At 46.6% G+C, this 133,122-nt stretch overlaps 7 protein-coding genes, 1 long non-coding RNA gene and 1 other non-coding gene across 19 annotated transcripts; 3 read left to right on the top strand and 6 right to left on the bottom strand.

Annotated features, from left to right (window-relative positions):
• The first annotated feature begins 1,302 nt into the window (after window positions 1-1,302).
• Window positions 1,303-29,443, top strand: EGFL7 (EGF like domain multiple 7). Of its 4 annotated transcripts, none has more exons than XM_026719158.2 (10): window positions 1,303-1,435; window positions 5,840-5,908; window positions 13,613-13,781; window positions 15,035-15,157; window positions 17,455-17,570; window positions 18,898-18,993; window positions 19,840-19,995; window positions 25,957-26,027; window positions 26,449-26,614; window positions 28,250-29,443. In XM_026719158.2, exons 3-10 carry the CDS (start codon window positions 13,699-13,701, stop codon window positions 28,270-28,272), a joined length of 834 nt encoding a protein of 277 aa, XP_026574943.1. In that variant the 5' UTR covers window positions 1,303-1,435; window positions 5,840-5,908; window positions 13,613-13,698; the 3' UTR covers window positions 28,273-29,443. The 4 variants fall into 4 exon arrangements, with proteins under 4 accessions (XP_026574943.1, XP_087770512.1, XP_087770511.1 ...); XM_087914386.1 differs by having other exon boundaries at window positions 25,960-26,027; XM_087914385.1 differs by lacking the exons at window positions 1,303-1,435; window positions 5,840-5,908 and having other exon boundaries at window positions 13,454-13,781.
• Window positions 29,444-35,681: 6,238 nt separating this feature from the next.
• AGPAT2 (1-acylglycerol-3-phosphate O-acyltransferase 2) lies at window positions 35,682-77,596 on the bottom strand. The gene is made up of 6 exons (XM_026719142.2): window positions 75,984-77,596; window positions 55,061-55,194; window positions 51,913-52,088; window positions 42,387-42,482; window positions 40,707-40,779; window positions 35,682-38,337 (listed from the first exon to the last, which is right to left on the bottom strand). Exons 1-6 carry the CDS (start codon window positions 76,169-76,171, stop codon window positions 38,171-38,173), a joined length of 834 nt encoding a protein of 277 aa, XP_026574927.2. The 5' UTR covers window positions 76,172-77,596; the 3' UTR covers window positions 35,682-38,170.
• Window positions 77,597-77,608: 12 nt separating this feature from the next.
• LOC113448475 (ficolin-1-like) lies at window positions 77,609-84,748 on the bottom strand. 3 transcript variants are annotated; one of them, XM_087914383.1, is made up of 10 exons: window positions 84,578-84,748; window positions 83,216-83,450; window positions 82,967-83,080; window positions 82,646-82,699; window positions 82,288-82,314; window positions 81,929-81,964; window positions 80,378-80,505; window positions 78,574-78,703; window positions 78,244-78,378; window positions 77,609-78,097 (listed from the first exon to the last, which is right to left on the bottom strand). In XM_087914383.1, the coding sequence occupies exons 2-10, from the start codon at window positions 83,301-83,303 to the stop codon at window positions 77,847-77,849; spliced, it is 963 nt and encodes a 320-aa protein (XP_087770509.1). In that variant the 5' UTR covers window positions 83,304-83,450; window positions 84,578-84,748; the 3' UTR covers window positions 77,609-77,846. The 3 variants fall into 3 exon arrangements, with proteins under 3 accessions (XP_087770509.1, XP_087770510.1, XP_087770508.1); XM_087914384.1 differs by having other exon boundaries at window positions 83,216-83,453; window positions 84,578-84,739; XM_087914382.1 differs by lacking the exon at window positions 84,578-84,748 and having other exon boundaries at window positions 82,967-83,355.
• Window positions 84,749-92,061: 7,313 nt separating this feature from the next.
• DIPK1B (divergent protein kinase domain 1B) lies at window positions 92,062-104,328 on the top strand. Its single transcript, XM_087914380.1, has 5 exons — window positions 92,062-92,584; window positions 99,377-99,511; window positions 100,921-101,028; window positions 102,638-102,814; window positions 102,972-104,328. The coding sequence occupies exons 1-5, from the start codon at window positions 92,522-92,524 to the stop codon at window positions 103,782-103,784; spliced, it is 1,296 nt and encodes a 431-aa protein (XP_087770506.1). The 5' UTR covers window positions 92,062-92,521; the 3' UTR covers window positions 103,785-104,328.
• Window positions 104,329-106,826: 2,498 nt separating this feature from the next.
• Window positions 106,827-110,659, bottom strand: LOC113448464 (uncharacterized). Of its 5 annotated transcripts, none has more exons than XR_015739780.1 (6): window positions 110,639-110,659; window positions 110,141-110,321; window positions 109,550-109,582; window positions 108,627-108,674; window positions 107,724-107,811; window positions 106,827-107,626 (listed from the first exon to the last, which is right to left on the bottom strand). It is a non-coding gene; the product is annotated as an uncharacterized LOC113448464 (long non-coding RNA). The 5 variants fall into 5 exon arrangements; XR_015739784.1 differs by having other exon boundaries at window positions 106,827-107,629; XR_015739783.1 differs by having other exon boundaries at window positions 110,624-110,656.
• LOC113448486 (small nucleolar RNA SNORA17) lies at window positions 108,980-109,111 on the bottom strand. Its single transcript, XR_003375748.1, has one exon. It is a non-coding gene; the product is annotated as a small nucleolar RNA SNORA17 (small nucleolar RNA).
• A 1,694-nt stretch (window positions 110,660-112,353) lies between the features above and the next one.
• On the bottom strand, window positions 112,354-115,636 carry MRPS2 (mitochondrial ribosomal protein S2). 2 transcript variants are annotated; one of them, XM_026719146.2, is made up of 4 exons: window positions 115,554-115,636; window positions 114,685-114,792; window positions 113,999-114,128; window positions 112,354-113,202 (listed from the first exon to the last, which is right to left on the bottom strand). In XM_026719146.2, the coding sequence occupies exons 1-4, from the start codon at window positions 115,582-115,584 to the stop codon at window positions 112,632-112,634; spliced, it is 840 nt and encodes a 279-aa protein (XP_026574931.1). In that variant the 5' UTR covers window positions 115,585-115,636; the 3' UTR covers window positions 112,354-112,631. The 2 variants fall into 2 exon arrangements, with proteins under 2 accessions (XP_026574931.1, XP_026574932.1); XM_026719147.2 differs by having other exon boundaries at window positions 114,685-114,789; window positions 115,554-115,633.
• Window positions 115,637-117,639: 2,003 nt separating this feature from the next.
• Window positions 117,640-121,079, top strand: PIERCE1 (piercer of microtubule wall 1). Its single transcript, XM_026719148.2, has 3 exons — window positions 117,640-117,901; window positions 119,020-119,098; window positions 120,617-121,079. The coding sequence occupies exons 1-3, from the start codon at window positions 117,753-117,755 to the stop codon at window positions 120,803-120,805; spliced, it is 417 nt and encodes a 138-aa protein (XP_026574933.1). The 5' UTR covers window positions 117,640-117,752; the 3' UTR covers window positions 120,806-121,079.
• A 2,148-nt stretch (window positions 121,080-123,227) lies between these two features.
• On the bottom strand, window positions 123,228-130,823 carry PPP1R26 (protein phosphatase 1 regulatory subunit 26). Its single transcript, XM_087914390.1, has 2 exons — window positions 130,721-130,823; window positions 123,228-128,251 (listed from the first exon to the last, which is right to left on the bottom strand). The coding sequence occupies exon 2, from the start codon at window positions 128,188-128,190 to the stop codon at window positions 124,639-124,641; it is 3,552 nt and encodes a 1,183-aa protein (XP_087770516.1). The 5' UTR covers window positions 128,191-128,251; window positions 130,721-130,823; the 3' UTR covers window positions 123,228-124,638.
• Between the last annotated feature and the right edge of the window lie 2,299 nt (window positions 130,824-133,122).

Raw genomic sequence — 133,122 nt, forward strand, 5'->3', positions numbered from 1 at the left:
GCACCTCAAAATTAAATATCATCTTCAGTGTACATTATGACTATGAAAATAAACACAAACACACCTCCTTCACGTTCTATATAACTGAATGGAAAACCCCTGACTGCACTATACAATAGAATTCAATAAAGTTACTGCCTTAGGATAGAAGCTGTTTTTCAGCCTATTTGTCCTTGTTTTTTATTATCTTGTACTGTCGGCCAGTAATAGTTCAAAAAAATGAATGTCCAGAATGAGATGGATCTTTGATGGCATTTTAAACTTTCGAAACTTTTTGAAATTTCCAGGTTGAATCTCTCTTTGTTCAGTTTCCATCCATAATTCCTTGTCTGGCCTTCAGGAAAATAGCTTGACCCCTTCCTCCTCTCTGTGGAAGCCCCTCAAATATTGGAGCACCGCTATCCTGTCTCCCCTGGTCCTTCTCTTCTCTAGACTAGCCATGCCCAGTTCCTGCAACTGTTCATCATATGTTTTAGCCTCCAGTCCCCTCATCATCCTGGTTGCTCTTCTCTGCGCTTTTTCTAGAGCCTCAACCTCATTTTTTTATGGTGTGGTGATCAAAACTGCATGCAGAGCTCTAGGTGTGGTCTTACTAAGGCTTTACAGAGCGGTAATAGTACCTCCCTTGATCTTGATTGTATCCCTGTGTTAATGCAACTTAGGATTGCATTGGCTGACCCAGAGCTTTGCTAGGTGAGGTGGCCAGGCGACGGCAGAGGATGGCCAGAGGGGTCCACAACAGCCATGCTGCCCTGGAAAAGGCTTTCTGCAGCCACAGGTGATCACAACCACCACAACTGGCCAAAACTGGATGCAGGATTCTAGGTTAGGAAAAACCAAGTTAGAAGCTCCGGTGGAGAGAGCTGGCCCCGTCTCATGGCTTCCTCCTGAGTTAATTGGGGGGGGGGGTGAGAAACCGGGCATTCCTGAAGTGGTTTCTGTATGCAGAGCCCCTCCCTGGTCGAACCTGCCCCCCCTACTCCTCCCAATCCCCCAGCCACCTCTTCCTTTTGGCATAAGATGGCTGTTTCGTGCCCAATTCCCTGCTGAGCTGTTCGGTGTTTGCCTCTGCTCTCCCGTCTCCTTATCAGGCAGCAACACTCACCATGCTTCCTGTCTGGATTGTCCCATCCCAGGCCTGATTTATACAGGAAGGAGGGACATAAAAAGGCCGCCCTTCCACTTCCAAAGGGACCATCCCTGCGGCCGAGCACCATTGTTTCGTGCCTTGGACCAGAGGAGCAGAGAGCAGAAATCCCAGAGTCAGCCCCAGCTGGGGTGGGGTAGGCCTTGAACCATGAAGAAGCAAAGCTCAGCAGATCTTGGCCAGGTGGCCGTAGGACGCCAGGAGAGCTGGGCAGGAAAGCTGAGGGGAGGAAGCCCCGTCCCAGAGCCGCCACAGAGGACCACTTTGAGCTGACGAGAAGATCCCAAGGTGAGAGCTGATGGGACACATTTCCTAAGATGTGGGGCTTTGGGGGAGGGGGGACTTCATGGCAGTGCTTGGGTGGGGGGGTCTCCGTTGCTGGTCAACTTCTCCTGTGCTCCAGTGAAGACGTTTGCATCTCGAGCAGAACACCTTTGCAGGAGGAGACGCTCTTCAGAACAAGTTGGGTTGGGTTCACGTCACACATTCCATATGGTGGCAGAAAGAACCCATTTTGGGAGCGTTCACACAATACTCCACAGGCTGGGTTCACACAACCCATTGAGAGAGAGGGAGAGAGAGACAGAGAGACAGAGACAGACAGACAGAGAGAGAGAGAGAGAGAGAGAATCCCTGAATTGAGCATGTAAATGCAGTTGCTCCTTCTTTACTTACTTGTTTTTGAGCAGAGGTCCCCAAACTTGACAACTTTAAGACTTGTGGACTTCAGCTCAGCTGGCTGGAGAATTCTGGGAGTTGAAGTCCACAAGTCTTACCGTTGCCAAGTTTGGGGACCCCTGGCTTTGAGTGTGGGGTGAACCTATCAAGGGCTTCAGGTTATGAGCTCTCCTGAAGTTCCCAAACTGAGCACCGCTCCTAGCCGTTGGGTCTTCATCTAGAAGACGTTTGGCTGGTTGATCTGTTGTGTGAATCTGGTATTCAATCTCGGCTGGAGCCAGAATGAAAGAGAGAAAGTCGGGTTCCTAAAAGACGGGGCTGAGCTTTTCAGTGCCTTACCTAACTGGATTCCTCCAAGGCAGATTGAAGGCAAGAAGGAGAGCAGGAAGACTCTTGAACCCGAGGCTGCATGTGAAGCCAAGGAACTGAAATAGCCCAGGTTCGTTGTGAAGACCTAGACTGGGACAAAAGGCTTATCCTGGTTCCTGAGTGAGCCCATCTTCACGCCGTGTCCCAAGTCCTAAAGGGACCCATTAAGCTAAGCTGGTCCAACCTCAAAGCCACCTATGAATGCCAGGACAATCTGTGCTCTGGCTTGGGGGGGATCTGGTTCCACTTTCCAGTTGCTCCATATTCTGGGGACAAACAAGGGCAGGTGAGGTCCCCAGAAGCTCCATCAAGGGGTGCTTCCAACGGTTTGGCAGCTGCCACTTTGGACTCCTCTCGACCGCCTTGAAGTGTTCCCAGGCAGAAACTGGGTGCTGTACAATGGCTGGGAAATATTTTTCTGTGCCTCGGATCAGCCCTCCATCTCCCAGCCCACCTTTTGGTAGTTTCACAGAATTTTTTTAAAAAACACGTTAAAAGAGTTGGAAGAGACCTTGGAGGTCAACTAGTCCAACCCCCTACCCAAGCAGGAGACCCTGCCTATACCATTTCTGACAGATGGCAGTCCCATCTCTTCTTGAAAGTTTCCAGGGATGAAGCTCCCAGAACTTCTGAAGGCAACTTCTGTTCCACGGGTTGACTGCTCTCCCTGACAGGAAATTCATCCTTATTTCCAGGTTGAATCTCTCTCCTTGATCAGCTTCCATCCTTTATTCCTTCTCTGGCCTTCAGGTGCCTTGAAAAACAGGTTGAGCCCTTCCTCCTCTCTCTGGGGCAGCCCCTCAAATATTGGAAGACCGCTCTCCTGTCTCGCCTGGTCCTTCTCTTCACTAGGCCCAGTTCTGTAACAGTTCTTCATGTGCCTTAGTCTCCAGTCCCCTCATCATCCTGGTTGCTCTTAAGTCCTGATTTGGGGAGAATTTGCCTGGGTTGTCTGCTTGTCCCTAAGGATTTTGAGTCCCTCATCTAATTTTGACAGAGCTGCCAACAGCTTGCAAGGTTGTTGCCCTAATAATCTGCAATATAGTTCACTGTGAAAGCAGAGCTTATAGTTCAATGAGTGGTATCAACTCAGCCAACTGTGACTTATTCAATAAGCATAAACAAACCATGGCTTAAGAGCAGGCATAAGCCCAGCCACTAACTGCAAGATCATAGCAATGCCCAACACAGACATGAGACAGAACAAATGGAGTCACTTTATTCTTTAGAAACAATTCCCATTTTTCCATGGGATATCTTTGAAATTTACCTTTGTTTGCCAAGGTCAGAGAGGAATAGAATGGAAAAGTTTGAGGCTTGTTTCACTGTGATTTTCATTTCAACTGATTCCGCCCCCACCCTCAGTTTTGAAAATTCCTGGAAGTCCTAAATAAAAGGATTTTTTTTCCCATTCTGAAAAAAGGAGGCAATTGGATTTCTTTCCTGTCTTGAAGAAATATTTTGCGGGTTTCAAAGGTGCTAAAAATATAAATATAAACTGATCTCCTATAGTTTCATTCCCCCCTAAAAACAATAACAGGTTGGGGGTTTTGGCAGGACTCTGTGGGTTGAGAGTCCAAAAACTCCTGCCTTGGGACGGCTAGAAACTAGCTGTCCTTCTACATCTTGGGCAGAAGAGCTGAGTTTTAGGAGAGAAGAAAAGGAACAATTTCAACCCGTTTTTTTTTTCCTTCCCGGTTCCAAAATTGGCCCAAGAAAAATATTTTTTCCCCCTGGATATCTCTCATCTCTCTCCATCCTTCCTTCCCAGTTGTTCTGCTGCTTTCTGTTCAGTTTCAGGGCTTAAAATATACAGATTAGCAGAGTTGGGACCCTGTAGGTCATCTAGTCCAACCCCCAGCCCAAGCAGACCCAACACCAAATATCAGCTTTGCTCTCTTGCACATTTACCTGAGAGTAAATCTTGCACTACCCCTCAGATTCCTTTTACTCACTGAGAAGGAGTAAAATTGTATTGGCTGCCTCTGTTCGTACGGCATCATTTATTTTTTTACTTCTGAGGTTTTGCTCGGGTTTGTTTCTGGAGGAATGAATTTGGTGTCATTGTGGGTTAATTGTTGGAAATTGTCCTTTGAGCCAATGGTGGTGGAGGCAAATCCACACCTTTTTCTGGGCTTCCATCTTTTTCTCCCATGTTTCTTGCTTCAACTCGGCAGCCTAAAATCTGAGCAAATTGCAACCGACTCAAAGTATTTAAAATCCACCCCAATCCCTAAGGATTCTGGGCAGTGTCTGACATCAAAAATGAAAAACTGAATAAGGTGACTGTGTGCCAAAATGTCACTCACTTTCCCGTCCCCCCTCAGATTCCTTGCCTCCATTTTTCCTGAGAATTTTTGTCTTACTTTTTGGCCTAATAAATAAGAAGGATGCGATTTTTATTATTCCCGGTTATTTTTGTTTCTGATGGAATGTGCTGTCTTTGGCTCAATTTAGCTGGGGTGGGGAAAGAAGCCCCCAGTTTCAATGTTGATAGTAAAATAACATTTATTAGGATTAAAGAAAATGACAAGAATTATGCTGTTGGTTTCTCTAAATGATGTGCAAGCACAAGGGAAGTGAGTTGGACAAAGCAGGACCAGGGAGGAAAAAAGAAACTTTTAAAATTGTCTGATTTGCTCCTGTGCATTTAACAGATTAACAGAGTTGGAAAGGAGCTTGTAGGTCATCTAGTCCAACCCCCTGCCCAAGCAGGAGACCCTACACCATTACTGATAGATGGGAGCTTAGTCTCTTCTTGAAAGCTTCCAGGGATGAAGCTCCCACAACTTCTGAAGGCAACTTGTCTGTTTCATGGGTGGATTGTTCTCACTGTCAGAAAATTCCTCCTTATTTCCAGGTTGAATCTCTCCTTGTTCAGTTTCCATCCATTATTCCTTGTCTGGCCTTCGGGTGCTTTGGAAAATAGCTTTAACCCGTCCCCTAAATGTACAAATCTGCTGAGGGTTATAACAAAGAGTTAACATATTTGATTATTAATATATTAACAGCAGCCAGGATTGTATTTGCACAAAATTGGAAAAATGAAAAAATCCCAACAGAAGAGGAAATAATTAAGAAAATATTGGAATGTGCAGAAATGAGTAGATTGACAATGGCGATTAGAGAACAAGAAGAAAAAGACTATTATAAAATTTGGGATTTATTTTATGAATGGTTGGATAGAAGAGTAAAGAATTGAACTATATAAGTATAGCATAATATATTGTTACTGATAAATAGATGAGCTAGGTAGAGTAAGAACATGAACTTGAAATATATTATTGAAAGTTAATGATTGTAAAGTTAAGGATAAAATATGTGATATACAATAATGATAAGAATGATTATAAATATGTACAGGTTAAATATGTCTGATAATATTATTTTGTGCACAAAGAAATATGTACTCAACAGACACACTGTTGAACAGAAAGGTTTTATGTTTGTTTTTTGTTGTTGTGATAAAAATAAAAACTTTTATATGGAAAAAGTTTTTTACAAATCTGAAAAAGCCAACCAGCATCTGTTTAGCTATGTTAAGGTACTAAACATAGAGACAAACACTGACCTCTGGGGATGACTTCACGTGCTGAATGGACACCTTAATATCTGCATTTTTGTTCTGTTTGTTTTTTGCTCCAGCAATAAGAAATCAAAACACCTGGAAAGCAACAAGTTCTGTTTAATGATGAATGACCAAGCCAGAAACAGGTAAGACCTGAAATTTGTTTATTTCCTTTGCTGGCTATTTAAAAGATTATTTCTTGACTGTACCAGTAGAAGTGGGAAGGAGGTTGGAATATCAAGAGCCCGAAAGAAGGTTAACGTGTGGTCTGGATGGGAGACCACCAGGAAACCCTCCCCCAGCTGTACAACTTCATTGGGAAGTGGCATCCCTCCCTAAACCCTTGTTTTAGCAAAAGGAAAGGGAGCCACACTTGTATGATTGCAAAAGAAAACCTCTGGAGGTCTTCTGGTCTCCAGGAGGGAGAGGTCTCCAAACTTGGCCACTTTAAGACTTGGGGATTTCAACTCCCAGAATTCTCCAAGCCAGGAGAATTCTGGGAGTTGAAGTCCGCTAGTTTTAAAGTGACCAAGTTTGGAGAGCCGCGTGCCCAGGAAAGTGAGCTCTACAGAAGGAAACTACTGGGATTTGGGGGGGGGAAATAGGGGGTGGCCAAACTTGGATGGAAGACCACCAGGAAAGCTAGGAAAATCTTCTTGCCAGAATGCCAGGGGCTTTGGTCCTGGTTATGGGACAGGAGTGCCTGGTTGCAGTTGGAGACGCCCACCTCCCCAAACGGGGTGGTGGTGGTGGTGTAGCCCCAAAAGCTGGAGACGGGAGTAAGGGGAAGGGAGCTAGGGACCCCTTCCCTCCTCCGCTGCGTTCCTGACCCGGGTTTCTGGCTCTCTGCTGCACCCGCTTCTGTCTTGCCTGCCTTCCCCCCCCCCCGCCCCAAAGGCTCCGAGTCCGGGGAAGTGGGGAGGGGGGGCAAATTGACTTTCTTCCCTCTCTGGAAGGAAAAAGCGAGGCGGGGGGCGGCGGGGGGGGGTTAAGACGAGAAAGACCCGCTTCCTTCTTGCAAATGTGAGCAGGACAAATCGGGCGGGCGGACCTTCCCGCGGGCGCATCCTTGGAGGTCAGGAGAGAGAGAGAGGGGCGAGACCCCCGGGCTGGGCGGGTGGAGGAGGAGGGGGTCCACCACTTGGGGAAGGGGAAAAGCCCCCCCCTCCCTTCCCGCGAGCCCCGCCGTCTGCAGCGCGACTCCGCTTGGGAGGTCAGAGCGGGACAAGTCGGTCTCCCCTCCGGCGGCGCTTTTTTTGCCTGCCGCCCCCCTCCTCAATTCTGGGCCAAGGAGAGCCGAGGAACTAGCAAACCAGGTTTGCAGGAAGGGTCTCTTGGGGCGCGTGGGGGGTGCCGGGGGTGGCGTGCGGGCTTGCTTGCAAGAGCTGCGATCCTCCAGCCGGTGGGAAGAAAGTAGCCCGTTTGCTGGCCAGTTACTCCAGCTGGGGAGGGGGTTGCGGAGACAATGGGGCGCGGGGGGCAGTGGGGAAGAGGGGGGTTCTTTCAGGAGGGGGCGTCGGAGTGGGGGGGCATGCTGAGAAGATGGGGGTGCCGGGGGGCAGTGGGGAAGAGTGGGACGTCTTCTGGGGGTCTTTCAGGAGGGGGCGTCGGGTGGGGGATGCTGAGACAATGGGGCGCGGGGGCCAGTGGGGAAGAGGGGGTTCTTTCAGGAGGGGGCGTCGGAGGGGGCATGCTGAGACGATGGGGATGCCGGGGGGCAATGGGGAAGAGTGGGACGTCTTCTGGGGGGTCTTTCAGGAGGGGGCGTCGGGTGGGGATGCTGAGACAATGGGGCGCGGGGGCAGTGGGAAGAGTGGGACGTCTTCTGGGGGCGTCGAGTGGGGGGGATGCTGAGACGATGGGGGTGCCGGTGGGGGGGATGCAGTGGGGAAGAGTGAGACGTCTTCTTGGGATGGGGGTCTTTCAGGAGGGGGTAGCGGGTTTCTTTCCCCACGGCTCGTGGGGGGGTGGGGGGGTGGGGGAAAGCCCACCCTCCCCATTGAACGGGACCCCCGACTTTCGCAAACTCCCAAGGTCTGAAGCCGCGATCTCGAGGTGGGGGCGCCCTCTAGTGGCGGAGATGGGGAAGGCGCCGCTGAGCCCCCCCGCCGAGCGTGGGAGAAAGAAAAGTTGGCCAGTTTTGTTTGGCCAAAGTCCGTTTCGGAGGTGCCGGGGGGGGGGGGTTGAAGGGGGGGCGGTTTGGCTTGCCGATGCTCCCGACTTGCCGAAGGGCGAGAAGGGCGCAAAGGGCGCCGCGCAAAAGGAGGAACCCCCTCCCCAATTTCTGCTGTTAAGTGAGACGTCTGTTTAAGCCAGTTTGGCCCCACTTTCTTTTTAAATAATAACTTGTATTGAATAAACCTTTGAAAGCAATTGAACACAGTGTGATTTTCTTGGCTATTATTTTAGCCATACGAGCTAGAGTATAGAAATACATATAACAGTTAATTTCCTTTTTCCCTTATGGGGTTAGTATGGTGCTAGCTGCATATTATTTCTATTTACAATTATCTCCATTTATCTGCAATTATATACATATTTACAACCGTCTTTTATACTCGTGCATCTGTATCATCTCATATTTGTCCATTATATTCCATTCTCTTTGGTTTACAAAACTTTTTTTAACTTTCATTCCTATAAAGCCTCGACCCCTTCTTTCTTTTTCCTTGACTCTAGCCATTGATACGTTTTACTCCAGACTTCACAATACCCTTATCTTTGATTTCTAAAGTTAGTCTGTCCATCTCTGCACAGACCAATATTTTCTTTATTATTTCACTTTCTGTAGGGGTCTCTTCATTCTTCCAGTTTTGGGCATACATCAATCTTGCAGCTGTTATTATACGTATCATTAAATATATTGTTCCTTTACTGTATTTCTCATTAATAATTCCCAGTAAGAACGTTTCTGGTCTGAGCTCCACTTTCTGGTTAACCATCTCTTCTATCCAAATCTTTATTTTCCACCAGTATTTTTTTTTTGCTTTTATACATTTCCACCACATATGATAATAGGTCCCTATCTCATCCATTTTATGACTTTTCTTGGTGTACTTTGTTAACTAAATCTGGCTTCCCCTTACTTGTTGGAAGGTCCCAAAAGATGACCACTTGACTCCAGGACATTGCAATTGTCATAAATATGAACCAGTTGTAACGAGATTAATATCAGTGTTTTTGATCAACTGAATAGATTAATTGTTCTTTTTGAAATTATAAATGATTTTTATGTAATTGAAGGGGAAGTACTATGCAGAATCTGACCTAAAAGGATATATGTTATGTAGTTGTTAGGAGATTATTATTATTAATCTTTTAGGCAATAATGAAAAGTTAAATGAATATTGGGATTTAAAGGGGAGGTAATTAAAGAATATATAAGCTATAGGGGTGGCACACTCAAATTAGTAATTGTGGAGGGAAATCTCTTTGAAATGTCTGAATTGAATTAGAATTTGTGAAATGATGAAATAAGAATATGCGACGAAATTGCAAACCTGACAGATAAAAGTATAAAAGGATAATGAATACGAAGGTATGCGAGTTATTTAAGATTTAAGCTGGAGAAAAGTATTTGGGGGAAAAAATAGAAAGTATGTAAAGTATTGGTAAGATATGAAACTAAATATGAAAGATGAGTATGTAATTGTAGTCATTGTTGTATGGAAATGTGAAAACCTGGAATCATGCTGTTCACTAAAAAGAGATGTTTTTAAAATGTGGAAAACTGAAATAAAATTGTATTAAAAAATATGAACCAGTCGCCAAATCATCCAAATTTTGATCACATGACCATAGGGATTTCTTGCAGTGGTTGTAAGTGTGAAAAAACGGTCATAAGTCCCTTTTTTCAGTGACGTCACTTCGATCACTAAATGAACTGCTCTAAGTCAAAGACTACCTCTATATATGTGTTTCATACTTTTCAGGTTTGTTTGTGTGCAGGTAAAGCAATCCTGGCATATGCATTTTGGATTAATCCATTCTCTGCAGCCTGTTAATCGTGGTTTCTGATCCTAGCTGGATAACAGATAATCAGAGTTGGAAGGGACCTTGTTAGGTCATCTAGTCCAACCCCCTGCCCAAGCAGGGGACCCTACACCACTTCTGGCAGGTGGCAGTCCAGTCTCTTCTTGAAAGAATTCAACATAACGCAAACACAAGCAATGGGACATAATGACACCAGAGTCTTAGATTTTAAAAGAGCCGATTTTAATAAACTCAGAGAGAACTTGGGAAAAATTCCACGGATGGAAATCCTAAAGGGGAAAACCACTCAAGAATCTTGGGAAACTCTGAAAAGTACGATCATAGAAGCCATTCTGGTGTGTTCAACAAACTTAGCACTCCCAGCAAACGTTGCCATGGTTCAATGGGTGAACTTGGCCAGATTTATATATTAAGCATAGTTCCAGGCCGCCGCGATCGAAAAGGTTCTCAGCCTAGAAGAACTTGTGCTCAAAACATCTGCAGTAAAAAAACGAAATAACTTGAATAGGGTTTGACTTGGTTGAACTGGTGGAGGGGGGTAGGCTGGGTTCGTGCCAACAGCCCTCACAATCCCCATCATGGTTTGAGTTTGTGTAACCCTTTTAAAAGGAAAAATGGATGCGTGGTGTGCAAAACTCAGCAGAGGCCTGTGTCCTCCTTGCTTGGAGACGGTGTTAGAAATTGATCCTGAATTTCTCTTAATTCTGTCCCGGGTTAGAAAGCTGTAGGGAGCTGGAGGACTCCTGCAGTTTCAGCTCTGATGCTTTCAGAGGTCTCCAAACTTGGCAACTTTAAGACTTGTAGACTTCAGTTCCCTAGAATTCTGGGAGTGGAAGTCCACAAGTCTTAAAGTTGCCGAGTTTTGGGACCCCTGCTTTAGTTGGTTGCGAAGCTCACAAGGAAGCTGCCACCTTTTTTAAAAATTCTGCTTGAAAGCATCTCATATTTGTCAACAAGAGTTCAAGGGATGCCTCGTGCTCCAAACTGGCCTCATTTTGCTGGCATTTCAGGCACTGGTGACGGGCCTTCCTTACTAAAGAAACTTCTTCAGTTTTTACTTCTGAGGCTTGCAGATTCTGGGGACTTCGGATGGCCCGGCAAGTTGTCTTCCCTCTGGCCTTAGGTTGCAGAGTCTCCTTCTGGATTATAGCCCCATCGAGTCTGCTTTGCCCCTTAGGCACTGCTGCTCAGCCTGACTGTGATGACCAAAGGGGCGTGGCACAAAGGCAACACAGTCAGATAATCAGTAGGATTCCCCTTATTAGCTCCAACTTTGCCCCCAAGGTCCTGGTTACCTTCTGGGCTGGAGAAAAACTCCCCCAGGAACAGCCTTTGGCTGCAGAGAATCAAGTCCAAAACATGGTCAACAAAAACTGTAACTATAACTCCAATCAAGGCAAGATGAGGTAATTAGTTTGGCAGGGCAGGAGCAAGAATTCCTGATGTGAAGGAACGGCAATAACTCAACATGGCTGGGAAGATGCCAGGAACACAGATAAGCGAAGTCAACACAAGATAAACTCACGTTCCCAGCAGACACCACACTCAGCATGCATCTCTTTTAAACTCTCTTCCTAGATTAGAGTAGAGTAGAGTAGAGTAGAGTAGGCTAGGCTAGGCTAGGCTAGGCTAGGCTAGGCTAGGCTAGGCTAGGCTAGGCTAGGCTAGAGTAGAGTAGAGTAGAGTAGAGTAGAGTAGAGTAGAGTAGAGTAGAATAGAATAGAATAGAATAGAATAGAATAGAATAGAATAGAATAGAATAGAATAGAATAGAATAGAATAGAATAGAATAGAATTCTTTATTGGCCAAGTGTGATTGGACACACAAGGAATTTGTCTTGGTGCAAATGCTCTCTGTGTAAATAAGAGAAAAGAGACATTCGTCAAGAGTCAAGAATCATCAGGTACAACATTTAATAATAGTCATAGGGCACAATTAGCAATCAAATCATACTAGGAAACAGTCAATTTTGATCGTAAGGATACAAGCACCGAAGTTACAGTCATACAGTCACAAGTGAGAGGGGATGGGCGTTGCTCTCTTCTCCGTTCCTCCCTGAGTGTCCTAGGATGAAGAGGGGGTGGGCCTGGGTCTTCCTCTGAACTCCCTCTCCCTTGTTCTCCCTCTCCCTTGTTCTACCTCTTCCCTGCTCTGCCCAGCCAGACTTTGCCCTTCCCCAGTCTCCTCCACAGCCAACGGAGCCACACTCCCACTTCCTGTCAGCTGTTCCTCTTCCTCCTCGGACTCCGGACTCCGAAGGGGTCAAGGAATTGCTTTGGTGTGAGGACGGGGCTGTTTGCAACATGTGAAAAGGGTTGACACAAGGCAGTTTGCAAAGAGCCTGGTGGCAGATGGGGATAACAGAATAATAGCGTTGGAAGGGACCTTAGAGGTCTTCTAGTCCAACCCCCTGCCTAGGCAGGAAACCCTACACCATTTCAGACAAATGGTTGACCAATCTCTTCTTAAAAGCTTCCAGTGTTGAAGCATTTGCCAAGGGTAGACAGGTAGGATTCTGCCTTGGGCTGAAGCATTAGAAGCCATTTGTCAGAAATGGTATAGAGTCTCCCTGCTTGGGCGGCGGGGGGGGGGTCAGAGTAGATGACCTGCAAGGTCCCTTCCAACTCTGTTAATCTGTTAAAAGCCAGCTCGTTGATCTGGGTGGACTTTACTTTTAAGGAGAGCAGCAGAGAGCAGCAGGACTCATGAACCCGAAGAGAGGTTTCTGGGTGCAAAAATTCCCTTTCCTTTATGATTCATTTGGCATCAGCGGCCAAATTGTGTGGGATCTCATTCTTAAAAGGTTCTTTTCCCCCGCCCCTCCTCTTTGGGGCTCCTGGGGCCTGCGTTTTGTCTAATTTTTAAATAATGTGTGGTGAGTTGAATTATTGCTGAGGATTCCAAGCAAAACCCCCCAAAAAAGAAAAGTTCCAAATACTTGCTTATCTTTTGCTTCGCTATTGTTAGCTACAATTCCTAATCGCTTGCAGATGTTTGGAATGGCATTGTTTCATAAAAAGACTGCGCTCTCTCTCTCTCTCTCTCTCTGTGTGTGTGTGTGTGTATGTGTGTAATAAGCCCCTTGTTAGAATGTATTGATTCAGGGTTTAAATATGTGGCTGTTACTTGAGAATGGGTTTGCAAATAGTTGGGTTTCGGTGCTGGCAGTTCAAAACCGTTTCCATTCTTGCCTTCAATTTTCATCAGGAGGGGGGTGGAAGGGTTGTGAGAATTGCCATGAAAACAGAAGTCGTTGCCGGAGGGGGCCGAGGTCTGGATTTCTGCAGAAACGATGTCTGTCTTTGCTCACCTTTGCTTAAACCTTTTAAATACACGATTTCCTGTGATGGCATTGAGATCCTGTACATAGCAGTCAGGAGCCCAAATCTTAGGATTCACACCGAGACGCTCTTTGTATCGGCAATCTGTGGTAAATGTCGTTGCTAGTAAACATTCCAAGTTACCCTCTTTCTACATTAAATAATAATTCTTCTTCTTCTTTTTGGCTCCTTTTTTGCACTCAAGAATTTCAAACCAGGCAAGGAAAAAAAAAATCATTGTGCAAAATTAAAAGTGCATTTTGGCAAAGATTACTCACATGTAAATGCCTGGGAATTACACAACCCCTTCACGTTCTCTCCAAATTGTAAATATTTGCAAAGTGCGATACGTTTAAAGTTAAAAATTAAGAGAAATTGGGCTGCTGGTTTCCAAAAAAACAACAACAATCCCAAAACAGCATGATTAATTGCTGCTTTTTTTTAAAAAAAAGAAATTCTTTGTGATGATAATTTGATGAAATTTGTTAAAGCTCCTTTTTTTCCCATTCAATTTGTTTTGTTCTTTCTGCTTTTAGTGTAGCTTGCTGAACCGTCTTCGGTTGCTGTCGCTCCTTCAGGCGATGATGTTGCAGTAGCGAAAGGGCCCAGCAAAGGAGAAAGGATGAGAAGAGGGGGCTGGCTGTGGACCATGGGCCTTGCCATGGTCCTGGCAGCCACCAGGGTTGAGAGTTTCTCCAGCTCCAGGTGAGTCCTTGCCTTCATCTAGTGAAGAGGCACCGCTGGCCGAATTGCAGCAGAGGCTTGCAAGGTTTTCTGCAAAGCTAACTGGGGGCAAGCTTGGGTGGTCCAAAGATGGCCCCTGCCCACCCCAGGAGATGGGTGAGAGCAAGGGGCACCTCTTCTGATGCTCTGAGCCACGGGGGCGCAGTGGTTAGAGTGCAGTGCTGCAGGCTCCTCCTGCTGACTGCCAGCTGCCTACAATTTGGCAGTTCGAATCCCACCAGGCTCAAGGTTGACTCAGCCTTCCGTCTTTCCGAGGTGGGTAAAATGAGGACCCAGATTGTTGGGGGAAAGAGGCTGACTCTGTAAACCGCTTAGAGAGGGTTGGAAAGCACTGGGAAGCAGTATATAAGTCTTAAGATTTCTAAGTGCTATTGCTTGCTATCTGTCTGTCTGATTGTCTGCCTGTCTGTCTGTCTGTCTATCTATCTATCTATCTATCTATCTATCTATCTATCTATCTATCTATCTATCTATCTATTTCTCCCTCTCTCTCTCTGTATATGTGTACACATACACACACACACACACACACACATATAATCTTATTATCTATCTAACTCTTTATATATATGTATCATCTATTCTCTCTCTCTCTCTTTATCTATCTATCTATATCTACCTCTATCTCTATCTTTCTATCTTTCTATCTCTCTATCTCTCTTTCTATCTATCTATCTATCTATCTATCTATCTATCTATCTATCTATCTATCTATCTATCTAAGAGCCTTGCCAAACAATTTTGGGTAAAAGTGGCTAGAAAAGATGACAGGAAAACATGTAGATTTTAAACCTGAACTTTTTCTACTGGGTATAACACCAGAAAAAATTGATAAAACAAAATATATATTTAATATTGCATGTATTAACAGCAGCGAGGATTATATTTGCACAATATGGAGAAAAGGAAGAAACTCCACGAGACAAAGAGATAATTAGGAAGATCCTGGATTGTGCAGAAAAGCACAGACTTCCGCTGAAGAGTAAACCGAAAGAAGAGACAGAATATTATCAGACATGGACTTTATTTTATCAGAGGTGGAAAAAAAGGGATGGATAAATAAGAATGTCATCTGTACTGCTAAGTAAATAAAATAACCCAGACAACACGATGTTTATTAAGCACTAACAAAGTATAAACAATAGAAAATTAATAAAACTTTTTTAAAAAATGTACCTGACTTTGCCTTATCCTTTTGTGCTTCTCCCTCACAGGTGTGGTGGATGCTCCATGGAGATGAGAAGCCACACCGTATCCTACCTCGCCTCCCATGTCCAGCCAGTTCACCAGCCCTACCTCACCCTGTGCCCGGGAAACAGGCTCTGCAGTACATACAGGCAAGAGAGCGGAGAGAAACCAGGGGATCTACTGGGCCTCTATCTTGACCCTCCCACACCCTGTAGCAGGGAGTTCCAGAGGTTCATGGCATGCCATTGAAGGCCTTGGCAAGTTCTACCTACAACCAGTCATGGGATTCAAACAATTTAACAATCGGTTCTCTGCCCTAATGACTGGCTGGATGGGTGTAGCTGGATAGTCATGTGCCTGGTGTCAGGATTCCAGCAATCGCCCTAGTTAAATCATGATTCTCGAGCCAAACTTCAAAAAACTTCCAAGGATTTATTGGAGGCGACATATTGGCATTGCCCTGTATGAAGCCAACTCTGGCCTACATAATTTTCAGTCCACTGTCACCCTGTTTCCCCCCCTCCCCGCTGGGTGTGTCATAAATCAGATTTTCCAATTGACGGGCTGGGTGTCCTCAATCACGTTCTCCAATTCAATACATTTGCGGGCAAAAGTTCTGGTATTTTAGTTACAATCTTTGAAAGATAAGAGTTGGAATGTACTTTTGCTTTCCAACTGCTGCACTGCTCTTCCAGATTTGCTTCCCCGCCGCCACCTTTTTATGGCAACTACTAAAACAGGCATAGCCCCTCCTTGCCCCGCCCAGCCCTGTAACCTTGGGTGGCCGGGCAAGTGGCTCGGTAGCAAGGCGAGGGGTGGCTGGGAGGGGAGGGGCAAGGCAGGGCCGGGCCGGGCATAGCGAGGCACGCTCTTCAGCCAGTTTATCAAAACTACACAAAAAGTTAGCTACCGGTTCTCCTGAACCAGTGCGAACCTGCTGAATCCCACCACGGCCAGCAATCCACGGCAGGTTGTTACAAGGAAGTTGCCGTAGCCTTCAGTGGCATCTAATTAACCTCTGGAACTCCCTGCCACAAGGTGTGGGAGGGTCAAGGTAGAAAGGCAATGCATCTCTGCTCTTGCACTCTCCTTTTCATCCGGAGTTATTCCCTGATCGAAAGGCAGTGGGGCAGATAGGGGGCATCCTTTGGGTCCATCCAAGAAGCCTTCCTTCTCTGTAGCTGCCTCCCTCTCAAGACAGCAGGATTTCACACCGTCTAGTTCAGGGTTTCTCCATCTTGTCAGCTTTAAAATGTGCAGACTTCAACTCCCAACTAGTAACAACCATGCTACTAACACAACTGTGGCGAGATAGTTCATAAAACGGGGCAAAACTCGCTTAAGCACTGTCTTGCTTAGCAACGGAAAGTTTCAGTTCAATAGTGGTCGTAAGCTGAGGAGAATCTGGATTCTTTCTTATTTTCCCCACAAGAACATCCCTGGGCTGAGAGAGGGGGCTTTTTTCCCCCTTGTACGTTGTTTTTAGAATCGTTAACGATTCCTTCTTTGCGTGTTGCTTTGAAGCACAACTAAGGTGATCGAAGGCCTGGAAACTAAAACATACGAAGAAGAACGGCCGCAGGATTTGAGTTTGGCCAGTCTAGAGAAGAGAAAGACTAGAGGGGATAAGAGAGCGGTATTCCAGTATTTGAGGGGCTGCCAAAAAGAGGACGGGGTCAAATTATTTACCAAAGCCCCCGTAGGCAGGACAACAAACAATGGATGGAAATTAATCAAGGAGAGAAGCAACCTGGAATTAAGGAAAGACTTCCTCACAGGGAGGACAATTAACCAGTGGAACTGCTTGACACCAGAGGTTGTTGGTGCTTTATCACTGGAGGTTTTTAAGAAGAGACTGGACAGCCACTTGCCTGAAATGGTATAGGATCTCCTGGTTAAGCAGGGGGCTGGACTAGAAGACCTTTAAGGTCCCTTCCAGCCAGTGGTGGGATTCAAATTTTTTTTACTACCGGTTCTGTGGACATGGCTTGGTGGATGTGGGAAGGGGAAGGTTACTGCAAAATCCCCCTTCCCTTCCCTCCCCACCCCACTAACCTGCTTTCCAGCTCCGTTCTCCTGTTCAGGGCAACCAAAGGAGACCCAGCCGATCAGCTGGGACTCAATGGGAGGCAGAGAAGAGATGGGGTTAGCGGGGCCAGTCGCAGGCTGATTCTCCAAACGAATCAAAATTTCTGCTCCCGGTTCTCCAGGACCGGTCAGAACCAGCTGAATGCCACCTCTGCTTCCAGCTCTATTCTATTCTAATTCTAATGTTATTGTTAATTGCAAACTTCCCAAAGATGCTGGAAATCAGGCAGCCTATACAATGTGTGTATAAATAAGTATTTATACATACTTACACGTCTAAGGAAGCTGGCGCTTTCCAGTCTGATTTTCTCCTCAAAATATCCAACAAGTTCACATTTGGGGCTCTGTGGTTTTGCAGAACTACCTATAAAGTCGGACGTCGCCAGGTTTATCAGAAGATTTTGCGGCCGGAATACGTTTGCGCTCCTGAATGGAAGCGGAGAAGTGCTTTCTCTTGGCTCGGATGTCCCACAGGTGCTTTTTCTTAACCAAAAATTGTTTGGGGCCCTTAGAGGAGGGTTGCTCGATGAGGGTTATATGTGTGAAGCAAGACCAATGCTGAAGAAACTCAGTTTATCTGATGCAAATAGAAGCTCTTTTCCCCTTCTCAAAACTGTATAGTCAGGCCACTTGGAAACCACTTCTGGGCTTTCTGCTCAAAAGAGATACGAATGAAATTCTGAGTTTAAATCAGAGGTCTCCAAACTTGGCAACTTTAAGGCTTGTGGACTTCAACTCCAGCTGGCTGGAGAATTCTGGGAGTTGAAGTCCACAAGTCTTAAAGTTGCCAAGTTTGGGGACCCCTGGTTTAAGTTTTTATAGAAAAGGTGAGGACTTAACTATTTTTATAGAAGGAAAAAATGGTACTATAATTCTACCATGCACTGAAAAAAGGTGGAAGTCCCTGTCTTTTTTCTTTCTTTCTTTTTCCATCACTCTATCCCCTTCTCCTTTTCCCTTCATTTTTTTCCCCCTCTTTTCTTCATTTTCGCTTGTATTTTATATTAAGAAAAATCTTTAATAAAAATTATCGAAAGCTGCATGTCAGGCCCCAGAACGTTTGAAAAGCTAATTACAATTTTTTCAACCATAGTCTGTAGAGATTCTCGGTCCTGGTTGTCCCAAACGAGCTTTTTCAGGAGGCAACTGGACTTTCTTATTTTGTCTTTTGAAGAGGTTTCCCTTCTCCTCCGAGAAGCTTCTCCAGCTCTGACAGGATGGTGGGGAATGGAAGGATTGATATTCCTCCTTGCAGACAGCTGGTCATTTGCATCCTTTGAGAGGGTCGTTGAGGCAGCTTGGAGGTTTATCTGTGTCCTCAGGGTCACCTGAGTGGTGCAAATGTTCCTGTAGTCTTCAATTTTTCTCTCTGGAAATCCCCCTGTCCTATCAAAGCTGAAGAAGCTTCTTGGATGAGAAGCGAAATGTCTTCAGGAGAAAAAATAAAGTCTAGTTGCCTCCTGAAAAAAAAAGCACCTTTGGGACAACTTTTCAACCATGTTAATGTCATAATGTTAACCCTGGATCAGTCAAACCCATCAAGTCAGTTCTGATAACAAGTCACGGCTGAGAGATAAGCAGATAATGGCGGGGTAGATAGCCTGGGTCTCCCTACTTCTACCTGTCTGGATGGGAGTGGGATGCGCCCACCTTCTCTCTGTTTTTGGCTCTCTGGTCCCCCAGTTTCCACCTGGTCTTGTATGAAACCAGCCCGCACGCCCACTGATTTACGAGCAGCTGGTCTGCAGGAAAGAGAAGCCGGCAGGATGCAAACATAACCGTCGTGTTTGTCTCACCGCAGCTGCTACTTGCCGCCCACCGTGCCAGCCCAGCCGGAAATGTTCGCTCCCAAACGACTGCCCCTGCCCTGGATGGACCGGGAGGTGTTGCCAGACAGGTAACAGTCTTTGGGTACTGCCAGGTGTTTCCTCTTCGGGAGAAGTTGCGACACGGATGCTGGCATTTGGGAAGGTGCTGTGCTCCGAAACCTCAGATTAACAGATTCCTAATGTAGCAGGAAGGAAGTGAGAGAGGTGCCGGTTCTGCTCCCACCAGGGTCTCGGTTGTCAGGTGAACTGGCCTGTGGGTGGAACCAGCATGGTTGGCTCCCATCATGAGAACCCAATGATTGATAGTTGCTTTATTGAAGGAAGTTGGGAAGCAAAGGGCTCGAATGAGTTTTGCCATTTGGTTTGCTCAAAAGACTATTTTACTATGATGGTGATGATGATCAGAGTTTAATCTCACCTTTTATTTATATCTATAATGTAACGTGTTATATTAGACCAGGGGTGTCCAACCTTGGCGACTTTAAGACTTGTGGAATTCTGGGAGTTGAAGTCCACAAGTCTTAAAGTTGCCAAGGTTGGACACCCCTGTATTAGACCTTCTGGCTCATGTTCCCACCTTGGATGGTCCAGCTCTTTTTTGGTTCTTGGTCTCTGCTGCGCAATGGCCATTGTTGGTGTTTCGTAAGGTTTTCAAAAGTGGACTTTTTTTATTTTGCTGAGCATTTGGGCCGGCATGTTAGATAGGCCCATTTCAAGAGATGGGAGGAGATGGTCCGATTGTCAGATCGCGTGTCTATTATTCCACCCAGTCCCCTTCCCCACCATCGATGCAACCATTAATATTGCCAGCGGGTGCAGCAAAGAAACGCCCTAACCAGGCCTGGGAAGGGGGCCGCCGTTTCCACAAATCTATGGGGCACCCCTTAGCTCACCGTTTCCCCCTCTGGCTGCAGATATGGACGAGTGTGCAATGGAGAAACACGGCTGCAGCCAGCTTTGCATCAACACGGCCGGAAGCTACCGCTGTGCTTGCCGTCCGGGGTACGAGCTCCATGCGGATGGACAAACTTGCCGGGCTCTGAAAATGGCCCCTACGCCAGCTCCCCCAGGTGAGATCGGAGCTTGTCTGGCAGGGTGATGGGGAAAAGGGTTCGGGCTTTGCGGGCTTGCTCATCACAAAATGCACAGGCCAACGGGGGATTTTTGCATGGGATTTCTCCTTCTCTTTCCCAACATTTGGATTTGCACCTGGGCCCTCCTTCTGGCCACCTTCGTATCTGGTGACTTGGCTGGCTTGTTATACAGATTATCAGAGTTGGAAGGGACATTGTAGGTCATCTAGTCCAGGGTCGCCAATCTTTTGGATCTCAGGTACCACCAAACCCATAATTTTAAATCCCGGGGACCACTAATATGAATTTGGACTGATGGTAGCTTGTTGATGTTGGTGGGAGAGAGAGAGAGAGAGGGAGAGGGAGAGATCTGGTGTAAACTCCCCCACCTACCCACACAAACACACACAGGCGGGGCGGGATTCAAATTTCTTAACAACCGATTCTTGGGTGTGGCCTAATTTGTGGGTGTGGCTTGGTGGTCATGTGACCGGCTGGGCGTGGCATGTATGTAAATATTATAAATATTTATGTAAATATTGAATTTTTTTAATAAAAAAAGAGCAACTTTTACCCAAAATCAGGCAAAGCAGGCAGGCAGATTGAGTTGCTCACAGAATCATTCAGCGATCTATCTATCTGCCATCGGCTAGCTCAGTCTGTCACATAAAATTTGCTTGCCGTGAGTCTGCGCTGAATAATAGAAGCTTCAGTCCTAAGGGAGGTTCGGCTGTGCTTAAAAGCAGAGCCGAAAATCTAAAGACTAGCTAGAAAGCAAGAAATCCAACCATTTCCTGCTTCCTAGCTAATCTAAATCTCCTGGCAGAGCAGAACAGATGGTGGTCAGAAAAAGGAAACATAGCAACTTAGCAGGCAAGTTTGCCAGGTAATGAGTGAGTGGGGGGAGCGGTTTCCCGCGGGCCATGTGGGCAGCGCAGCCTTGTGTTTCTGTGCAGCCTGGATTCATTGCTTTGTGGTGGTGCTCTGGGGCTGACATTTCTCTGCGGACCACCAAAATTTTCTCACAGACCACCAGTGGGCCGCGGCCGACTGGTTGGCAACCACTGATCTAGTCCACCCCCTGCCCAAGCAGGAGACCCTACACCATTTCTGACAGATGGCAGTCCAGTCTCTTCTTGAAAGCCTCCAGGGATGAAGCTCCCACAACTTCTGAAAGCAATTTCTGTTCCATCAGTTGAATGCCCTCATTGTCAGAAAATGTCTCCTTATTTCTAGGTTGAATCTCTCCTTGTTCACTTTACATCCATTATTCCTTGTCTGGCCTTCTGGTGCTTTGGAAAATAGCTTGACCGCTTCCTCCTCTCTGTGACAGCTCCTCAAATATCTTCACCAAACTAGCCATATGCCCAGTTTCTGTATGTTTTCATACGTTCATCGTATGTTTTAGCCTCCAGTCCCCTCATCATCTTGATCCAGAAGGAGAATCTTTGATGATACCTTGAGATTATTATGCAGGAATGGTGTTCCACACCAGTGGGTAGGTGGTAGGTGTGTTGGTTGGTGGTAGGTTCCTTGAGTTAGAGATCTCATGATGAGCTGTCCTCCCAGGTAGGACAGGAAGACAAATTTCTTGTTGCTTAAATGCCTGGGAGGCACAACCATAGCTAGTTTTTCCAGAGTCCCTCCAGTATGATACATGAATCCAGTACCTGGGCTAGTGGACAATTTAGTTCAACTGGAATCCATCAATTGTAACCTGCTTTCTGGATGCAAACACTAGCAGTGTTTTTCATCTCTGTCATTTTAAGGTGAGTGGACGTCAACTTCCCAGAATTCTGGGAATTGACGTCCATCCATCTTAAAGTGGCAGAGGTTGAGAAACATCTCTCTAGACTCACTCGGTCCTCAAAGAGGAATGGCTGCACTGCTTCTTGTCGCTTCTGAACAATGCAGGGATGTCCATCTTCTCCAAGCATGTTGTCCTGCCCCTGTTGGAATCTGATTCCGAGGGGGAGTTTGAGCAGCTGACAGGGAGTGGGAGTGTGGCTCCAGTGGCTGTGGAGGAAACTGGGGAAGGGCACAGTCCAGCTAGGCATTCAGAGGAAGACTCAGGCCCACCCCCTCTTCACCCTAGGGTACACAGGGAGGAATGGAGAAGGGAGCAACGTGGGTTATGGGGGAGGAAAAGGCCCTGATTCCCTTCATTAGCTGCAGCTGGGAAAACAGGATTTAAAAAGGGCATTTGCGCACAGCACCTTGCTGGAAACAAAGCGTGAATTATCTTTGTCAAGTCTTAGTTGGGTTCTGGCGTCCTCCCAACTGTGTGTTTCGTTATCTTTTGACGTCTTCAATCCTTTATCCTGCCCTGTCTCATTAGTTGCTGCAGTGTGGTTTGTGTTGATTTTTATTTATAATCTATATGTACTTTGGGTTCAGACTGAATTCCTTCCCTTTAAAAACTGTTCTTGGGAGAGTTTTTTCTCCAGACGATGATAACTGGACACTGGGGGCCAAGTTGAAGATATTAAAGGGACTTTACCTATTTTTGTGACTTTGTTGCTTTTGTGCCATGCCCTGGGTCATCACATGTTCTCAGATGCTACGTGCAGCCTTGTGGGAGAACTCAGATTTTCACAATTAGACTACCGGTACATTAATGTGTGTAGCACACCCAAGTTTACCTGGTCCCTAATCCTGACCCAACATGACTGACCTGGAGGTCCCAAACATCACCTTGAATTCTGCACACACCTTCCTGTAGCACCTCAAGGCTTTTCTCAAGAGACTTCAAAGGTTCCACATGCCGCCTTCCTTCTCTACATCGCACCCCAAGCAGGAAGAGAAGACTATCAGCCCAGGCTGACTGCGGCTCATTATTACTTTTGGTACGCGCTGTGCCACTTCAAACTCGTACCGTGAGTAATAATGCGCGGAGGGCCAGCTTTTACGCCGAAGAGGACGAGTGGAGCAACACGTCGCCACCAGCCTTTCATCCATGGGAAGGGAGCAACTACTTAACAGGCGGCTGATTTCCTGCACTTTCTTGGGCAGACCAAGAAAAGGAGGATTTTGAACGGCTGTGATGGGTTGGTTTGGTTTTTGTCACTTCTCCTCCAGGAGCTCGAGTTATAGTGCTCCTCCCAAAAATAAGCTTGCAAGGTAGGCCGAGTGAAGAGCCGGCAAGTGGTTTAAGTCTTCTGTGGTTGAGGGTGGTCTTGAACCCAGGTTTTTCAGCTTCCAACAACTCAGCTCCATGCCAGATGGATTCTGAGTGGTTTGGCGGTATTTGCAATCCTGTCGGGATAAGGAGAGTGCCAGATAGGTGGGAATCCCAGTGAATAAAACGCCTACTCATTTCTCTACGGATGTCTGTTTGGTTGTTCACATCTACACAGTCGTTGCCCACGGAAACAATAAAATCAACGGGGGGGGGGGACCTCCCACCTTCACTAGCACAGGTGATGTTACCTAGCTGGAGAAGGAAATGTCTGCAAACCAGCAGCCAGGCTCAGAGAGCACCAAGGACTCCAGAGGTTTAAAAACAGAAAATGATTTTAATAACGGTAGACACACACACACACACACACACACACACACAGTTCTGGTTTTTTTTACTCTTGATAATTTAAATGGCATTTCCTCCTTCTTGTAACTGTTTGTGTGGGAATTTTTTGTCTCCAGCCAAGGATATTTGGAGCTTGGAAGCAAAGTGAAGGAATAAAAGGGGCGTCACCTGTTTTTTTGTCACTGTGTTTACTTTGTATCCCACCCGGGGTCATCACACTAAGATAGACACGCTGACCGATTTGATTAAAGATAATATCTTTGTTTATTGCTGAGTGGAAACCCCTTATTGGAAAAAAATAAAATAAACATGATCTATGATTCTGATAATTATAGAAGTTAGACGTAGAAAGAAGAGAGTCACAATGAAATTTTTGAGAAAGGAGGAAATCTACAACTGTAGTTAAAGGTAAAGGTTCCCCTTGCACATCTGGGCTAGTAGGGGGTGGTGCTTGTTTCCATTCCTTCACTTGTCAGAAGGTGACAAAAGCCAATCACATGACCGTAGGACCAGTGGTGGGATTCAACTGGTGTAACAACCAGTTTGGTGGGCACATGTTTCGTACACGCAGGTACATGCTTTTCGTTTTGAAAATAGAAGGAAAACTTACCTTTTACCACAGCCCGGGCAGTGGTGGTATTCTACCGGTTCAGCCCAGTTCTGCCAAGCTGGTAGTGGCGATGAGCAATGGAGACTGAAATGGTTCTCCCTGCCGCTCTACTGTTGGGCCCACCCACCTGCCCGGGCTCCCATTTTCACCTTTATCCAGGAGTCAGATTCTGCCAGTTCGCACCTATTTGCTAGAACCAGTTGTTAACATTCTAAGCAGTTCGGAGAACTGGTTGTTAGAAGAAATTACAGGGCTAATCCTGTAAGGAAGACAGGAAGGTAACATTCTGGTGTTGCTTACAGAAACTGCCTCTCCGTTAACCCTTATTACATTCTTGGCAGGACTAGACTTCCTGTCTCAGGAACGTCTCTGGAGTTTTTCCCCTCCTTTGCTGGTACTTTGCTTGTGTGGACCATTCAAAGTTACAATGGCACTGAAATTGACTTATGACCATTTTTCACACTTACGACTGTTGCAGCATCCTCACAGTCATGAGAGGCCAGGCGAGAAGATGCGTGCCTCGATGTGAGTGATGTTGAGTTGGCCAAGCCCAGCCAGTCACATGACCACCAAGCCATGCCCACCCAGTCACATGACCACCCAAGCCATGCCCACCACCTAAGCCACGCCCACAGAACCGGTTGTTAAAAAATTTGAATCCCACCGCTGCCTTTATCCCCTGCTTTTGAAGCGCAGCTGCTTTGCACAGCACAGCCGAGTGCTGCGTGGCAGCTGCTGAAGTGACCGGGAGAGCGCAGGGTTGCAGGAGGTGAGCTGGAATACCTCTGTGCCTGGTGCACATTTGGTGCACATGCGCACGTAAAGTCTGTGCACGCATGCAAAGTGTGCCCACCAAGCCACGCCCACCAAACCGGTGGTAAAACTTCGAATCCTACCACTGAGTAAAAACAGCCAAGGCGTGGCAATTCGGGCTGCCATGCCAAACAGCTGGGCTTCAAACAAAGGAAATCTGACAGAATACAGCAGGGGTGGGTGGGTGAAACCAAAGCGTCGCTGGAACTACCGGTTCATCTGAACCGATCCCTACCAGCTGAATCTACCTGACTCTGTGGTTTCTTCCCCAAACCCCAAAAACTTCAACCTTAGACTGTCTACTATTGACCTCACCCCTCTCCTAAGAGGCCTGTAGGGGCCGTGCATAAGCGCACCAATCGTGCCTACTGTCCCTGTCCTATTGTTTCTTTTTTTATTTTTCTTATATGTACCCATGTATTCATAGCTATGTTTTTACTAATACCTATTACCTTGTAAGCAATTGACAAACCAAATAAATAAATAAAATAAATCTCACCGTCATGAACCCGTTGCCAAGCATCCAAATTTTGATCGGGTGACCACGGGAATGCTGCAACGGTCGTAGGTGTGAAAAATTGTCCTTTTTGTTGTCAGTCGAGAACTAGCCGTCCTTCAGCCGAGCCAGATTCCTAAGGGCTTCTGGTTGTTTCTTGGCTATAACTGGGAACAAATGGCCTCGGTCCCCCAGGTTGTTTGAGAAGCCATCGTGAAGGAATGCAGATCTGGCTTTGAGGACGGAAGTAGAGAGAGACGTCAAGTGGGGGTCAGGACGTGGACAGAGAGAAGGAAACGCAAGAAAGAAACTCGAGAAAGAAAACTGATTCTCTTAAGTGTACGAAGGGACCGAGAGAAACTCGGACAGACTTTTGGGAGCATCTTATTGTATCCTAGAATAGTAACAAACACAACCTTCTTGCAATCCCTGTGATGTCTGACTTTAACCAGCTTCTTACAGATGCTTTTTTTTGTTGTGTGTTTGTTCCTGTTCTGTTGTGCATTTGTGTAGCAGGAAGTGACCACCTTCCCGCTCCAGACGAAGTGAGAGAGCTGAGGAGCAGGCTGGCAGCTTTGGAAGAAGTGAGTCTCCTTCTAGTAACCAAGCGGTTAGGAACGGAGAGGCCGGTGGTCTGAACAGCAGCACGTCGCTGCCCTAAGCAACATAAACCCATAAGGTCCAGGCAGACATCAGGGAGGGGAAATCCACTCGGTAATTAAGACGATGGGCTCGACTCAGGAAAGAAAGTCTTAAGTTGAGCTTCGCTGGTGGGGTCTTCACCAACGCAGCTGCACTGGCTGAGGAATTCTGGGAGTTGAAGTCCACAAGTCTTAAAGTTGCCCCGTTTGGGGACCCGTGATATACAACATCAGAGTTCTGATTTCTTGTCTCCCAAGTCCTTGTTCCGTTCCACCCGAAAGAAAAGTCTTTGGTTTTTTCTTCTTTCTAATGTTCCCTTGAAGGCTTTTCTGTATTGAAGACACTTTCTCCCTTTCTCAACAGAAGTTCCAGCTCGTATTGGCACCCTTTCTCAAGCTGGACCTGCCTGGCGCCGGAGAGGGCCCCGGGGCAGAACCCATCAGCCTCTTGGTCCACGTGATCCAGCAACTGGACCGAATAGATTCGCTCAGCGAGCAGATCTCTTTCCTGGAGGAGCGCCTGGAAACCTGTAGGTGGCCCCAATGGACCTCCCTCCCTCCCACCCATCCACCCACGCCCCCTTTCCAAATAGTCTACATGGCCCGGATCCGTGGCAGGATTTCCCTTGGGACGGAAGTAGAAGTGGTGCAAAGTGCAGGAGGAATTGAGGGACGGGTGGCTGGTCTGCAGAGCCCTACAGCCTCTTCTATGCCTCCTCCCACAAGAGCTTTCCACCCCCTTTCCACATATTCAGGGATACTGTTAGCACCAGATCAGGACCAGGGATTTCTTCCCCCAATTTGCAGGTAGAAGGTGTGCCCTAAATAGCTAAATGGGCGGGCGGGAAGCAAAATTTTAATATTTGTAGCTCAGGGTTGCGAGGAGGGCTCCTTGGGGCTCTCTAAATATGGTTGTTTTGTTGCAGGCATTTTATGACCCAACTAGGTAACGTCATTAGTGCTAGAAGGGAGTGGGATTTGAGGAGGAGGGGGAGGAGGAGGAGGAGGAGGAGAGGGCTGTGGGGTCCTCGGTGCTCTCTGAGCTTGGTAATTTTCTTGCAGACGTTTCTTCACCCAACTAAGTAACATCATCATTTTGCTAGGAGGGTCTGGGGAGAGGAGGAGGAGGATTGTGAGGTTCTGGGTGGTCTCTGAGCTCACTTGTCTTCTTGCAGACGTTTCATGAGCCAGCTAGGTAACATCATCAGGGCTAGAAGGGAGTGGGGTTTGCTCTCGGTTTATACAGTGGCATGCCCTGTCAGTGTTGGTGGGGGGTGTTTTCTTCTTGGTCTTAATTTGTCTGTTGTTTGCTGCTTGATTGTTGGTCTGCCTTGATCATTCCTGGATATGTTTACTGTTTACTTCTTGAAACTCGAATCAATAAACGATACCCCAGTGGAGAAACTGGCAACTCAGACAGACAATCCAACAGCAATCCACCGCCCAATCAAGGAGTCCCCCCCACCAGTACTGTCAGGGAAGCCACTAGCATCCAAGCAGAGAGCAAACAAACCCCGTCCCCTTCTAACACTGATGATGTTAACTAGTCAGGTTATGAAATGTCTGCAAGAGAACAGCCAAGCTCAGAGAGCACGGAGCAAACTTTTGGGTGGGCAATGGGGGAAATCAGCTCTTTTGAAATAGCTGAGAGAGGCCTTCCTTCCTCTGAAGTCCCTTCTCCCGTGTTCTTTCCTTTCCTTCACCCTCACGGACTCTCCTCCTTGCAAAGCACAAGCAAGTTCCCCTCCTCCCAGCTTGGCTTTGCCATTTTGTCCCTGTAAAGGTAAAAAGTAAAGGTTCCCTTCATACATCCGTGCTAGTCGTTTCCAGCCCTAGGGGCCGGTGCTCATCTCCGTTGCAAAGCCAAAGAAGAGCCAGCGCTGTCCGAAGACGTCTCCGTGGTCATGTATCCGGCATGACTAAACGCCTTCAAAGGCGCACGGAACGTTGTTCCCTTCCCACCAAAGGGGTCCCGATTTTGCTACTTGCAATTTTTTTACGTGCTTTCAAACCGCTAGATTGGGAGAAGCTGCCGGGACAAGGAACGGGAGCTCCCTCCGTGACGCGGCGCTGGGGGTTTGAACCGCCGAACTGCCGACCTTTCGGATCGACAAGCTCATCGTCCTAGTCACTGAGCCCTCACGTCCCCTTTTGTCCCCTTGTAGGTTCCTGCAAGAACCGGCTCTGAGGCTGCAGGAGGATGGAGATCCCTGGTGCTCCCGCATCCCACTGTTTTTTCTGCTGTGTCTCTCCGTTGAGTAGCAACTGAGCCCTGTTTCCAGCAGCCAAGCCAAGCCAAGGCAGCGGAGAGGATTAAGAGGCTGGAAATACCACGTTCTCAGCGAGCCCACTCACCCTTCCTTCCAGCTGGCTGGCTCCCAGGGTGGCTCACCTCTCCCAACCCTGCTGGCCAGGGGTTGTGGGAGGGAGAGAGGCAAAAACCTAGCAAAACATCCCTGGAAACAGGAAGCAACTTGCTTGCGGAGTGGACGGATTCGGGTGAGGGGAGCAGGTCTCGCCTTCCTCGGGAGGTATGAGAGCAGCAACGAAACGGGGCCCCTTTGGCAAAGCTCAGAGGCTGCTCTTTTCCAGGCTATCACCCAAAATATCTTGGCAAGGCAGGGTTATTTCTCTGGGGGGGAGGGCTAAACCAGCCCTCCCCCGCCCTGTGTAAATGCACCATTCGTGTCCTTGCTTTGCTTTCCAATTGTAGGAATACTCCCACTGTTTCCCATGTCCTCCCTCTTTCAGAAAGAAATAGAACAGGTTCCTAGGGCTGGAAGGGACCTTGTAGGTCATCTAGTCCAACCCCCACCCAAGCGGGAGACCCTACGCCATATCTGACAGATGGCAGTCCCGTCTCTTCTTGAAAGCCTCCACGGATGAAGCTCCCACAACTTCTGAAAGGCAACTTCTGTTCCATGAGTGGATTGTTCTCCCTGTCAGAAAGTTTCTCCTTATTTCTAGGTTGAATCTCCCCTTGATCCGTTTCCATCCATTATTCCTTGTTTGGCCCTCAGGTGCTTTGGAAAACAGCTTGACCCCTTCCTCCTCCTCTCTGGGGCAGCCCCTCAAATATTGGAAGATGCTCTCCTGTCTCCCCTGGTCCTTCTCTTCCCTAGACTAGCCATGACCAGTTCCTACAACCGTTCGTTGTATGTTTTATTCTCCAGTTCAATCATCATCCTGGTTACTCTTCTCTGCCCTCTTTCTAGAGTCTCAACCTCTTCTTTATAGTGTGGTGACCAAAAGTGGATGCAGGACTCTAGGTGTGGCCTTACATAATACTTACTACCCCGTTTTCTCAAGCAGGAAGCGAATGGCTGTCCAATCTCTTCTTGAAAACCTTCAGTGATGAAGCATCACCACTTCTGGAGGAAGAGTCCTTCCTCTGGTTCAATTGGAAGTTTCTCCTTAATGTCGGTTGGATCTCTTTAAACAAAGTGCCACCCATTACTTCTTACCCTGCCTTTAGAGCAGTGCCCCCACCCCCCAGCCTTTTGGGCACCAGGGACCGGTTCCGTGGAGACTTTATCCACGGAGCAGAAGGGTTGTGGTTTCGTGTGCTGTCTGCATCCTGTGATTTGGGGCTTTGCTTGTTTGCGCAGCCCAGTTTCTGGCATATCCCAGACAGGTACTGGTGCATGGACCTGGATTTGGGGACCCCTGCCTTAGAGAATAAATCAACGCCCCCCCTTCTCTGTGACAGCCCCTCAAATCCTGGAAGATGGTAATTATTTCACCTCTAAGCCTTCTAAGCTAGATACACCTCCCTCCCTCACCTGTTCATCCTATGAGTTAGCTTCCAGAATCCTGATTGTCTTAGCTGCTCTTCTCTGCACTCTTCCTAGGATCTCAGTTCTTGTGTGTGGTGTGTGTGTGTGTGTGTGTGTGTGTCGTGGTGACCAGAACTGGTTGCAGTAGTCCAAGCGTTCACAAGTGGTATTCTCACTTTCCGTGATCTTGAATCTCGTCCCTCTTGTTGACGTCTACTGAATGCAGTTGAAGTCTGTGTTGCAACGGACACCTGGCTCCAACTTAGCAATAGCCCTTAGACTTATATACCGCTTTATAGTGCTTTTACAGCCCACTCTAAGTGGTTTACAGAGTCAGCCTCTTGACCCTCAACAATCTGGGTCCTCATTTTATCCCCCTGGGAAGGACAGAAGGCTGAGTCAACCTTGAGCCTCTCAGGATTGAATTTCTGGCTGTGGGCAGCCCGAAATGCTTCATTCTAACCACCGCACACCAAGGAAGGAAGGAAGGAAGGAAGGAAGGAAGGAAGGAAGGAAGGAAAAGGAAAGGAAAGGAAAGGAAAGGAAAGGAAAGGAAAGGAAAGGAAAGGAAAGGAAAGGAAAGGAAAGGAAAGAGGGAAAGGAAGGAAGGAAGGAAGGAAGGAAGGAAGGAAGGAAAGGAAGGAAGGGAAAGGAAAGGAAAGGAAAGGAAGGGAAGGAAAGGAAGGAAAGGAAAGAAGGAGGGAGGGAGAAAGGAAGGGGAAGGGGAAGAAGGAAGGAAGGAAGGGGAGGAAGGAAGGAAGGAAGGAAGGAGGAAGGAAGGAAGGAAGGAAGGAGGGAGGGAGGGAGGAGGAAGGAAGGAAGGAAGGAAGGAAGGAAGGAAGGAAGGAAAGGAAGGAAAGGAAAGGGAGGGAGGGAGGGAGGAGGAAGGAAGGAAGGAAGGAAGGAAGGAAGGAAGGAAGGAAGGAAGGAAGGAGGGAAGGGAGGGAGGAAGGAGGAGGGAGGAAGGAAGGAAGGAAGGAAGGAAGGAAGGAAGGAAGGAAGGAACCTTATTTCTTTTCCTGCTGAATCAGCATCTTATTGGATAGGGCCTGTCAAGATTCTGCTAAACCTTGAATCTCTCTTGCAAAATGTTGACATTTCCTGTCAGCTTGGTGGGAATATATATATATATTTTCTCCCCTGTCCTTTATAAACACAGTCCTGATTTTAGTAAAGCAGTCAGAATTCATTTGCAGGAACATCCCCTTCTAAAAATCTTTTGTATATAAAAGGAAATACCACCCGTGCATCATCACAAAATCTCCAGAACCGTAAAGCTTACAAACGTGAAATTTGGCACATATCTTCCTCTTGGCATCTAGGTGCTCGCTAAAAAAGGATTTTTCAAAATGACCATCAGAGCATTTGTATTTCTTCTATTATTATTGATATTAACACGCTCTGATGCTAAGGAGTTCTACTCCCCTCTCCCCACCTGAAAAGAAATCTATTCCAAATGCAAAATACAAGCAGAGGAGAAGAATTTCAGTTTCACAGCACCAAGCAGCTTTGGTACAGAATAGTTGAGCTAAGCCAGCCCCAGGCTCCTTGCTGTCTTCTCCTTGGTCGCACAGCAAATACTGTTTCAGTTTCCAAACAGCCCTCAACTCTCTCACACACGGACAGGACCTTATCCAGATGAATACCGATGGATGCTGGTAGGCAGAGGCAGAATTCCCCCTCCCCTTTATTTTCCTCCCCCAAAACTAAGCCTGACCACATAGTTTTGTAGCGAAGCAGATATTGAGCTAGTACCTAATACAGGTAATCTGTTCAAACAGCCTTAAAGGAAACCAGAGTTCGCCCATGTTCTGCCTTATGCATTTTGTTCTTGTCATTAATCCAACCATTGTTGAATTTGCCCACCCCTTTTCCAGACATCCAGTGTGCCGCCCCCCTCAACACACTGGGGGCACTGGGTAGCTGAGCCTGCTCCCTCTTGGCGTGCAATAAATGCACCCTGGTGTGGAACTCACCTTGACTGTGGTGACGGTACATTTCACTCCAATAGAAATGTCCGTTCTCCAGAGGCGGTTGCTTGCAAACATTCTTGTGCAAACGGATTTACTGCGTACCCTGTAAACAGGGCATCACTTCACATGAAGCCTCGCGAAGAGATCCCTGGTCTGGATTTGGTTATTCAGCTGCAGAAATCTTTAACAGAGTCGGAAGGGACCTTGTAGATCATCTAGTCCAACCCCCCCATGCCCAGGCAGGAGACCCTGCACCATTTCTGACAGTGGGCAGTCCAGTCTCTTCTTGAAAGCTTCCAGGGATGAAGCTCCCACAACTTCTGAAGAGAAACTGTTCCATGGGTTGTTCTCCCTGTCAGAAAATTCCTCCTTATTTCCAGGTTGAATCTCTCCTTGATCAGTTTCCATCCATTGTTCCTTGTCTGGCCTTCAGGTGCCTTGGAGAATAGCTTGACCGCTTCCTCCTCTCTGGGGCAGCCCCTCAAGTATTGGAACTGGCTGCAATGAGTTGGCCATGGCGAGTTGTCTGTGGCAAATTGTCCATTCCCCTCATGGTACTTCACTACTACAGAGCTGCTCTCCCTAGTTAGACCGCCCAGCCAGGTACTTTTGCGTCAGGAGTCCATAACTCTGCCTCATGGACCAGGTACTAGCACCTAAAGCAGGAACTTGGGCTGCTAGTGCATCGAATTACCTCCGCCTTTGCCAACGTACCAAAGGTGGCGAAGAAAGCAAAGGGGATAATCCCAAGTCTCTTTTTGCTTTGTGTGTGTGTGTGTGTGTGTGTGTGTGTGTGTGTGTGTTTCGCAACAGTGGAGATGTTTCGCTTTCCTTTCTTTCTTGTTCGGAGCATGGATTTTTAACCTCCATGGTTGCTTCCCTGCACATATTGAGCGTTATCGTCCCGACAGCGGGGGTTCATTGCAATATTGTGCATTGAAGAGCACAATGGGGCAACAGTGGCAGAGATTTGTGAATGAAAACTAGAGCAGGGGTGTCAAACTCGAGGCCCAAAGGCTGGAGCTGGCCCGCATGATGCTTAAATCTGGCCCACGGAAGCCGGCTTGCAAATATCAAAGGAGCAGCCCGTGGGGCCTCTGCCGGCCAAAATGGGCCACAGCGGGACCGCATGCAGCCCCACCCACCGGCCCATTTTTACTCTCCCTTGTAGAGGTGGTATTCAGCAGATTCTGACCAGTTCTGGAGAACCGGTATCAGAAATTTTGAGTAGTTCGGAGAACCGGCCAATCCCACCTCTGACTGGAGATTTTGCGGTATCCTTCCCCTGCCACGCCCACCAAGCCATGCCCACAGAACAGGTAGTTAAAAAAAATTCGAACCCCACCCCTGCTCTCTGGCCTCCTGCAGCACTCTGCCCGCTGGAGAACAGGCCACACTGGGCCTTTGCGCAGCCCTGTGCTGCAGGAGGCCCACCATGGCCAAGCCCAGGGGCGGGCTTCAAAAATTTTAGCAAAGGGTTTTCTGTCTGGTTGCAGGGCCATGGTGGGCATGGCCTAGTTGGCCTCCTGCACCGTGGTGGGGGGTGTTTTTGCCTTCCCCAGACTCCGGAGGCTTTCCTTGAGCCTCTGGGAGGGCGAAAACAGCCTCCCCAGGCTCCCGAGGCTCTCTGGAAGCCGGAAACGCGCCTATTTCTGGCCTTCCCGAACTCCCAGGAGGCCTGTTTTTCACCCTTCCCAATCTCCACATGCGCCCTGCACTTACCTGCATCCAAAACGGGCCATGTGGGGACTCCTGGGAGAGGAGGGGCGGGCGGGACCAGACAGCAGTGGGATTTGAGGGTTCTCTGAACTGCACAGAAATTTAGTGAGGGGCTCCCCCGGACCCCTAGAAGCCTATCCCTGGCCACACACACACACATATCCCCGGCCCTCTGAGGTCAAACACCCCCCTGATGCGCCCTCGGTGAAACTGAGTTTGACAGCCTTAAGCTAGGGCCACTTTGTACAACGGAGAAGCTGTTGTAACCTGCTTGTAACCTCTTTGGGAAATTAATGGATCTTTGGGACGGTTGGCCTCCCTGTTTCTCCTATCTCAGTAAAAACATGATTGTGATGAGGTTGGGTGGAAGCAAAAGGAAGCCCTTAGGAACGGTGGGAGCCAGGCAGAGCCGCTGATAAGGAAGGAAACAACTAGAAGAAAAGGATGTTCTGAGGTTTGCTGAAGTTCTGCAAATGTTTGAAAGATACCATGGAAATCATGCTGGACCGGCTGGGGTCTTCCTGTCCCCGGCTTTCCAATAAACCTGTTCTTGGCTAAAACACCTTCAGAAGTGGGACTTTTAATCTCATTATAATGGGGAGAGCTTAGAATGGCTGCATTCGCTGAGCTTTCCTGCAAGACCACTGAGGCAGGGCCTTGGAGGGGATTTTTCAGTCTCGAAAACGACTTGCTGGGGGCAAAAATGTCATTTCACTGCCTCTCGGGTGGAAATGCCTTTTAGGTGAACTTGGAAGTTCCTTTGCTCGGGTTTTGGAAAGGCCAAGAAGAAAGCTTTGGGTGGCATCATTGCAGGCTCGGCTGGATTTTCCATGGAGACCCTTCAGAAGCCCCACCGATGAGCAAAAGGAGCATCAAGCCAGTTGGGTGAAATGGTGAAGGTGCTGGGCCTAAGATAGCAAGCGATTGTGAGTTCTAATCCCATCTTAGGCACAAAATCTGGCTGGGAGACTTTGGGCCAGTCCCTTTCTCTCAGCCCAACCCAGCTCCAAAGGCGGCTTGTGGAAGGAATAGGATGAAGGAGTATTGTGTGCGTTTGCCACCTTGAGTTATAGTGATAGCCCAAAGACTTATACGCCGCTTCACAGTGGTTTACAGCCCTCTCTTAAGCAGTTTAGAGAGTTATCCTCTTGCCCCCAACAATCTGGCCCTCATTTTATGGACCTTGGAAGGACAGGAGGCTGAGTTCAACCTGGAGCCGCTCAGGATCGAACTCCAAACTGTGGGCAGTCAGTCTGCAATATGCTGCATACAAAGTGAAATGTGGCACTAAAACCAGGGGTGGGATTCAAATTTTTTAACAACCGGTTCTGTGGGCGTGTCTTAGTTGGTGGGTGTGGCTTGGTGGTCATGTGACTGGTGGATGTGGCTTGGTGGTCATGTTGTTGGCTGGGCGTGGCCAACTCAATATCAGTCACATTGAGGCACGCATCTCCTTGCCTGGCCTCTCATGACTGTGGGGATGCTGCAACAGAGTCGTAAGTGTGAAAAAGGGTCATAAGACACTTTTTTCAGTGCCATTGTAACCTTGAATGGTCCCTCCACATAACCAAAGTACCAGAAAAGGAGGGGGGAAAAAACTCCAGAGAGATTCCTGAGACAGGAAGTCTAGTCCTGCCAAGAACGTAATTAGGGTTAACGGAGAGGCAGTTTCTGTAAGCAACACCAGAATGTTTCCTCCCTGCCTTCCTTACAGGATTAGCCCAGGAATTTCTTCCAACAACCGGTTCTCCGAACTGCTTAGAATGTTAACAACAGGTTCTAGCAAATAGGTGCGAACTGGTAAAATCCCACCCCTGACTAAAACGCTTAACATTAAGGTGGATGTAACAAGGTAAATTACCATTGGCTATTGAGCCTCACGGATATTTCTCCCTCTGGGCACGCTGAGAAAATATCCACTGAAGAAAACTCCACATTGGGGACAGGGAGGGCATCCAGCCATTAAAACACCCTTGCTAGTTCCATTCAGTTGCCTAGACTCCCACCCCAATGCAAGGGATTATGGGATCGTTAAACGAAGATGATGGCGGCTAATGGAGCCTCTGCCTCCCCTCCCCCAATTTCCCCAAAGCCAAAGTGTTGGAAGGAATCAACCACTCCAGCATTGGTTCTCTTTAAATAAAATTCTTTATAAAAATAGTACATTTGACGATACCAAAAAGCAATCAAAGCTTTAGCAATAAGGCACTTTTGCACATGTTTTTGGTATGCTTCAGACAGGGTGGGAAAACCATTCTTCAGCTGCCAGGACTACAACTCCCAGCAGCCACATAAGCTCTTTCTTGTCTGCACCCCCTGAAGATAGGCTGGTGGTAAGTGCTTTTCCTAAGGTTGAGAGCCTTGTTGTTCCTCCCTCCCCTCCAGACAGGACAGCCATGTTCCCAAACCCTGTAAATAAAGCTGAAACTGGCTTTACAAGATGGTGGAGAGAACAGATCGTCTGAATGCTGGAATTGTGTTGGGCGGATCTCGTAGCTTCATCCCCCCCTGCAAAGCAGCTTTGTTGCAGAACTGGACTGGGGTGGAGGGTGGGGGCACAGCACGAACAGCACCCAAGATCCTGGGATGGAGCGGAGAGAGATCCTGGACTTCAACTGTTCTCCTATCCATGGAAGGATGACTGATCACCAAGGAATTCTCCGGAGAGTTTTCAACCTCAGTGATTTTTAAGATGGATGGACTTCCAACTCCCACAATTCCCTAACCGGTAAGCTGGCTGGGGAATTCTGGGAGTTTGAAGGCTGCCCGTCTTGACGTTGTTATGGTTGAGATCTTGTGCTCTGGAGCCTCCGGATCAAGGAGCTGTGCCCAGTCCCGGGCCTTTTTGTGGGACTGTAGAATAACCCATGGGGGACCGGGGGGGGTGCAGATTGGATGAAACTAAGGGAAAGCAACTTGCTTTTGCATGGCGGGGACCTTAAAGATCACCTAAGCCCACCCAACTTGGTTCAGAAACAGATGAAAGTCTCCAACCTTGAGTAAAAAAAAAATATTCCAGAGTCTTTCTCTCGGGGGGGGCTGGAGAGCATCATTCAAACTTTGCAAGATGGCGGAGTCTTCCCTCAACTTGGACACTGAAGGGAGCGCAAGGATGATTGTCAACCAACAGGCAGTGACTCCTCTGTCTGGTTCGGATGACAATGGCTGCGGGGGGGTCAAGGCTTGTGGGGAACAACCACAGTTTAGCAGGGCAGCAGCTCAACACGCAGAGGATGCTGGACAAATGGCAAGTTCTCCATCACGATTCTGAGTGAACACGATGCCTGTCTGAAAGTACTTTCCATTCCCTTTAAGAGTTTTGGGGATTTCTGCCGCAGCGCAACTCAGCCGTTGGGACTCACAACTCCGCTGAGGGCACAGCCATTAGTGCCCTCCATTCTTACAAAAATCAAAACAAAAATGCATGCACAGGCTTTGTGCTGAGGTGATGGGCCAATCCAAACACCACGGGCAGGGTCAATTTAATCAAATTTCTTTACACGTTTGTAACTCTTTTGAATTCCTCTCCAGCAAAAAGGATTCGCTCCCTGTCAGCTCTTCTCTCCGCCATCACGAGATCTCAGAATTTTGAAGTTAGTACGTCTGCTTTGCACTTCGGCACCCAAAACCACGAGGCCACTTTTGGCGGCTCAAATCCTTGAAATATCTCTGCTTGCAACGGAGCTATAGTTATCTTCAAAGAAAATAACATTTTTGGGCGGTGGGGGGACACTTTGTTCCCAAATAAATAAGAAAAGTTCCTTATTCTTAGGCAACATTTAAAGTTGGAAGGACTTTATGATGTATGGACTTCAGTGCCCAGACTTCTCCAGCCAGCATTCCCTTATTAGCTGGCTGGGGAATTCTTGGAGCTGAGGTCCTCACATCTTAAAAGTTGGTGAGACTGAGAAGCGCTGCGCTGAGAGTCCTGGGTAGAAGATAGGATTTGCTCGGTTACCATAGTGGCAAACTCTGCAGTGGTCCTTCACACTCTCCCCAGCTTACCTGTGAGAGTTTACTCGCTCACCTTTGTCTCCCAACATTAATAGATGCAGCCTTATCAGGACAGCAAACTCCCAGCATCTCCCTCTTCTGGACAAGGATCATTACTGGTTCAGGAACGTTCTCCCTTCAACCCAAAACAGCGTCAAATAGTGGGGGCTGACCCTACCCCCCCATCTTCCTCAGGGAAAAGTGCCAAGTGGGGCAGGTTCTGGTCCTGTCCACCCGGTTTATCCCTGTGCCCAATGAAGGGAAGAGGCGCCAACTATCACCCTAGAGGACAAGGAGGAAGGCGTGGACTCAATCCCTGGAGTCACCAGGAGAGAGAAAAGGCACTTGGGGTGGTTTAAACTGCTGGTTGTGGACACTGAGAAGAAGCCCAGGACTCTTTGGTAATAGCAGTTTGTGGAGAAGAAGGCGGGGAGGGAAAAGCCGGAGGAGATTCCTCCACCTGAGAGGTTTGAGCACATCCACACTGGTTGAAATTTCCTCCTCCCTCCCTCAAGTTCTTCGGGAGCAACCTACACATTGTCCTCACAACATCAAGCAAGGGGATCTTGGCCAGTATTTGGGGCAATGGAAGGATCTGTCCCACAGCCATCGGGCCCCAGAGACCCTACTGCCCAAGGATGGAGGCCTCTCCGTTGGTTTCTTTGCTCTTCCCCGACAACCTGAAGAAGGTTTCCCTCATGGTAGTGTAGCACCGCTTGGCGAGATCATCAACATCCTCAGTTGTCAGGCCTTTCGTCGAGATGGGTGGGAATATTTCCACCTTGATTTTGCCTGGAGGGAGAAAAGAGAGGGGTAAATTCATACCTGGAAAACTCATCAAACATCCCTATGCCTGTTTTAATAGTTGCCATAAAAGGTTGGGGGAGAAAATCTGGAAGATCAGTTGAAAGCAAAAGTACATTCCAACTCTTATCTTTTAAGAGAGTGTAGCTAAACTACCAGAGTTTTTGCTCATGAATATATTTACTTGGAGAATGTGATTGATGACCCCCAGCCCATGAACGGGCTCAATTGGAGAATCTGATTTAGGAGACACCCAGGGGGGAGGGAGGAAACGGGGCCACCGATTTGGCTTCATACAGGGAGTGCCAGGATGTCGCCTCTAATAAATCCTTTGAAGTTTTTTGAAGTTTGGCTCGAGAGTCATGATTTAATGAGGGCGATTGCTGGAATCCTGACACACACATTTAAAGCAGCAGGCTCTGTTGATTGGTCAAGCCAACTCTCCCAAGTGTTCGGGAAGGGCCCCCCACAAGTCAATGCCTCCCACTCACCCAACACATGGCCCAACCCTCAAACTCATCTTCTTCTCCTTATAGGTCTCCCGATTTAATTTCCTGTTCACTGTTCTTTTGGGGTTCCCACAACGGAATGGGACAACTGGCCGGAGTCAACTTGCCATGGTCAACTCACCAGGGGTCAACTCACTCGTTGCAGGACAATTCAACAATTCGATTTAATTACTTAAAATAAAATTATTTTAATTGTTGTCATTCCCGTTTCATTCTGTCCCTCCTGGCACCCTTCCTTTAATGCAGGGGTGTCAAACTCAATTTCATTGAGGGCTGTGGTTGACCTAGGAGGGGGGGGGCAGGGGGGCGTGGCTGACTGGATGGCCATGGCCAGATTGGTGCCACTCCCCAAATTGCTGGCCTGTTTCCTCTTTGCATTGGGTAGACCAGGACAGTCCCGTGGGCTGGATCCGGCTCCTAGGCCTTGAGTTTGACACCCTTGCTTTAATGGCGCTATTCCACTGTTTCTTCTAGACTAGTGTAGCTCATGTCCAGTGACGAGTTGTACATGGCGAGTTGACCGTGGTGGTGACTTAAGTCCTAGAGCATCTCATAGTATGGATGAGCTGCTTGCCCGGAAGGTGCTACGGAGCCCCACTTTATTGCTTTGACTGAGGGAACTTTCCAGAAAGAAACAGACTTTGGGGACGGCAGAGAATTGGCCAAAGGTGGTGAAACCAGGACCGTGGAAAACAGGGGCGAAGGGATTTCGCTGCTAGTTGAGACAATTGACAAGCATTAGCAAGAGCCCTTAGACTTCATACACCACTTCACGGTGCTTTTACAGCCCTCTTCTAAGCCAGGGGTCTCCAACCTTGGCAACTTTTAAGACTTGTGGACTTCAATTCCCAGAATTCCTCAGCCAGCAGAGACCCCTGCTCTAAGCGGTTTATACAGTCAGCCTCTTGTCCCGCAACAATCTGGAACCTCATTTTACCCACCTCAGAAGGACGGGAGGCTGAGTCAACCTTGACCTGCTCAGGATCAAACTCCTGGCAATGGGCAGAGATTGCTTGCAATACTGCACTTTAACCGCTGCGCCATCATGGGAGGGAGGGAGGAAGGAAGGAAGGAAGGAAGGAAGGAAGGAGGGAGGGAGGGAGAGAGGGAAGGAGGAAGGAAGGGCAATAGCACTTAGACTTATATACCGCTTCACAGTGCTTTTACAGCCCTCTCTAAGTGGTTTACAGAGCCAGCCTCTTGCCCCGCAACAATCTGGATCCTCTTTTTACCCACCTCAGGAGGACAGGAGGCTGAGTCAACCCTGAGCTGCTCAGGATCGAACTCCTAGCAGTGGGCAGAGTTTGCTTGCAATACGGCCCTTTAACCACTGCACCACCATGGAAGGAAGGGAGGGAGGGAGGAAGGAAGGAAAGGAGGGAGAGAGGGAAGAAGAAAGGGAGGGAGGGAGGAAGGGCAATAGCACTTAGATATATATATATATCGCTTCATAGGAATTTTACAGCTCTCTCTAAGTGGTTTATAGAGTCAGCCTCGTTCCCCCAACAATCTGGATCCTCCTTTTACCCACCTCAGGAGGACAGGAGGTTGAGTCAACCTGGAGCCTGGTGAGATTCGAACTGCCAAATTGCAGGCAGCCGGCAGTCAGCAGAAGGAGCCCTGCAGTCCTGTGACCACTTGCACCACCGTGGCTCCTCTATCAAGTAAGCAGGAAGGAAGGGGCGCTCCTCTGAACCCACACATATCCACAGGCAGAGAATTGGGAGTGAAACCTAGCACGCTCACAAAGCCAAAAACCTGGATTCCTTTTAACCAGGCAAGAGAATTTGGATCTCCAAGGACAGTTAAGAGGAACAGAACAACACGGCAAGCTATGCGTTACCCTACCTGACGTGAACGTCTTCTTTTCTGGGTTGTAAAATGAAGTAAAGGAGGAATAGACCACTTGAATTATTGGAACCTTCAAAGAGCAAATAATAATTAAAAAAAAGAGTTAGCAAAAATCTGGAGACTCTCAATCACCCAGTTAGGTCAGAAATAGCAAATGCGCAGGTTTTCCCAAAGGTGCGCTTTTTGTCTTTCGAGAGGCAACAGGACTTTCTGGTTTTTCTTTGAAGACATTTCCCTTCTCATCCAAGAAGCTTCTTCACAAAACTGATTCACTTAACAATTAGCATGATTTACCACTGTAATTCCAGGCTCGGTTTATACCCACCCTAAACCAGGTTTCTCCAAATTTGGCGATTTTGAGACTTGCAAACGTCAACCCCCAAAATTCCTCAGCCAGGAATTCTGGGCGTTGAAGTCCACAAGTCTGAAAGTTGCCAAGCTTGGAAACCCCTGAACTAAACGCCGTTTATCCACCTCTTGCGCCTTCGGCTGTTTTTCTTTCCAACCACAATGCCCATTATATCATTTTTCCACCTCAAATACAACAGTTTTTGCCTCAGGCGCCCTGCTTCTGATCGACATTTAGGGTGGTCAGTTCCTTCCTCAGAATCAGAATAGAGCTGGAAGGGACCTTGGAGATCTTCTAGTCCAGCCCGCTGCTCAAGCAGGAGATCCTATACTATTTCAGACAAATGGTTATCCAATCTCTTCTTAAAAACCTCCAGTGATGAAACAGCTGAAGGCAAGCTGTTCCACTGGTTAATTGTCCTCACTGTTAGGAAGTTAACAGCACTGCTAAGGTAGTACAGTAGAAGCCATCTGAAGGCACAATAGGCTGTATCTTGACAGAATACACACCCCGAGGGGTGTTAGGGGTGTCTTAATCCACAGTATTTGTTTCCAGGGAGTAAGTAATCTGTGTACCAAGTTTGGTTGAAATTGCTGGAGGTGTTACAGAGTTATGCTGGAACATACACTCACACATCGAAGAAGATACAGAAGAAAGAAGAAAGAAGAAAGAAAGAAAGAAGAAAGAAGAAAGAAGAAGAAGAAGAAGAAGAAGAAGAAGAAGAAGAAGAAGAAGAAGAAGAGGAAGAGGAAGAGGAAGAGGAAAGAAGGAAGAAGAAGGAGAAGGAAGGAAGAAGAAGAAGAAGAAGAAGAAGAAGAAGAAGAAGAAGAAGAAGAAGAAGAAGAAGAAGAAGAGAGAGGAGGAGGAGGAGGAGGAGGAGAAGAAGAAGAAGAAGAAGAAGAAGAAGAAAGAAGAAGAAGGAGGAGGAGGAGGAGGAGGAGGAGGAGGAGGAGGAGGAGGAGGAGGAGGAGGAGGAGGAGGAGGAGAAGGAGGAAGAAGGAAGAAGGAAGAAGAAGAAGAAGAAGAAGAAGAAGAAGAAGAAGAAGAAGAAGAAGAAGAAGAAGAAGAAGAAGAAGAAGAAGAAGAAGAAGAAGAAGAAAGAGAGGAGGAGGAGGAGGAGGAAGAAGAAGAAGAAGAAGAAGAAGAAGAAGAAGGAGAAGAAGAAGAAGAAGAAGAAGAAGAAGAAGAAGAAGAAGAAGAAGAAGAAGAAGAAGAAGAAGAAGAAGAAGAAGAAGAAGAAGAAGAAGAAGACATGAATAATCATAGTTATAAACAATCCCATTTCAATCCATGGAAGGCAAATCACTCTGCAAAGAAGCATCCCTCACCTGAGTCTGGATGGCCAGATGAAAAGCCCCCTTCTTGAATGGCAGAAGGTCCCCATTCATGTTCCTTGTTCCCTCTGGATAGATCCAGATCTTGAGCTGCAAGCAAAAGGAAAGACGGACTTTAGTATCTGGTGTGTGTGTGTGTGTGCGGTACCTGCTCACTCTTAACAGCTTTGTGATAGGTTCCCCTGGCGGTGAGGCTCCTAAGCCCTCTGACCCCAAAACAGGCCTTCAAATCTGAGCAGCTACCCATCCCCTGGTCAAGATTTCAGAAATAACCCCCAAAACAAGGGAAATTACACCCCCCACCCACACACACACACACTCTCCCTTCCAAAATATTCACTGCAGCTTCTGAAGGGGAAAATTCCTCCAGGTGCAAAAAAAAAACTGCAGAAAACTAGAAACTCAGTTGCATTGGTTGCAAATCTAACTGTAAACCAAGGAGCCACCTAGAACAGTGGTCACCAAACAGTGGGCTGGGGACCACTGGTGGTCCAGAGAAATATCACCCCCAATGCACCCCCTAAAGCAACTATTCCAGGCTGCGCAGGAACACAAGGCTGCACCACCCACATGGCCTGCGGGAACACAAGGCTTGCATCGCTTGAATTGCAAACAACACGAGGTAGTGTGGGGAGGAGGGAAGGGGGGGGGACTTGCCCCATTTGCCCCCGCCGCGCCTGGCCTGGCCACCGGGCTGCTTCTTTCCACTTCTTTCTTCTTCTGCTTTTGGCTGCACGCAAGAAAGCACCAAAAGTCTTTCTTTCTCTCCCCCAAACTCCGCCAGAAGTGAGTCTTTGGGACCCTGCAAGGCCTCCTATTTCCAAGAGGCTGCACTGGCACGACAAGTCTCACAATGACTCATTTCTGGTGGCATTTGGGGGAAGAGAAAGAAAGACTTCTGCAGCTTCTGCTGCTTTCCTTGCATGAAGCCAAAAGTCTCTCCCTCTCTCTCCCGCCAAGAACGGAGCTGGAGACGGTATCCTGCAATCCCAAATGAAGAACAATCGATTGGTAGGAAAACAGAGTGGGGAATTTTCCTGCAGATTATTGGGGGGATTTTCCCAGGGTCTCTGGTCCGCGGGATTTAAAATGATGAATTTGGTGGTCCCTGAGGTCCAAAAGGTTGGTGACCTAGGACGCTCCTACCAACACTGACCTGACAAAGGCCGCTAGTACATAAACAGGGAGCAAAACCCTACACCCGCTAGCACTGATGGTGTTAAATAACTGGGTGATGAAACGTCTGCAAGGAAACCACCAAGCTCAAAGAGCACCGAGGATCCCACAGTTCAACCCTGAGCCGCAAATATTCTTTTCTATTGGTAGCACAAATTTCAGGCTTTTGCCTCACGAAGACATTGAGAAGAGTTACTTGGAGATGCCAACTGCCTCAATTCTCACACAGAATAAAATGTAGCACAGAGCCATATCTTTCCAAAAATAGTCTGGATGCTATAGCATTCAAAGCTGGTGTTGGAAAAAGCACATTTCTTACTTATGGAAAGTTGCTTCTTTTAAAAAGTACATTTGTTCCACCTTTAAAAGGAAACGTTTAAAAAAACAAATTTTGCAGACTTTTGCAGCAAAAAATTGTTGATTTGATTTGGCAGTGAATTCAAGCACCTTTTGAAGCTATTTAAACTTTAGAAATAGAATTAATCTTGTCACCTCCAGGACATTGTAGTGTCACATTTTGTGTCACATTTTGTTCTCACATTATCTGCGGCTGGTGGCAACCCCTATTGATCCCGGCTTATCTTGGGGGTGGGAAACTGAGCATAGTGACATTTTATTAGCATGCTGGCTGGGGAATTCTGGGAGTTGAAGTCCACAAGCCTTAAAGTGGTCCTGTTTGAGAAACACAGCTCTGAAGCCATTTTTCTCTTTGGCTGGACAGAGTCAGTGAGAAAATGCAGTCTGACCCTGGTTGTGTGCAATCCTATCAGCTGCCAGAAGGGGGTGCTGTAGCTCTGGCAAAGAGGGCAGTAGATGTGGGAAGGAGAGCAGATTTGAACTAAACTTTCTTAGAACTTGGAATAGAATGAGCTGGAAGGGACCTTGGAGGTCTTCTAGTCCAGCCCACTGCTCAAGCAGGAGAATATATACACGACCAATTGTAAGTCCAGGACTACGTAACCTAGCATGTTTTAAAGTTTGTAAAACCATTCAAGTATGGACTGACTGAATTAGGCTGCCTGCCTTTAGGACAGAAAAATAGGGACCAATAAGAATATTCAGAATTAGCTTAAGCTATTCCCATGGAGCGGTGTTTTACAAACTTTGACCCCTTAAAAGATGTGTGAACTAAAACTGCTAGAGAAGGTGCTTTTTAAAAACTTTTAAATAATTTCATTTAGCTAGCCAAGGGAAATTTAACTCCAGATATTCTGGTTTATCTATATTAAAGTATAATGACTTGATACGTAATTATAGTTCCTTAGGTCTCTTTACATACACACCTCTCATAGAACGGGCATAGAACGGGCAAATTAGAGTAGGAAAAGCATTACTATCTATAAATAAAATGATCCAGACAATAAATATGCTGTTCGCTAAGCACTTATGTAATGTAATGGGAAAATATATAAATAAACAGGTAGAAAAAAAGAATTGTCAAAGTCTCTGAGAAAGACTTGATGTAGAATAAATTCTCGCAGATGACCTGACCCAGTTTTTATTGCAAAAGATTAACTTTGCACACTTAGGTGATTTAGTAAAAGGAGTTGCATCTAGCTAGCTGGCACAAGACCAAGCCACAAGTATAAAAGCTTTTTGCAATAAAGCCATATTTTATTTTGCTGACACCACCTCATTTCAAGAAGGCAATTTCGATCATATTTCTTGGAAATTTATAACAATACATTCTACCCTTTTTTTTCTTTACATACTAATAGTATATTAGCAACGTATTTTCAACTAATCCTTGACTTCTGACCAAAACTGGGATCGAAAGTTCAATTGCTAAGCCACCAGTATTTAAATGTGCCGTGCCTAATTTAACAACATTTTTGCACAGGCATTAAGTGAATTGCATGGGCATTATAAGGGGATCCAGCTGCCGCCACCACTGGTTTCGCTTGTCCAAAACTGGTTGTGAAGGTCAGGAATGGTGACCATGGGACTCCAACCCCAGGACGTTGCAACTGTCATAAATACATGCCGGTTACCTATTGTTACCAAATTTTGATCCCATGACTGCGGGCACACCGTGAGAGTCATTAATCCCGAGGACCGGTTTGTAAAGCATTTTTTTCAACTTTGCATAGGTTGTTACGCAGTTGTAACTCAAGGACTATCTGTACATGCGTTCCATTTGTCGCTTTGTTACAGTAAAATTATAAAAAGAAATTTGCACTGTGTCTTTTTCCCCCCCCCCGCTCATAAAGTATTTCTCTGGTCTTTTTAGAGTTGCCAACAGAAAGGGAGGGGGGAGCAATGCGGCAGATTGCAAAATGAAACTGCATTCCATAAATGTTTTCAAAGATAGTAAGGAGTTTCTGCCGGGCAAAATTCTAACTGGAGAGCATGATTGATGACTCTGGGCTATGGATGTGTCCCATTGGAGAATATGAATTGCGATACACCCAGAGGGGTTGGGGGAAAACCAGGATCAAGGGTGACAATGAATTATATGAAGTGAGGGGAGCCGAAAGTCAACTCATAAAATATTTCTCTGGTCTTTAACAGAAAGGGAGGGGGGAGAAGTGCGGCAGCTTACAAAACCGAAACTACATTCCATAAATGTTTTCAAAGATAAGTAACTAGGTGACCAAAGTTTCTGCCTTGCAAAATTCTAACTGGAGAGCCTGATTGATGACTCTGGGCTATGGAGGTGTCCCACTGGAGAATATGAATTGCGATACACCCAGGGGGTGCAGTGCCGGTGTGTTTACTCCCAATAAATCTTCTTTAAGTTTGGAAGGTTGGCTCGAGACTCATGGTTTAAGTGGGGGCAGGGGTGAGATGCTACCAATTCTGCCTGGCTCTATAGAACCGGTAGCTTTGAAAAGCAGCAGACACCGAACTGGTTCTGTGTTTGCTGCTGTTTGGCCCACCTGCCTGCCAGGGCTCTTACCTGTCCTTTATTTCCTGCTTTTTCAACCTCAGCTGCTTTGCACGGCATGGATGAGGTTGAAAAAGCAGGAAAAAAGAGCTTTTTCAAACGCTGCGCACCTGCGCGCAGTGCTTTTCAGCTGTCTGGGCAGCACAGCTTAAGGCTTTTCACACACACACACACGCAGCAAAACATAGTCACCAAACCGGTAGTAACACCGATTGAATTCCACCCTTGAGTGGGGGTAACTGACACCTGGAAGGATGGACAGGTAACTGACAAGTAACTGACACCTGGAAGGATGGACAGGTAACTCCTTGACTTACAAGAGTTTGTGCAGTGACAATTCAAAGTTACGACGACATTGAAAAACATGACTTACGGTTGTTTTTCACACTTATAACCACTGAATCATCCCCATAGTTCAGGTGATCAAAATTCAAGCGCTTGGCAACTGACTCATATTTATAACGAGTTGCCATGTCCTGGGGTCCTGTGATCCCCTTTTGTGACCTTATGATAAGCAAAATCAACGGGGAAGCTACGCTGATTTAAAAACCGGATTGCTAACTAAGTAACTGCTGCAGTTCACTTAACAACGGTGGCAAGAAATGTCGTAAAACAGGGCAAAGCTCACTTAACCAATGTCTCACTTAGCAACACAAATTTTGGGTTCAATTTGTGGTCTGAAATAGAGGATTACCTGTACAGGCATATTTTGATTTTTTTTTTTTTAAAGAGATCTATAACTCAAGAGTAAAATTGTGGACTGGATCTTGGAGCCCCAAGGAAAGCGCAACGAAGTGAGGTTGAGAACGCCCGCACACTATTCTACACAAAACAACAATTGCTACATGCAAATATATACAGTAATGTTTTTGAGGGCGGAATGCAGGACTGCCTTTCAGGGATCCAAAATGATACTAGCACAGGATCCAAAAAGATCTCGACAGACTTTGAGCAATGGGCCCTTATCCAACCATATGAAATTTAATGTGGTGAAGAGCAAGGTTTTGCACCTGAGCAGGAGAAACCAAAGAGACAAGTACAGATCAGGTGAAACCTGGCTCAAAAACAGTAACTGGGAGAGGGACCTTAGAGTCCAAGTGGACCAAAGGTGCGAATCGGCCATTTCTGACCGGTTCTGAAGAACCAGTAGCGGAATTTTTGAGTTGTTTGAAGAACCGGCCAATCCCACCTCTGACTGGCCCTGCCAACCCTATATCTCTTCTCTGCCTCCCATTGAGTCCCAGTTGATTGGCTGGGTCTCCTTTGGTTGCCCTGCCCAGGAGAACGGAGCTGGAAAGCAGGTTAGCGGAGTGGGGAGGGAAGGGGGATTTTGCAGTATCCTTCCCCTGCCACGCCCACTGAGCCACGCCCACGGAACCGGTAGTAAAAAAAAATTGCATCCGACCACTGTAGCGGACGATCACTTAAACATGACTAGCAGCCAAAAATACTAATACAATCCTGGGGTGTATAAACAACAGAGGCATAGAATCAACATCAAGTACCACTTTATAAAGCCACACCTGGAATCCTGCATCCACTTTTGGTCACCATGTTACAAACAAGATGTTGAGACTTTGGAAAAAGTGCAAAGAGCAACTAAAAAGGGTGAAAGGCCTGGAGACTAAAATGTAGGAAGAATGGTTGCAGGATTTGGCTGGTCGAGAGAAAAGAAGGATTAAGGGAGATGTGGTAGCTTTATCGCAGTATTTCAGGGGATGCTTCAAAGAGGAGGGGGTCAAGTTATTTTCCAAAGCACCTGAAGGCAGGATAAGAAACAACAGGTGGAAACTGATGAAGGGGAGAAGCAACCTAGAACTAAGGAGAAACTCCCTGACAGGATAATTAACGATTGGAGCAGCTTGACTTCAGAAGATGTAGGTGGCTCCATCACTGGAGGCTTTTAAGAGATTGGCCAAGCACTTGTCTGAAATGGTTCGTAAGGGTGAAGCTATGACATGCCCCAGGCAAACTTACCTCACTGTGTAAGCGTGCACATCCCGGCTGATTTTCAGCCTGTTTGAGGCCTTTTTCGACCTGCCAGAGGCTTGAGGAAAGCCTTTGCAGGCTGAAAAATAGGCCCGTTTTGTCACTTCCGGTATTTCTGAAAATATATGAAGTGACAAAACGGGCCTTTTTTTTCATCCTGCAAAGGCTGAGGAGTCTTCCCTCAAGCCTCTGGCAGGCCGAAAAAGGCCTCAAATGAGCCGAAAATCAGCTGGGAGGCGCAGTGCAGGTAAGGAGGCAAGGGTGGAATCGCATGTGCATGTGCAGGGTGTGTGTGTGGGGGCTGCTCGCATTGCCTTCTGGGTGCGCGCACACAATTTTTGGCACAGGAGCCCAAAAACGTTAGCCACCACTGGTATAGGGTCCTGCTATGGACAGGCTGTTGGAGTAGAAGACCTCAAAACTCCAGCGCTATTCGTCTGTTTTATGTTCTATCTTCCGCTTTGGTCTCCCAAGTTACTGAGAACAGGAAGTTAATCTGAAGCTCTTCAGGACAACCAGAAATTTAAAGTGCTCTAAAAATCAACAGATCCAATTTCTACCTGGCCAGCAAAATCACTGGCACGTTTTGTATCTGCTGGGCTGTTCTTGTTCCAAGGAGCCAGAGTCGTTTGAGACGGATTAGGAAAGAAAATAGCCGAAGCGCTCTTGGAGTGTTTGGAAAGCGTTATTCAAATACTAGCTTTTTCTTGGAAGTTATTTGGACTGGATCATTTCCAAATGTCTTTGGGAGCTCAGGTCAGGAACAGATAGTACCCTGGCACAGATCAGATCAGATCAAAGTCCAGGAAAGGCACAGGGAAGCTTGCAACCAGCCTGGGATCGGCTTCCTCCAAGTTGGCCTTCTGCCACTTGGTCAGTTGCCTGATTCCCTTCACAGTTAAGTTTAGCTGGCAACAACTCCAGGTAACCTTAGAGGCGCCAAAAACACAAAGCCTTTTTCTCCTTCTGGGGCAGGACAGCTGTTCCATCCGCGGGGTGAAACGCCCCCCCCCCTTCTTTTCTTCTTCCATTGAAGAAATGACAGATACACGGATCTGACACTGTGTGTGCAAGGAAACTGTGTGTATAAATTGCAGGACGATTGGGTCTCAAATGTTGTTTCGGTATCCAAAGACCCAGGCTGTATGAACCGGATTAAAATAGGTAAGATGAGAGTCTTACCAACATGGCCTTGGAAGTTCCACTTGCTTTGCAAATAAGTGCAAATAATTAAGAGGTTAAAAAATGCACACTTTGCAAAGAAGAGAGAGCTTTTATGATTTCATCAGTCACTCCTACGGCCGCTCTAGGGCTTAAAATGCATATGGATCTTGCCAAAGGATCTTCATATATATATATATATACATATACATATACATATACATATACATATACATATACATATACATATACATATACATACATACATACATACATACATACATATATATATATATATATAAAAAAACATATATATACATATATGCATACATACATACATACATACATACATTCATACATATATATTATTTATTTATACAAACATTCCATCTTTCATTTGAACAGCGTGTGGGCATAGATGCCTTGTGCAATAACCATTATAGTTTATACATATTCGTTGCTTAACTTTAATACTCTATTCTTACTTAATACTAATCTACATCATATATCTAATTCTTTTAACATTCCCCATCTTAACATTTTTAATTCTTACCACATGTTTACTATTTTGTGCTAGTCTCTTCTTTAATTTCCAACTTCCATAGTTGTTTTCCAACCATTGATAAAATAAATCCCATATGATCTCGCCAAAGGATCTTGTCAGGTCTCCGTCTTTTAATTTTCTTGCTTTACTTTTGGGTAGGGGAGGAGCACGTCCAGCCACCCCTTCAGAAGGCAACAATTCACTCAACCAGGCCTGTCTAGACAAGGTGGCACATCTGGCTGCTTCAGCTGAGACATATTTAATTCTCCAACTTAGAATCCTAGAGCCTTATTGGGACAAAGCAATGACTGGATTCCTGAGGTTCTTAGTGAAAATCCCAGTAGGAGATCCTTTTGAGATGCCTTCACAATGCTAAGTCAGAATAACCAAATGACAGAGTTGGAAGGGACCTTGTAGGTCATCTAGTCTAGCCCCCTGCCCAAGCAGGCAACCCTACACCATTTCTGATAGATGGCAGTCCAGTCTCTTCTTGAAAGCCTCCAGGGATGAAGTTTCCACAACCTCTGAAGGCAACTTCTGTTCCATGGGTAGATTTTTCTCACTGTCAGGAAATTCCTCCTTATTTTTAGATTGAATCTCTCCTCAATCAGTTTCCATCCATTCTTCCTTGGGTGCCTTGGAAAATAGCTTGACTCCCCCTCCTCTGGGGCAGCCCCTCAAATATTGGAAGGCTGCTCTCCTGTCTCCCCTGGTCCTCCTCTTCCCTGGACTAGCCATTCCCAGTTCCTGCAACTATTCATTCGTATGTTTTAGCCTTCAGTCCCCTCATCATCCAGGTTGCTCTTCTCTGCACTTTTTCTAGAGTCTCAACCACTTTTTTATAGTGTGGTGACCAAAACTGGACGCAGGACTCTAGGTGTGGCCTTACTAAGGCTTTGTAGAGTGATAGTAGTATCTCCCTTAATCTTGATTGCATCCCTCTGTTAATGCAACTTAGGATTGCACTGGCTTCTTTGGCTGCCAAAACACACTGTTCAAATCTCAGTGGCTCAAGGTTGACTCCGCCTTCCATCCTTTCGAAGTTGGTAAAATGAGAACTCAAATTGTTCGGGGCGACAGACTGACTCTGTAAACCACTTAGAGTGGGCTGTAAAGCACTGTATATAAATCTAAGTGCTAAGTGCTATTGCTATAAGTCACTTTTTTCAACGGTGGTGGGTTAACTTCAAAACGGTCACTAAATAAACTGCCATAAGCCGAGGACTACCCATAAAGCAATGGTGGCTTCACAAATGATATGTCAACACAAAGGCTCAGTTCTCACCAAAATTGACACCCAGCCCCGTTTTGCCTCATCTAGCATACAAGCTGAGTGGCCAAAATCTGATTCCAGAGGGACCAAGCCAGGGGTGGCAGCTGACCACACTCGTCCACCAACACAGGGGTGGGATTCTACCTGGTCGGACTGGTTCTAATCCAAAAGCAGAGCTGAACCTTCCTTAGGACTGAAGCTTCTATTTTTCAGTGCGGACTCAGGTAGCAGATGGCAGAAAGGTAGATCTCTGAATGAATCTGTGATTCTGTGAGCAACTCAATCTGCCTGCCTGCTTTGCCTGATTTTTGGGTAAAAAATGCTCTTTTTTAATAAAAAAAATTCAATATTTAAATAAATATTTATAATATTTACATACACACCATGCCCACCCTGTCACATGATCACCAAGCCACACCCATAAACTAGGCTACGCTCACAGAACCGGTTGTTAAGAAATTTGAATCCCCACCCGTGTCCCCGCACTCACGTTCTCATTGGTCATGGTCTGGCCGACTCCGGACATCACGGACTTGGCGGTGCCAGTTCTCTTCCGGTTGATGAAGATGATCCCACCCAGGTAGATGACCAATCCCACTGGCCCCGTGTAGAGCAGCTCCCTCTTGGCAATCTGGACGCAGCGCTCCGGAAGGATTTCCATCAGCCCTGCGAAGGACAAAAAAAAAACAGGAGGAAGACACGTTGAAAAGCTGCCTCTGAGATTGGGAGAGCCCACCAAGTGCCCCTCTCCCCATCTTTACCGACCGTGACTGGCAGAGACCCAGAGGAACATCCTATTTGGGCCGAGGAACCCAAGGGCTGTTTGGGGCAGGTAAACATGGAAACGACGTTGACGCAACCCTTATTCGGTTAGCGTTGAAACCTCAGTCAAGATTTCATGGTCTCTGGAGAAATTAAGAGCCTCTCAGCTTGGCGCTGGGAGGGACGGGTCTCAAAGGCTGGGCTGTGGTGAGACAGCAGGCTGGACCAACCAGGAAGCCCACCCCCCATTGAATCAGGAAAGAGATTCCCACCCATTCGCATCATGCATCTAGTCTGGCTAATAACCCATTTACGTGGGTCATAGCCTACAGCTGGGCCATGAAGGAGCCCAACACCCTTTCAAGCCTGCCTGCCATCTATCTATCTATCTATCTATCTATCTATCTATCTATTATCTATCTATCTCTACCTCTATTATCTATCTCTTTTATCTCTATCATCTATTTCTATTATCTTTCTTTATCTCTATCCTTTATCTCTATCACTATCTCTATCTCTGTCTATTTCTATTATCTATCTATCTCTATTATCTCTATCATCTCCATCTATCTCTATCTCTATTATCTATATCTATTATCTATATCTATATTTCTATCTATCTATATGTATCTCACAAGTGATTAAATCAATGTACTGAATTATAAATCTTCTATCTATTATAAATAATTTTGCAGTACACCTGTAGTCCTTTTGAATTTCCTGATTTCTTAGGCCTGACAAGTCTAAATTTAACCAACTATTATTATCAATTAAACACTGGTAAATTGTCTACATAGGGTACAAAACCGGCAAGGATTCTTCGTTTCTGATGAGAATTTCCTGTCCCTTTCACAGAAAATGGCATATTTTTCCCATGAGAAACGTACTTTCTTATCTGAAACACCAATCTGGAATTCATTGGAAACCATTTCTGGATTATAATATTAAAAATGGGTTCCTACCACATCCAAAGATTCTTTCTAACATATGATTATAATACTGTGGCTTATTTTTTTTTAATCAGGCAGACATTGACTTTTATCCCAGCTTCTAATTTAAAACCTGAGTCATAGTGGTCATAGGTATTAACCATAATGACTTAATTTTTAACAATTAATTTTTCCATATTTAGATCTTCAAACTAATATAAGGGATTTTAATATGTGGGTGTAAACCCTTGTTATTAGGACATTTTACAGCAAACATGAGATGTTAGTAAAAGAGCTGTGTCTGTTTTTCTTCTTTGTTTTTGTAAATAATAATAATGCAAAATCCAGTCTAAGTATCTGGATGGCTTATGTGCAACGAAGTATAAATATTACTATTATTCTTCCAAATATACATGAGTTGCATAATGAGTCAATGAACGGAAGAGAGGCAGGTAGCCAGACAGGTTTATTCTAACCAAGTTTGGTATACTGTGCAAAATATACCTCTTAATGTCAACTCATAAAATATTTTTATGGCCTTTTTAGAGTTTGCCAACAGAAAGGGAGAGGGGAAAGGGGCTTGAAAGAGCAGTGTGGCAGCTTGGAAATCGAAAGTGCATTCCATAAATAGTTTTTCAAAGATAGTAACTAGGTGACTGAAGTTTCTGCCACGCAAATATCTAACTGGAGAACATGACTGATGACACTTGGCTATGGATGTGTCTCATTGGAGAATATGAATTATGATACACCCAGAGGGGTGGGGGAAGACCAGGGTCAAGGGTGACAATGGATTATGTGTCTCAGAGCCGGCTACACCCAGGCAGTGCCAGACATGTTAACTCTGAATAAATCCTTTAAAGTTTTGGAAGTTTGGCTCAAGACTCATGATTTAATTGAGGTAAGTGCCAGAATCCTGACACTTAGGTTTTTAGCAAACCTGGCTACACATGTGATGTTCTATCTCGATTAAGCTAATCTTGATTTAAGAAAACCAGGGCTGGGTGTGAAGACCCTGGTTTCAGTGGCTTCTCCCCTTCCCTAAAAGCTCAAGCAAAGGCCATGAAATGGGAATGGCCCCTTGTGGTCTATCTGCCACTGCAGGAACAGAAGAGGCAGCGTCAAGTGAGGAATTAGTCTGGAGTGCTTACATCGCTGAAACAATCCAAGTCCATTTCCAGTGAATTCCGTTGACCTTCCCTAGAACCAATTTAGTGCTGATGGTTAGTTGGCTAAATTCTTGAGTATAGGCGTGAGCAATCAATCTGAATTGCAACATAACATGTGCATTAAACCCATACAATTCTTGGGTCTGTGGCAATTTGCCACAACCAACTTGGCACCCGCCATCTTGCCACAAGACAACTCACTGCAGGGCAACAGTTAGACTAATATTAAAGAAATGGTGGAATAGAGTCATTAATGAGCTGTGGTGGCGCAGTGGTTCGAGTGCAGTACTGCAGGTTACTTCTGCTGACTGCCGGCTGCCTGCAATTGGGCAGTTCGAATCTCACCAGGCTCAAAGTCGACTCAGCCTTCCGTCCTTCCGAGGTCGGTAAAATGAGGAGCCAGATTGTTGGGGGGCGGGATAGGCTGACTCTGTAAACCGCTTAGAGGGGGCTGTAAAAGCACTGTGAAGCAGTATATATAAGTCTAAGTGCTATTGGTATTAAAGAAAGGATGCAAAATGAGGGACAGAATGAAATGTGAATGGCAAAACTTGAAATAATTGTGTTTGTTTTAAATAATTAAATAGAATTGTTAAATTCTCCTGCGCCAAGTTGCCCATAGTGAGGGCGGCTGCGGTGAGTTGGCCGCAAGGAATCGGCCATGACAAATCGTCCCATTCCCACACAATTCTTTGTGCCGGGCCCCTTTTCAGAGGCTGGGCAGGCCAAGGACAAGAATACCTCCTCCCGCTGTGACCCATGGAGACCAGATCCGTACCGATCATGTCCAGGATGCTCTGGTGGTTTGAAATGATGACACAGGGACCTTCTATCCCGAAGTGCTCCAGACCCTTCACTTCAAACCTCAGGCCGTAGAAGTACTTGAAGGTGCGAACCACATTTTTAATTAACCTAATAATTTTTTAAAAAAAACAGACAAAAGTGTGTGATGAGACAACCGGCCCTCCACAGAGGTGAAACTTCGCGTCGAAGATGACTTGAAGCTGTTCCAGAACCAAAGCCACGTTTCTCTCCCCCCCACAACTCTCTCTCCACTCTCCTGCATGCAACAGGTATTTTCTTCGCTCATTAAACCCGAAATTCTGGCTTCTTAAAACAGCAAAACCTCTTTTGGTGAGATGTTAAGGAGGGCTAGGAGCTGCATGAATTTTCCTGCTTTCAGCCTCCCAGCTGGAAAAACAAGTTCCTCTCTTCTCCGCTCTCCCAGTCACCTCCATCAACGGCTTTCTGGATGAGGCGGGAAGGTACACTATCCATGAAAATGACTCAGCTCTTTCAACCGTGGCTGGGCAAAGTCCCTCAGCTGCCTTCGGAGTGACTGACGGAGGCAGCATGTCACTCTTGTCTTGACCTCAAAGCGTGCTCTCTCTCTCTCTCTCTCTCTCCCCGTTCTCCCTCCGTCTCTGTGAGTGTCCCTCTCTGTGTGTGTCTCTGTCACTCTCTCTTTGAGTGTATGTGTCTCTCTCTCTCCCCGTTTCCCTTCCATCTGAAACTTCCACTCCTGGTTTGCAACAGCCCACATTTCCTAGAGAAACGACCACACCTAGAACTCCCAGCCTTGGCCCACATGGGTGAAAACCGCAGCCCCAACACTGTCTTGGCAGGGCTAAAAACCACCGAGAGATGCCAATTAGTCCTTGACTTATCATTCCAATTGCGACTGGAATTTCCACTGTAACACTTGTTAAGTCGAGTCAGACTCAATTTTAGGACAAACTTCGTGGTAAAGTAAATCACGAGGTTGTTAAAGAAATCCATCTTCCCTCATCACTGTTTCTTGTCGGAACTTGAACCCCAAAAATGGTTCACAAAAGGTGACCACAGGATGTTGCAGCCTGTCAAAAGCACGAGCTGGTTGCCAAGTGCCCAACTTATAATTACACCATTGTGGTGTGATGTGACAGCTGCAAGTGTAACTACAGGTTATAGATCCTTTTCTATTTTCTGCTCTATTTCAAAAACAATAATAATAAAGGATCCTATTCTTAGCACCAACTGTAACTTTGAACCTTTGTTCAATGAAAGCGGGATCATTGCTGAACTACAAGTTTTATTTATTTTATTTTAATTTTATTATTTTATTTTATTTTATTTTTATTTATTAATTTATTTATTTTTGTCAATTGCTTACAAGATAATAGGTGTAAGTAAAAACATAGTTATGAATACATGGATACATATAAGAAAAATAAAAAATAAAAGAAACAATAGGACAGGGACGGTAGGCACGTTGGTACGCTTATGCACACCCCCTACAGACCTCTTAGGAAAGGGGTGAGGTCAATAGTAGACAGTCTAAGGTTAAATTTTGGGGGGTTTGGGGAAGAAACCACAGAGTCAGGTAGAGTATTCCAGACATTGACCCCTCTGTTGCTGAAGTCGTATTTCTTGCAATCAAGTTTGGTGCTGTTAACCTTGAGTTTGTATCTATGGTTTGCTCTTGTATTGTTACGGTTGAAGCTGAAGTATTCATTGACAGGTAGGACATTGCAATGTATGATTTTATATGCTATACTTAGATCGGACCGAAGGTGGCGTAGTTCTAGTTTTCTAGGTCTAGAATTTCGAGTCTGGTGGCACAAGGTATTCTGCAATGAGTAGAGGAGTGGAGAACTCTTCTTGTGAAATATTTCTTGATTTTCTCAACTGTGCTAGTATCAGATATGTAATGTGGGTTCCAGACTGATGAGCTGTATTCGAATATAGGTCTAGCAAATGTTTTGTATGCTCTAGTTAGTAGTGTGATATTACCAGAGAAGAAGCTACGTAGGATTAGGTTAACAACTCTTAACGCCTTTTTGGCTATGTAGTTACAGTGGGTTCTAGCACTTAGATCATTAGAGATGAGTCCTCCAAGGTCCTTGACAGAGTTTGGATCATCAACAAGGTCTTGACTATTCACCCTGTATTTTATTTTCTGATTTATTTATTTTTTTGCCAATATGTAGGACAGAGCATTTATTTGTTGAGATCTGAAGTTGAGGATGAAGGCAGATGGGGTAAAAAAGGCCGCAAGAGCTAGCAGGGGCAAAACAGACGGACGAGAGCTGTGGTGCTGTGCCAGAAGATGGAAAGCGCACTGCCTCTACTGCCCAAGGGAGGGGAAGGAGCAGGTGGCACACCACCCCGAGAATCGGGATCCGATTGGCTCTCTGCAGCTGCCCCCACCTCCGTGCAAATGGGGGCAGAGTCCACTTCCAACGTAGGGAGCAACAAGAGCGGTGAGTAACCCTTAGGACAGAGGTCGAGGCCAGAGGTCCAACCCATTCCTGGGATGAATGGCTAGGGCTTTTCTTTTTCAGAAGAGAAGTTCTCTTCTCTTCTCTTCTCTTCTCTTCTCTTCAGCAGAAGAGAAGATAAGGATGGAAAGAGCAGCTTTGAAAATCTCTTTAGCTCACGAGCCCAAGGGGAGGCCTTGCTTTTCTGCCAGAGACGAAGAGGCACTTTGCAAAATCCTCTGCTTGAGGGTCTTTGCACTAAGATGCTGTTTCAAAGGACTTTTTCTTCTCAATTGATTTTATTTTATTTATGTATTTATTTATTTACTGGATTCATGTTGCTGCCTATTCACCCATGGTGACTTCAGGCGGCGTACAAGGTATAAAACCACATTTAAAACAGTAAAACTAGTAAGAAGAATCAAATAAATTAATAAAATTGTCGTGATGCACCGTCAGCCTGTGCAGAGGGCAGCCGAATTGGACAGTGGGGAAGAACAGGTCTGGGAGTCTGGGGAGGACTCGGACGAGGGTCCTGCATCCGATGCAGAGATGGGGCCAGGACTATTTGGGAGTGGGGTGCTACCTCTGAAGCCTCTGGAGTCTGGCAGCAGCGAGGCAGAGGAACAAGGGGAGCCTGTTCCCAGTGCGCATATGCACAGAGCTGCTAGAAGGCAAGAGCAGCTGAGACAAAAGGGGCAACTTGGGAGTAAGCCTTGGAGGTGATTGCCCCTCCCCTAAGGGATAAAGGAAGTGCAAAGGTAGAGAAACCTTTGCAGGAAGCAACGTCGTTCGCTCTGTTCAGATTAAACCTTGAAGCTCTGTGTGGACTTTGTTCTTCGGTCGAGTTTTTTACAGTTAATTTGACACTTTAGTTGTTGGCAGCCATTCAAAGGAGAGAAAAGTGGGTGCTTATCTCGAGGGACTGTTTGGGACTCAGTACAGGCTGGGAATTAGCATAATTCCCAGTGGTGAAATAAAACAAGAGTTGTTTTAACTAAGTGTGTGCTTAGTTATGGTCTCAGGAAGTCTTGGTCAGAACAATAATAAAATCACCTCCCACCCCAGCAACAGCAGGTTCCACTGGGCTTCATCCCGCTCTGGGTTCCCCGGGCCCACTGGCAGAACCAGGTCTTCAATGCCTTCCGGAAGAGAATCAGAGTGGGGGCCATTCTGATATCTGGGGAAATGATGTTCCAGAGAGAGGGAGCCACCACAGAGAAGGCCCTTCTTATGGGTCTCACCAGGTGTATCTCCCTCGGGGATGGGATTCGCAGCTTTCCCTGCCTCCCCAGTCTGATGGGTCGGGTAGATGTGACCAGCAAGAGATTTCCTGGTTCACATGACTTCAGGAAAGAAAGTGAACTGTAGATGGTTCCATAAAAGTCGATCACTACAGTGGAAAGAAGAGGCAGCCAGGAAATCGGCTCTTTGTAATTCCTCTCTGGACCTGAGGATCACCCACAAGTGCTCCAGAACGCTACTCCTTATGAGGAAACCACAAGCAATGCTCTCCGACTGATTCAAAGTTCTGGGAGACAAAGCAACGGCCATCTTTTTACTCAAAACAGGGTCAGCGCCTTCAAAGGAATGCAAATAGGTTTGGATGTTTCCTTTTCTAAACAGAAATTCAATCCTTTCCATGGGAAAATGCTTTTGGCTCGAATTCTCTTTTTTGAAAAATAAAAAACCGATAGGATTAAATGATGACGCTTGGACATAAGAGGGAACCAGAAAGAACTAAAGTATACAATTGAAAGGGAAGAAAGGTTAATTTGCTTTACAAAGACAGAATTCAGCAAACTGTTTTGTAATATTGAAGAATGTTTTTGAGCAGTGGACGGAAGTTTATTTTAAGAGTGTCTGTTCTAGAGAGATGCGTTTAAAAAATATTATGGAAGAGGAACAAGTTTTACCGGATCCGTTTGAGGCACATCTGACAGTGGATTTAAAAAATGAAAGGCTACAGAGGTGGTAAAAGATGATGCGCTTACAGAAGAAACCAGATGACGTCTTAATAATTAAAGGGGATTTAAAAAAATTTGCATACCAGGAGACTGACCTGGATTTTCCCATATTGGATTTACGAAAGAGGCTTCTTAAAGCTCTGAAGGGTTTTCTGCACTTCCTATTTTTGTATTCTTTTATTTTTTTTAAAAAAAAAACTTTGAATTAGCTTTTATTATTGTAATTTTTAATATAATTAACTTTTTTAAAAATTCCTGAGGTTAAAAAATAAAGTCACAATGGCCGAAAACAACCAAGGCTTAATCCGCATTTGAGCCCTGCAGTCTTTGAGAAGCAGTTTGCACCCAACAGGTAACAGATAAATCAGAGTTGGAAGGGACCTTGTAGGTCATCTAGTCCACCCCCCCCCCCCCCGCTGCCGCCCAAGTGGGAGATCCTACACCATTGGATACCAAATGGCAGTCCAATCTCTTCTTGAAAGTCTCAAGTGATGATGCTCCCACAACTTCCAAAGGCAACTTCTGTTCCACGGGTTGATTGTTCTCTCACTGTCAGAAAGTTTCTCCTTATTTCCAGGTTGAATCTCTCTCCTTGTTCAGTTTCCTTCCATTATTTCTCGTCTGGCCTAAGGTAACTGCACCTAGGTCCAATTCCCTTCTGTTGGGGGTATCTTCAAAAGGGGCCCCTCCCTCACAAAAGCAGGAGGAACAGCTACCCACCAATGCCAAAAAAACCCCCACCAACAACCCCAAATCCAGATCCCTAAATGCTAGAGCAACGTTTCTCAACCTTAACAATTTTAGAGAGGTGAACTTCAACTCCCAGCTGGGGTATTCTGGGAGTTGAAGTCCATCCACCTTAAAGGTGCTGAAGCCAAGAAACAATTAGACCGCAGTTCCCCAACCTTTTTGGCTTTGTGGGCCAGTGTGGAGGGGGAGGGGTTGGTTCCATGTGGGTGACAAGGAAACGTGTGGGTGCGTGCAGCTCCCTTGGTGCAACAGGCAGGCACACGCCACTCATGCAAACGGAGCACACGCTCGCCCACCCATCACTACCATGGCTCAAGGCTAGCATTGATGAGGTTCCCTTAAGTTTGGGGAATGAAACTGTCTGCAAGGAAGAGAGCACCAAGGACCCTTCATGTCAACCCTGAGCTACAACTATACCCCTTTATTAATATCAGCAACTGCCTGGAGATTTTGTTTTAAACAGATTTAATAGATCAACAGAGTTGGAAAGGACCTTGTAGGTCATCTAGTCCAACCCCCTGCACCATTTCTGACCGGTGGTAGTCCAGTCTCTTCTTGAAAGTGTCCAGCGATGAAGCTCCCACAACTTCTGTTCCATGGGTTGATTGCACTCCTTTCAGGAAATTCCTCCTTATTTCTAGGTTGAAACTCTCCTTGATCAGTTTCCATCCATTGTTCTTTGTCTGGCCTTTGGGGGCTTTAGGAAGTAGCTTGACCCCCTCCTCCTCTCTGTGGCAGCCCCTCAAATCTTGGAAGATGCTCTCCTGTCTCCCTTGGTCCTTCTTTTCCCTAGACTAGCCAGGCCCAGTTCCTGCAACTGTTCATTGTATATTTTAGCCTCCACTAACCTAATCATCCTGGTTGCTCTTCTCTGCACTTTTTCTAGAGTCTCAGCATGTTTTTCATAGCATGGTGGCCAAAACTAGATGAAATACTCTAGGTGTGGTCTTACTAAGGCTTTATAGAATATTATTAGTACTCCCTTGATCTTGATTGTATTTAGGATTGCATTGGCTTTTTTGCCTGCCTCTGCAAATTGTGGCTTATATTTAATTGTCCATTAAGACTCCAAGATCCCTCTCATGCATCCCTCCTGCTATTAAGCCTAGTTTCACCCCATGTACTATATGTGTACTCGTGGTTTCTCTTGCCTAAGTGTAAGACTTTACTTTTCTCTACATTGGATTTCATTATGTTAGATAGGGCCCCGGGTTTAAGTTTTTGGGACCAAACTTACTGAGCCCTTTTACAAAAGAGCAAAGCCAAAGGACTTTGCATTGGCGAAAACTGATCCAGGTTAAAATAAGGAAATAGGGAAGTCGCTGCCTTTCTTGTCCCGCCCCCCTCCCCAATTCCAGAGCACCTAGAGTGCGGCATCCGGTTTTGGCCATCACACTATAAAAAAGAGGCTGAGACTCTAGAAAGAGGGCAGAGAAGAGCAACCAGGATGATGAGGGGACTGGAGGCTAAAACATACGATGAAGGGTTGCAGGAACTGGGCCTGGCTAGTTTAGTCAATACCAGAGCAATTACCTGGCTGTTTTTAACCAAGCAATGATGACGCATCGCATTCACATTAAAGGCTCAGTGCCGTCAAGCTACCACACCACAATCCAACTAAGTGAGATATCTAAGTCTTCTTTCTATGACAATCGCTTCTTTCCCCACAAAAAGTTCCTGGAGTTCTACAGCCAAAGAAAAGAAGAAAACGTGTCCATCAGGATTGCGGGGTGTGCCAATCTCAGCAGAGGAGAACACGATGCCGTCCAAAGCCTTAAGAACAATAATATCAAAGGAAGGAGGGGCAGTTTTCATCAAGCGAATTATAACAAGGAAGCTTAGAAACAACTCTCAAACCCAATGTCAGTGAAAACCCATGAAACAAAACCTTAGACTCCCTTGTTATAGAGAAAAGGTCTTTTACTGGAAACTGAAGCGGTAGCAGCAGAAGAAATACAAGATCTGAGGCAATAGGTGCAAAAATCACGTAAAGTTATGCCAATGTTCCCACCCCCAATAGTTCAAACTGGCCATCCAATCTGAGATGTGTATAATGCAGGGGTCTTCAAACTTAACAGCTTTAAGACTGATGGACTTCAACTCCCAGAATTCCTCCTTCTGTCATGTTACCTCAGGAATTCTGGGAGTTGAAGTGCAGAAGTCTTAAATTTGCCAAGTTTGAAGACCCTTGGTATAATGTCATGAGAGGCATCTTCAGGTGGTGTTACAGACATCTGGTATGCCAAGATGGCTGACCTTGGCTTAGGCAGATAAGGGGCTACATCTGCGTAGTAAGCAAGTAAGCATAGTCAAGGAAACATCCCAACTTTTACATTTCACCATCTCAAGCCTCCAGCACACTTCCCCCCACAAAGTCCAATTATTCTTCCCTTCCCCCGTTTCTATGGCAGCCAGAAAGACAAGCAGAAGGAGGATTCTTGGAGGCTGACACTCACATTCTGCCAACTTCAATCTTCAGATCCCACACAACGTATCTATGAACAAACTGCGTGACCGTTGAAATCATTTCCCAAGTTGGCACCTGCCTGGAAACATCCAAGTAGACCCAATTGGGCACCTTCTACCAGTCCAATGATAAGAAAAATAAGGTCCTGCACTTAGATCAGAAATACCAAATGCACAGATTGTCCCAAAGGTGCCTTTTTTTTTCAGGAGGCAATTGGACTTTCTGGTTTTTCTTTGAAGACATTTCGCTTCTCATCTAAGAAGCTACTTCAACCCTGACTGGATGGTGGAGAATGGAAGGATTTATACACCTTGCAGACAAGCTGGTCATTTGCATCCTTTTAGAGGGTCATTGAAGCACTTGGAGGTTTATCTGTGTCCTTGGAATCACATGAGTAGCACTAATAGTTCCTGTAGTCTGCAATTTTTCCCTCTGGAAATCCCTTCCTACTCCTACGCCATTCAAAGGATGTTCATCCCAAATTGTATAGCAAGGGTCTTCAAACATGGCAAGTTTAAGATTTGTGGACTTCAACTTCAACTCAGAATTCCTGAGCTAGCATGACTGGAGGACCAAGTTTTAAAGCTGTCAAGCTTGAAGACCCCTGAGCTATCTATCTATCTATCTATCTATCTATTTATCTATCTATCTATCTATTTATCTATCTATCTATCTATCATCTATCTATCATCTATCTTTCATCTATCTATCATCTATCTTTCATCTATCTATCATCTATCTATCATCTATCTATCATCTATCACAAGGGTTTTCAAACCTGGCAAGTTTAAGACTTGTGGATTTCAACTCCCAGAATTCCTGAGCTAGCATGACTGGAGAAGGAATTCTGGGAGTTGAAGTCCACCAGTCTTAAAGCTGTCAAGTTTGAAGACCCATGGCTTAAAGTCTCCATCCTCCAGGTCATGGTTGTCCCAAAGGTGCTTTTTTCAGGAGGCAACTGGACTTTCTGTTTTTTTCTCTGAAGACATTTCACTTCTCATCCAAGAAGCTTCTTCAACTCTGACTGAATCTTCTACCTACATCCCAAAATACAAAAATGTGACTGTCCCATTGTCTCTATCCCGTTCCATTCTTGTGATAATGACTAGCCTCAGCCTTATGCCAACAGCACTCCCAGCTACCTTCAAGATATCACCTAAAGGGGTGCTAAGGAAACTGAACCCCACAGGCAACCTCCCCAACAAACCCATTTGAGTTCCCACAGATGTTGAATCGCTGTATATCAACATCCCACACAAGCATGGATTTCAAACTGTCAAGAACGATACCAGTGATGTCAACACAGCATCTACTGGCATAAAACTATGCAAAGTTTCAAAATTAGTTCAGCACTGGCAGTTACATGTATCTGTAAGTCAATGGCCTGACCACGGGCCCATGGATGGCTCGATCTGCCAACACCTTCTTAGCACCTGGAACGATGCATTATTCAACTCTTATCCTCAGAATCCCTTTCCTTTGCTTGAGATTCCCTGATGCCATTTTCATCATCTGGACCCACGCAAAGGAATTCCGTCATGACAACAGCCACCATCGGTCACCTGCACTTCTGTACCTGTCTGGTTTGGCTGTGCAACCAAACAAGACAGACATAGACTTCAACGGAAAAAACAATGGCTACCAACCTGTCTTCCGTCGAGGACCTGTATACTGCATGAGCCAAAAAGAGGGCTGTGAAAATACTTACAGACCTCTCACATCCTGGACAAAAATTGTTTCAACTCCTTTCCTCAAAATGACGCTATAGAGCATTGCAGACCAGAACATCTAGACACAAGAGGAGTTTTTCCCCAAACGCCATCACTCTGCTAAACAAATAATTCCCTCAACACTGTCCAACTATTTACTAAAACTGCATTACTACTATTCTTCTCATCCTTCCTATTACCTATCTCCTTTTCTACTTATGACTATAATCTTCTTGCTTGTATCTTACAACTTATATTGTTTTATTTCGTTTCCTAGTATGATTTGATTGCTTATTTAGTACCCTATACTATCATTAAGTCTTGTACCTAATGATTCTTGACTCTTGATGAATGGATCTTTTCTCTTATGTACACTGAGAGCATTTGCACCAAGACAAATTCCTTGTGTGTCCAATCCCACTTGGCCAATAAAGAATTCTGTTCTGTTCTCTATTCTATTCTATTCTATTCTATTCTATTCTATTCTATTCTATTCTATTCTAATTCTTTCCTTGTTCTATTCTATTCTATTCTGTTCTATTCTTATTTCTATTCCCACCTAGATCTTTCTACAGACCAAGTCTGCAATTGATGACACAATACAATGACACAATGGAAAGCCACAGGTTGCCATGGGTTTTGTCATGTTCCCACCCAGAACACCCACACAAACTAAAATCTGTAACCAAGCTCTACACAACCATTGCTTATGTTCTGACCAAGCCAGGCCAATTTGGGGGATGAACCACCCATCTAACTTGGCCCCTTCTTCTGGCTGGAGAATTCTGGGAGTTGAAGTCCACAAGTCTTAAAGTTGCCAAGCTTGGAGACCTCCGTTCCAGGGCCTTCTGATGGGAGCTAAGAAGCAGGATAAAGTTGAGTAATTACATGTTTTTAAAAATGGACTTGGCGCCAAGTCTTTGTTCTTTTTAATGTTCTAACGCAATTATCTCTATGGTCTTAATATACTTTTAAATTTTGATTGGGAGCCGCCCCAGAGTTGATTAGAAAATGGGCGGCTGTATAAATGTTTTCAACAAATTATGAAATAAAAACGCTGGCAGCTTGTAGCTTAAGCCAAGTGTTATTTCATAAGCTACAGTCAATATTGGACAATCATTCTGCACTTTTTCAGACACCACAGGGTAAAGTCCATACCTGTGTAGAAAGTCAGCACCTACCCCTCTCCTAGAAGAATGGAATATTTTGAGGAATATTAAAAAAGGCAGAATATTATATTTCCCAAAGGGAGAAATGAAGAAACGTGTTTTTTTTAGAGGCAGAAAGCAACCCCCATTTTTCTGAACAGCCCACAGCGGATGTCAGCACTTAAGAGATAATAAACTTATTGAAAGAAGACAGGTATCTAGATAGCTCTATTCATAAGAAAACACCCTCACCCAAGAAACAAAACAGGACGAAAGCCATTACGACACAATAGGAATTGCCCAACACCCTTTCAGAACACAAGCCCTTCGCTGCATCATCTCAGAGCAATCCAAACTTCAACCAAACTTAGCTCAAACAAACTCCTACAATTTGCATTTTGCCTATAGAGCCAGCTATGACCCCTACATGACCTGTACATGGGAGTCTGACAACCAGTGGAATACATGTTCTTGCACAAGAACAGGAAGCTCAAGTGCAAAGCCCAAAAGAAGGTATAAACGCCCCCAACTCTCAACTCCATTTTGTCAGCTGTACCAGAACCACGAACCCATGTGATTCTCCTCATCAAAAAAATGGATCCTGTTTCCAGAGGACCCACATTCTGGTTGGCTCATTCACATCACAATCAGTGAGACGTGTTGATAGAAAACAACACCTTCCTCCAAAGTCCAGGGACGTTCAGAAATTCAGGAGCTGAAAGGGAAAAAATGCCTCCAAAGCTCACAACATCCATTTCCCTCTTAAATAAACATGGCAGGAAAAAAAAATCCAGGATTTCTTTTTTAATCACATTTACCCCACAGGGAAGAGAGAGAGAGACCTTGGCCCATAGAATTGCCAAGAGTCAGACGCGACTGAATGGATGACATGATCATCACTGCAAGAGATTCTGGGAAAGTCAGTAAACAGAGGCTGAAAGGTTGAACTTGTCCCCAGAACCCTGGAGAAGAGAATTCAAGGTGAGACAGGACGTCCCTCCTAAAAAAAACAGGCCCTCTTCGGCTGCTAGTCAGGTGAAGAGAAGGACCAGGGCAGACATGATAGTAGACTTCCAATATTTGAGCCACAGAGAGGAGGAGGGGGCCAGGCTGTTTTCCAAGGCACCCGAAGGCCAGACATATAATGGATGGAAACTGAACAAGGAGAGATTCAACTTGGAAATAAGCAAACAAGGAGAAATTTTCTGACAGTGAGAACAATCCACCCATGGAACAGAAGTTGCCTTCAGAAGTTGTGGGAGCTTCGTTCCTGGAAGCTTTTCAAGAAGAGAACTGGACTCCCATCTGTCAGAAATGGTGTAGGGTCTCCTGCTTGGGCGGCGGCAGGGGGGGTTGGACTAGATGACCTACAAGGTCCCTTCCAACTCTGTTAATCTGCTCTTATTGGATTCCAAGACACAGGAGAAGCCACGATGCCCAACCCAAAGACAGCCAAGCAACGTTTTGTTTATTTTTCTTATATGTATCCACGTATTCATAACTACGTTTATACTTATACCTATTACCTTGTAAGCAATTGACAAATCAAAATAAATTTAAAAAAAATAAAATAAAACGACAAGTTTTCTGATGTTAGAAGACAGAAGAAAAAAAAAGGCGGCGACGTAAGATTTCTTGTCTCTACTTGTTGCCTCGCCTGTAAGGCATTCCAGGAACGGCATAGCTACTAAGGTTTTATACACCCAACCACCAAGTAGGCGGGGAAGTAGGGGGAGGTGATGTAGACTGGCATCGAGAAACCACAAAGGACTTTTGTCCCATCTTCCAAGAAGTTGGGGTGTAAACAGAGTCACCTTGCCCAGAGTACAAGAGCCTTACAGTAGTTAAACATTGGGAGGAGCCTGGTCACTTTTCCCAACTAACAGGTTTTAATTGAAGACTCCTTGTGGCAAACAGTTTGTTGCTTTCCCTGGACTAAATAAGAGGTAACATTTTTTTTTTCATTTATACAGTACATAATACCAAGTTACTAAACAGCACTGTAACATTATATATACATTTATGTGTCCTATCAAAACTTACAATACACAATACTTTCATACCCTCTTATCTATTATCAATCCAAATAAACCATGTTTCCCATACTGCATTGTATTCTTATACCCTCTTATCTATTATCAATCCAAATAAACCATGTTTCCCATACTGCATTGTATTCTTATACCCTTATATCTATTATCAATCCAAATAAACCATGTTTCCCATACTGCATTGCATTTTTATACCCTCTTATCTATTATCAATCCAAATAAACCATGTTTCCCATACTGCATTGTATTCTTATACCCTTATATCTATTATCAATCCAAATAAACCATGTTTCCCATACTGCATTGTATTCTGTGTCTGCTTTCCCTTTTAATTCCATGGTCAATTTATCCATTTCCATATACTCTAACAAATTTTTGATTATTAAGCTTTCAGGAGTTTTTCTTCCAGTACTGAGCATATGAAATTCTAGCTGCTTGTTAATGTATGTACTATATTTTGTCTTTCTGTTATAGTTTTTTTAATTATTCCTAAAAGGAATAATTCTGGGACAAAATCATTTTTTTTTTAGTTAACTCTTCTAACCACATTTGAATCATTTTCCAGTATTTTTTTTCGCTTTGGGGCATGTCTTTCCATCTTGGTCCATCTGCTTTTTTTAAGAGTAAGGTCTTTGGCCCAGAGTTCACCATGGCCTTGAGCTTCACCCAAAAAAGGCACAAATATTTGGGATGTTTATTAAAGTAAGTGATGAGTAGAAGGATTCTCTCTCTCTCTCCCTCCCTCCCTCCCTGCTCTCTCTTCCAGATTGGATATAAAATGAGGAAAGAGAATCTGCTTTTAAGTGTCTTTCACGGAAGGGAATGTCAAAGAAATTATCATGGCTGGAGAACTCTGCACTTATACTATTCCGTGCAGGAAGCTCTCACCAATTACTCATTCAGCAATCATTTGAAATTACAACAGTGGTGGTGGGGGAATTTTTTCAGAGCAATGCCTGCATTTATGACCTTGGCAGTGTCTTTCAGTCATATGATTACTGTTACATTCAGTACCTGTTGTCCTCTGCCTGACTCGTTTTTCTTTTTCCCCATTGCAGAGCAGAGAAAGGGATTACAAGAGAGTAAGCAAGCACTTCAGAAGAAATACTGTATAACCGTGGTTTACAGAACACACTCAAGGCTGCAGGTGTCCTCTCCTGTAAACTGTCCCCGCCTAATGAATGTAAATACAAAATTATTGTAATTATCCCAGGATTGATAAGAGCCTTCCGAAGGGCAAGGGAGTAGGAGTTACAAGGTTTCCCAATTAATAATCACTTCTTTTAACTACAGAGTTGCCAAACCCAATAAATGTAACGGTAAAAGTTCCCCTCGCACAAACGTGCTAGTTGTTTCCAGCTCTAGGGGGTGGTGCTCGTCTCCGTCACAAAGCCGAAGAAGAGCCAGCGCTGTCCAAAGACGTCTCCGTGGTCATCTGGCCGGCATGACTAAACGCCAAAGAAGGCTCACGGAACGCTGTTCCCTTCCCACCAAAGGGGGCCCTATTTTTCTACTTGCATTTTTTTACGTGCTTTCAAACTGCTAGGTTGGCAGAAGCTGGGACAAGGAATGGGAGCTCACTCCATGACACGGTGCTGGGGATTCGAACCGCCAACCTTTCTGATCAACAAGGTCAGCATCTTAGCCACTGAGCCAAACCCAATAGCAGCTGCTAAATGAGGACTAACTGTAACATCAGGTGGCAAGGCAGATTCAAGCTTCTCCAATACTCAGGAAAAACATCCTTAGTCCAGCATTTTCTTAAAGCCTCCAGGAATGGAGAACTGTCTACCTCCACAGGTGATGGACAGGTGTCACTATTCAGGAGTTTTTCCTTAGCTTTAGAATTCTTTCCCTTGAGGAACCCTGGAGCAAGCTGCTAAACTCATTCTTTGCATCGGTCTTCATGCAAAAAAGAAACCATAGCCCAACCTACCAAAAATACAACTGTAAAAAAGACAGGCTAGAAATAAAAATTGAAATAAGCAAGAAAATGGTAACAACACTTGTGTGATCTTGATTATTATAAATCACAGGAACCTGAGGAATTAATTACATCCCAGAGTTCTGAAGGAGCTGGCAGATGTTATCTCACAACCATTATACCATATCTTTCAAAAATCCTGGAATACCGGGGAAGTATCAGAGGACTGGTAAAGACCTGATGTGGTTCCTATCTTCAAAAAAAAAAAAAATTAAGAGAGGGGAATGGACCCAGGAAACTGCAGGCCAATCAGCCTAACATCAATATCTGGGAAGATGCTGGAAAAAATAATAAAAAGGACAAATAGGCTGAAAAACAGCTTCTATCCCAGAGCACTAACTATACTGAATTCTACTGTATACTGCAATATTAATGCAATATCGGGTTTTCAATTCAAATGAATAGATGAGAATGTGAAGGATGTGTGTTTGTGTTTTATTTTTATGGTTACAATATCCACTGAAGATGGCATTTAATTTCATTGTACGAGGTGCAATGACAATAAAGTAAATTAAACTAAACTAAAAAATAGATCTGTGAACATTATAAAATTATAACTAGTAGTTTGTTAAAAACTGATCATGCCAAACCAACCTTATTTCATTCTTTGACAAAGTGACTAAATTAGTAAACCAGCAAAATGCTGTGGACATAGTATACTTAAGACTGCAGCAAGGCATTTGACAAAGTAGACCACATCCTACTTCTTGGTAAGCTAGAAAAATATGGGATAGACAGCATCACCACCAAATGGATTTGTAACTGGCTGATAAGCCACACTCAACAAGTAGCCCTTAATGGTATTACATCTACATGGGAGGAAGGAAGCAGTAGGGTGTCACAAGGTTCTGTCTTAAGTCCAGTACTCTTTAATATCTTCATAAATTACTTAGATGAGGGAATAGAAGAGGAACTCAACAAATTTGCAGATGACACTAAGCTGGCAGGAATAGCCAACAGCCCAGAAGACAAGCACAGGATCTAAAAAGATCTTGACAGACCTCAACAATGGGCCCTATCCAACAACATTTGAAACTTAATGCAGAGAAAAGAAAGGATTTACACCTGGGCAGGAAAAAACGAAGGTACATTTACAGATGAGGTGAAACATGGCTCAAAAACAGTGCCTGTGAGAAGGACCTTGGAGTCTTAGTGGACAATCCCTTGAATATGAGTCAGCAATATGTAGCAACAACCCAAAAAATCCAATGCAATCCTAAATTGCATTCACACAGGGATACAATCAAGATCAAAGGAGATACTACTACCGCTGTATAAAGCCTTAGTAAGGCCACACCTAGAATACTGTATCCACTTTTGGTCACCACACTGTAAAAAAGAGGTTGAGACTCTTGAACAGCGATGGCGAACCTTTTTGTTGTGGTGTGCCGAAAGCGCGTGTGTGTCAGCACCCACAATGCAATGCACCCCGCCCCCCTGCGCATGTGCACACACACCCCTAACTGCACTGCGCATGCTTCCCAGCTGATTTTTGACCCATTTGAGGTCTTGTTCGCCCTCCTGGAGGCTTGTGAGGCCAAAAAACATACGATGAACAGTTGCAGGAACTGGGCCTAGAGGACCAGGGGAGACAGGAGAGCATCTTCCAATATTTGAGGGGCTGCCACAGAGAGGAGGAGGAAGGGGTCAAGCTGTTTTCCAAAGCAGCTGAAGGCCAGACAAGGAATAATGGATGGAACCTGACCAAGGAGACATTCAACCTGGAAATAAGGAGACACTTTCTGACAGTGAGGACAATCAACCAGTGGAACAGAAGCTGCCTTCAGAAGTTGTGGGAGCTTCATCCCTGGAAGCTTTCAAGAAGAGACTGGACTCTGTCAGAAATGGTGTAGGGTCTCCTGCTTGGGTGGAAGTGTTGAGGATTGAAGATGACCTATAACAGGGGTGTCAAACTCACGTCGTTACAATGTCACTTGACCTATTGGGACATTTCCCCTCTTTGTTAAACAGGGCTTGGGTGGTACCAGGCGTGATGCATCCAACCCATAGGCCCGGAGTTTGACAGCCCTAACCCAGAAGTTCTGTTCCAACTCTGTTATTAGGTATTCCGTATTCTATTCTAGAAAATTCTTCCATCCAACGCCTTGGTAGACATTCCCAAGGCTCCAGTTTAATTAAAACCATGACGCACTTTCCCACAATTAAGTTGGCCATCTTGTGCAAACATCAAAGCCAAGTCTCGACATCTCAAGCAGAAAAAAAGCCATCACAGGTTTCAGAGACAAAGCAATTAAAAGGGATTTACTCAGAACTTGGGAAAGGTGAGAAAAGGCTTTGCAACTTCCAGGGCAAAATGCGACGGATTGGATTCCTGATCCATCCTCCTAACCGGCAGGAATCCAGTCCTGCTCATCTTAAGCGGAGAAACCGAGAACCCAGACTGGCCTTGGGAGAGACAAGGGTGGGGTTTATAGCAAGCAGGGATGGAGTCAGGTGTGAGCTCCTATAAACATTTCCCCCTGTGTTTGGACATTAAAAAATGCACATTAAGCTCCTTTTGTTGGTTTCAAATCATATTCTTTTTTTTAAAATTTGGGGCTAGGGCCACAGTTGGGCCTCAAGGCAGTGCCCCTCAACAGTGCCCAAGTTACAATAATCCAAAAGTAGTTCTCCTAATGTCAATTCTGAACCTCTCTCTTTTGTTCGGATTTATTGCCATACTAGCTCTATACCTGTGCTTCGCTACGAAACTATGTGATCCGGCTTAGTTTTGGGGGAGGAAAATAAGGGGGGGGGGAATTGTGCCTCTGCCTACCAGCATCCATTGGGGATTAGCGTCCTGTCAGTGTGCAAGAAAGTTGAGGGCTGTTTGGAAACTGAAACAGTATTTTCTGTGCGAGCAAGGAGGAGACAGCAAGGAGCCTGGGGGTGGCTTAGCTCAACTGTTCTGTACTAAAACTGCTTGGTGCTATGAAACTGAAACTCCTCTGCTTGTGTTTTGCATTTAGAAGAGTTTTCTTTTTAGGTGGGGAGGGGGAGTAGAACTCCTTAGCATCAGAGCATGTTGTTGTTAATAATAATAATAATAATAATAATAATAATAATAATAATAATAACAACAACAACAACAACTTTATAACAACAACTTTGGAAAAAGAAATCGTGTTATCTTAATTGTAATTGGAGCCGTTGGAGCAATACCTAAAGGATTGCCTCGCTATTTGGAAATTCTGAATTTATCAAACTTGAATACCCTGATTCTACAAAAAACCACCCTACTTGGAATAGCTTATATCCTCCAATGCTACCTAAACAGTTCCTAGATCCTTGGTTAGGACTCGAGCTGTTGAACTACCAACCAGCCCCAAAGGATGTGAATCTTACTAAAGATTAAATAATAATAACAACAACAACTACAAACAACTACAAACAACTGACTACAAACAACATCACAACACAGTTGCTCAGATGGTCCACTGGAACTTGTGTCACGACTACCATCTGCTTGTAGCAAAGAACTGGTGGGATCATAAGCCTGAAAAAGTGGTCGAAAATGAGCATGCAAAACTACTGTGGGACTTCCGAATACAGACTGACAAAGTTTTGGAACACAATACCCCGGATATCACGATTGTGGCGAAGAAAATAGTGTGGATCGTCGACATTGCCATACCTGGTGACAGTAGAATCAACGAGAAACAAATTGAAAAAGGCACCAGATATCAGGACGTGAGAATCGAACTGCAGAGACTCTGGTATCAACCAGTGCAGGTGGTTCCAGTGGTACTGGTTCCAGCACACTGGATGCTGCTGTGCCTAAAGACCTAGGCAAGCACTTAAAAACAATTGGTGCTGACCAGATCACTACTGGTCAGCCGCAGAAGGCCACCTTACTGGGATCTGCTTGCATACTCCGCCGATACATCACACAGTCCTAAACGCTTGGGAAGGGTTCGACTAGTGATTTGTGATACTAAACCCAGCATAGTTATCTCATTTGCTGTGTACACTGTCATTTTTGTGAATAATAATAATAATAATAATAATAATAGGAGGAGGAGGAGGAGGAGGAGGAGGAGGAGGAGGAGGAGGAGGAGGAGGAGGAGGAAGAAGAAGAAGAAGAGAAGAAGAAGAAGAAGAAGAAGAAGAAGAAGAAGAAGAAGAAGAAGAGAGAAGAAGAGGAGGAGGAGGAGGAGGAGGAGGAGGGGAGGAGGAGGAGGAGGAGGGAGGGGGGGAGGAGGAGGAGGAGGAGAAGAAGGAGGAGGAGGAGGAGGAGGAGGAGGAGGAGAGGAGGAGGAGGAGGAGGAGGAGGAGGAGGAGGAGGAGGAGGAGAAGAATAGTAATAAGAATACAGGAAATATTAATGCTCTGATGGTCATTTTGATAAATCCTTTCTTAGTGAGCACCTAGAAGCCAAGAGGAACATATGGGCCAAATTTCAAGTTTATAGGCTTTATAGTTCTGGAAATTTTGTGATGAGGCACAAGTGGTATTTCTCTTTTATACATATAGATTCATAGGCCACCTTTTACCAATGAGTTCAAGCCAACATACATAGTGCCTGGCTCTTTTAAATAATTTTGATGTGGGGGCAGGAATCCAAGGGAAGGCCTTGAACCAGGATCTCCCCAAAGCCAGTTAACCCCTTCACCACTGCATCTCAGGGGCTCTCACTAAGAATTCATTCTATAGGCTTTTGGAAGAGGTTCCGCTACGTCTGCCTTCTCTAACTTGGCAGCTACAGTTCACTGAATGGCCATGAGCCATGTTGGCTGGGAACTATGGAGTATATAGTCCAGCACCTCCTGGCTGGAGTAGAGGGTTGCTGACTGCTTAGCCAGAAAAGCCTTCTACAATGTTTCACAATCAGCTGCATAGGAAGCATTGTTTTCAAACTGTTAGGAATAATTTGTTAGGAACTGTTTTGAAAGGGTTGATACATTGAGATACAACCTTGATAACTCTAAACTGTCTACATAGAGTTCAACTCTGGGAATTGCGAGGACTTTTTAAAGTTACCAGGGTTGAAAAAACACTGAGTTCAAGTCCTACCCTGCAGTTTACATTGGGGGGCCTGCCTGCTCTGACCAATTCCTTCCGTTTGTGGGCTCAACGCTGCCTTTACGGCTTCAGGGTTTTGGAGAAGCAAGCCAGGTTAACTTCCTGCTTCACAGAACCCAGGTGTGTAAACTTGATTCTGCTTCTCCTCCCCCTTTTTGGGGAGGGGGATCCTTGGGATTGGTGGCCTCCAGGGGTGGGCCTCGTATCTTAGGGAAGACCTGGGAACAATCCCTGCCACTGGCTACTCATCAGATACTACTATTAGCAGCCCAGAAGAGGCTCGGCAAGCAGGGAGGGCCGATGGGGTGGGAGGGGAGGCCTGCGTCTTTCTTACTTGGCTTGTTACAAGCAGCGAAGCAAAGGGGGAGCGGGGTAAGAGTCCCGGGATGGGAGACCACCAGGCGATCCCCAGCCAGCGGAGCAAACTGAACAAGAGCCCCTTCGTGGAAGAGAGTTAACCAGGCCAGGGCTTCGGGGGTCCCAGCAGCAGCAAAGCAAGGGGAAGATGGGGGGAGATAAGGAAGAGTCCTGGGATGGGAGACCACCAGGAGATCCCAGCCAGCAGAGCAAACTGAATGGGAGCCCTTTGCGAAAGGGCAGCGTAGAAAAGCACCGCCGTTCTGGAGAGAGAGAGGGGGGCTTTGGGATCCCGACAGCAGTGAAAGGGGGGACGGCACACGTAAGAGTCCTGGGACAGGAGACCACCAGGCAATCCCCAGCAGCAGAGCAAACTGAATGGGAGCCCCTTCGCGAAAGGGCAGCGTGGAAAAGCACCGCCCTTCTGGAGAGGGAGAGGGAGAGAGAGAAAGAGGGGAGAGACAGCAGTGAAGTGTGGGGACGGCACACGTAAGAGTCCGGACAGGAGACCACCAGGCGATCCCAGCCAGCAGAGCAACAACAGGAGCCCTTCCGAAAGGGCAGCGTGGAAAAGCACCGCCCTTCTGGAAGAGAGAGAGGAGAGCGCCAGGGCCTTGGGATCCCGACAGCAGTGAAGAGGGGAGGAAACGGGACACGTAAGAGTCCGGGACAGGAGACCACCAGGCGATCCCAGCCAGCAGAGCAAACTGAAGGGTAACCCCTTTGTGAAAGGGCAGCTGGAAAAGCACCGCCCTTCTGAGAGAGAGAGAGAGAGAGAGCGCCAGGGCTTTGGGATCCCGACAGCAGTGAAAGAAGGGGGGAAACGGGACACGTAAGAGTCCCCGGACGGGAGACCACCAGGCGATCCCAACCCAGCAGAGCAAGCGGGAAAAGAGAGCGAGCCCAGCCAGGGCTTCGGAGTCCGGCAGAGGCCGGAGCGCGGCCCGGGGCAATGGCGGCACCCACGTGGGCGGGGGCGGGGGCGGGGGGGGCCGCCCGGGACTCACGTCATGTTGCGGACGGTGCGGCCGCCGTTCCAGAGGAGGCAGGCGACGCTGGTGAGGGCCGAGGCGACCACGCAGAGCACGATGTAGCTGACGACCTTGGCGCGGAAGCGGAGCCGCGGGCGCAGCGCCAGCAGCCCCAGCAGCAGCAGCGCCAGCAGCAGCAGCAGCGCCACCGCGGCGGCCCCCATCCCGAGCCCAAAAGCCGCCGCCGCCGCCGCCGCCCCGGAACTCCGACGCTCGGCGAGAGAGAGAGAGAGAAAGTCGGGAAGCGCCTGGCTGCGCCTCGCCGGAGCTCGCCAGCTCTTAAGGGCCGGCCGCGCCTCCCGCACACGCCCTCCGGGCCCTCCGCCCAGGGGCGGCTCCGCTCCGCCCGGCCCGGCTCGGAACGCCCGCCCGCCGCTGCGCAGCCCCGACCGTTCGCGCGGTTCCTTTTCTTCCCAGGTTAACAGAATTGGAAGGGACCTTGGAGGTCATCTAGACCAACCTCCGCTTGTGGGCTCCCGGGCTGGGAAGCCCCGTAAAGCCCTTTTTAAGACTTACAGACCGCTTCACGGGGCTTCCCAGCCGTGCTTTGCAAGCTCCGTCGGTTGCTTCTCGGTGTGATTCAATTTATTTTATTTACTTACTTATATTTTTTTTTACAAGATAATAAAACATAGTTACAGGGGTGGAATTCAATTTTTTTAAAAAACTATCGGTTCTGTGGGCGTGGCTTATTTGGTGGGCGTGGCTTGTCATATGATTGTGGGTGCGGTTTAGTGGGCGTGTGGCTGGGTGGGCGTGGCTTGGTGGTCATGTGACTGGGTGGGTGTGACTTGGTGGGCGTGGCCAACTCAATGTCACTCACATGAAGGGGTGCCTCACCTGGCCCCTCCCCTCCCTGCCTCAACATATCTATAGTTCTGTAAAAATGTTGTTCACCTTTTTTGACTTTATTATCTGCATACTAAACAGTAGATGTCCTTTCATGGACCACTGAAAGGGGGAAATGGCTCATGTGCTTTGCCCAAGAGGGTGGCAGGCAACAGGCTTTGTAGGGGCTGCCACAAAGAAAGGGGGGGATGTATTTTCCAAAGCACCAGAAGGCAAACAAGAAGCCATGGATGGAAACTGAGCAAAGAGAGAAGCAACCTAAGACTAAGGAGAAACTTCCTAACCGTGAGAACAATTAACCAGTGGAACTCCTTGTCTCCAGAAGTTCTGAGTGCTCCATCACTGGAGGTTTTTAAGAAAAGACTGGACAGCCTTTTCTCTGAAATGGTATAGGGTTCACCCCGAAGTCCCTTCTCGGGATTATTCTGACACCTTTCCCAGGATTTCTACTCAGAGTTTGGCACTCAGACTTATATACCGATTTACAGGGCTTTACAGCTCTCTCTAAGCAGTTTACAGAGTCAGCCTCTTGCCCCCAACAATCTGGGTCCTCATTTTACAAACCTCGGAAGGACGGGAGGCTGAGTCAACCTTGAGCGGGTGAGATTTCAACTGCCAAATTGCCGGCAGTCAGCAGACATAGCCTGCAGTGCCGCACTCTAACCACTGCGCCACCGCAGCCCTTAAATCAAATAGGGGAAAACGCTAGTATAAATTCTTATAGGAATAAAGCAAACTTGGACGTCCTCGGCTTGGTTGAAGATCATATTTCTGTTTATTTATTTATTTAACATTCATTGGCTGCCCTACTCCAGTAGAGCTGAGGGGGAGCAAATGGGAAAAGCCCCTCCCCCCCCGCCAATTCTGCAAAATCATTGAACCCTGTGAATTTTGTAAAATATCAAGGTAACATATCGAAAGCAGAGGGGGGTGGACTGGATGCCCTTTGGCACCCCTCAGAAGGAAAGGCCCATCAGCTGAAGGAGCCGCCTAAGCCACAGGCCGGATTTTCATTTCGGAGCGCTTGTAGGAGTAGTATATGCCTTTGCCACTGTTCCAGTTGATTCCGTCCCCAAGAGACTGGTGTTCTCCCAGCCAATATCTCCCGTTGAGGTTGGAGTAGTGGCAGCTCTTGTACCACCAGGCCCCCTTGTACCTCTCAGCGCAGTTGAACTTCTTAGGGTCCTGCCGCTTGTCTCGGGTGGAGAAGGGCATGTGATTGTGCTGGGAGAGCGAGTCACCTGGGAGGCAGAAAACGGGGGGGGAGGGGGATGAGTGCCTGGAAGGCCAGCCCAGAGCATCTCCAGGGAGGCATTCATTGGCCTGACGGGCACTGCCCAATTCCAAGAGGCTCATGGAGAAGGATGCTGAGTCCCCCTGGACTCACCTGCAGGGCCCCCCTTGAAAGCGCCCAGAGTTAGCCGATACCAGTCGGATTCTGCCGCCACCTGGAAGGACGCATATTTGGCGAAGGATTCCGTATGGTTGAAATCCATCAAGTCGACACGCAATTCGTTCTTTCCTAGGAGGAAGAAAAGAGCCGTTTGCCTCCGTTTTGGCACCACCAAACTCACAGCCCCGTGGCCTGTTTCTCTGGTGCCTCCTCCATCCACAGAGGGGGCTGAGGGTCCACTGGAGGCTCTTCCCAGCCAGGGCCCTGCGCCCCTCTCTCCCCTGGCAGCAGGAGGGTTCAGGGCTGCAAGGTGAAGCCCCTCACCCAGAGAGGTCAAGCGGTGAAGGTTGTCGTTGCCCAACCAGAATTCGGTCAGCTGGTTTCCAAATCCTCTCTTGTAGGCAGCCCAGTCTCGGAAAAAGTCCACCGAGCCGTCCGACCGCCTTTGGAAGACCTGAGGGGCAGAATAGGGACCCTTAACTTCCTCTCTGGGCAGGTCTAGAAATCCAAGTATTTTTCTCCCCGTGCCCCTCCCCTTCCCAAATTTTAGGGGTCTCAGGGCTGGCCTCCTCCACCCAGAAGTGCTCGTCACCCTCCCAGAGTCCTTCCAGGCCCCATCCTGGTAGAGACTTGACTTCTGGTTCATTCCGTTCCTGGCAAACAGCAAAGTTGCAATCCTGGGTGTGTCTGCTGTGGGGCATCACCCAGGGACGGGATGCAAATATTTTTACTATCTGTTCTGTGGGTGGGACTAGGGCGGGGTAGGTATGGCTTCTTTTTTTTGCAGCAAACCTCCCCTCTCGGGGGTTCCTTTTTCTGTCTCCTGGTCAAGCAGTAAGACAGCGAGGGGGATCCCAGCACAGCGGATCATCGGAACAGCTGATTGTTGGAGGGTGAAAAAACTGGTTCAGCTGAACCGGTAGCTGTTTTTTTTAACAACCAGTTTGGACAAACAATAATGTTTTTTACTACCGGTTCACGCGAACCGGGCTGAACCAGTAGAATGTCACCACTAGCATAACCCCGTTCCCCAGGGAAGCTCCTTCCAAGGCACGGCCATCACAAGAGCTGTAAATTTAGCATGGGGGCCATACTTGCAAATACAATCAAGATATGTGAAGGATGCAAAAACACGTGGGTTCTATAAAGAGCCAACTGCCCTGGATCAGATATTTTTAAGGACGGTTGAAAAATTAATAGAGAAAATATATGGTCCTTGGTTAAGTGCTAAAATGGAGGATGGACAGATGAAAAAAACAATGATAGCATGGGCAAAAAACTTGGGGTATAACATAAAATTAGCTAAATGGCCCCCAAAAATGGGATAGGGTTAGGGTTAGGGTTGTAAATTGACAGCAGCAACCTTTTATAAGGAAAATTTGTATAAAATGTTTGATAGGTGGCATTTACCACCAGCAAGACTAGCAAAGATGTTTAAGAATATGTCCGTGATATGTTGGAAATGTAATCGGATACTGGGTTCCGACTTTCATATGTAGTAGACTTGTCCAAAAGCAAAAAATTAAAAATCTGGATGAAAATACACGCATGGTTAGAGAAAATGATAAAGCAACATATTAATTTAAAACCAGAAATATTATTGTAAGGTATATTGCCAGAAAAATAATGATAAAGGCCAGGGGTTGTATATGTAATATTACATGTGTTGACAATAGTAAGAATTGTATTTGCACAATATTAGAAAAATGAGGATGAAAGTACAATTAGAAAAATATTAGACTGTGCGAAGATGGATAGATTGACCTTAATAATAAAAGATAAGGAAGAAACGAAGTATTTTTTTAACATGGGATATGTCCTATCAATGTTTGAATAAAAGAGGTAGAAATTAGAGGATGAAAGTCTACTGAAATATATAAATTAATCAAGTCATAAAGTTTACTATAATTAGTAAATTGTGATATTCTAAGTATGGATGTTATATAACTATTACTTTTACTACTAGTTTACTAACACTTTGTACAAGCATATTGATCCAGACAAAACATTATTTATTAAGCACTTATGTATTTTAAAAAAGAAAAAAAATGTATAAATAATTTTTTTTAAAAAAAAGGGCAGCACCCCTTGGCCAGGCCTGGGAAGAGCCGCCCTCCGCCGGACTTACAATCCACCCGCCTCCGTCGGTGTCCATGTCGCACAGCACCTCCAGGGGCTTACAGTCCTGGGGGTAGATGGTGTACCAGCCACTCAGGACCATCCCCCTTTTCAAGAGCTCTTTGCAGTTTCGGGCACCTGGGCAGAAAGAAGGCAGGAGAGGTTGGAGCTCTCTGTGCCAGGGTCTTCACCAAAACACCCTGTACCCCTCTTCGTCTTTTGGTTGGTCAAGCAGGCTGAGGAGGGGTGAGATTCTACCAGTTCGGTCTGGTTTGGGTGAACCAGTAGCTCCGAAGATCAGCTGGGAGCAAACCGGTTTGGCTTCAAAAATCAGGGTATCTCCTTTTGCTTTTTCCCACCACCAATCAGCTGTTTTCCAAAGATCAGCTGTGCTGCACAACTCAGATCAGCTAGAAAGCAGGAAACCGTCAGATTTCTGGCTTTCCAGCTCATCTAAATCGAGTGGCAAAGCGCATTTCCCCCTCCCTTGCCGTTGGACCGCTTAGCCCAGGAGGCATCCCTGAGGCACAGTAGGCAAAAAAAGAAGAAAACCCACCACACCCACCCAGTCACATGACCCCCTGGCCACGCCTATTTTGCCACGCCCGCAGAACTGGTAGTTTCAATATCTGCATCCCACCCACCCCGGAGGCCGAGTCATTGCAGCCAGGCGTTGTAGGTTGGGGATGGGGGATGCTCTCAATATCGGATTGGGTGGGCTGGAGTCCCCCCTGCCCCCAAAATATTTTTGGAGGAGCCATGTTTCTTTTCAAGATGGGACCTGTTTTAGGACAACCCCTTTTTTTCTGCCTTTTTCCTCTTGAAGCGAAGGCAGAATCCTGCAGACAGCCGGAACTGTCTGGCCACAGCATTGGCCGAACTCTCTTGGGGAATTGTGGGAGGGGAGCTAAGAAAGACATAAGACATAAGAATTTATTTGTCATTACACTCGCAAGCGGGTGCAACGAAATGAGGTGCTCTTCCACAAGTAAAACTGGACAACACCATTGAAAGAAAAATAAAAACACAATTAATTAATAAATTAAACACAACAGACCATACAATAATCTCTATACAATTTAAAAATGTAAATACCCCATTACTCTCAGCCATTAAATTCCACAAAAATCTTATGACCCTGCATTCAAACTCAAAACTGCACTTGGATAAAAACTGTTCTTAAATCTAGTCGTCCTTGTTCTTAATACCCTGAATCTCCTTCTCGATGGTAATAGTTCAAAGAGCTGATGTCCCGGATGAGAGGAGTCATTCAATATATTAAATATCTTCCTCTTACATCTATTCCTATACCGTTCTTCCAAAGAGGGGAGTGAGCAGCCAATGATGTTTTGGGCCATCTTAATCACCCTCTGAATTGCCTTTTTCTCTGCCACTGTGCAGCTCGAGAACCATACACAGAGACAGTAGGATAATCTACTCTCAATTGAACTCCGATAGAAGGTAGTCCGTAGACTCTCAGCCAGTTGTTGTTTCCTAAGAAAGAATGGCTAGTAAAGACACACGCACGCACACATGCACACACACGCTCACACTCACTCACCTTGCTTGCACCGGAGCACCTCCAGCCTCTTCTCATCTGCAAAAAAGAAGGAAGGGTGCATAAAAGCCCATTTCTGCCCCCCACCTCCCAGCCACCCCGCCCTCCATGTGGCAGGAAAAGCCCTGGAGGGAGAGATTCCACAGCGCTGACTTGCAGCAGGTGCGGGACGGAGGCTGCCCACCTGCCAGGAGTCCTTTTTGGCTTAACCTCATACCCTCCTGAGCTCATTGGGGGGTGAGGGGGGGGCAGAGCTGTACAGTTAGGCCAGGAAGCCCGTTCTGCTTCAGAGAATCGAGTGGCTGGCTGAGGGCCCCGATCCAAGGCAGCTCCCCTTGAGGGGGAGGGCCTGCAGTCCTTACCCATTTCTCCTGGGTCGCCTTTCTTGCCTGGAATGCAAAAGAGAAAGGGAAGGGCAGAATTCCTCCTCTTTAGGAGGGTCTGGCAGCATCACTGGGGTTCAAGAAGGGGGCGCCAAGCAGCTGAACCCCAGAAGCCCAGAAGTAGCAGTATTTGCTGTGAGGAAATGGGTGCCAGGTTCTCAGACAGGTGAGGTTCTGGGACGCTCTGTGTGTGTGTGATCTCTACACTCAAGCAAACCAACCACCCCGCTTTTAGGGTCTCTTCTTTGGGTTCCTTGCCCAATTTGCCCCCCCCTCTCTCTCCAACAGCTGCCCAAACACACCTGCGCGACCCCGGAATCCGAAACCCCCCTCTTACCTTTTGGCCCAGGGGCTCCAACTTTCCCGGGGATTCCCTGCGAGCCCCTTTCACCTGGAAAGGAAAGGTGGCTGGTTGGGCAGCTGCCGGCCCCCTCTGTGTTTCGTGCAGGCTTACACCAGAGCAGGTGGCTTAACCCAAGGAATGCCCCCTTTGGGAAGGGGAGTTTCAACGGGCTGAGTGCCCGGAAGAAGCGTTGCCACTTTTTGCCACCTTTGCCGTTTCGTGGCACTTCCCTTCTGCCTTGTGACGAGACAGGTTGTTTCTTTCAGGAGGGGGTCAGTTTCCGGAGCCCACGTCCCCCTCTGTCCACAGACCCACCTTTGGCCCCTGGAATGCCAGGAGGGCCCTGTGGCCCTCGTGCCCCTGGCAGGCCCGGACTCCCCCGCACGATGGCTATTGTCTCGTTGCTATTCAGGCCCAGGGCCTTAAATTCTGCAAAGGAAGGAAAACGTTTAGAGAGGAAAAGTGGGCGTTTCTTTCGGACCTGAGCTACATTTCCCATCTCTGGAGGCTGGCAGAAGGACGCTGCCCCTCTCGTTCCATAGAGCCAACCTGCCTGCTGCTCACCTGGGCAGGAGGAATCCTGCGCCCCTCGTTGGATTACGACCATCAGGCAGAACAAAAGGAGACCCGCTTGTTCTCCGGCTCTCCTCATGGTGCCCGCTGGACTCGGACTTCAACCTGTCCTGGACTCTCTGCTTTTATTTGGGCAGCCGGCTTTTGTCTCTTTCCCTTTTAAGTGGGGACTCCAGGGCAACCTCACAACACCACAAACTGCTCCTTTGTTGATCAAAGCACACCCCTGCTAGTTAAACACACGGGCAATTCTTCATTGTAGAGGGAGGCACCCCAACCACTTGAAAGCAAGGGAAAACATGGGGTTACTATTATTTATTAGGTTATTATGAGGTGTCTTCAAGTGAACCTCTCTTCCAAGGTCGGTTGTAAGCAGAGCCGGATTTCCAATCCAGAGTCAAAGGACAAGTCGTCCAATGGCCAAAATTATGCCGGACGTCAAATCTGGGGGTGGGTGTGAACCAGCTAAATAGCCACGGGGTGACTTTCCTGATTTTGTAGAAATACGAACAACGTGACTGAGGCAACAAGCAACAAGGAAGTTTCGGTCATGTGCTGTGAAAAGGTCCACTTGCCACCCACATTTCAAGATCCTTGAAAACCATCCAGAAAAGAGCCAAGAGGTTCCTCCTTCCTCAGCCTTTGGCTCTCCTGGAAAAGCCACTAGAGAATCTGGCCACAGATGTTTGAGACAAAAAATTTGGAATATGATTCGCATTTTAATACCCCTCCCCTTATCTCGATGTGTATTTAGAGAAACAAAAGCCAGTATGTTAATTCCCCTCCCAACCCTTCTGTAGGAACGATCTTTCTCTCAGTTTCCTAGGACATACCTAATTTCCCCCTGCCCCCTTTTTAGAACGGATTTTTCCAGAGATTCCCAGGATACATCTCACTGTGGAATTTTTATGATCTTCTCATCTCCTGGCTGTGCCACTCAGAGATGATAAGTTCTGGCCATCTGGCTTTTCTCCCTCCATTATATCATGTGTGGGTTATACAAATTTGATATAAGATTAAATATATTCAGGTTACATCAAGAAAGGATTTCTTTATCAGCTTCCCCCCTTTTCTTCTTCCACTGAAGAAATGACAGATACTGTTTTCCTTGCATGAAGCCAAAAGTCTCTCCCTCCCTCTCTCCCCCCCTGGGAACGGAGCTGGAGACGGTATCCTGCAATCCCAAATAAAGAACGATCGATCAGTAGGAAAACGGGGTGGGGTGATTTTCCTGCAGAATTTTTTAGGGATTTTCCCAGGGTCTCTGATCCGTGGGATTTAAAAGTATGAGTTTGGGGATCCCTGAGGTCCAAAATGTTGGTGACCCCTGAGCTAGAGTATTTGTGCCCTTACCTAAGGAGGGCAAGATTTCTTCACTGCTTTGATGCAACATTCTGGGTCCAAGTTCAGGCTGCCCTCTCAGAATTCACACGGGGTCAGGCACTCCGCCCCGACTCTGCTGCCGGCAACACGGGAACTCAACTTCTACCTCCTAGTATGCCTCCCTCCTCATCTGTTTGGCCCAGATCCCGCAGCAGGATTTGGAAACCAAGATATAACTGGTACGAGTGTTGCTAATGTCAAAAATCTTACTGTGGTTTTTCAGGCGTGTTCTTTCCTACACAAGGAGGCCTCTGTTCCTTCACTTGGCTTTTTTTGGGCAACTTTAAATGTCTCAAGGTGGGATTTTGAGCCTGCTGGATGGACCTGCCTAGCCAGCTTGCTTGTTGCACATGTCCTCCCTGGAGGAAGAAGCTTTGGGGCAAGGAGAGGGATTCCTGTGGACACAAAGACCAGACCTGCCACCCACGCAAATGTCACTCAAAGAGGTTGAGACATAGATTGCAAACCCGGAGCGTTTGGTAAAACGGTGTTCTGACCCATTGACTTTCCTTCAAAAGAAGAAGTGAGAGGCCTTCTCCCCTTCCGTTCCTCAACCCTTTAACCTACTTGCAGCTGCTGATGTGTGGAAAGAATTCTGAAATATTTCTTGCGCCCTTGGGGAGGAGGGGTGGAAACAGGGGGAGGAAACAAACTAGAGTATTTGTGCCCTTACCTGAGGAGGGCAAGATTTCTTTACTGCTGTGATGCAATGTTCTGGGTCCAAGTTGAGGCTGCCCTCTCTGAATCAGGAGAGACAACGCTGCCTCTGAAACACTTGGCTTACGCTCCAGATCCGAGGTCAGATCTTCTGTTCCCAGGGCAGGGCTGAAAGGAAACACTGGAAAGAAGGAATGGTGAAAGGGGCTTTGGAGTCTCAGTGGACAACTACCTAAATATGAGCCAGCAGTGTGCAGTGGCAGCCAAAAAAGCCAATGCGATCCTAAATTGCTTTAACAGAGGGATACAATCAAGATCAAGGGAAGTACCACTCTATAAAACCTTCTGTAAGGCCACACCTAGAGTCCTGCATCCAGATTTGGTCCACACACTATAAAAAAGAGGTTGAGACTCTAGAAAGAGGGCAGAGAAGAGCAACCAGGAGGATTAGGGGACTGGAGGCTCAAACATACGATGAACGGCTGCAGGAACTGGGCCTGGCTAGTCTGGGGAAGAGAAGGGCCACGGGAGACAGGATAGCATCTTCCAAGATTTGAGGGGCTGCCACAGAGAGGAGGAGGAAGGGGTCAAGCTATTTTCCAAGGCACACGAAGGCCAGACAAGAAACAATGGATGGAAACTGATCAGGGAGAGATTCAACCTGGAAATAAGGAGGAATTTTCTGATAGTAAAAACAATTAGCCAATGGAACGGAAGTTTCCTCCGGAAGTTGTGGGAGCTTCATCCCTGGAGTCTTTCAAGAAGAGATTGGGCTGCCATCTGTCAGAAATGGCGTAGGGTCTTCTGCTTGGGCAGAGGGTTGGACTAGATGACCTACAAGATCCCTTCCAACTCTTACTCTGAATCTAATCTGAATCTCTTTGGTATCCATTGCAAAATGCATCCTTTCTAACAGGTGGACAATTAGCTCAGAGGAACTTTCCAAAGAGAATTGTATTTCAATGGAATCCTCACTAGCGGAGCTGTGTTTCGTGCCCTTCCTTAATGACGGTGCCAAGGGGTTCCCAGCCTTCTCTCCATCCCTCAGTGTGGATATTCCCAGCGTGGTCTTTCCAGAGTGGGAAGGGAGCGGGCAACCAGGAGGGCTGCAGAGAATTGGCAATTTCCAAGAGAAATGCCAGCATACTTGCTTCAGCTGACAGTATGGCTGTAAGGCAAACAGAAAGTATCCATGACATCAATCACTCCAAGACATATTCTCTCCAATTGATTTATTTAGGAACAGATCTGGTAGGTCTAAGGCAATTTCCCAAAGTGAAAATATGTTCAGGGTCATTACACAGAATCCACCTTCTCTCCTCCCACTCCTACACTTCTTAAATCACGAGAACCAATTAACTGCAGCTGGAATTTCTTAGTACGACATACAGAATAACCTTGAGCTTTTCAACTCCTCCACCACCACCCGTCCCATTATGTGAATTTCAAAGCTGACAATGGCCTCCTGCCATAAGATGCAAGGGTAGGTGGAGGAAATTAGGGAAGTAGGGATGGAGGAGGGGGAGGGTGACAGGGTGACAGGAACCAGAGATGTCAAACCAGAATATACCAGCTAATCAAATATGGAGCCTGAGAACAGAATGTGAAACTCCACCAAAGAGGCACAAAACCTCAAAGTCATTCCCAAAACATTGAAAGCAAATATAATTGGTAGCTGGTCAAGGGAGAGAGGAAAAAAGGCAAACTTTATGCAGGAATACTCAGATCCAGCTTTGGTTATGCCATAACCGCTTGACTTTAGTAAAGAGCCTTTCGCTTCAAAGAACGGAGTCGAGGGTTTCTCTTTCCTAAATGTCCAAGTCAGGATGAGCCTGACAGCGCCTTGGGAATAACGGAGCAAAGAAATCTCCTTCATAGGGCCAAGTAGCAGAATCATTGGCTGAAGAAGAGAGTGGAATAAAAAGATATTCCAGCATGGAGTTGCTCTGTTCCGTGGGAGGGAACGACAGAGGCCGGACTATTGAAGCCTTTATCTGCAACTTCCAGGGGGGTGCAGTGAGATTTATGCAAATAGATGACCCGTGATCAAGAAAGACCTTTGGCCTATTCAGGGAGTTGTTCTGCTTTTTTGCACCTGTCAAGTCATAACATATTTCTATGGTCTTTTTAGAGTTGCCAACAGAAAGGGAGGGGGGATCAGTGCAGCAGCTTGCAAACTGAAAGTGCATTCCATAAATGTTTTCAAAGATAGTAACCTAGGTGACTGAAGTTTCTGCTGCACAAAATTCTAACTGGAGAGCCTGATTGAGGACTCTTGCGTTGCATTGGAGAATATGAATTATGATACACCCAGAGGGGTGTGGGGAAAACCAGGGTCAAAAGTAACAATGAATTATGTGTCTCAGAGTTGGCTACACCCAGGCAGTGCCAGACATGTTAACTCCCAATAAATCCTTTTCAAGTTTTGGAAGCTTAGCTCAAGACTCATGATTTAAATGGGGGTAACCGCAGGAATCCTGGCTCCAAGCTTATCTCAAAAGTCAATGAAATTGGACACTACTTAGTGCTTGGATGGGAGACTTGAGGAAAGATCTGAGTTCTAGTGTCAAGCTTCAAATGGCGTTTTTGCTGTTGCAACTATTTTCACTTCTCAGCTTACCGACAAACTATGGGGGGCGGAGGGGGTAATAGAACGAAGCTCCAGATATCAAGATGCTAGCCATGGGAACCAAGGACGTTTCGGCAGGTGTTGAACAAGAGCTGAACAAGACTTTCTCACAACAATACCAGAAGTCTCCATTGGACAATGTGACATGGCCTAATAGAGTGGAGAGAGAACTTGAAGCTTATTAATTTTCCAAATTTAAAAAAAACATAAAAACAAAACTTTGCACATTGTTATCAACATCAAGACATCTTTTGCATTTCCTCACGTTTTCCAGTATATGTATTTACTCATTCCTTTACCATTACATCTTACTCTTTACTATAACTCAATATCTTTTATCCTTACATCTCAATCTTCTCCATGGTATATTTACATATTTACATATTCCCTCATTCTTTTCCTAAATGCCATTTTATTTTATTTTTATTTCTAAACCACTCATCCCAGGCATCCCAGGCTCTATAATAAAGTTGAATCTTCTCTGTCTTTTATTTTCATCGTTAGCCTGTCCATCTCTATACAATCTATTATTTTTTTTAATAACCATGACTTCTGGTGGAACCCTTTTTTCCTTCCAGAGTTGTGCGTACGAAATCCTTGCAGCTGTTAATATACGCAACATAATATATCTATCTGTTTTATTGCATTTTTGTGTTATTATACCTAATAAAAAAGTTTATGGATTAAATTCAATTTTCTGATTCGTGATTTCTTCCATCCATTGTCTAATTGTATTCCGATATTTTTTCACTTCCTGGCATGTCCACCAGGTATGAAAATAAGTGCCTTTTTCTTTTCCACATTTCCAACAATTTGGGTCTGAATTAAACATTTTTGCCAATCTAGCGGGAGGAAGGTGCCATCTATAGAACATTTTGTATTGATTTTCCTTGTATGCTGTGGATGTAATTAGTTTGTAATTTGATCCCCACATTCTCTCCCAATTTTCCAGGTCTGTATTATGGCCAACATTTTTCGCCTTTGACCACCTCCTCTTCCATTTTAAAATCTAGTAGAAAGTTATATATTCTTGAAATCATTTTCTTTTCCATTTCTTGTAGAATTTTATCTAATTGATGCTTTTCCATGCAGAAACCAAATATTTTATAATTAACATTTAAAAGGGATATGGGCCTGTAATTTTGAATTAATTGATGGTCCGAATCTTCTTTTGGGATTAATGTTGTATATGTTTCTCCCCATGACTTAGGTGTTGTCAATACCTAATTATAGAGCTCTAATTGAATTTCTAATTTTCCTTGGAGCGTTTTATACAGTTCCCCAGGGAGACCATCCGGCCCTGGTGTCTTATTGTTTTTTTCTGTTTCAGGATTGCCTCTTGCAGTTCTCTTAATGTTATTTCCCTGTTTATCTCTTCTTTATCCTCTTCCAGGATCACAGGTAGCCCTTTTCCTTCTAAGTAATCTTGGATATTTCCCTCTTCCCTACTATATAGTTCCTCAAAAAAACTTTTAGCAATACGCTTTTTCTTTTCAGTTTGATGTTGTAGTGTACCATCGGCATCCTTCAATTGTTGGATTGCTCTTTTTTCTTTTTCTTTCTTAAGTCTATAGGATAGCCACCTTCCCGGCTTAATCGCATGTTCAAAATAATTCTGTTTTATCTTTTTCACGTCCTGTAACCATTCATCTTGGGCTAACATGTTCAACTTGAAGTTTAACTATGTGGGATTGCTTGCATGGGAAATAGTCAGATCTGATTTTTGCCCTCACCTTTGCCAATATAATATTAAAGTTTTGCATTAAAAGATGGGATCGTCTCAGTGGTGCTGGCTTTTGGTCGGGTTTGTCAGTTAGAACCTTGGCACTAGTCAGAGAAGAAGAATAAGTCCTTCCTCTTCATTTCAAGAGAGTGGGAGAACAGAATAGAGTAGAGTAGATAGAGTAGGTGTCAGCCTTCAAGATCTTCCTCCTTTCCTTTGCTTCTTTCTGGCTGTCATGAGTAACGGGGGTGTGTGGAAGGGGGAGATGTAAGGGACGTGAGCTGAAAGTGTTACTCACTGATCTTGTATAAACTGGGGAGGGTTTCTAATTCCTGCTTAGCTTTCTCTTCTCTGCGCAACTGCAAACCTTTATCTGAGTAAGCCAAGGTCAACTAGGCCTGGGGATCGACTGCAGAGCCGGAGAACCGAGCTTGACCTATAGGAGGAGACTGTGGAGAGCAAGCCTGGCCTAACCAATGTTGTCATCACCTGGAAATAACAGCATGGAATGAAACTCCTGCTATACTTAAGGAACAAAGGAATCCAGCCTTTCATCCACTTGGCCAGGGCAAAGCTGAACTTTTCAGCAATTTCTGGCTGGCATTTCCTGGGCCTCTATCGCCGCCTACTGGCCAGTTCAGAAATTGGAACCACAATTGGGTCGTGTCGCATAGAGTTTTCTCAGGCTGAATAGCAATAGAATAGAATAGAGGAATGTTTAATAGAATAGAATATAGAATAGAATAGAATAGAATAGAATAGAATAGAATAGAATAGAATAGAATAGAATAGAATAGAATAATGGAATGTTGAATAGAATAGAATAATGGAATGTTGAATAGAATAGAATAGAATAGAATAGAATAGAATAGAATAATGGAATATTACATAGAATAGAATAAAGAATAGAATAGAATAGAATAGAACAGAATAAAGAATAGAATAGAATAGAATAAAATTAGAATAAAATAGAGAATAGAATAGAATAAAGAATAGAACAAAGAATAGAATAGAATTAGAATAAAATAGAGAATAGAATAGAAAATAGAATAGAATAGAATAGAATAGAATAGAATAGAATAGAATAGAATAGAACAGAATTCTTTATTGGCCAAGTGTAATTGGACACACAAGGAATTTGTCTTGGTGCAAATGCTCTCAGTGCACATAAAAGAAAAGATACATTTGTCAAGAGTCAAGAATCATAACAGAGATGGAAGGGACCTTGCAGGTCATCTAGTCCAACCCCCCCACCCAAACAAGAGACCCTACACCATTTCTGACAGATGGCAGTCCAGTCCCTTCTTGAAAGCCACCAGGAATGAAGCTCCCACAACTTCTGAAAGAAACTCCTGTTCAATCGGTGGATTGTTCTCCAAGTCAGAAAATTCCTCATTTCTAGGTTGAATCTCTCCTTGGTAGGTTTCCATCTATTATTCCTTGTCTGACCTTCAGGTGCTTTGGAGAATAGCTTGACCCCCTTCCTCCTCTCTGTGGCAGCCCCTCAAATACTGGAAGGCTCCTCTCCTGTCTCCCCTGGTCCTTCTCTTCGCTAGACTAGCCAGGCCCGGTTCCTGCAGCCGTTCATCGTATGTTTTATTCTCCAGTCCCCTCATCATCCTGGTTGCTCTTCTCTGCACGTTTTCTAGAGTCTCAACATCTTTCTTATAGTGTGTGGACCAAAACTGGATGGAGGATTTGAAGTGGGGCCTGGCCAGGGTGGAATGAAAAGAACCACCATTATTTTGTGATTCTAGATTTTGTGGGTTGCAGTTTAAGACTGCAGGTGCTTCCTTTGCAGAAGGACAGATCTCGAGAGTTGCCCCCTCCTCCCTTTTCTCACCAGAACACTCAAAACAAATGACATCCTTTCATTCTATGGCCATTTTCTAAAACTTTGGCCTTGGAGAGTCTCTAAACAGGTGCGGAAGGAAGAGCTTCCCTTCACAGGCTGCCTGCTCCGGGTTTGCAACCTCTGCTTTCTCATCTTTGCTCCTGCATCAGATTAGCAATAGCAAAAGCTATTTGGGTAAATTTCAGAGAGTTCATAGGTTCAGCTCACTCGGATCCAAACCAGGGAATGTAGGCATTCCAGTCTATGGAGATTCTCCGTCCTCCCGGTCAGGGTTGTGCCAAAGGTGTTTTTTTTTTTTTTTCAAGAGGCTTTTGGGGTTTTTTTTTTTTTCCCTTTTGAAGACGTTTCGCTTCTCCTCCAAGAAGCTTCCCCGGTTCTGACTGGAGGGTGGACAATGGAAGGGTTTCTATGCCTTGCGGCGGGGGGAATTCTCCCCTTTCCCCAGCGCCCCAGTCGGAAGCTGAAGAAGCTTCTTGGAGGAGAAGCGAAACGTCTTCCGAGACGAAGCTTGGCTTCCCCGCCCGCCGCCGCCGCGGCTGCCGTCGCTGCGGGCCGGGATCGGAGGGGCTCGCGAGGCCGACGTTGCGGGAAGCCGGCGCGGGTCGGGAGGGGAGGGCAGGAGGGGCGGCGCCTGCCGAGGAACGGGGGTCCTCCGCGGGGGAAGGCGGCCTCTCGGGACGGCGGGGGCGCCGAGCTCCGGCTTCACCGGCCGCCGCCTTGCCTGCTCGGAGGCGCTTCGGAGAGCCGCGGCGGCCGGTCCCTTTTCGGGGAGGGGAGCGGCAGCTCCTTCGGGGCATCGAGCGAGGCTCTCTCGCCCTGGAAGGGAGGCCGGGGCGGGCAGGAGGAGGAGCGGCCGGTCCCCGGAGAAGCAGCCGCTGCGTCCAGCCGGCGGCGGAGGGAGGCCTGGGCTGCCTCGCCCCTCGCCCGCCTCCCTCCGCTTGGCCGGCTCCCCCCGCCCCCGCCGGCCGATCCTCCGCCGGGGGATCGCCGGGAGCCTCCCCGGAGCGCTGGGGCCAGAGCCGGCCAGGACAGCCGGCCGGCCCGCCCAGCATGCGGCGGCTCCGGAGGTTCGTGCAGCTGGTGGTTTTCTGCCCGTTCTCCAAAGGCCTGCAGGTGAGCCGGCGGGGAGGACGGGGGGGGGGGGGGAGGGGGGAGGAAGGGAAGAGGAAGAAAAGGAGGAGGAGGAAGAGGAGGGGGAGGAAGAGGAGGGGAGGGAGTAGGAGGAGAGGAAGGATAGAAGAGAAAGAGGAGGAAGATGAGAAGGAGGAGGAAGAAGAGAAGGAGGAAGAGGAGGGGAGGGGGAAGAGGAGGGGAGGGGAGGAGGAAGAGGAGGGGAGGAGGGGGAGGAGGAAGAGGAGGGGAGGAAGAAGAGGAAGAGGAGGGGGGGGGAGGAAGAGGAAAGGGAGGAAGAGGAGGGGGAGGAAGAGGAGGGGGAGGGAGTAGGAGGAGAGGAAGGATAGAAGAGAAAGAGGAGGAAGATGAGAGGGAGGAGGAAGAAGAGAAGGAGGAAGAGGAGGAGGAAGAGGAGGGGAGGGGAGGAGGAGAGGAGGGGAGGAGGGGGATGAGGAAGAGGAGGGGAGGAAGAAGAGGAAGAGGAGGGGAGGAGGAAGAGGAAAGGGAGGAAGAGGAGGGAGGAGGAAGAGGAGGGGAGGAAGGAGGAAGAAGAAGAGGAAGGGAGGAAGAGAGAGGGAGGAGGGAAGAGAGGAGGAGGAGGGGAGGGGAGGGGAAGAGGAGGGAGGAGAAGAAGAGGAAGAAAAGGAGGAGGAGGAAGAAGAAAGGAGGGAGGGGAGGAGGAAGAGGAGGGGAGGGGAGGAAGAGGAAGGGAGGAAGAGAGGGAGGAAGGGGGGAGGAAGAAGAGGAAGGAAAGGAGGAGGAAGAGAGGAGGAAGAAGAGGAGAAGGAGGAAGAGGAGGGGAGGAGGAAGAGGAGGAAGATGAGAGGGAAGGAGGAGGAGGAAGAGGAGGCGTGGAAGAGGAAGAAGAGGAGAGGGAGAAAGAGGAGGTGGCGATGGCCACGGGGAGTGAGGGGGGCTCCGGCCGGATCGAGGATGGCGCCAGTGGGCTTTGCTGCAAATGAGGTTGTGGGGCCGCTGCCTGGCACCTCCGGCCTTCTGCCAGTTCCGACTCTCTCGGATGGGCATCAGGCCGCTTTGGGAAGCTCTGCCGGGAGGCGGTGGCTTCTCTCCGGTCGGGTCACACCTGGGACGAAGCCCCCAGCCCTTCTTCTCCCCTCCCCCCCCCGCATCTCTCGGATAAACCCTCCCGCCAGGCTGGGCTGGAAGGCGTTGCGGGAGACGGGCCCGCCTGGGCGTATTGCCCGGAGGGGTGAACCAAACCATGGTGGGGAAACCCAAGCGGGTCTTGACGATTTCTCGGAGCGTCGCTGATTATTTGACAATAATAAATGATATTATAGGGCTGGTATAACCCTGCGAGCTCAGCCTACGGTGCCCAGAGGCTCTTGAGCGAAGCTGCTCTCCATCTTTGCAAACATTGACCTGATTCTCTTCATCACGGGGGTGGTGGTGGGAGAGACAGACAGACAGACAGACAGACAGGCCCTTTGCCTGGCGTTTCTACAGCATCCCTCTGGATAGGAGAGAGCCTGAACTTGAGTGGTTCCTACATGGATCCGTCTCCTTTTCTTGTCCTCTTGTTCTTCTCTTACAACTGGCTGAAGTTGGCCCCAAGACTTGAGATGCCTTTTAAAAAAAGCAAATATTTCTTTCTTTTTTGCAGACCTAGGTGGAAAATTTGCAAAAGGCAACTCGGCTCTTTTGTTTCTTTGGTGCCCGAGAAGAGGAAGTTGTAGATACTCTGACTGGGGTGTGTGTGTGTGTGTTGTGGGGGAAGCTGAAATGAAAGTCAGGACTATCCTGACCCGCTAAAGGCAAACCGCAAAAGCAAACAGGAGGGATTTTCCAGGGGGGAGTTTAGAAGCCCACATTGGCCATGCCATTATTTCTCCTGGTAAGGATTTAAAAGTCGGTTTGTTCCTGGGAACAGGATGGTTACTTTTTTTTGCAGGGGTCATAAAATGGGAAAGAAACAACCCTTTCCTCCCACAAATTCTTAAAAAAAAAAAGAAAGGGCACTTCGTACCAGTCAGGATTTTGTGCTTGTCTGGAAATTGTATTATTTTTATGAAGCAACCCCCAAGTTGAAGGAACCGTGGAGGTTTTCTAGTCGGACCTCTGCTTGTCAAGGACACCCTCTCACTTCTGGGCAAGAGGCTCTCCGACCTCTTCTTTCAAACCTCCACTTGATGGAGCACCCACAATTTCTAGAAGGAAATTGGTTAATTGTTCTGTCAGGAAATTTCTCCTTAGCTCTGGGTTGGTTCTCTCCCTCACGTTAGTTCTTGTCCTGCCTTCTCGTGCTCTGGAAATAGGTTGACACACACACACACCCCTTCTATGTGACATGATCCCCTCAAATATTGGAAGAGTGCTATCCTGTCACCCCGAATCCTTCTCTCCGCTAGATTAGACATGCCCAATTGCCTTAATCATTCATCGTAGGGTTTAGCCTCCATATCCCGCATCGTCTTTGTTTCTCTTAATAGATCAACAAGGTTGGAAGGGACCTCGGAGGTCATGTAGTCCAGCCAAGCGTTTGGACCTCAGGGACCACCAGACTCATCATTTTAAATCCCGTGGACCAGAGACCCTGGGAAAATCCCCCACCCCCAAATAAAAAAGTCTGCAGGAAAATCCCCCACCCCGTTTTCCTATGGATCGATCGTTCTTTATTTGGGATTGCAGGATACCATCTCCAGCTCCGTTCTCACAGAGAGAGAGAGGGAGAGACTTTTGGCTTCATGCAAGGAAAGCAGCGGAAGCTGCAGAAGGCTTTCTTTCTCTTCTCCCAAACGCCACCAGAAATGAGTCATTGTGAGACTTGTCGTGCTGGTGCAGCCTCTTGGAGCAGGAGGCCTTGCAGGGTCCCAAAGACTCACTTCTGGTGGAGTTTGGGGGAGAGAAAGAAAGACTTTTGGTGCTTTCCTTGCGTGCAGCCAAAAGCAGAAGAAGAAAGAAGCGGAAAGAAGCAGCCTGGTGGCCAGGCCAGGTGTGTGGGGCAAGTTCCCCCCTCTCTTTCCCCCCCCTCCCCTCACTACCCCGTGTTGTTGTTCGCAATGCAAGCGATGCAAGCCTTGTGTTCCTCCGAAGCCTTAATTGCTTTGGGGGGGGGGACATTTCTCTGCAGACCACCAAAATTTTCTCATGGACCACCAGTGGTCCCCAGCCCACTGGTGGTGACCACTGTTCTAGTCCAGCCCCTTGCTCAAACAGGAGACCCTAGACCATTCTGGACAAATGGCTGCTAACCTTATCTTTAAAAATCTCCAGTGATTCCTAATTTTAGCAGTCAGAAATGAGAGAACAACCTTCAGAGGTTTAGAGAGAGAGAGAGAGTGAGTTTGAAAAAGAACAGAATGAAATCCAGGAAGTCAAACGCAAAATTCTTTGCTGAAAAGCCAACCTGGAAGAGACAGGTGTTCTCAGGTGGAAGATGCCCCTGGCTTGACCTCACACACCTCGGTTGAGTCAGCTCGGGGGTTTGGCTCCACGAAAACCCAATGTAATTTTAGGTTGCTGCAGCAGAGGTACCATTTCCAAGTGACGGGGGAATAATCGTTTCGCTTTATTCTGCTTGAATCAGATCCCATTGTGAATATTGCAGTTCTGGGCACTGCATTAAGGAGGCTTCAAAGACACGGAGCAGGGATAGAGGAGGCAGTGAAGTCCTTTGAAAAGAAAGGAGTATATCCAGGCTGGAAAAGGAAACTCTGGGAGGTAGAATGATGCACTGCTGAAAATACCTGAAGGGCTTTATGGTATCCCTTGATCCTGCACGCAGAACATGGAAGGAGGGGCTCACAGGCAGACGAATGTTGGAAGAGGCTCCCAGAGGTGCCTTTTCTTTTCAGGAGACAATTGGACTTTATTTTTTCATTGAAGACGTTTCGCTTCTCACCCAAGAATCATCTCCAGCTCTGACTGGATGGTGGGGAATGGGAGGAGATATACTCCTTGCAGACAGCTGGTCATTTGCATCCTTTTTAGAGGGCTGTTGAGGCCACTTGGGAGTCAGGCAAGGAATAACGGGTGAAAACTAAACAAGGAGAGATTCAACCTGGAAATCAAGAGGAATTTTCTGACGGTGAAAGCAATCAAGTTGCCTTCAGAAGTTTTGGGAGCTTCATCCGTGGAGGCTTTCAAGAAGAGACTGGGCTGCCCTCGGTCAGAGATGACGTAGGGTCTCCTGCTTAGGTTGGGGGGTTGGACTAGATGATCTACAAGCTCCCTTCCAACTCTGATTATCTGTTATCATCTTCCAGTGGCCTCTGGACCAGAGATTTGTGGAAGAGGCAGAAGATGGGCATCTGTGGAAGAAACCAAGCCGGCGGGAGAGTGGCTTGAATGCTTCTGCCTTGCCCTGTTGAGAGAACACACTGTCTGCTTCTCAGTTAACATCTGTCCCCTAGGGAGGCCTCCTGCTTTGCATGCAAATGGCATTTAAAGTGGTTTAATCAAGCAATTAATCAGTCCAAAGGCAAGCATTAAACCCTTGCGGATTTCTAAATTGTGTGGCATAAGGACTGGGTTCACACACCACATCGCACCCCATACCGAAGAACTGGGGCACTCTGTGATTCATTTCATTTAGTGGAAACAAGGTCCCCAGAGGGGTCTCCTGCTTCAGCAGGGGGCGGTTGGACTAGATGACCTCCGAGGTCCCTTCCAGCGCTGCTTATTCTTTTTTTATATAATGTTATTTATGCATTTTTCTTTAACATACATGAGTGCTCAATAGCGTATGGTCTGAGTCAATTTACATATACAGAACGCTAGTAATAATAATGTTCTTTACTTGGATATAATGGTATTCTTCCAACTTCTAATTTCGACCTTTTTTTATCTAGCCATTGGTAAAACAATCCCAGGTTAAAAAAATTCTGTATCTTCTTCGTCCGGGGCTAAGACGCTGAGCTTGTCGATCAGAAAGATCGTCAGTTCGGCGGTTCAAATCCCTAGCGCCGCGTCACGGAGGGAGCTCCCGTCCCTCGTCCCAGCTTCTGCCAGCCTAGCAGTTCAAAAACATGTAAAGAAATGCAAGTAGGAAAATAGGGACCCCTTTGGTGGGAAGGGAACAGCATTCTGTGCGCCTTCTTTGTCGTTTAGTCATGCCGGCCACATGACCAGGGAGACGTCTTCGAACAGCGCTGGCTCTTTGGCTTTGTGACAGAGATGAGCACCGTCCCTGAGAGCCAGAAACAACTAGCACGCATGTGGGAGGGTGAACCTTTACCTTTACTTATCCATTTCCGCACAATCTAATATTTTTAAATTATATTTTCATCTGTAGGAGTTTCCTTGCTTTTCCAATGTGGTGCAAATACAATTCTCACTGCTATCAAAACATGTAATATGAAGTATACATTGTCCACCACATATGGTAGTATGAACCCAGTAGCTGATTGCATTTCCAACATTCCAACTAGTTTAGTTTTAGTTTAGTTTACTTTGCTGTCATTGCATATTGTACAACGAAATTAAATACCATGTTCAGTGTACTATACAGTAGAATTCAACAGAGCTCCTGCTCTGGGATAGAAGCTGTTTTTCAGCCTGTTTTTGTCCTTGTTTTTATTGTTGTCCTGTACCGTCTGCCAGATGGCAATAGTTCAAAAAAAAGGGTTCTCAGGATGAGATGGATCTTTGAGAATGTTTTGAACTTTCTTAAGGCAGCGGGAGCTATAAAGCTCTTCCAAAGAGGGGAGAGGGCAACCCATGATCGCAATGGCGTTAACCCTCTGGAGCGCTTTCCTATCTGTCACTGTGCAAATGGCAAACCATACAGAGATGCAGTAAGTTAAGATACTCTCTCTGGTGCAGCGGTGGAAGGTCACCAGCAGTTTTTCATTCAGTTCTTGTTTTCTGCTTATTCTGTGTTCTTCTATGAATGAATCCAGCCAGAGCGTTCCATCACAACCAAGTGGTGGGTTTCCAAATGGTTTCCCACCGGTTCTGTGCATGGTTCTATGCACACATGCTTGGAGGGCTCAAAGACCGACCACTGCCAGTGCTCGTGTCAGGGTTCCAGCGATTGCCCTAATTAAATCATGAACCTCGGTCCAAGCTTCAAAAAAAATTCAGGAGATTTATTAGGAGCGACATGCTGACATTAGCCTAAATGCAGCCAACTCTGGCATATGTAGTTTACAGTCCCCTGTCACCCTGTTTCCCCCCTGGGTGTGTCATCAATCACATTCTCCAATGAAGCACGTCCATGGGCTGGGTGTCATCAATCACATTCTCCAATGAAGGATTTTCGGGGGCAGAAGATCCAATAGCATAGCTACAAACTCTGTAAGATAAGCGTGGGGTGTACTTCTGGTTTTAAACTGCCATAATGCTCCTTCAGATTCCTCCCCCCCGCCCCCGTTTGTGGCAACTCAAAAACATAGGAGGAAAGTGTAGGAATGTTTTATGAGTTGACAGCTGGTAAGCTGGGCTGTTTTTTAGCTCAGCTGAGGCGCGGGATCCGCTCTGCCTTGAGAATCAGCTGAGTTAAAAATCAAGGGAATATAGGAGAGGTAATGGCGGGGGCAGGTGGGTGGAGCCAACCAGAGGTGGCATTTGCTGGTTCTCTGAACTAGTCAAAATTTCCGCTACCGGTATGCCGGAACCAGTCTGAACCGGCTGAACACCACCTCTGATCACAACCCAAAGGTGAAGATGCTCCCCGTTAAACTTGTAATGGCACTTCTTAGCTTTCTTACTGGTCTTCCGGGGGGTTGCTAGGCCCATCTGACTTAACTTCTGCAGCCAGGGACTTCTGGGATGGCGCCTTGTAGCCGTTAGAATGTGCTGACCCCCTTTGCTTTGTTTCTCTCCTATCAGAGCCGCCTTCCTGGCATCAAAGTGAAGTACCTCTTCTTTGCCTGGCTGGGGATTTTTGTGGGCAGCTGGATGGTCTACATGCATTATTCGTCCTACTCCGAGCTCTGCCGGGGACACGTCTGCCAAGCCATCATTGTGAGTGTTTCTCTGGGGAGGGGTTCTTCCGGCCAGCAGAGAACCAAGGATAGGGCAGCTTCCAGATGGACCACAACTGTTCTGACCCAGCTACCCAAAGACGGCCAACCCTCTGTAGTTGAAGCAATTATTCTTTTATTAGGGGCGCTGGCAGCCCCAGGAAAAAAGTTTCTCTCTCTCTGCAGGCGAATAAATCCATGTGGCAGGGAGATGAATAATTGTCTGCCACACCTGTTCGTCTCCTCCCCCTGCCTTTGATCACCAAAACTAGGGTGAGGCTTTGCTAGCAGCAGTGGCTCTTCCGTCCCAAGAACTGGCCCATAGATTTCCTCTGCTCTCCTCTCCTCTGCCCTCTGGGCAACCACACATCAGGCACTGGACCCAGCTGTTCCTCCTCTTCCTCATCAGCCACCTCCAGACCTGGGGACTGTTGAATCTCCATCTGAGGGCTGCCGGATGGCCCAGGCTCCTTCTCTGTCTTTCTCTGGTCTGGAGGAAAACTCTCCCAGGAACCTGCAACAGCCTTTGGCTGCAGCTGTTCCAATCCAAAATGGGTGTAAACAGAAAACTTTAAACTATAAATCCAACAAAGCAAGATAAGGTAATAAATCCGTCAGGGCAAAATAAGGACTTCCAGAAGTGAAGTAACACGGCAGTAAATCCAACCAGTTGGGAGGATGCCAGGAACTAAGATAACAGCAGCCAACATTAGATAAACTCAACATTTGTTCCCGACAAATGCCCCTCCCAACTGGTTCTCCTTTAAACTCCTTTCCCAGGTGTGCTTTGTGAAGGGAATCAGGGCCCTTTCCTCCCCAATAAGCCATGCAACCCTCATTGCTCCCTTCTCCATTCCTCCCCGCGTGCCCTAGGATGAAGATGGGGTGGGCCTGGGTCTTCCTCTGAATTCCCTCTCCCTTGTTCTACGTCTTCCCTGCTCTGCCCAGCCTGATTTTTGCCCTTCCCCAGTTTCCTCCAGAACCAACGGAGCCACACTCCCACTCCCGGACAGCTGTTCATCCTTCCTCCTCGGATTCACGGGAGAGGGGGGACATGACAATTATATAAACAAGGAGCAGATCCCACTCCCTCCTAGTACTGATGATGTTATCTAGTTGGGTCATGAAATGTCTGCAAGAAAACAACCAAGCTCAGAGTGCAGTTCAACCCTGAGCTACAGATACTCTCTTCTGTTTGTGGCACATGTCTCTGGGTTGTACTTGCTTCACAGCTTCAGCTCAGACTGCTATTCCTGTTTCTGGAGGCTCTTCCATTCATCTGAAGAACTTTAGATTGGGTTGGAAAGGGGGCTACTAGGCTCCTCCTGCTGTGTAGCCCTGTCTATTTACAGGGGCAACCCCATGTCAACATATCAAGAAAGGCTCAGGGTTTCCCTCTCTCTCTTTCAGTGTGATCAATACAACAAAGGCATCATTTCGGGATCAGTGTGCAAAGATCTTTGTGAGGACCACACCTTGGTATTTGAACACTGCTTGTCACCTTCTCCCACCCAGCAGGTAGGTCCTGGGGAATTATCCTGAGGACAAGTTGTCCTTGTTTAGGGCAGGAGTTGGGCCATCTCTGGAAAGACCTGGAAAACTCTTTTTTTTTTCCAGAAAAATAACCTCAGAGAATGGAAAGAAAATGTAGTCTGGTTGACACAGAACTCTACTCCAAGATAATATCATCTTTGATTTGTAAGAGAATTCCAATTCTCTGGGTTTGGGGCAGGTCTGTGTAGTGTGGGAGCTTTCATCTTCTCTTCTCCAAGGTTACACCTGAAATCTTGCCCTTACAAAGACCGCCATGCCGTGACAGCTGTCTTGCGATATTTGAGGGGGTGCCACAAATAAGGCAACATCAACCTGTTCCCCAAAGCAGGGAAGGCAAGACAAGAAGCGACAGACGGAAACTAATAATGAAGAAATTTCCTGTCAGGGAGAACAATTAACCAGTGGAATAGAAGTTGCGCGTGCTCCATCAGCGGAGGCGTTTGAGAAGAGATTGGACAGCCGTTTGTACAGAATGGTGTAGGGCAGGGTGTCCAACCTTGGCAACTTTAAGACTTGTGGACTTCAACTCCCAGAATTCCTCAGCCAGCAAACCAGGCTGAGGAATTCTGGGAGTTGAAGTCCACAAATCTTAAAGTGTCAGGTTGACACCTGTGTAGGGTCTCTTGCTTGAGTAAGGGGATGGACTAGCAGACCTCCATTGTTCCTTCCAACTCTGTGATTGTACCATTCTATTCACTAAAAAGTTAATATTCAGGGCCTACAGCTGATGCCTAGGGATATGATGGACATCTCGATGCTCAGAGTAACATGTCACTGATCCCTGGCTTAAATTAGACATGAAGTGGAACAGGGTGAGATTTAGGACAGGCAGAAGGTAGGTGGATTTGAGAGGTTTCCAAGTGGGAGGAAATCCTCACAGAGAGTCTTCGACTTTTTGCCTTCTCAGGGAAATCTCGGATCTGAAAATGAAGTGGTTTTTTTTCTTCTTTCCAGACCCAGGGGAACACAAAAATGTGTTTGTTTTTCAAATCTGAGCTCTGGGTCCAAACTCAAGTTTTCTGGCTGAATTGAGTTCTACCACCAATTCTGAGACATGCCTTGGGCTAACGCCTCAGGGAAACCTCAGGTCTGAAAATAAAGCGGTTTTTCTGCTTTCCAGAGCCAGGAAAACACTGAAAAGGGGACCCATGACACAGATTCAAAGTCATTCAAAGCATCCCTCTCCCCACGGTCAGGTGATTGCATTGGGGGCATTCGGCAACATTTATACAGGGAAACAGTCCCGTGACTGTGTTTCACAGGGTTTTTTTTCTACAAACCAGTATGTACTTTCTGTTTTTGCAAAAACAACGCCCCATAGCGTACAACGGGTTCCGTTAACAACTGCTGTATTTTCTTTACAACTGGTGTGTTCATTTTAACACTGGCCACACACAAAAAAGGTCAGGCATGGTCACATGTCGACTCTTTTTGCGACTGTCAGGACTTACCAACCAAAATTCTGGGCTCAAATCATGGTCGTAAGTCAAGACAATGAACATTGTAAGTCTCCAGCTGCTGAGGTTGAGGTAGCGAACACAGTCCCCAGCACCATTTTTGTTGTATCTTGCAGGTCTATAGCGGCCTCTGGAAGGAGAAAGAGGTGGTTATCAAATGTGGCCTGGAAGAAGCCCTGAAGGCCGACAGCAACCCGGATGCAGATCCCAGGAGAGACGTGGTTCTCTTCAACAAGCCAACTCGGGGGACGTCCATGGATGAATTCCGGGAGATGCTCCTGAATTTCTTGAAAGTGAGTGCCTCTCCATTCCAAGGAGGAGGCCTTGGAGCCGTCTCTCAAGGGGCCGATTCACACATGCAAAGATCTAGTCTAAATGTACCTTCCTGCTTTACCAGGTTGTAATGTGAGGTCCTTACAAGATGTCTTGAATTGTTCTTTGTTTTCACAGTCTGGTCTTGGAGATCAAGCCTCCCTCACCAACTTGGTGAACCAGATTATCGCCATGGCTGACGTCAGTCGGGACGGGAAGCTTTCTCTGGCCGAAGCGAAATCCATCTGGGCCCTTCTGCAGCTGAACGACTTCCTGCTGACCTTCTCCCTGCACGAGAAGGAGCACACCCCCAGGCTCTTGGGGCACTGCGGCGATCTGTATCTCACAGAGAAGATCCACCACACCTCCCTCTACACCATGGGCTTTCCTCCTTTCCTGCAGCCGCTGCTGCCTTCTGCCGTACTCAGAGTCGTCCACCAGTGGTCCTTGCCCACCTGGCCCCGGCGAGCCAAAATCGCCATCGGACTTCTGGAATTCGTGGAGGAGATCTTCCACGGGACCTACGGCAACTTCTACATCTGCGAGGCCGACTTCACCAACATGGGCTACAATAACAGATACGACTTCAAAATGGTGGACCTCAGGACGGTGGCCGCTGAGATGACCATCCAGAGGTTCCTTAAGGGCCGTCACTGTGAGCAAAACACGGACTGCACCTACGGGAAGGACTGCGTGGCGCCGTGCGACAAGCTCATGAAGCAGTGCAAGAGCGACGTGGTCCAACCCAACCTCGCCAAGGTGTGTGGGCTTCTGCTGGAGTACCTGCTCCACGGGGCCCCGAGTGACTTGAAGGAGGAACTGCAGAAGCAGCTGAAGACGTGCACCACGCTCAGCGGGCTGGCCAGTCAAATGGAGGTGCACCACTCGCTGGTGCTCAACAGCCTGAAGACCCTCTTGTGGAAGACAATTTCCAACACCCAATATTCCTAGAGGGGCTCCGGGAAGCCTAAGGACAAGGCCAGGGTGGGTGGGGAGCGGCTCCCCTCTTCCCAACTCTTAAGGCTTTCGAGCCTCCACAGACAGACAGGAGAGAACTTTGTAATGGGGAGGGATGAGAAAGAAAAGCAGTTTTTGTGGAACAGACGGGGATCTCCAGGTGAGCGTAGCCGAGGTGAAGAGAGGTCAGTTGTCTATCTGATGTAAATAAATGGTGTGTCTCTCTCGTGGATTTTGCTTCAAGGACACAATGGCTGATTCTCAACTGGGGAAGCCGGTTCAAAACAAAAGGGTTGGATATCCTTTGTGGGATCCGTGCTGCCAACTCCTCAGGCTGGCTCCAAACAGCTCGTTTTGTAACACGTGGATTTCGGTTCCTTTAGTTAACTGAAATGCAACGCGTTGTATCAGCCCCCCCAAATAAGGCTGAATCCAACAATCAGGTTACGTGTATTGTGTGATGAAGCCAAAGGCAGAGTTTTGTCTGACTGAGCATCATTTCTTGCCGTGAACTGAAAAATTAAAGATTCCTTAGCTTCGGGAGACAGGCTCACTTTCAGCTCATTAGCAGTCCATTCACCAGGCCCTAAATAGAACAACCCGGTGTATGGTATCCATTGTTGACAAGAGGCCACTTTCAGAGCTTACAGATTAACTAGGTCATCTAGTCCAACCCTTTGGCCCAAGCAGGAGACCCTACACCATTTCTGACCGACGACAGTCCTGTCTCTTCTTGAAAGCTTTCAGGGATGAAGCTCCTACAAATTTGGAAGGCAACTTCTGTTCCATGGGTTGATTGCTCTTCAGTGTTCAGTGTCCTTATTTCCAGGTTGAATCTCTCCTTGTTCAGTTTCCATCCATTATTCCTTGTCTGACCTTCAGGTGCTTTGGAAAACAGCTTGACCCCCTTCCTCCTCTCTGTGGCAGCCCCTCAAATATTGGAAGGCTGCTCTCCTGTCTCCCCTGGTCCTTCTCTTCCCTAGACCAGCCAGGCCCAGTTCCTGCAACTGTTCATTGTATGTTTGAGCCTCCAGTCCCCTCATCATCCTGGTTGCTCTTCTCTGCATTTTTTGTAGTCTCAACCTCTTTTTTATAGTGTGGTGACCAAAACTGGATGCAGTACTCTAGATGTGGCCTTACTAAGGCTTTGTAGAGTGGTATTAGTACCTCCCTTGGTCTTGATTGTATCCCTGTTAATCAATTTAGGATTGCATTGGCTTTTTTGCCTGCTACTGCAGTTAGCTTGCTCAAAAGGAAGAATCTGCACTCAGAACACAAAAAGGCTCGGTTTGCCTCCAGGCTGACTGCAGACCCAGGCTTTTCAACCTCAGCGGGTCTTCACGTCTTATTTTAAAAAGATAACCGCTCTGATTATCTTTCCTGGAAGGAGAGCCGAGCCAGCCAGCTATAGAAGTAATCCTTGTCGAATGAGCCATGCCTGATTTTATAGCTTGTTTTTTTGCCACCCCATTAAGCAGCCTGACCCTGGGATGTTGTAACCATCATAAACACAAGCCGGTTGACAAGTGCCTGAATTGCGATCACGTGATGGGGTGCAGTACAAGGACAGTTGGGGTTACCGAGGCAAGGAGCTCTGGAGACGAAAGAATGCAGCCCAAAGGAGATTCAGAACTGTGGCTCCTACGGAACCACGGGCTAACAATCCTTGTTAACAGACAAGCCGTGTCAAACTTTCCAAGAGTACAGCGGAGGATCAAGATTTGGGGTATCCTGACCCTCGGTTGTCTCCAGCAGCGGGATTCAAAAAAATTTTTACTACCCATTTGGTGGGTATGGCTCGGTGGGTGTGATATGGCAGGGGAAGGAGACTGCTTGGTGGGTGTGGCAGAGAAATGATACAGTAAAATCTCCCTTCCTTCCCCCCCACTAACCTGCTTTCCAGTTCCGTTCTCCTGTGCAGAGCAACAAAAAGAGACCAGCCCAAGACTCAGGAGGCAGAGAAGAGATGGGGTCGGTGGGGCCAGTCAGAGGTGGGATTTGCCGGTTCTCCGAATTACTCAAAATTTCCGCTTCTCCAGAACTTGTCAGAACCAGCTGAATCCCACCGCCTCCTTGTCCTTGGTATGCCTCCCAATCCTTCGATGAGGATTCTGGGGCTCTCCTCCTTCCCTGAAGGACGGAGCTTAAACTCCTCCTGACTGCGCATGGAATGGTGCCAGCTGTTCAAATAAGGTGTTCAGACCTGCTCAGCTCACTGCCCCCCACCCAAGGGTGCACATTATGCAGGCTGTTGTGGACAAAATAGGAAGAGAAAGGAGCGCAGGACAGGTCGTCCTCAATTTACAATGGTTCCTTTAGTGACCAAAGTTACAGCAGCACTGAAAAGTGGCTTGTGACCCTTTTTCCACGCTTAATGACCACTGCAGCACTCCCATGGTCATGTGGCCAAAATTCAGGCGATTGGCCATTGGTTTACATTGATGACGGTCGGCAGTGTCCCAGGTTTCTTTTGCCACCTTTTGACAAGGTGGATTCACTTAACGGGTAGCAAAGAAGTTCATAAAATGGGGGCGAAACCCACTTGTTTCACTTAGCAACGTAAATTTTAGGCTCAGCTGCGGTCGTACATTTTGAGGACTGCCTGTAGTATGGATGTTCGCTGGCTTGAATTAGTTATAAATTAATAAAGGCGGGATAAAAACCTAATAAACCAACCAACTATTGGGGCATGAGCTTGTCAAGACTCTTGGAAAATTCCTTGCTTACAGCCAAAAGGCATTTTAGGGGCGAAGGAGGAACAAGTTGTTGTTGGGAGGTGCCTGCTCTCCCCCTTTTCGGGGACTGAGCTGTCCAGGCCCTGGCAGCCTGTGCTGGGCAGAGAAAAACCCAGCATCCGTATTTCCATCCTGGGGAGCAGGGGGCAGTCCGCATCGTGTGAGCCAGCCACATTCATGGAAGCCATTGCAAACCATTGCCATTGCCCTCCCCCGACCTAGAAAGCAGCCCAGGTAGGAGAAGCACTGGGCAGAATCAAAACTTGCAGGAGTCATTGTAAAAACAAAGAGGCCATTCCGATTTGAGAAAAAAACATTTATTTGCAACTTCTTCATAATCCTATTTCCGTTCCGTTTTGCATTGGCCACTAGAACAATGGATTTAATTCCAGAATTTATATTTGAGGAAGGACAATAAACCCAAGCCGGATGAGTAAGGGATGGATCAGCCACTGTTTCCCTTTCAGGCTGCTTTTAGAGCTGCACCCGGAGGATTCAATATTTGCAATACACCTGGAGGCGCCTCTGTCTTCAGACAACTATGCTGCTCTGTATACGTAATCCCTGGCGTTCCCCTTAGTGAACGTTACAAGCTACGTAGTCAGTACCCCCATCCCATTGGAGGCCCCACATCTCTTCCCCACTCTGAGATACCTCATGTGCATTTAATGACCTGCACATTCGATTAACAAATGCATTGGGGAAAGCAGGGAGTGATCACATTCATTTAACGTGATTCAAACAAAAGTTTGTGTTACCAATGTAACTGGCAGGCTCTATTACATTCTTAACTCGAGGATTACCTGAATATCCTCCACTAAGCTCAGCTGACAAAGGAGCGTGTTCTACAAACCAAGCCAGTGCTCTCAAGGAGGCTCAGAACCTGGCTCACTCAAAATCACATTTCCCAAGTGACGATTCTCCAAAAGTGCATATGGAGGCTGGAGAAAAGAACCCAGGTGACCCAAAGAGATGCTGAATTGGAACCTCTCTGAAGTGAAACTGAAGAGGAAGGTCCCTGAAGGAAGAATGGAGGCCAGACTCCTTGGAAACTTCTCAGAACTAAGTCTCATCTCATTCCCGCCGCTTGCGTCCATGATGCTGCTGGACAGAAGGAACATCAAATAAATTTCATAATCATTTATAATAAAAATGTTGCACTTCAATAAAATCAACCCTGCCCCAAAGGAATGCTGACCTCCATCTGCTTGGTTGGGAGTTGGACATCATGGCCTCTCAGCTCCTTTGTAAAGTTCAGGACAAAACATCTTCATTTTGGCCAATACCTAGAAAAGTACAGTCATGTTACATAATGTACATGGCTTGAACAGAACTGCATATAAGTATGTCTTAAGTCATCAATGAAGCAAGGTAAAATAAAGGAGCAATGAGATGCAAGAATAAATTAAAACATTAAATGCTTCAGCTAAGTGTACAATGTTAACTTTTCATCAAATATTTCTTCCTTCCAGACTTAATAAAATGGAAGAATTTTTGTGGCAGACTTAAGACCAATCCTTGCAACCATAAAACTACTCTGCAAAGATGTAAAATAAAAACCTGTTTGGAGGCTTTTCTTCAGAGAAGTACACAGAAATAGAGGCAACAAATTTACAATACAGGCATATATAAAACATGAACATAGGCAGCAAATGTATAACTTTTAAGACTTGTGAACTTCCAAACTCCCAAAATTCTCCAGGCAGCATGGCTGGCTGATGAGTTCTGGAAGTTGAAATCCAGAGTTCTTAAGAAGTTTCCAAGGTTGGACTTTAATACCTGCCTCGCCAGCATGGGTCGGAACAGTCCCAAGTTTTCGACTTGCTGAACTGAGCAAGACCCAAAGAGAATAACGATTGGAATTGAATTTCCATATTCAAATTCAATAATTTTCCACTTCATTAACCCCCCTTACGATGCTCAGAAAATGTTTGTGACCAAGAGAGAATAAAAACTTCAAATCAACAGATGAAGATATTAAAAAAATAATTTTGGAAGGGGGAAAGTGCTTAATTCAAACTTTCCCTGTCTTAAAGAATGCAAAATGCAAAATCTGTCCAGTTGTTAGCATCCAAATTCATTTGAACACTTACAATCTTACCTTTCAGAGCTCATTCTAAACATGTGTTGAAGAGCCAGCATCATGTCCCTATAAACAAAGCGGCTTAGTTAATTTCACTGTGCCAATGATTCAACAAAAACATGTTTTTTGAAAATCCCTAACATCGTGTATGAACAAAAACCTGATACTTTTTAAGGTTGACCTGCATTTTCTAAAGTTAAGAGCAGTAAAGTACTAGAAATGGCAGTGTTCTCATTCATCTGAGAAAAAGCTGAACTTAGCACCCTCAGATAGTTTACAAACTTAGTCCTCCTCCTTTCCTAGTATCGAATCCAGACTTAAATAATATCAGCCACTAGAACCCCCTCAAAGGATGAAAAGAAAATTGCAGTTTTGTCAGGCTAGTAATCATTCTGAGTGCTCACCCATCAAAGCACTGAGCGTAGACCTAGCCTGCTTCTCTGTGCCACCTACTGACACAAGCACAGCACAGAAGCCATGCCTGCAACGCCTGTAGGGGCAGCCCCAATCCGGGGAATACCTTTGAGAACAGGACACCTGTAGCTGCCTCCCTTATAGTCATTTTGCACATTTGCAGGTAGCTATGACACTCTGCTCCTTTAAAAATCTCTGTTTTGCTATAAAGCCCCACCAGCTCCATATCCTGTGAGCTGGTCTTACAAGGCACTGTCAAGGCCAGAGACCTCCAAACTTGGCAACTTTTAAGACTTGTGGACTTCAATTCCCAGAATTCTCCAGCCAGCTATGCCTCCAGCCAGCTGGAGAATTCTAGGAGTTGAAGTCCACAAGTCTTAAAGTTGCCAAGTTTGGAGACCTCTGGCCAAGGCCCTGCTGCTGTTTCCTCTTTTCTACCTGGTTACTTCTGAAAAGCTGGTTAGCTGAAACAATTGCAGGTGCAAGCCCTGAATGAGGGGCAAGGATCTCCCAGAAAATCAACTCACCTCTGATCAAGTGGAGGCTTCTTAGCTCCAATCCTGCAACAGAATGAGAGAAAAAAAGTGAGTCCAAACCAGCCACTCACACCCACAACTGTTTATAATCCAAGTGAGGCTTCATGGCACAAACACTTGGAGAAGCTTAATTGCACCTGAAGGCCAGACAGGAAACCATGGATGGCAAACTTATCAAGGAGAAATTCAAATTAGAACTAAGGAGACATTTTCTAATGCCCTCCATTTGGAAGAGCTTTATAGCTCCTGTAGCCTTAAGAAAGTTCAAAACATCCTCATGGATCCATCTCATCCTAGGGACATTTTTTGAACTATTACCATCTGGCAGACAGTACAGGATAATAATAAAAACAAGGACAGATAGGCTGAAAAACAGCTTCTATCCCAGGGCTGTAGCTCTGTTGAATTCTACTGCATTGTGCAATATTAATGCAATATCAGGGGTTTTCAATTCAATGTATAGAATGTGAAGGAGGTGTTAGTGTTTGTTTTCATAGTCATAATGTACACTGAAGACGGTATTTAATTTCCTTGTACAAAGTGCAACGACAATAAACTAAACTAAAAATGAGAATAACCAACCCAGTGGAACAGCTTGGCTTGAGAAGTTGTGGGTGCTCCATCGCGGAGGTCTTGGAAGAAGAGACTGGACAGCCATTTGTTCAGAATGGTATCGGTCTCTCCTGCTTGAGCAGCGGGGTTGGGCTAGACGACCTCTAAGGTCCCTTCCAACTCCGTTATTCCGAAGATGTCGCCGCCAATTCTGACAGAAGTAAAGCAGAAAGCAGGAGGGAAACGAGGTGAGCAGGAAGCAGAGGGGCTGCTTCAGAAGTCGTTCCTCCACCTCCCCATTTAAAGTGACAATGAAGCCCCTTCTGCCTCTACCTCCTTACTCCGAAGGCGATCGAGACCCATTTCTAGCTCCCTTTTGGGGAGGTGGCGGGCCCCATCTTCCCCAGCCGGCTGGGGACGATGGTAGTTGCAGTCCACACCCTGCCTACACCATCCCGGCACCAGCGCCCTCCGAACGGCGAAGCACGTTAAAAGTAAAGCGAAGAGTTGTACCAGCAGCGGCCTTGCCTGCACGCCCTCCCGAACCCAGCAACAAATGGCCGAACGCACGTGGTCTTCGCCTTATATAGAGGGAGGAAGTGGGCGGAGCCACCAAGGAGCGCCCGCGCACACGGGATCGACGGGAAGCCTCGAGGAACAAAAAAGGCTCCTGTTTCGCCAGCTTTTTTTTTTTTTTTAAACTATATTGCTTATTCTGGGAAGAGTGAAATTCAGAAACACTTAATTAATGGAGATGTCAGATGTGGACCTTTTGTAGAAATTAGATTTTATTACTGATTTACAATTCAAAAACAACGCCACTTAGAAAAACAAAACCTGCCTAGGATATTTCCAGGATACTCCGGGCTTTCTAACACTTTGAATGTTCTGCCCAATGCTGTCAAAAGTTTGCTCCTGTAGTTAAATTTTTAATTAATGTGCACAACTACTCCGACGAAAGGGGGGAAAAAAACCTGTGGGTGAGGGCAGGCTCTATTAAGGTCATAATTCAAGGACTACCTGCATTATATACTTTTTTTGGAGGGGGGGGGAATATGGCTCCATCCAAACAAATTAAAGTGAAATTTGCCCTCCAGGGAATTAGCAAAGCCAAAGGGTTGTAATGGGTCTCAATGGTTGCAAGCAGCCCCAGGGTCTCCACCCTCTTTTCAGCTCTATTCTGATTCTTGAAAAGAGCTGGAAGGGACCTTGGAGGTCTTCTAGTCCAGCCCCCTGGTCAAGCAGAAACTCTATATCATTGCAGATAAATGACTATCTAGACTTTTCTTAAAATCCTCCAGTGATGGAGCACCCACAATTTCTAAAGTCAAAGCTTTTCCACTGGTTAAACCATCCTCACTATCAGAAAGTTTTGCCTGGATTCCAGGTTGCTTCTCTCCTTGGTTAGTTTCCATCCATTGTTTCTTGTCCTGCCCTCTGGTGCTTTGGAGAATAATTTAATAATAATTTAATCATAACTCCTGAATTGGCATTTTGACCGCCAAGATGCGTCTTCTACCAAGCTGTGACATGTAAACCAATCAACTAGCGAAACCAAAATACTGTCCAATTTATTCCTTCAAGTTGCCAATTCTTGTGCACCTGGTTCAGTTTGATGTCCAGTGACATTTATAATTTAAAAAACAAGCAAGTCAAAAGAGAGAAGACTGAAATGGAAAGGCAACGCCTAGATCAGAAGGCGGGTGGGGGAACCTTTGGGCCTCCTAATGATGAACTACAGGCCCCAGCATCCCCAAGAGTTAATGGGAAGAGAGGCTGTGATCGGCAAACCTCTGCTTTCTCAATCTTGTAGCAGAGACAGGCTAAGAAATGGGAGGTTCAGTGTCAGGCCCTGTCGGAACCTGATTCCGAGGGAGAGGCTGAGCAGCTGACAGGGAGTGGGAGTGTGAGGTAGAACAAGGCAGAGGGAATTCAGAGGAAGACCCAGGCCCACTCCCTCTTCATCCTAGGGTACGCAGGGAGGAACAGAGAAGGGAGCAACGTGAGTTGTGTGGCTTTCAGGGGAGGAAAGGGCCCTGATTCCCTTCATTAGCTGCAGTTGGGAACACAGGGTTTGAGAAGGGAGGTTGCGCACAGCAACTTGTTAGAAGCAACTCGTCAGTTATCTGTTATTGTCAAGGCTTATCTGAGTTCCTGGTGTTTTCCCAACTTTATGTGTTTTGCTGGCCTTTCAAGTCTGCAATTCCTTATCCTACCCTGTCAAGTTAATTACTGCAGCATGGTTTGTGTAGATTTTTATTTACAGTTTATATGTACTTTGTTTTCGGACTGAATTTCCTCCACTTAAAGACTTGGGAGTTTTTTTTCTCCAGCCGAAAGTAACCTGGACATTGGGGACAAAGTTGGAGGTATTAAAGGGGTTTTTCTTATGTGACTGTGTTGTCTTTGTGCCATGTCCCGGGTTATCACATTCAGTCCAGCAAGTATGTAGAGACGACAAGCCCCAGTGTGTTCTCAATCCTAGCTTGAGGAGTTGGAATGCCCATTCTCCTCCTCCACCCTAGGAACTGGGCATCGGAGGGGCCTCTTTGGGCCTGGCAGACTTCTTCTGCAGCCGGAATAACGCCTCCAGGTGTCTCCTCTTCTCCTTGGCCCTCAGGATGGTGGTTTTGAAGAGCGAGAGGTAGAGGTGGATGGCCGAGGGGCTGTCGTCGTTCCCCGGGATGGGGTAGGTGATGAGGGAGGGGTTGCTATTGGTGTCCACCACAGCCACGGTGGGGATGCTCATCTTGGCCGCGTCCCGGATGGCTAGGTGAGGCTCAAAGACGTTGTTGAAAGTGGTGAGGAAGATCAGGAGGTCCGGCAGGCGGACACCGGCGCTGTACTGGATGGGGGCGTTGGTCAGCAAGCCGCCCTGCCAGTAGCGGGTGTGGGCGTACTCCCCGCACTCCTTGGCCACGGTCTCCACCCGGTGGGACGTCTGGCGATGGCGGCTGACAAAGAGGATGATGCCTTTGCGGAAGGCAACGTGGGCCGTGAAATTGAGGGCCAGTTGGAGGTGCTGCGCCGTCTGCTCCAGGTCGATGATATCATGCTCCAGGCGGGAGCCGAAGAGATACGGCACCATGTATCTGCAGAGGGAATGAACAGCCTGTCTGAAGCCATCCCCAAGCCAGATAAAGCAATAGAAATAGCCCTTAGACTTATATACCGCTTCACAGTGCTTTCACAGTCCTCTCTAAGCGGTTTACAGAGTTGCCTCTTGTCCCCAACAATCTGGGTCCTCCTTTTACCTACCTCGGAAGGATGGAGTCAACCCTGAACCAGTCGGAACCAGCAGAATCCCACCCCTGATTAGAAGTAGTATAGCTATATAAACAGTGGCATATTCCCCAGGAATGTGCAAATCTCACCTTTGAACAAGATCGTTTTGCGCTGTATAATCTTCTATGTAGAGATTCCCAGTTAACCAAATAGGGCTTCACTGAATTAACACCATTCACACTATTCACACAGCTATGACTGAAACTGATAACATCTCATCCCCCAAAATATCCAACTACAATTTATCTTAGTGAGTGGGGTGGGAAGGAAGTCAAACACACCTACCCATCAAGTTACATGCTGAAAGACCCAAACTGAATCTCAGGAAAATTTGAGAACAATCCTAGTTAGAAAGGCAGGAAAGCTGTGTGAGCCATGCTTAGCTCCAAAGCTCTGACCCAAAGGCTGGATTCAAACAACATGCCAGTCTAGGCCACAGTTGGTGATAACCATGGTTGTGGGAATGCAGGTACCAAATCTGCATGCAACCTGGGTTTATTTTTGGGGGGCCTAACCAAAACATGGCCATCCGGGCTGAGGCTCTGTGTGAGCCTAGCCAGGGATTTTGCTCTGTCGTGGTTTGCCAGCCCTGGGAGAACTGACCTGTGGCGGCTGCTCTTCTTGTGGCCAAGGTGGACTCGAGCGTCGAAGAGCTCCTGGAGAGAAAAGAGCTCCTGCAGATTGAAGAAGTCTGCATGCTTCAATGGCTCCCGCAGAAGCTTCTCCTCGATATCTAGAATAGGAGTAGAATAACAGTACCGTATTGTATCATATAACACGAATAGAATGGAATAGGAATAAAATAACAGAAGAGAATAACAGAAGAGAATAGGGAATGGGAATAATAGATATATAATAATAGAATAGAATAAGAATAGTATAGAATAGAATAACAAAAGAGAAGAGAAGAGAAAAACAGAATAGAATAGAATAGGGAATAGGAATAACTTTATTGTCACTATGAATGTCCACTCATCGGCATACATTAAAATGAATTTCGTTGCATACAGCTCTCAAAGGGTCACCACCTACATAAACTACATCAACATGACAAAATACATAAATATGCATATACCCACATATATGACACAGAGAAACCACAGTCTACTTCGGATGCATACATGTACATCTGCAAGAGAAAAACCAAGAACAGCTCCAAGGAGACGCACCCACTAGAATCAGGCCTCAGTTTCCCCACGGGCAAGCACTCCAGTTTCCTTCCCCCACACCTTGCTCCAGGTTCCTCTGCTGCTTTCCTCATGGTTTTGAGCCCCCAGACCTGGACTTACCATCCTGTGGCTGGTTCGCTGCTGCAACTGAGAGGGTCCCGTGATGCCTCAGGAGGCCGGATGTAGATTTCACGACGGTCCCACACCTGCTGGGCCGAAGAAGGGCTGCTATGTGGAAGAGAGAGGGGTGAAAGGGGTGAGCTCCCAGGAAGCAGGCGAGCCCAATGTGTCTTACGTCAATCATAGGAATGGGGGGTGGGGTGTACCAGTCTCTCAACCCCACAACCGTAGGGATTCCTGAAGCTGACATTCTGCAGCCCCCATGTCTCCTCTTTGCCTGCTTTAAAATGCTGGATTTCACCCTAGCTGGGCATTCTGGGAATTGGAGTCCAGCATCTTAAAGTGGGCTGGGGGGAAGAGACAGGCAGGCTGAGCAAGTAGAGGTAGCCCTCGACTTACAACAGCCCGTTTAGGGACCGTTCAAAACCACCACCTCACTGAAAAGTGTGACTCGTGACCGTTTTTCACGCTTACGACCCTTGTAGCATCCCCACAGTCACGTGATCGGCGCCTTGGCAACTGTCATGTACTTATGACGGTTGCAGTCCCCTTTTGCGACCTTCTGGCAAGCCAAGTCAATGTGGGTAGGAATTCACTTCACAACCGTGGCAAGAAAGGTCGCAAAACGGGGCGAAGCTCACTTAATGCCTCATTCAGCAACAGAAATTTGGGGCTCCGTTGGGATCGTATGTTGAGGACTGCCTGTATGCGCCAGGAAAGCCAGCGCCAGAGACCCGCGACTCGCCCGGCTTGCGGACCCCCACCCCGCTCGGCGCCGAAGCCCCGTCTCCCTCTCCGGGCCAAGGGCCCAGAGCCCCGTCCCAGCGCGACCCCGCCACCATCCCCGCCGAGTGCGGTTCCCCCTCCACCTGTCCGCCAGAGAAGCCTGGAGGCCGCCATGTTGGGCTGGGGCGCAGGCGCAGTTCCCTCTCCTTCGCGCGCACGCCAGGATCCGAGGGGGGGGGAACGAGGCGGAGTGGCTCCGCCCGCCTCATGGCTCCGCCCACGCGGCCATGGCCGACGTCCGCTGGTCTCGCCCAGGCGTCGCTAGGCAACGTCGCGGGTTCGAGTCCCGGACGGCCGAAGTGTCGTACCCCTCGGTTGGCACTTGGAGTGGGGGAGCGAGGCAGGGCTGGGGGTGCCCCATTGCTTTTGTCGAGGTGTGCTTTGGGCAGGCTGCCTCTGGGGGTGGGGGCTGTCGCCCTCTTGCCCCCTCCCCCCTCTCACCCTTACCTGCTGCTAACTTGGAAAAGCGAAATATTTCTTTTTAAAAAAGGCCTCGACTAAGGAATGGGCTGCATCTTTTTTTTTTTGTTCCAGATTGCAAACTTAGAGGGGTTCCCCAACACCAAATGGAGAGAGATTCTGCCCAGTTTGGGGTCTTGGGGTTTTCAGGCACGCTTCAGGTTCAAGAAAAGGTGCATTAAAAATCGCCTTTTAAAATGCTAATCGTGAAGCCTAAAATTCCAGGCAACAGGAGAAGCAAAGCCACAGAATGAGATAGAGCAAGGAGAACTAAATCTGACCGATTTAAATGGAATTACTGTATATATAGTGTACTAGAGTTCGTGCAGTTATTCCATTCATGGTTGGCCCTGTTGAAAATTACAATTTGCAAGCCACTTTGGGAAATACTGATAAAATAGTTGTAGCTTGGGGTTGAACTGTGGGGCCTTCTTAGCTTAGTTGTTTTCTTGCATGTCTTTCATGACCTTTCATGGGGCGGGTGGGGGTGGGGGATTGGACTAGATCAAGGACCTCCAACCTTGGCAACTTTAAGACTTGTGGACTTCAACTCCCAGAGTTCCTCAGCCAGCTTTGCAACTCTGGGAGCTGAAGTCCAGAAGTCTTAAAGTTGCCAAGGATGGAGACCCCTGGACTAGATGACTGAGAAGGTGACTTCCAACTCTATTAATCTGTTACGACCCAACTAGGGAACATCATCAGTGCTGCAACCCTGATGATGTTACACAGTTTGGTTAATGAAATGTCTGCAAGAAAATAAGTTCAGAGAGCACCAAGAGCTTTGGGAAGTCTTGGGGTTGGGGGTAAGACTTCTGGGCTTTGGGTTGTGCAAAGAAAAGGACCCAGTCCTGGAAACTAGGCTGTCCTGGAATTCCTGGGGAAAACAGCTCAATTTTGCTGAGACAAAAGGACAGTTTTCCCCCCATGCCATCACTCTGCTAAATAACTAATTCCCACAACCATGTCAAACTCTCTAGAAAGGCAGTATTACCATCATTATTCTCATCTTCTCCTTATCTTCTTACGACTAAAACCTTGTTGCTCGTATCTTACGATTTATATTGTTTCCTTAGCATCCTAGTATGATTTATGTCAATTGCTTATTTAGTATCCATGACTAAATGTATCTAATGTTTTATGATGAATGCATTTTACAATGACTATGATAATAAACTATCACTATTGTTTTATGTACACTGAGAGCTTATGCACCGGAGACAAATTCCTAGTGTATGTGCTTGACCAATAAAAAAATTCTATTCTATTCTATTCTATTCTATTCTATTCTATTCTATTCTATTCTATTCTATTCTATTCTATTTCATTCCATTCCATTCTACTCTACTCTATCTTCTCTTCCAAATTTTCTTCTATTTCTCTTCTATTTTCTCTCTTCTCTTCTTTCTCTTCTCTTATTCTCTCTTCTCTTCTTCTTTCTCTTCTCTTTTCTTCTTTTCTACTATTCTTCTCACTTTTAGGTCTCCTGTGATGGATTCATTCCTGCTCATCAAACCGTGGGTGGATAGGTGGGTTTCAGCATCCTTTGTCAAGTCGGAAGAAAGGGGGATTTGATCTGCTGCGCTCCCCATCCCCCCATCGAGTGCAAGTTGCTGTTCCTTTAAAACGCATCTGATGCCCAGAGCAGCTTCCTAGCAACCAGGGCTTGGTTTCCTAGCAACCTGGGCTTGGTTTCCTAGCAACATGGGCTTCGTTTCCACGCCAAAGCAAGGCGTGGGTCCTGGGTTGGTCCTCCACTGGGCTCTTCTCTTCCCTCGGACAGAGGGGCTTTGCTCTGAGCGACCCCCGCCCGACCAGCAGTTCCTATGGCCGAGGAGCCCGATCCTGAAGCTGCCACTGCCGCTTTACGAAGCGCGGAGGAAAGTTGCGCAGCCCAGAGAACCAGCGATCAATACCGGGTGAGCCAAGACTTACCTGCCCGGTTCAACCATCCGGGATGGTTTCGGGGTTACAGGTGAGTGGAGCCCATTGGGGTGCCAGATTAGAGAAGCAGGTGGAAGTGGCAAGGTCAGAGAAGGGTCTGAGACCCATCTTGGTGGCAGAAGGGGCTTCTTGGTCCAGTTCAGCCCAGACGGGAACAAAGCTGCCAACCTGATGGGCCAACGGGCAGAGTCCTGGCGGGGGGGGGTTGGTTGGGGGTTGGCTGTGATTTGGAAACCTAGCCACTGCGGTTAGTAAAAACACCTGTACAGGTTAGCAAACCCTAGTTGACAGGAGCCCCCCAGTCTTCCTGCAGTGGATGAGGCCGGGAAAGTTTATTGATTGTATTTATTTATTAATTAAATGTATATCCCACCCCTCTTGCTGTTATGCAGCTCCGGGCAACTTACAATCCAGCCAAACAATATTATGAAATATTTTTGAAAAGTAAATATAACTTTAAAACCAATCAATCTGGACCTTTTCTGTTTAGGAGGAGTGGTTTGAGGGGCAAGGTGTATATAGGAACTGGCTTGCAAAGTGCTTACAGGTTCAGACAAGGCTAACATGGTCTGCCTGTTGAAGGATTAAAGTATGTATGAACCCAATCCTTGATGGTGAAACTGGTTCCTTTGAGGGGAAAAAAGACTTATTCTGAAGAAGAAAAAAGGAAAGTGGGCAGTGATTTGTTTCTAAAATAAAAAAGAGCAGAATAACAGTGTTGGAAGGGGCCTTGTAGGTCATCTAGTCCGATCCTACCTAAGCAGGAGACCCTACTACACCATTTTTGACAGATGACAGGCCAATCTCTTCTTTAAAGCAGAGAAGGGAGGAGAGGAGATGCTGAATGCTTAACCACCTGAAATCATTTAGAAATAGAATCATGGGGCTGGAAGGGACCTCAGAGGCCTTCTAGTCTAACCCCGAGGAAGGAGACCTTATACCATCCCAGACAAATAGTTGACCAATCTCTTCTGAAAAATCTCCAGTGTTGGGGCACCTACAACTTCTAGAGGCAAGTCATTCCACAGATTAATTGTTCTCCCTATCAGGAAATTTCTCATTAGTTCTAGATACTCAATGTTACTCCTTTAAAATTAGTAAAGTATTAAGAAAGAATCCTACTGGCTGAGGTGGTTGTTGTCATTTCAGAGTGAAAGAGCGCAATCCATTGTTCAGGACGACCAACATGGACTATGGAGCAAAGGCACCAACAGTGCACGAGATGCCGGTCAGTATTGAGATCTGAATTATTATGGGGGCTGGCTGCTGATTGGTTCAGCGAGGAAATAAACCGGCTTTTAATGCATTTGCTTAGCCTCAGAGGTGGTATTCAGCAGGTTCTGAGGTCGTGGAAATTTTGAGTAGTCCAGGGAACCGGAAAATCCCACCTCTGACTGGCCCTGCCACCATCTATTCTCTGCCTCCTGAATCCCAGCTGATCTGGGATCCCAGCTGGGTCTTCTTTGGTTCCCTGTACAGGTGAACGGAGCTGGAAAGGGGGATAGTGGGGTGGGGAGGGAAGGGGGATTTTACACTGTCCTTCTCCTGCTACACCCACCAAGCCACACCACACCTACCGAGCCACGCCCCCAAACTGGTAGTAAAAATTTTTTATTCCCACCACTGCTTAGCATTGGCATGGGATGTGAATGCAAGCAGGTTCCTACAGTTGCAGGTACACCTCAAATTCCCTAGTCTTCTTTCAGCTTAATTTAATGTTCTTTGTTCTTCAATACTGAGGAGGAACTTGGTGGCCCTTGAATTAATTCTGACACGATGTTGGCTAGGCTGAGTGGACTACCATCCCTTGTTCAGTCTTGACATCCGTTTCTAAGCCTCTGCAAGGGGGTCCGTCCTCTTTCTCAGAGGTCTCCAATTCATCTCCAGTAAAACACACTGGGCTGAGGGGCAGTAGCCAGCCAAAGTCCTCCAGGGGTGTTGTGGTCTGTCAGCCGCTGGCCCCTCCAGCAGCTGAATCAGAAGAGGAGGTGTGGGAGTCATGGTCAGCATTAGGGCAACCTGAGAGCTCCAAGGGGAAAGGGGGAATGGAGCTGGCAGAGACAGAGACAAAGGCAGAGCCTGGGCTGTCTGTCAGCCCTCAGATGGAGAGTCAACAGCCCCCAGGTCTGGAGGTGGCTGATGCGGAAGTGGAGGAACAGTTGGGTCCAGTGCCTGAAGTGCAGATGCGCAGAAGGCAGAGGAGAGGAGAGCAGTGGAAATCTATGGGCTGGTCCTTGGGATGGAAGAGCCACCGCTGCTAGCAAAGCCGCCCCCCAGCTCTGGGGATAAAAGGCAGGGCAGAGCTGAATAGGCGTGGCCGACGACTATTCATCTTCTGGCTGGACAAACTTGTTAGCCTGCGAGAGAAACTTTGTGCTGGGGCTGCCAATACTCCTAATAAAGGTATTTTTTGAGTTTATGTCAGAGGGTTTGTCGTGTTTGGGGAGGTGGGTCAGAACAAGGGGGCTCCTGGGGTTGGAGATTTACATCCTGATCTCCCAATCTAGCTAACCTCCCACTTACCCCCATCCGGATTCTTTCAAGTTAGGCTCAACCCTCCCAAACTGGGGACTCAGCCTATGAACACAAGGTCTTAATACCTGGCTGGCTGCTCCAGTTGACCCTTTGGGAAGTCTGGCATCTACCATGAGGCCGACAGGATTGTTATAATGCTCCGGATGATTTTGGAAGGCCTATTTTTCTGAGGAGGAGTAAAGGTTTGCCTCGTGTTTTTGACTTCTCGCAGACCAGTTTCCATGTCAGTCCACACGCCTTCTCTGACCGTCTCATCACCTTCGGCATGTACAGGAACTATGGCATCAACACCGCCATGGAAAAAAGCTACGTGACTGGTCCTGACAACTTCATCACTTTCCTGGACACCCTCAACTTCCACCCGAGTTATCGAACTAAAGGACCCTCCCTTTCGGAGTAACGGGCGCCGGAAGGCTTCCAAGCTCTCCTTTAGCTTTTTACCGTTCCAACAGCCAGATCAAAAAAATGATTCCTCGAAATGTTTGTAATGCACACACACCCACCCTACTTTCCTTGGATTTTTTTTTTTATTTTTACAAAGGTGACTTGCACCAGAGACCACAGAACACTCTGAAGGGATCCTAGCTTGCATCTTGCAAAAAACAGCCTCTTTCTTAATACGATGAACATGTTAAAGAGCATTTGCGTGCCATAAAAAAATATTTTGGAATGGCCATGTCTGTGTGCCTGGTTTCAAAATTAGGGCAAGATCTACTTTGCCAAAGATACCACATCTGTCCCACAGCAGCCACAGCGACTGATAGAAGAAAAAAACAATCTTCGGAGCTCGCGGTTCAACCGTGGGGTCCTTGATACCCCCTGGACTTGGGGGTTTTCTTGCAGGCATTTCATTGTCCGCCTAGCATTGATGACGTTACCTAGTTTGGTAATGAGATGCCTTTAAGAAAACCACCAGGCTCGGAGAGCACCAAGGACGCCGTAGGAACAGTTCTGAAAATTTCCCCGGAGGCTCTGCCAGTCGTTGAGATGAATCAACCAGAGCCCTAACGATGCTCAAGGCAGTTTCCTAATTTTGTGGCGGCTGCTTTGGCCGTCTTGCTCTTTGAATGATGCTCCGGGGCCTACGATCCAAAGAGAAGTGAGTTGGGGGGCAAATCTGGATCTGATAATTCAGTACATTGATTATGGGATGTGCAGCGCTTCATACATGAAGCCGAATAGGTATGCTGGGACTTGTAGGTGGCCCCTGCTTGCAATTGGTTAAACCCCCCCAGGAAAAGATGCGGCTGCTCTAATGGTGGGCGGGAGCTGTCTGGGGAGCCTTTGGTGGCTCTGGAATGACGGGGGTGTGAGGACACTCGCAACACTTAGGAACACCTTGTGGCAACCTGTTAGTACCCCAGGACTCAGATGCGTGTTCTTCTGGAGCCAGGAGGTTAGCACATGAGGAGCACCCGCCACTTCTGAAGGCCAGCTGTTCCACGAGTTAACTCTCCTGTTAAGATATTTCTCCTTAATTCCAGGTTGTTTCTTCTCTCCTTGATTCGTTTCCATCATTTCTTGTCTTGCCTTCTGGCGCTTTGGAAATCTAAGCTTACTTCCCGCTTCATTGTGGCAGCCCCGCAAATACTGGAATACTTCAATCATGTCACCCTTGGTCCTTCTAGGGGTGACAGCTTGTCTCCTGTGGATTCTCCATGGCTGGAGGTTTTCCAAGACGAGATTGGACAACCATCTGACCAGAATAGCAGAGAGGGATGGTTAAGACTAGACCAGGAGATTGGACTAGATCACCTCCCGGGTCTCTTCCAGCTCTGGGTCTCTATATTCTACGAAAAGGCATATTTGAAAAGGAGTTAAAACTCCACACTGGTCAAGCTCAACAAGACAGGGCGGTGCAGATCTGCACTAAGAGCTCTTAAACACAGCATTTTCATGCGCGCAATGGCTTTAATATCCATTTATCTGCCTAATGTCCAACCTGGGGCCGTGTCACCAACCTTGCCTAAGCATCGGTTTCTCTTAAGTGAAAAATAAGGGTAGAAATAACCACGCGTGTATGTGTGAACCCTTTAACCACCAAAATTAAGAGAAGTGTCAGCGTTCCACGTCAAGGCTGTGGAAGCAAAGTGGCAAAGAAGCCCCAATAGCGGGTGTATTCCACAAATGGTTGTTACGCAAGCTCCCGCATAGTGCGGCAGCTTTGATAAAAGGTTGTTACAGGCAATGCCGGTGAAAGAGCTGTAGCTTCAAGAACACGGCAAAAACGTCCTATCTCCACTTTTTGGTGACTCGGCTGTTGCGGCCTTGCCAACCCTGAATTGAGGCAATGTAGATTTGTTAAACGAATGACAGTTAGCAAAACTGTAAAGACTGAACTCTTTCGACAGGGTGCTAGTTTAATGCCAAGATACATTCTTACAGAATCAATCTTCAATTCCCATAAAAATTACTATTTTCCTCTCTGTGTTTGGACCCAAGAGAATTTCACCCATGTCTTTCCAAGAGAGTCCTTATGCGAATGTCTTTCCAAGAGAGTCCTTACGCGAAAACCACGTTTTGGGAAGATTCTTTCCTTCTTTGGAATCCTGTCCAGATTCCCTAAAGGAGAGAAGAGCCTATGAGGACTGCAGGGTTGGCTAATGTGCCAAGTGCACCAGAACACACGAAACAAAAATGTACATAGAACTCTAAAGTGGAAAGGACCCAACCAGCAACTTAGCACAGAATTCAAATTCAGTGGTCATCCAGCCACAGCCTGGAAAAATAGAATTCCTGAATCTTCTTTGGAACATAGACCGTCGAAAAAAATAAGCCTGGGATCCCTCTTCAAAATATACGACAGAGAAGTAAAAACAGGGTTTGCATCGAGGTCCATGATCTGAACTCAATTTATTAAATCTTATAAATGTATGAATGTACACCATTTCTTATATACAAAACAAGGTTTCTTAATTTAAAAAGTGCATGTTCAATCAAAGGGCATTGAAACTACAAGCTACAAAGTATTGAAATTCAACAGGAAGTGAACACAGAAGGCTCCAACGAAGACCACCACCCCCCTCATCCCCAAGAATGACAGTGAAAGGAATGTTCAGTAGGGTTTACCCAAAGAAGAAACGGATTAACTGGACAGAACACAGGACTTCAATCTTATTAAAGGAGCATGGACAGGAAAAACAGTGCGACTAGGAAAAAAAATCGGGTTAAATTTCAGTTTGGAATTAAGGCTGCTCTTTTAGCTCCAGTTACCTTTCAGTGATCAAGCTAAGAAATAACCTGAAAGGTGTGTGGTTTTTTTTTAAGAGAATCTGAAAGAAAAAGGGGGCTTCCAATCTTGGCATTATCCCTTTCCTTTGGCATTATCGAGGATGCTGGTTATTTTGAACTGAAGGAAGTTTCCAGAACAGAAAAGGAGCTTCTATGTGATTCTTTTAAAAAAATCTGTATGACTTTCAGTTATAAAAACACATTTTTTTTAAAAAAACTTGTTTTTACAAGTGGCCCATTCGTATTAACTGTTCTGCCTCTTTTGTAACATCTTCTCCGCTGCTGATAACTGCTTTAAGAGGGTAAGAGAGGAATTCTGCCATTCCTTTTCTATCCCACCCGAGGGTCTTTTGTTCAACTGGCTCCCATAATATTCTTGTCTCTCCAAATCTTGCAAGCTGGGGCCAGGAAGGCTGCAGGGAAGAGACCTGGAAGGCTTACTACAAAAATGGCCCGAAAACACAGGGAAACACATTCATCTGCTATGAAAATCCACAGTAACCAGTTAAGCATGCTGTATAAATTGTCATATAAAGATTTCCTTCCAGTATTGCCCTTTTTGTATTTATTTTTTTAAAGAAAGCATCCTTATCAAAAGGCAAAATAAAAGCTGGATAGGTAGATTGTAATTGGGGAGGTTTTTTTTTTAAGTGTGGGCATCATGGATAGTACCTCTATCATCACTGCCTCCCCTTTCAGTTTCAGGTTCTCTAAAATATCACTTTGGTTGCTTTGCCGTCCTGACCGTGTTCTCTAACACAGATGAATCTCTGGTGACAAGAGGTATTTACTTTCATAGGCCTACATTGCTCATCACAAAGGGACGATCTGAGCTCTTAATGCAGTAGGAACCTGGATCACTCTTTGTATATTTTATCTTCCAACACGGATATTCAGTTTTGGGCGAGAAGCGTTAAGCTAGAAACGTAGTTTTCAATTTAGTTGCCTTTTAGAATGCCAACCCTGTAAAACAAAGAAGTTAAGAACTGGAATCCTTTGTTTTCAGGAGACAGGGGGTACATCCCCCCACTGGCCCAACTGTGCAGAACCTCCTCCTAGAAGCTTCTGGGCTGTCCTACCTTGGCTGACCCCCTTTCCTTTCAGGGATAAATCACAAGGGCCTTCGGGACCCTCACACTCTGCCCAACCGGGGCTGTGCTCCAGGGATTTCCCTCTCCTAACAGGGACTTCAACACTTGTTACCCCTGGGCTAATCGTGGTCTCTTCTATACCAGGCCTTTGCAAAGGAAGGCTTTGGCTGGCATCTCTTTCGTTGCCTTCCACGCGATTGTGTTTGACCAGGTTCACCACTTCGGGGGTTAGGGTGGTCTCTTGGGTGTTGCCCTCCCTTTCCTGCCTGCAGAAATGCAAACCTCCTGCCTGGAACCCGGGACCCTGGTCTGCTTCTCTTACCCCTGCCTCAGTCCTGGGGCTCACAATCTCTTTGGGCAGAGACCCCTCCCCAAACCAATTATCTGCCAAGGCCCCTCCATACTTGTGGAGCAAAGGAAGGCTGATGTCCTGGGGACTTTTGCCTAAAAGCTCAGGTTTCTTCTTATTCTCACCACCTTTGAGACCTGGTAGAAATGTGCCGGACATTTCGAATTCCGGCGAGCACCACCTTTTGAAAGAGGGTGCAGCCTTAAAATAATGTTGCCATTTGCAACGCTCCTCAGCTTTGCCCTTCCCGGATGAGAGGCTCCTTTGATCTAGCCTGCCCTGCCAAATGTCCATTCTTTGGACTGCAGCTCTTCTTACAGGCAGTTCCGTCTCCTTTGGGTCCGCACCCGGTGGGTTTTCCACTGGAGCCTGGCTGCCTGCGTCTCCCATGAACGATCTGGCTTGTTCGCTGGGGTGAGAGGCGTTTCCTTCGCGCTCTCCTGAGCATCTCCGGCGGCTGCTCCCCTCAGAGCCTGGTGGGGCCAACCTGCCCGCCACCTGCCCCTCTTCCTCTGAGGCAGGGCTTCCTTGCCCGAGTAGTTGCCACTCTGCTTTCAACCGACTCCCCTGGGGCTTATCAGCCCCCAGAGTCCCAGAAACTCCAGTGGCGTCTGGTAACCCCGCTGTCCTGGTAGAGGCTTTCGCCTTTTCAGCCAAGAACTTTTGGATTTCTTCTTCAATGCTGTCATCACTGTCTATGGAACTGCTATCATCCATCAAGGATGTCACAGCCCACAGACATGGGCCGGCCTTGGTGGCCTGTTGGATTTCCGTTCCAGAAACTGGTTTGGTCTGATATTCCTTTTTACATTCAGGTTCAAACTCTGCGGTACTTTTCGGTTTTCTCAAAGGCCCTTTCTTTACATTCCCCTCTCTGATGTCTCTCCTGGGCCCTACAAGACACTTTTTTAACAAGGCGGGAGCTTGGGACTGGCTGTCTCTCTCGTTCTTATAAAAAACACGCATCTCAGCATCATCAAACGGGTCTTTCTTTTTGCAGTGAGTTCTTTGGTCTTTGGATTTTTTCTTTAGTTTCCGTTTGGAGCTTAGGAGATCTTTGATCGCCGTATCCAAATCCTCATCGCTATCAAATGAGCTGCTTTTATCATCTGCCCCGTGTTTCTGCAGATCCCGTGTTATACTTTCTAACAGACTTCCAGAATCATGAGGCGTGTGAGAGCATGGGGCGCTGATGGAATCAACAGAGGCTCGAGTGCCTTTTGGATATGGAACCATTTTTCCAGTTCTTTCATTTTTCAGTTGGGTCACAGAGGATATTGGAAGATTCTTATCTAAATAGTCCACCTCTGAGATCAACTGCGCATCTTCATTCTGTGGGACTATTTCACGTTTCCTCTTAAGGGTCTTTTTGTGAGTCAGTGGCAGTTTTAGGCATTTGGGGAACGTTCTCTTGGAACTTGGAGTCCGCTCCCTGGACTGCCCCAATGACAGAGGCACTTGGAAAGTGGATTTCGCTATCAAATGCTTGGTCCTCGCTTTGACAGCCAAGAAAGCTCTTATCTCCTGCTCAATGCTATCGTCGCTGTCCACAATATTGCTGTCGCTTTCATACTGGGAAGGGAGCACACTCTGTGAAGAAAAGGAAGGGCTCGTTGAGAATAGTTTATGATCACTTACTGTTGGGAGAGGCAAAATAGTTTTGGAGATATCCAGTATGGCTTCTGCACACATCAATTCGGCAGCCGTGTCTGCCCGACACGAGGCCTGGAAGGTGACCGCGCATTTGGCAAAACTCTTTTCTGGAGGAGGATACCTTCTGCTTTTCCCGGGATGGTTACAAGGCCTGCCGGGCCTGTTTGCCACCGCTGCCTTTGTGCTGGCATCCTTCCTCTTGCAGCGCTGAGCTTTCGGAGGGATTTCTGGCAAGGCACTTGGAGGCATATTCTCTGTCTTGCTGGGGCTGAACCCTTCCTTCTGCAAAGAAACGCAGCCTGCTCTGGACTCTGCAGCTTTCTTCATCTTCTCCAGCTGATAACGCTGAATAGCCTCTTCGATCCCGTCGTCACTGCTCGAATCAGATAAATCTGTACATTTGACTCTTTCCTCTCCCCCGGCGTTGCAAAGTATCGGCCTTTTCCTATTTTTTTTGTTTTCTTCCAGAAAGGAGGAATCACGAACTGTTGGAGGTGAAAAGCCTGTTTGCCTTTCTGTTTTGCATACTGCCGGCTCCTCACTGGTTTTCGACTTCAGGCATGTAGCCGTGCTGATGTTTTGTAGTCCAGGATGCCGTTTCGAGAAGTACGCCTTACCTTTTTGCCTTAAAGTACTTTGATTCCCTCTGTTGATGCTGCCTTTCTGACCGAGGGCTAACTTCTCTTCAAGCTCTTCTTTCTGGTGAAATGGCTTATTCCTCCTCGGGATCTTCTTGCTTGCTTGCTGTTTTTTTTTCTTTAAGAATTGTTCAATCTCGGCCTTTATGCTCTGTTCGAAAGAGTCGTCACTGCTCACGCTACAAGGGGAGGAAGCCCACTGGACAACATTATCTTCGACACGACCAGGAACGACATACGGCTGGGCCAAGCTGACTGGACCATAACCAGCAGGAAATAAATGACAAGTGGCATCGTGTGAAGGAAATTTCTGTTGGACTGGATGACCTTCATCCTTACCAGGCAAACTCTTGGTGCTATTTGGTAGTGGGGGAAGGTTCTGGCCCTTGTTTCGCAGATACTCTTGAATGGCTTCCTCTATATCTCTATCAACAGAATCATCGCTATCAGAATTCAAGGCGAGAGGTCCAAATTCTGTGCTCTCTTCCATATCCATTCCATCAGAGTCGGTGGGATAGCTATGAAGGGTATAGTTAATATGTTCCTGTAGCAGCTGGTCATTCCTCCTAAATTTGTCTCCTCTATCCTTTGCTGCCTTCTGTTTCTTCTGTACGATGCAGCCATATTTGCTGCTGGCACCCAGGGCAACTTCTTCACTTTGAAGATTGCTTATGATCATCTGGACTTTGGCATTGACAGCTGTTCTAGCCAGATCTTCTTCAGATTCTGAGAAACAGGCCGGATACCTGCAATTCCTTGACTGAGGAAAGGGCTCCCATTTTCTCGGAAGGGCCACCAAAGGAGAAGTATCCATGAGAAACATCCTCTCAGGTAACGTGAAGGCTGGAAAATGTACTGTGTGTCAGGCAAACCATTCTTCCATTCTAGTTAAAATATAAAAAAAAATGTGGATAAAGCAGCTATAGAAGCACAAATATTTCCTGAGTATTTTCAGGATAAGAGTATTTGCTTTAGATTTTCTCTTAACATGAACTTTGCATTATTTTATCGGAAGTAGCAAGACTAAATTAAAACAATCATTTATGGGAGTTTCTTTTATCAATTAGATAATTTTAATTTTCTTCTGCTTCTCTGGGTTTATTCTGGAGGAAGTTATATTAAAATAAAAACATGTAAATAACAGTAATTAAGTAGCACCAAAGAATTGCACTAAGTTTTTCCTATCAAATGTGAGATCTTTAGGCCGTGCTTCTTTTAATTACTACAGTTCCAATTAATACCTGTTTATCGAGAAATTTTATAACCTTGTAGCATAGTAATTATGCCTGATTAATCTTTCACAACCACAGCCGCACACAAATAAAAAGAGGAAAGGAAATCTTTGATTTTGCTCCTAGGAGGCAACTACAATCTGTTGAACTGATCAAAAACGGCCTCAGCATTTATCCAGTTTATATTATGGGCAAATAGGCTAACTCAGAGAAAATGTCAAACAGTGAAATCCCTGGGGACTAAACAAAAATAATAAAAAGGAAATATAAAAATGATGGGACTGATAAAAGAGGAGTTGAAAGAGATATCAAAACTCTGTAGAAATCAGTACAAACATATAGATGATGGCAATGAAATTAGGAATTAACTCAGTGCCTGGGGAGCTTTCCCTGAATGTTTAGTTCTTAAAGTGAATAGACAAGAGGTGTATAAAACTGTGCCAAAGAGAACATGGATAGAAATTTCCCTGTATTTATTTTAGAAAATTTATATTGTCCCCTATTCGCACATGGCGACTCAAGGCGGCTTACATAAATATACCTAAGCCAGGGTTTATCCAGTGAAGCTAAATGGTTACTGGAAAAATATTGTGTCTCAACAGACACAATCCAGAAAGCTACTCCTATGCTTGCAATTAAAACTTTTGGGGGAGATTGGTGTTGCAGATTGTCCTAAACCAGAGTTTGTTTTAATCACAGTCTGTGATCCAACTGGCTGTGTCACCGACAGCAGCCCAGATGTTACGGGAGTACAACAGCCAAGACATTGCTACGAAACCCTGGGATCTGATCAGAGGTGTCATTCCTGTTCAATTCACAACAGTCTCCCTGCATTCGACCTTGGCACAATGCATTTATTTCTTTCCTAGGCTGGCACATGGGTTCAACCTTCAGCAAATGCTACTAAGGGATCCTCACTCTTTGCCACCAAGACCAAAGTTATTTCTAATGGGAAATAAAACTGATTAATGCTGTCAGGCTGGGTCTTTGGGCACTGGGAAGCCGCTATGCAAAAATTCTGGGTCTCCTGGCCGCCATGCTGTGCCCACTCACAAAATGGTTGCCTGGCTGGTGGCAAAAGCCGACTCTGCCTCCCCACAGCCCCCAGCACAAAGACACACTTGCAAAGCACTTAAGACGAGAGATGGGTGTGTTGTGGTTACATTTTTATATGTATGTTTGTATGTGTGTGTGTGTGTGTGTGTGTGTGTGTGTGTGTGTATGGCATTCAGCTTTGTTGAGTATTATTTTCCCATGTCATTGTAGTTGTGCTTTTAAAGTTGTATAGCGTTTGGAATCATCATCTGCCATCATCAGGCTTCTGTATATACAGAATTCTATACAGAGTTCTATACAGAAGCCTGATGATGGCAGATGAGATTCTGCCGAGACGTTGCTACAACTTTAAAAGCACAACTACAATGACATGGGAAAATACCCGAACAAAGCTGAATGCCATACATGTAAGTACCCGCAAAAACTTAAGAAATAATTAAATAAATAAATATATATATATATATATATGATAGATAGATAGATAGATAGATAGATACCAGAGAGAGAGATACCGATAGATAGGTAGGTAGGTACATAGGAAGGTAAGTAGGAAGGTGGTTAGACGGATATAGATATGTATATGTATATATGTGTGTGTGTGTGTATAGATATCAATATGGATGTAGCTATAGATATGGATAGATATAGATATTCACACATACGTACATTTACATATGTACACGTATGCATGCCAAGGTGGCAACCTTCCTTCCTTGCCCATTTCAACTAAAATCACCTTGTAGCACAGGTGAGCGAGAGCCGCTTCCCGCCCCCCAATCTGCGAACGAGACGCAGCTCCGCAAAGGGCCCCCTGAGCTTCCCCCCACTTCGAAAATTTCCGAGCCCCCCCCCCGGGCCACCTCAACCGCCTGCCCGCCCCCCCCCATCCCCCTGCAGCACACTGAGGCCGGGAGGCGCCACACCGGCTCGGCCCCGAAGCCGGCTCCTCTTCCGACACAGCCGGCGGGGCCTTTGCCCCCGTCCCCCCACCGAGGGCGCCACCTTGGGGACCCGGCCCGACGTCGCCATGGCGACCGCGGTTTCTCGGCCGGGCCTCCTGCTCACCTGCCGGGCCGCGATGGCGCCTCACGGGATCCGCCGCCGCCGCCACCGCCGCGAGGACAGGCGCCGCCCGCGGGGAGGGAGGCAGGGCAGGCAGCGGGCGGGGGCGGGACCCGGCGGCCATCGGCCGGGCCTAGTCTCCCGGCTGGCCTTGCGGACACCCCCCCCACTCCCCGTCTCTATCCTCCCTTCCCCTTCGTTTCTTTTCTCGTCCTCCGTCATTCCTTCCTTTCCTTCCCCTCCTGGGGTTTCTGCTACTCTCCCTCCTTCTTTTCCCAATCTGCACGGCGCCCTTGCTTCCCGAGGGGTCTTGTTTTGTTTCCTTCCAACTAGGTAACATCATCAATGCTGGAAGGGAGTTTGTTTTTTTATATGGAAGTGGCTCCCCTTCCTCGGATATAAAATGAGAGCAAGCCCCGCTGCCTTCTAGCACTGATGACGTTACCTAGTTGGGTCATGAAATGTCTGTATAGGAAATAACCAAGCTCAGACAGCACCAAAGCCCGGTCACTTCAACCCTGAGCTATAAATATTCTTCTTACTTATTGGAGTCAAGGTTGAAGTGGACTTGAGAACTGATAGCATGATGAACCTTGAATTGTCCATTTAGTAAATCGTAGTTAACAAACCAAGACTAGCAGTAGATAAATTGTTTCCCGGCACTTGTCACTTTCCTGTACGTTGCTTTTCTTCCTGAACTCTCGGTTCTTCTTTTGAAGATCAGGGCTGGGGCTTTGCCATCCCCAGGGTGGCTAGGGACAGGAATTGGGAAGGTTATATCCCAAAGGTGGAAACTTTCTTGAGTCCTGCGCCCATCTTCCACTTCCTGCCTGTGTCCCTTTTCAGTTTAATTTGAAAAATAAACATGACAAACGCTTGCAGGACCTGGTCTACCCTACTGAAGAGAAGTACTATGGGTGACATAACAGCAGGTTTCTAATATTTGAGGGGTTGTGCAAAAAAGAGGGGATCAATCTATTCCCCAAGGCATCTGAGGTCAGAACAAGAAGTAACAGGTGGAAGATTATTAAAGATAGATCCAACCTAGAACTATGAAGAAATTTCCTGACAGTGAGAACAATCCATCAGTGGAGTGGCTTGCTTTCGGAGATTGTGCATGCTCCAGCTCTGGAGGTAATGAGTGGTAATGTTACCATTAAAATTTAGTTAAGTTAATTATTAATTAAATTCATACTGCAGTTAACTCCTTGCCTTTTTTCTTTTCTTTTTTTCTCCTTCCAATGATCTAAATGTGTCAGAAAGTTCGAGCCAATCTCGATTTTTGGCGATTGCCTGGACAAGTCCCCGCAATTTTGGGGGGAAATCTTTCTTGTAAATAGTTTGCCATTGCCTCTTTCCTAGGGCTTTGAGGATGTGACTGGCCCAAGGTCAACTAGCTGGCTTCCAGTCTTGGGGGAGGGGATAGGAATTCATCATCTGCCAGTTTCTAGCACTGCACCAAACTGTCAGCCTCAGTGGTATACAACCAGCATCTTATTTCTGGGGAGCATCCAAGCCCCTTGCATGCCCTTGGATCCAAGGGTTTCCATTCCCTGGATCTCCCCTTACACTTCCATAAACTTCTGTTCCTTTCTAGAGTAAGTCAGTTCTCAAGGATTGCCACCCTGAGGTCAGTGACATGTCCAGTAGAAATATCAGCTACTTATATTTCTCCTCACCTACCAGTTCCTAATAAGCCAACTGTGAAAGAACCTAAAAATGAAGAAAAAACTAGCTGCATTTGTGCAGCATTCACACAACAATTAAGCTTAGAGGTATCCATGATTTGTATGTGTGGTCAAACAATAATGCCATCCTAGCCCATTGGCTGAATTTATGGTTCAATGTACAATTAAGATTTGAAAAAATAGGAGCAATGGGTGAAATATGTCATGTGAAACCATCCAGTCTCTGTATTGAAAAATGATACTCTCATTCAAAAAAGATTTTACCTCCATCAAGCCAAGTCTGTGCTCACTATGAGTTGTGATAAGTACAAGAAACGGGAAGCATCATTTATTTATGGATATTTTCAAACCCAAAAGCCACTGGAGGAATTTCCCTCATCCAGGACAGGAATGAGCCAAGTTGCTTGCAAAAAAAAGTAGCAAGACCATTTTGAAGCTTCTCTAGATGAATTATTGCTTTTGGCTGTGGATCAGAAACCAGCAGGTCAGTTTGGTTATATATGACAGTTGAGCAAGGTGCATAGGAATTTCTGTGCTTAGGTAGCTACTGGGATCACTTTTAAATTATTCTTCCTGTTGGAAGAATTATTCTTCTGCATTCGGTTCCAAGTGGGGGAAAAGACACTGGAAACAACAGAGGCTGTTTGGAAAGATGGGTTTAAGGGTGGACAGGACCACCTCGCTTGGAGCTCCAAAGTGAAAAGTCTGATCACGTGC

The sequence above is a fragment of the Pseudonaja textilis genome, chromosome 17, assembly GCF_049901715.1.
Source record: "Pseudonaja textilis isolate UNSWEBS1 chromosome 17, rPseTex1.2, whole genome shotgun sequence".
Taxonomy (NCBI): Eukaryota; Metazoa; Chordata; class Lepidosauria; order Squamata; family Elapidae; genus Pseudonaja; species Pseudonaja textilis.

Coding starts and splice junctions, on each gene's coding strand:
- EGFL7 (XM_026719158.2), top strand. CDS start 13,699: ATGAGAAGAGGGGGCTGGCTGTGGACCATGGGCCTTGCCATGGTCCTG. Junction 13,782..15,034: donor GAGAGTTTCTCCAGCTCCAG/GTGAGTCCTTGC, acceptor TCTCCCTCACAG/GTGTGGTGGATGCTCCATGG. Junction 17,571..18,897: donor TTGGCTCGGATGTCCCACAG/GTGCTTTTTCTT, acceptor GTCTCACCGCAG/CTGCTACTTGCCGCCCACCG.
- AGPAT2 (XM_026719142.2), bottom strand. CDS start 76,171: ATGGGGGCCGCCGCGGTGGCGCTGCTGCTGCTGCTGGCGCTGCTGCTG. Junction 52,089..55,060: donor GAGCATCCTGGACATGATCG/GTACGGATCTGG, acceptor TGTCCTTCGCAG/GGCTGATGGAAATCCTTCCG. Junction 40,780..42,386: donor ATCTGGCCATCCAGACTCAG/GTGAGGGATGCT, acceptor TGCTCTTTGAAG/GTTCCAATAATTCAAGTGGT.
- LOC113448475 (XM_087914382.1), bottom strand. CDS start 83,303: ATGAGGAGAGCCGGAGAACAAGCGGGTCTCCTTTTGTTCTGCCTGATG. Junction 82,700..82,966: donor TGGCATTCCAGGGGCCAAAG/GTGGGTCTGTGG, acceptor TTTCCTTTCCAG/GTGAAAGGGGCTCGCAGGGA. Junction 80,506..81,928: donor GGTGCTCCGGTGCAAGCAAG/GTGAGTGAGTGT, acceptor CTTTCTGCCCAG/GTGCCCGAAACTGCAAAGAG.
- DIPK1B (XM_087914380.1), top strand. CDS start 92,522: ATGCGGCGGCTCCGGAGGTTCGTGCAGCTGGTGGTTTTCTGCCCGTTC. Junction 99,512..100,920: donor ACGTCTGCCAAGCCATCATT/GTGAGTGTTTCT, acceptor TCTCTCTTTCAG/TGTGATCAATACAACAAAGG. Junction 101,029..102,637: donor CACCTTCTCCCACCCAGCAG/GTAGGTCCTGGG, acceptor TGTATCTTGCAG/GTCTATAGCGGCCTCTGGAA.
- MRPS2 (XM_026719146.2), bottom strand. CDS start 115,584: ATGGCGGCCTCCAGGCTTCTCTGGCGGACAG. Junction 114,793..115,553: donor CAGGCTTCTCTGGCGGACAG/GTGGAGGGGGAA, acceptor TCTTCCACATAG/CAGCCCTTCTTCGGCCCAGC. Junction 113,203..113,998: donor AAGAAGAGCAGCCGCCACAG/GTCAGTTCTCCC, acceptor TTCCCTCTGCAG/ATACATGGTGCCGTATCTCT.
- PIERCE1 (XM_026719148.2), top strand. CDS start 117,753: ATGGCCGAGGAGCCCGATCCTGAAGCTGCCACTGCCGCTTTACGAAGC. Junction 117,902..119,019: donor GGATGGTTTCGGGGTTACAG/GTGAGTGGAGCC, acceptor TTGTCATTTCAG/AGTGAAAGAGCGCAATCCAT. Junction 119,099..120,616: donor CAACAGTGCACGAGATGCCG/GTCAGTATTGAG, acceptor GACTTCTCGCAG/ACCAGTTTCCATGTCAGTCC.
- PPP1R26 (XM_087914390.1), bottom strand. CDS start 128,190: ATGTTTCTCATGGATACTTCTCCTTTGGTGGCCCTTCCGAGAAAATGG.